Here is a 144179-nt window from a genome sequence, read left to right as displayed (position 1 = left end):
ATTTTTTGTAAGTTGAAGTTGGCATTTTCTTGTCTTTTTAAATCAGGTTCGTTACAAGTCTGACTGTGAAGAACTCTATGGGAAGATCCTTGACAATACTAATGTTGTGTCTTCCCTTCGAGGCGCATGTAAACGGAAAACCGAAGAAATTTGGAACAGACTTTATCCGAATGAAGCTTATGACTTTGATTTCACCAAAGCCTTGTCTGAAAATGCCTCTGAAACACTTTCTGGGCTTGAAAAACCCACTGAATATGATCTAGTTTCAGCTGTTAAAAGGCAGAGTCCTTTCTTTTATCAGGTGAGTCCGGGAATGATCTAAATCGTTATCTTTTTAGTAGCATTCTTCTTTGACAATCTGCCTAATCTTGTTTTCGGCTCTAGGTATCCAGAGCGCATATGAATAACAATATCTTTATCGAAGAAGCCGTAGCTAGGTATAAGGGTTTCCTTCATCTGATCAAGAGGAATCGAGAGAATTCGACAAAGCGCTTTTGCGTTCCAACCTATGACATCGACCTTATCTGGCACACACACCAGTTGCATCCTGTCTCTTACTGCAAAGATTTGAATACAGTACTTGGTAAGATATTGGAGCATGATGATACAGACTCAGACAGAACTAAGGGGAAGAAGCTTGATGTCGGATTTTCGGGGACTACTAAACAGTGGGAGAATACATTCGGCAAAAGATACTCGAAGTCGGGGGCCATGTATAGAGGGAATTCTCCATCTCCTCTTGCAGCTATTCCTTGCATTCCCGACATTTTACCTAAGAAAATAGATGCAACAAATGAGTTTCCGAACATTATTAAGCTTCCTGAGATGAGGATTGTAGAGGTAGTTTACCTATATTTAACCTGGACCACGGTACCAATGCTGCTTTCGTATTTTAAAGGTCATTTCTCATTATGTTTGATGCCTTTTTTCAGGTACTTTTGGAGATTGTTGCAGTTAAGAACTTACCGGACGAAAAGAAGGGGAATCTCTTTGTCTTGTTAAGTAAAACTCAACCCGATGTATTCTGTAATACTAAGCAGAAACTGACTATTTTATCTGAGTCTGGGAAGAAACAGGTTCTTTTATTTCAGTGTGAACCTACTGGTGAACTGCATTTCGAACTCGTATCAAATTCAGCTTCCACTTTACCAGTAACAAAGACATCCAAAACTCTAGGCACTGCTTCACTCTCCATAGAAGAGTTTCTAGATCCGGTTTCCAAACTTGCTGTGGAGAAATGGTTGGACTTGGTACCCCCTTCTGGAAATGGATCTTCAAAACCGATTGGCCTACGTGTTGCTGCTTCCTTCACAGTTCCTACAGCAGCACCACATGTGCTTCACATGGTTCGATCCCATCCTTTTTCGAAAGGTTCTTGTTTTCAGCTCCCACTTACCGGAACTGTCCCAAGTGGCAAGAGCTATACCCGTGTCATTGATGAAACTCAAGCTGAGGTCATAAGACTCCAAATGAGGTAATTGATGAAACTCAAGCTGAGGTCATAAGACTCCAAATGAGGTATATACATGCATTCACACCAAGTTAAATGTTGGCAATCAACTTTAAGCTTACTTCCGAGTATTTTTACAAGTTATTAAATATTTATATACCGGCTAAGCCGAGTGTTTTTGTGTCTTTAGCCCGTGCTGTTTACATATGATAATTCTTTGGAAAACAATTATAGCACCTATGCATCTTTCTGTTTTCTCACCACTGTTAGTTTCAAGACGTGTAAACCTTGGCATTAATTTGACAATTTCGGGGCTTGATTATAGGGAGTCCGGGAAGGCAAAGATGAAAGAGAACAGCATCTCGAGTAAGCAAGTAATTGGTATCACAAAGCATGGAGAAACTCATACAGTAGCAGAGTTTCTAGGGACTCATTGGAATTTGATGAATTCCCAATGGGTTCTTCACAATGCAGAAGTCGGTGAAAATGGTCATCTCTTTGATCTCAAAGGCAATAGGACGGTATGCATCCATTTATTTTCACATCATATATATAAATCTCTTATGATATTGTAAAGTTTGTTATACATGATGAACCTTCATAACGCAAATAAAGCGTAAAGTAATAGAGATTGTTGTTTTTACCTTAACTTCCATCCTGACATATCTTGAACTTGCTAGGAGTTTGTTTCATTGGCTACATAAATCATTCTTTCACCTCTTACACAACGCTCGGGGAGATCATACTCCAGCGTTTTATTGTTACTTTCTTTTGATTTTTGCTGCCTGAGCGTCTGCATGTTTTAGTTGTGCATATATATATATGATTAGTTTTAAATTTCCCACTCTTTTGATTATTGAACAGGTAAAGGTTTTTTCTGGTAGAAAACTGGATTACGAACCCAAACATTGTGAGAAGCGGAAGAACGAAGGTGACTTTATGACTGCGGTTGAATTTTCTGTTGAACATCCATACGGAAAAGCTGTTGCATTGCTTAACTTGAAATCTAGATGCTTGAAGGTAGGTTAGCTATTTGCCATTTATTAGACATGCAACTATACAAGTATAAAAAGATGAAATTTACTTACTGGTTCCACTTTTTAATTGAAAATGATTAGGCAAAGGAGGGATGGTTTGTTTTGCCCGGATTGGTATCGATGTTTATACTTTCTCACATTTTGAAGAAGGAAGGACGCTTTGGCTTCACTGTTGATGGCAAAAGTACGAAAGAGATAGATGGTGCAACACGAAAGGTAATTGTTGACAACGACCAGCATGCCTCCATGGAAACTGAAGTCCATTCGGATGTGACATTAGAAAATGCAGTGATACCTAAAAAAGATGGTTCATGCAATGGGGGCTGTGGAAGTGAGAAAGGCAACACGGTAAGCAGTGGTGGCTGCGGTGGTTGTGGTGCTGGATGTGGAAACGTGGTGAAGAGTGGTGGTTGTGGTAGTGGCTGCGGCAGTGGATGTGGGGGTGGTTGTGGTGCTGGATGTGGAAACATGGTGAAGAGTGGTGGCTGTGGTGGTGGCTGTGGTGGTGGTTGCGGTAGTGGGTGCGGGGGTGGTTGTGGAAGCATAGTGAATAGCGGCAGTTGTGGCTCTGGCTGTGGTGGGTGTGGCGGAGGTTGCGGAAGCATGGTGAATAGCAGTGGCTGTGGCTCTGGCTGTGGTGGGTGCGGCGGAGGTTGTGGAAGCATGGTGAATAGCAGTGGTTGTGGACTCAAGGAGGAGAGCAGTGGCTGTGGTGGTTGCGGTGGTTGTGGCGGTGGGTGTGGCAACCTTATAAATACCTGTGTCGGAACCGGAGGTGTGGTAAAAAGTAATGGGTGTGAAAATCCCACATACATGGAGGCGGCTATAAAAGCTTGATGGTCCATGGGGAGTTTCACCATTATTCATAATGATGGTCCAGTAAATCATTGCATTTATTGCTGCTTATTTCCATTTCCTCCTGGTGAATAAGTACAGCTATTATTATATGAAGTTTGTATATTTCGCTTGTGTTTCTTTCAGATTCTGGCTTTGCATATCTATTTTCCTTCAAAAATAAACTTTCCTGGAAAAAAAGTATTACAATACTCTGTAATACAATTATCTAAAAGATCTTGTTAATGTCGAATTTCAGTGAATTATCCCATACTGTTTCTCTTTGAATTTATTATCTTTAAAAGCGTCGAACATGTTATGCTTTATCAATAGTGGTATGAGACTTGGAAGTGAATTCCTCCAAGTATTTGGATTTGTTATTATTGAAAATATTTTACCTAAATATTGTTCTAGCCCGAAAAAGAAGAGGACACTTGTAGTTGTCGGAAAAAAATAATGGTTGCTTTGTGTTCGGGTCATTACGAACAGTATTGATTTCAAATCATACCATCTTTAGCCTGAACAAAATGACACTTAAAAAAATGGTTTTATGTCAATATGAGCTTCAAGCTTGAATTCATCCCAAACCATGTAATCCTCAGCCCAAATAAAATGAGGACACTTGTAGTTACAAGATATTGACTTTGTGCCAATTTCAGTTCGGGTCATTACAAGCAAGATTAATCTCAAATCATAAAATGCATGGCACTTGTAGTTATGTTCAAAAAAGAATTTGCAAATCAAGTTGACTTTGTGCCAAATTTAATTTCAACTTCAACTTGTTCTGTGTTCGATTCATTAGAATTTGGATTTACAATTCAAAATTTTAGTATTAAATCATTTTAAATTATTTCAAATTTAAATAGTTTTGTAAATGTGCTAATTTGAGTTTATGTAAATTTAAATTTTAAATTTTCATCATCACGTCATATTAGTTTAGATTCGAGTTTGAAGTTGAATTTCATAGGAGAAGTGTTGTTTGTATGTACAGCTTAAGCACTACAACACCCTTAAAACATGTTCATCTATTATGATCTTTAATGGTGTTAGGTTTTATGTTTTTTTTTGAAGGATTTATGTTCTTATATGAATGTCCTTATTTGGGTTGTTTAATCAACTAAGGTATCTTACTCATCATTCATCCTTTAAAAAAGACTCCATTATTAAACCATAGAGATGGAACCAAGAATATAACTTTATGATAATAATTGTAATATATACCTAAACATGGGGCCTCTTTATCTCACATCATAACTAATGTGCAAATATATTATACTTTGTGTAGTAAATCTTGCGAGCCTCACAAAACACTTATAAAAAGCTTAACACGTGTCTTCTAATGGAACCAACGATACCGCGAACTCACAGCTAGTTCGCTAACCATAACTTGATGAACTTTAAAACTGTGCACCTCCGTTAAGGCAATATGAGAACTACGTAGAGCCCCAAAGTAATTGATTGCTAGTTGTCCTAACATGTCTCATCCTAGGACGTCACATCACCGCCACTGCAAGGGTATGAAATCAAACTTTCACACCAACAATCTTAGGGCACGTAGCTAAGTCTGCCCCCACTATAAAAGGGTCATACAAACAACTCACATAGTTTTATTCTCATATACTTCCCACACTAAACCTCTAAACTATTTCCACGAGATCAAAAATTCCTTTCAACCTTTATACTCCCTCCTTCTTCATCAACCATCATCCTCTTCCCTTCTTAATTCATTGGTCAACAATTGGTGCAGTAAGCGTAGGTAAACCATGTTAAATTCAGGAATGATCATCCCAATAGAGGTTTGACCTAGCTAATAGCCAAGTTTCTAATCCCGTCGGTCACAACACAAAAGCAAATGTTAACCAAGCTAGAGCAACCCAACATTCAGATTCATTGCATGGCAACAAAAACATAATCCCACAATAATCAAAATAACCCACAAAGCCAAAATCAAAAAAATTCCTACTAGCAAAATCCATGCCAGTGGTTTCATCAATATCCTTCACGGTATTGTAATCCCTAAAACTAACACCATACTGAAGCATCACCAACGGGTCAAGGGTCTCGGCATTATCAGTCTGATAGTCAATAATGTTTGGACATGCAAGAAAGATTAAGGATTATGAAAGAGCAAATGCCTTCTAAACAAAATAAATATGAAGAACAACAAAAATTCATCTAGGAGCATATGGAAAGGCAAAAGCAGGCGAATGAGAGAAATGAAAGTAATGAAAAGCTCATTAAGGAGCTTAAAGCAAATAGGAGGAATCAAGAGTAAAATCCCAAGCGTAAAAAGGAAAATTTCATAAATTATGGGCAAGACCGACAACATGCCGACCAATGTAATGAAAATTTAGTAGATAAGGTGTAACACCCCTAAACCCTCACCGATGTCATATTAGGGTCACGAGCATTACTAACCAATTAGAGCATTTAATTTCATCACAAGCAATGGTGCAAGCTAAATATTAATATCACATGATACAAGAGTAATGTATGCTAATTTAATATTTCTATAATCGTGTCTATGCAATTTAATAATGAATTATGCTATATCATACCAATTCAGAGTAAAAGTTACTCTTACAATCCTTAATACAAGTTTACGGGACCTTAAAATAGTCTAAAAACAGGCAGGGACTAATTTAAAACAATTCTAGAAGTTTAGGGTGAAATCTCAAAATACCTAGAAACAGGAGACACATGGCCGTGTGACTTTCAAATTTGGGACAAACGGCCGTGTCCCAACCTGTGTCTCCGCCCATGTAACTCACTGACTTGGATCACACAACCATGTTGCAGGCCGTGTGGAAACTACACTTATGCTGTTATTCTACACGTTCAGGGCACACGCTCGTGTGTGTTGCCCGTGTGTGACACACAGCCATGTGTCGTTAAATGTACCTTAAAACTCAAGTTTATCAAATTGTGTTTACTTGGACACTAAGCAACCAATTCACCAGTCATTTAAACTATTCAAAACTCAATTAAATATGCTCAAAACAAGTCAAAACAATCATCCTAAGTGTCTAACCAATGTACCCTCATTGGTACCACATTTTATATCTTCCAACATATCAACAAAACATCAACCACTCAAGGCTTTCATTTATACCAAATTTGCCAATATTGAACTAACATCTAGCTACTTAGGATATCAAGCTTTAAGCTACAAACACATACCAAAACCTTAAGCCAAGCTAACATATCAAATATAGCTTCAACCAGAATCATATATATATAAATGACCATTATCGAGCTAGAAAACCTAAATATCAACACATTATAAACAACTTCAAAAAAGGACCTTCTAGGTACATGCCATTACAAAATAGATCATCACCACACTTGAGTCTGGGATGCATTGTTGGATGTTGAATCTGAGGCAAATCGAAAAGTACCTAACCTGCGCACGGAAAACAAAACCGCACGTTGAGTAAAAACTCAGTGGTATTTCTATAATCGAACAATAAAACATATTATAAAGGTTATAATGCATTTTAAGATGTCAAACTACAAGTCCTATTACATCATCTAATTATTCAATCTATTTACATATCTTAAACTGAGCTTATAAACTAGTATCCATTATCAACCCTTATTTCAATTTCATTATATTCAAGTTCTCAGTTCTACAATATAATTTCATCAATCAATCATTAAATCACATATGTAACAGAATAATTCATCACTAATTGAACTCAATTGCATAATTATAATAATATATCATATTTTTCAAATCTATTCAAATTTAGTCCTTATGTCAATAAGTAATTCGAATCAGTTCAATTCAGCTCGTTCTAACATTTCCACCTTACCATATGTCATTATCATGCAACGCAGTTTGTGAATGTAACAATTGAAAAGATCTAGGTTATAGAAATACAAATTGTAATCTCTGAGCTTTTCATCGACGACCTTGCATTTTCCCTTTTTTTTTCGAGGAATTTGAGTCGACATTAGCTACGGAAATAATAAACCATACATATCATTTATACACAAACAATTTCATATTTAATTGCTAATTTATATAACTTTTACACTTTATTCAATTTAGTCCCTAAAGTCGGGACTAACTTAACTTCTACATTTAACCATAAATTTTAATATCAAATTCACTCTAAGCTGAATTTAATTCCCTAATTCTTATTTCTACCCCTAAATTTCAGTTTTTTTCACAATTTAGTCCCTATTACTCAAAATCAACAATTAATTCCATAATTTAGTTCTTTTCCACTTCTAACTTAAAAATCTATCAATTTAATCCCTACAACTCCAACTAATCAACAATGGTAACATTATCAATCTTGAACAATATTAAAAATTTCAACATGGGTCAGCTACCTCTAAATACCGGGATTCTAAAAACGTAAAAATTATAGGGAAAGGATTAAATTAAACTAACCAATTTGAAATTGAAATGCTTGAAACCCCTAATGTCTTTCAACTCTTTCTTTCTTCTCCTTATGTTCCGAATGCATGCAAAAGAGAATTGAAAATTCTCTTTCATTCCACTTTCCTTAATATTCTTTTCATTTGTTTTCATTTTATTTATTATTATAACATAAGTTTTATTGTTTAATTTAATTAATATTATAACACTGTCATCATCAACTGCCCCACAACCATCCAACATCATTTAATTAGTGGTTTAATTATTACTTTAGTCCCTTTTATTTATTTAAACCTATAATTCAGCTTTTCACCTTTACGTGATTTAGTCCCTGTATCATAATAGTTCCTAATTCATGCAATTTACTTATCCAAAATTTAATTCGCCTCTAATATAACTCCGTAAATATTTTTATGTAAATATTTAATAAAAATATTTACGAGTCCAGTTTACAGAAACAAGATCCCGATACCTCAATTTCCAAAATCACTGACCTTAGAACCGATACACTTGTACATTGTCTAACTTTCCAAATAATTAAAATTATTAGACCAAACAACAATATAATACTGTAATACCCTCATAAATATTAATAAATAATATCCATAAATTCTATCATCAGAAAACAACATTTCGAAATCATCGTTTCTGACTCCACTGACTTTCGAGTTGTTACATAAAGATGTTGATATGGATGATAAAGATAATGATGAGGATTATGATGATAGTTATAATTGTGCTAGTCAAAATACTTTGGAACAAAAAGTAGAGAAGTTAGAAAAACATTTACATGATTTTCAAAAAATGAAATCCTCTGGGTTAATGATGAAGTATAAAAATGAGCCCCTAGAACACGCCAAACCCGAGCATATGATAAGATTCAAGCTTGATGTGTCACTACTCAAAATCGGACTAACTTATAGCAAAACAATTTGGCGGAAACTTTATAAAATTATTACAAAGTTATACATATAAACATATGATAGTTGTGGTTTTACTGAAGTTTAAATGAAATCATTAACAATTTGAAATAGCGTTCAAGCCATTTGGCGTATAAGTTCAAATATAATAGTTCATTAAACAGAATGCAATAATTCACAACCAGACATTGATACTTAATAGAAATCTTGTAAAAACATAGTTTTTTCAAAATATAATTTATTTATATAGTTCATTTCCAAAATACATTTATATGCCACCCCCAAAAGTCATGCATGATATAGAACAAAACACTCAGCTCACAATAGCAGCAGCACTATGGCGTAGTCCTTTTAACAAAGTCTTCCTTCAGCCAGCAAGCTTGAGAAGGAAAATGTAACAGAGTAAGTTCATATGAACTTAGTGAGTTCCAAAAAGAAATCATACATAACATTACTTACAATACAACCGAACCTTTCAGAGACACTTACACACAATGAACATAGTACGCCTAATGGCGTATACCGAAAATAAACAGACTGGGTACGCCAACTTACTTAACACATGGGAGTATACTATACACTAACTTAACATAACTTAGACAACACATCTTCATGCCAACCGTGTATCAAGAATTCAAAAACACAAGTATATCATACATTCTCATTTTCATACATTCACCTCCTTAATATCTTATATCATTTTCATTCAGAATAGAATGTTTTATCGTTACCTGCCAATCCGGTTTGCAATATAGCTGTCCTACCAGAGGCTACACAAACATATCTCATCTTCTCCAGTACCACAGACCAGATCATATCATGCATTTCAGAAGAAGATGGTAATGGCTTAAGCATGAAGAACGACACTTATTTTATATCACAAACTGACTAAACTCAGACTAATGACTTTGGATATCCATTATCCACATATACTCATTTCATCCAGTACAGATGAGGATTAATTACCTTACATGAATTATTTAAACAAGAAATTTACAATACATGGAAGTAAGAAGGAACTCACCAAAAATTCTAGCACAATCTAAAAAGCAAGTCCTTTATCTTTATCACCTGGACCCTCGTTAGCTTCTTGAGCTAAAATAAATATATTTATGTATATCATATCATCAATCTATCAAATTTGAACATGCATGCAAGAATCAACAACACTTAATCCAGAATCAAGAAGTTTCATTCCTCACACACCATTCTAACGTCTAAGCATGCAGTACGAAAAACTCATAAATGACTTCAATGATAACCTAAGGGTTCATCGAAAATTATCAGTGAGCTGGTACTAACGTATATGTTGACTAGATACTGCAAACCTTCACTTTGAAGAAGTTCTCTAAACTTAAGCTTTTTAGAGAATTTCAGAAGAAAATCAAGAAAAAATAAGACATAAAAGGTGTTCAGAAAGACAAGTGCTATCCTTGTATACTTAAGCAGAGAGACAAGAATTAGTGGAAAAATTATATAATTCCACTAACTCTCTTAATTCACGTGATTGAGTGCACTTAACAAAATTTAGGTCTTATCATCTACAATAGTCTAGTTCTATTCTAACTAGACTTCAACTTGACTAACTAAGAGCCAGTTCTTCATTGCTTTTGAAAAGTGCTTTTGAGAAGTGCTTTTGAAAAGTTTGGTTTAAAATTTGAATGTTTAGCATTGCTGTCAAAAAGTGCTTTTAAGAAATAAAATGTCCATTTTAGACATGTTTTTATCAAGTAACAAATATGCATTTAAATAATATTTAAATTAGTTAATATTATTATATTTTAGTAAGAATATAAAAAATTATTATAACTTGTTGTTAATATTTTAATATATGAAATATAAATTTTAAATATTTTTAAGCAATAAATATTAATTATTTATAAAATTTAATTATAATATATAAGCTATATTTTAAATATTTAAATATAACCATTAAATATTTGTAATTATTTTTTTTAAAATTTATTTTTAATTAATGATTTTAACACATTTGTAATTAAGCACCAAGAAAAAAAGGAAAATACTATGTTATTGGAGGGGTGAAAAAGTAATTAAGCACCAAAAGTTCTTTTGGGAGAGGAAAAGCTAAAATTTTTAGCTTCTCCTTTTCATAAGTGCTTGTGAAAAGCACTTCTGAAAAGCTAAAAATTTTAGCTAAAAGCAGCTTGTTCTTCACAGTTTTTTTTTAAAAGCGCTTTTGGAGTCAGAAGTGCTTTTTTTTAACAATGAAGAACTGGCCCTAAATCACCATACAAAAATAATAAACAAAACTAAACAATTGCGAATTTAATGAGTTCGCCCAAACTATCTGGGTTGGGCAAATACTTAACAAAAGAGTCCGCCAAACCTTAGAGCTCGCCAAACTAAGATTTCATCAAATGGCGTATTACCTTAAAATGTAAAGCCACTTTAAAGAAGTGTGTTATCTAAGTTCATTTTAAAATAAGCGTGTTACCTTAGAGAGGTAAAACCACTTTAAAAAAGTGTGTTATCTTTTAAAGTGGTTATCTAAGTTCGCTTTAAAGAAGCATGTTTAAATAAGTGTGTTACCTTACAAAGGTAAAGTCGCTTTAAAGAAATGTGCTATCTAGGTCCACTTTAAATAAACGAATTACCTTAAAGAGGTAAAGCCACTTTAAATAAGTGTTATCTAAATTCACTTTAAAGAAATGAGTTATCTTTAAGAAGTCAAGCTACAAGTAAATTTACATTAATAAAGCAAATGAATAGATCGATTGAAGAAAATCATTTTAATTACAAAATAAATCAAAGAGCTCTTAATCCTCTCCACCTCCACCATCTATTTCTTCCTCTCCAAGGGTTGAGTTAGCATGAGTACCAGGAGGAAGCAATACAACAGCTATTAATCCTTTCTAAAAGCTTCCCATTAAAGACCAACAGGATTGAGTATATCAAAGTTCATTATAGTATCACAAAATTTACCCAATAGAACATTGGAAACATTGAGTGGGTCATGAGCCACTTGAATGCCAAGTGTAGCACCATGCTGAGCCCATTTGAATGTGCTTTTAACTTTAGCTTTTGCAGTAGTTATGGCTTCCTCGATGACTTTGTTTTTCTTTGCCTTACCTAAAGTGACTTCAATATCTTTCTCCTTTTTGAGAGCTTTAATGGCAGCTTGAAGAGATTTGATTCAACATCTTTTTTCTTCAAACTTTTCTTTATATCTTCTTTCATGACATTCATATTCGCTTTATATTCATCCCTAAGTTGAGCAACTTCTCCGTTGTGAGATCTCTTCAAAGAAGCAATTTCATTTACACACTTCAAAGTCATCTCTTGCATGCGAGCTTCAAATTCAACTTTCTTCTTCTTTAAAGCCCTCATTTTTTCCTATCAGCTTCGTAGCTTCTTCCTTCAATTTCATATTTAATTCTTCAAGAGGTTTAATTTTTTTCTTTTAAAATGGCTTACCTTGAGGTGACTTCATAAACCAATTTCTTCAAAACCTCATTCTTAGTATTTAAGTTTTACAGTTGAACTTCTTTTTGCTTTAAAGATTTACTCATATGTTGGTGCGCAAAATTCTTCTCATACTCTTGAATGTCAATTTTCTTCCATAAATCCATAGGGTACATTACAGGTGGGCCCTCAATCTATTTTAAAAGAAATCATCCCAACATTTTTTCGGTTGCTTTGTTAGGATGAAAGAAGATGCATGATCCTTCAAATCCTTGCTAAAGAAAATAGCGGGAATAAGGGCTTATAAGACTCTCCATTATCCCACCAGGTTAAATCCCAGAGGAAGTACTGCTCATGGATGGAGAACTTTGAGAAGGTCCTCTAGATGTAGAAAGAACGCCAACAGAAAGAGAGTTTATTCAAGTTATTGAAACACCAATAGAATGAGGAATTGATAAAGTTAAAAAAATTGAAGAAAGAACAACTGATGACGCAGATGAGCTTGAAGTTGTGTATTATGGTGGATATACTAGGGAAAGAACCTACTAAAAGAGAATCAAATTAAGTTGTTAGTTTTAAATAAAATAGTGGGTATACTAATCACGCAAATAATGCATAATAATAGACTTATTACCGGATATATTTAAGGAAACAAAGCCACTAAATAAGCTCTGAGAACTTGAAGATAAGCCAGTTAAAGGAGCAAACTCGTTACATAAACTCAATGGAAGAGAATGAATAATATGAGTGATTTCGCTAGAGTTACTTGAAGAGGCGGTGAAAGGGGATTGATTTTGTGTGGTTGAACTCCTAGAGTAACAGTTTTTTGCTTTTTCTTTTGTTGTTGATCCTTGGGAGGAATAGGAGGCCTATGATTTGTGAGTTCACTCTTTACAGAACTTAGACTTTTATTAACTAATTCCTTAATGTTTGAGTCTGAAGTGGCAAAAATTGGTGAACTAAAGACAATCGAGGCAGAAGCAATTTAAGTACAACTTGTTGAGGCAATTAAAGAAGCGAACGTTTGAGTTATAGGAAATGTTGAGGCAAGTGCAGTGGACATGCTGAGAGTAGCAAGAACCTCAAGGTTAATAGAAATACCCTTATTATCTCTTGCATGTTTATAACTCCAAAAGATATAGACTTTTATAGCCTTTTCTAACTAATAATTCATGTAAATTTTCAAGTGTTTTTTTTTCATATTTTTGTAATTTTATTACATAATATATAATTTGGAAAAAATTAAATCTAAATCTCTAGTTTTAATTATTTATATGCTAAAATTACATATTTTTTCCAATTCGGAGCAATTTAGTGCATTTGAAGAAAGGACGATCTTAAAGGTGGTGTTTTGGAACTCAAATATTGTAGCATCCCTATAGCACAAGCCATGCAAAGGAGGGATGATTAATAATTAGGTTTTGATGCCCCAATTAAGGGATTAATGGATATGCTTAACCCAACTCAGAATTTGGGGAGAAAAATTGGATAATCTGCTAAGGAGAAAAGAGCTCGAATTTCCTATTAAGGGAGAGAGGCCAAACTGTCCATCAACAAGCCCAAATCAACCATCCAAGGTGAATTAAAGTATTTAGAAAATAACAAAAAAACTACCTCATATTTTTGTTCAAACCCCTTCCCCTTTTAAAGCTTCCTCTCTCATTTACCAAGCTAAATTTAGCAAAGCCATTAACTTCATTCCCTTAAAGCAAGGTTCGGCCATGGGGGAGATACTTTCAAGGCTTCAATTTGCTAAAATTAGCCACTCCCTTCATGTATAAATAGGCCCTATTTGATCACTCAACTCATCACTCACTCACTCATCATCTATTTTCCTCTCTTTCATTCTTCTACTCCCAAGTTGAGAGAATAAAGTAGAAAGTTGAGAGAAGCAATTCCAATGCGTGTTGGGAAGAAAATTTTTGACATTCCTAAGGAGATTTGTGCAAGACGAGCGAAGCAGAAAGAAATAAGGGACCATGAGCAGAAAAACATTGGATTTGTCTTCTTATTCTTCCTATTTTTACTTTTACTTTGTTTTTCATTGATGAACATGCTTGTCAAATATTTTTTTTTTGTTTTCAGCTTAATCATAACGACTTAAATTTATTATTGTTACATTGATTATTTTTTTTAGCTTAGATTTATTAAAATGTTGTTAATGATGTTATGTGTCTTGGTTGTTCACTCAGTCAGATAAAATCATGACATGTTATATGTGTATTATGAATGTGTGGGTGCAACTGAATTAATAATTTAATCAAACCTAGATTGAAATTAATTGGCACACTATCTAATTTATGCATGTTTGATCTTATTTATGATAAAATAGGTTAAATTAGTAATAATATTGAAAAACTTATTACCTTGCATAACCCTAGAATTAATGTGATTAAACTATTTCAAAGATAGAAATATTTCGTTACCTCACTTAATATGAATAATTGCTTATGAAAATTACCAAGTTGATTTAACATAGACTTGTGTTAGAAAATTTTAATAATTTAATAAGTACGATTTCATGAGTTAATGAATAGTCGAGTTGCCATGGGTTTTTTCAGACGTCATTACTAGGTTTTAATAACTCATAGTTAAATAAGATAACTAATCTAGCACATTTATGTCATTGAGGTTTGTTTTTGTGAATTGTTGCTTTTATCTGTGTTTTTCTCTTTTATCTATGTTTTTCTTTCATTTAATTTTTGTTAGGTGATTTTTAGTTAAATAGAGTAGTTTGTCTAATTGACCCTTAATTATTTTCAATACCAATTTGCTAAGTCTTATTTCACAAAATTTTCTCATACAATCCCTATAGAGATGATACTCTTTACTTATCACTTTATTTCTTGTCAATGGTTGTATACACTTGCATATCAATCGAATTATCTCAAGACACAAGTAAACTTTCTCCTCCACATAAGTTCTTCGCAAACAGTTAGTACTCTAAATTCTAGCAAAAAATAAGTAATAAAAGCAACACACACCGGAACTACTACTAGAAAACCAATTAAAACTTTCACAAAGAACTTCATCAAGAATCACACAACCTAATGAAACACTCAAGGGATAAATCGTAGCTTCAGATACCTTACTATGACTATTCATCTTTAATGAGAATGTTTCACTTGGTTACAATAGTACACTTGCCTAGAAAATAAAAAAAAACCTGCAAAAACAAATGCAACAAATTAGAAAGTTTGAAGTAATACCTTCAATACTAGATTGTGTATTAAAGTCTGCTTGAGACTCAGTATCTTTCATATTCTCGCTTGAGGGACCTTCACCAACAAAAGGAAGAGAATTTGAATATAGATCTCTTATTCTCTTTGTACGAACCTCCAAATTGGGTCCTTCACTCCCCTCAGCTGGTTCTTGAGTAGCATCAACAATTTTAACTCCTTAAATGGTTTTAGTAGCTCGTGAAACTTCAATCACCTACTCAGTTTTCTTTCCTTTTATAGCTCTTGGAACCGTCGTAGCTACACATTTGATTTCTCCTTTCTGGCTTCAATAGTCTCATCTACGCTATTGACAAAAGGCATACTCAAATAACCAATTTTTGGGTTCTTTAAATAATCCTAAAAGAGTTTCTGCTATTACATTGTTATACCCATATATGTTCAAGCCTCATTACATGGCTTTATTCCATCAAGTTAAGCTTCACTGAGGGTATTGAAGTCCACATCATCTCAACTATTTTGAATTTTCTCCATTAAGTTGAATCACCAAACATTCCTCAAGCTGTGAACTTGCTCATACCTAATTGGCGAACTTATTTGCAATCTTTTGAATTGAGCCTCTTCTACTGCATTTAACTGTTGGATCATCATTACGCCCCATGGCGCGGCAGAAAAATTATTCTGGCGATCGTCAACCAAGGATCCATGTACGAGGAACAAATCACGTTGAAACAAAGGTTGAAAATATACCTTTCAAAAATTGAAAAGCAATGAATGACGTTGTTGATAGGATCCCTTTCGGAGATGGCGATTCCAAGTCGCAACAATAACATATCGGCCTCTACATAATCCGTCAATAGACCTAAAATATTGATCCCATTATGTAAGAGGGATAAATCATGTCTTGATCAACCATATCCCACTACATGGATTGTGGTATATCCAACATCAGTTTTATAGTACAACTTGTTAAGGTATATGTTTGATTGTATCAACATATACGACTCACGATGTTGAGACAATGATGATCTCAAGTCTGAGGATCATATACATAGTTATCACTATGAGTAATATTTGTGGCTATTATATAATAATCCAAGAAACATACTCATGGCAAGTTAGTCCAATATGTTTTTCTCTAACACATACACATGTATTGAGTTTGACGTCCCTATGTCAATGACAACACTTTGTCATCAATCAACTATACATTAGTCTCAATGCATTATCATTGTCCAAGCCCATATTAAAACTCGACGAATGACCTTTTTAAGAACATGATACTTTATTATTAACTAGTTTATTTATACACACAGAAAAGAAACTGAAATAACAATGGCAATGCCTTACATTAAAAAAAAGGTAAAAACGAGTATGTGATTACAATCATCTTATGATTGGTCTTTGGGCATACTCTAACATTAAGGATCCCAAGTGCTTTTTTTAGTGGAAGGTTTAACCCAGGCCAAAAGAAAAGGGAATTCCCCATAAGTTCACTTAATTTCAATATATATATATCCCTTGCCAAATGCAAGTTGTTGGTGGTGTTATCTACAACAACTTTCCCTCCCCTTAGAATGGCAAACATTACAAACCCTTTTTTATTGCTTTCACTAGCAAGGGTTACAATGTATATTCTTCTGAATAGATTTACAGAAGCTTATTCTCCATGTAACTGGTAATCTAATAAATACGCCATTAAAGTCCACCACAAGGAACCCATTAATTGCCCAAGAGTCACCTCGTATGAATTCAACAATTCTACAAATAAAAGATGCAGAGACATATGAAACCCTACTTCAAAAACGTATAAGGGCAAAAGAAACCAACGATTTTCTCTCTCACAATTTTTCATATCACTTAATCGATGTTTCCCCTTCAAAATGTAAAATTTGTATCTAAAATTACTAAAACACGTAATTACCTTACACTCCAACAATTTTCACATCTCATCTACAAACGTTGTACACTCAAATTCCTTACTTTCAGCAGGAACACTAAGCAATCTCGGAACCATGTTTTGCTAACAATAAAAAGGAAAATGAAAAAGTAATATAAAGAAATTAAAGTGATTAGAACCTATCAAACTAAATTGCACCAAGAACTCAGAAGAAAGAGGAATTGTAGAAATTTAAAAACATAGAAAGCAAATGGTAATGAGGCTTAAAAAATTATCCATATTTATAAATAAGATGAAACCCTTTGATTACTATGAAACTTCTTAGGTAAGTTATCACGTGCACATGCACGCACCATCACATGTGCACAAGAAAGGTCCCTCCAATTAACACACAGCATGTGTATCTAAATATTAAAGATGATGACGATTTCATTGGAAATTCAATCAACACGTCATAACACATTGCACATTTTGCCAAAGTCATCATTCAACTCAAATGAACAAACAAATAACAATCATTAATCCCACTATAAATTTAAATAGTTTAAATTTTTCAATTTTTTAAAATTTAAACTACAAATTTAAAATATATATATATATTCAAACTTAGAATGAGAACCCCTATACAATGTATAACACTTCATCATAATCTTCAAGACGCTTCCATCATAAACACCCATGCTGAGACTTTTTCACCAGGCTCGCGAAGGTCACTTTATAACCTTCACTTGCCTGGGGGGCAATTGTTGCACCTTGTCTAGCGAACCTTGCGAACCTCATAGAACAGCATAAAAAACTTGACATGTGTCTTCCAATAGAACCAATGGTACCACGAACCTAAAGCTAGTTTGCGAACCATAGCCTGACGAACTTTAGAACGGTGCACCTTCGCTGAGGCAATATGAGCACCACATGGAGACTCAGAGTAATTGATTGTTAGTCGTCCTAAAATGTCTCATCCTAGGACGTTATATCACCACCATTACAAGGATATCAAATCAGAGTTCCATGTCAACAAACTGAGGGTACGTAGCTAAGTTTGTCCCCACTATAAAAAAGACATGCAAATAATTCACGTAAATCTATTCTCAAATACTTCCCGCACTGAACCTGTAAACTATCTCCATGTGGCCAAAATTTCCTTCCAACCTTCATACTCCCCTCTTCTTTATCAAACCATCATCCTCTTCCCTTGTTACCTCTCACTAATCAACAAGACTAAATAATATATTGCCATTATCGGAATCGAATACCCCCCCCCCCTTTTTCATTTTTACGTACGTGGCTTACGCCTCATTACAACCGGTTTAGCGCATGCATGACGATTGGCCACGATTGAACAACCTCTTGGGAGTACAAACTCCAACACATTCTTAACTCAATTTCGTCTTATAAAAACCCGAAATCATCCGAATCCATCCCGCTTTTTAACCTTTATTAATTCCCAAAGTCCAACCTTTTACACTCATTTAAAGTTCAAGTGATTTGATTCAATCATTTATTTTTATTGACATTTAAATCACTTGAGGACCAAATAGGTAACTGCACAATTTATGAATTGGTTTACAGCTCAAATGAATCTGAACCACCAATGTCCTTTTCATTAGCCACATAATTAATTAATTGAAAAGAGAAAAATAAAATAATTACTGGAAATTCGCTGATTATTTTCTTCCATTGCTTAAGAAAATTACAAAGATGAAGAAGAAAAACAGAAACTTAAAGGAACAAGTTCTTCAAACCACAAAACACAAACACACCCATCATCACTATCTATAAATTATAATTTTATTAGTGTTAAAAAGATTAATCCTCCTAAGAATTTAAACCTAGCATCACAATATATATAGTGAGATTACAGAGAATATTTTTATTTATTCTCAGCTGATAAAGATGATGGATGGATCACAGCAACATTCATCAATAAGACAACAGCAACATAAAGCTGCAAGACTGCCAAAAAATAAAATATATAAATTAATTAAATTTACACATTAAAAGAATAAATTAAAATTAATTCAAAAATATTGCACCATACCAGCCCTCAAGGAAACCGGGTTCTCTCCTAGGTGGTGGAGCTGCATATTGCGGTGGCGCCATCACTGGGGGACCTTGATAATAACCTGCTAACCAAAAAAATTTATAATACAAAATTACACCAAAATCTACCCTTAATATTCCCTTTAATCCAAAGGGAAAATCAGCCAAGAAAAAACACAAATCACCCTAAAAATAAAACCGCATCGCCATAAACATAGGAAGTTCTTGAGAAAAAATAAAAACAATGGCCAGTAATGTAAAAACTGAGAACTTAAGTAACTTGCAGAGGCTTTATAAGGGGAAATTAACATAAAAAAACAAAGAAAAGAGTACCTTGAGCAGGGTAGGGATAAGCATATTTGGGGTCACTCATTTTTTTTTTTTTTTTTGCAAACTTGCAAAGCCTCTAGAAAATACTAAGAAAAAAAAAGGATAGATGGGACACAAGTTTTAGCTTGGAATTATAGATTATATAGAGCTGAATATGGTTTGGTATAGATTTATTATATTTGGACTTTGGGTTTGGGAATTTTATTTCTTCTCCTTTCTCTTTCTTCCTCTTTCCCTTTTTCTTTTTGATTAATTTTGAAATCTAGTTAGATCTAACACCTAAACGGAAAGTAATATTTTTAATATTATTTTTTTACTAAACTACTTATTATCCATCAATTTTATTTCGATTACTTAACTTTAAACAAGTTACAAAATAATAATTAAATTATTCAAAAATTTTGACTTAAGTAATGGACTGTTAAAGTTATTATTGTATGATTTTTTATTCACATCGCCTATACTAATCGAAAAATTTTATTTCCTTTTTTCTACGGTTCAATTGTTTTTCATAAAAGAGTTCTAAATGTCATGAATCTATGAGTCAAAATATAAATATACTTTTTCCAATCTCGATACTAAGCATCAAACCAATTTAGATCTAAAGTATGTTTTCTATTCATCGATGGGTATTGATCTTTCATATCGATCACACTTGAAATTTGCTAATTAAATTTTTTTTTTTTTGAAAATGAAAACATAACATTCTAATAACTTAAATAAAATATTTTGAGTAGTTCAATTACTTATATGAAAACTTTTGAATAATTTTATAACTATTTTGTAACATTTTAAAATTAAATAACCATAACATAAATTTACTAATAATTTATTGGCCTTAAGTTTAATTTTAATTTTTCATTTGTAAAATTTAAGCTTTAAAATATAAATATATAACTTCTTACTATTAGACTGTTTTGTTTATAGAATTTTAGTCAATTATTCTCAAGTTCAAACTTGAAACTGCTTAGGGCACTCCTTTAAACTCAAAGCGATAACGTGCAGCTAGAGAAAAAGGTTTGCCTCTGCTTACGCGAAGTGATGATTTTCTGATAGGTGGCCGTTGGATTGCCAAAAGAAACGAGTGGAGTGGCGTAAGCAAAAGTTCTGGATTCCTGGGACAGCTCAGCATTTCGTAATCATCTTCTAAACAAAGTAAAGAAATTTAGGTAAAGAAACTGTGGGATTTCGATATTAAGTAAATTAATTTGTTTTAAAAAATTAATTTTTTTAATTTTCGTTTTCCATTTATTTTTCCCTACGTGAGAAAAAGAAAAAAATATTAATAATAATTCAAGTGTCAAATTCTTATTGGTCCGTATAATTTAATTTTTAATCTTTACTTTCCTTCAAATAAAAACTTAAATAACAAATAAAATAAAACTTCCCCAAGATCAATTTTCGTTTTACCCACTCAATTCAAATCCAATAACCCTAAACTACTTGAAAAAAAACCCAAACATCGAACGCGCAATCATCATAAACCCATAGGAAGCTGGATTGGAATGATCGAAACAAGTTCCTGGTTAATGATTTTCAAATGCTCAAGAGTATAATGCGTGAAAAAAATATATTCTTCATCCCAGTATAATTATAGAAAAAGGTCCCTTGAAAACCAACAATAGATTTGAACAGATTGAAATGTTAGATTTTGAAGCTTATGATGTGGGTGGACATATACATTGCCTAAAGTGAATGTTATGGGTAGAATTTAAATCAGGAAAATATGATGTATGGGATGAAACGGTGCGTTAGAATTAAGGGGTAATGACTTTAGTGAAATGGTGACAACATCAACGGACTAGCTGGCGATTGTAACTAACTTTGCCACGTCTACTTTCTCTTTCTTTTAAACTCTAGCTGTAAGGAAAGGTGGTTATCAAAATACATACACAAAAAAGTTGCAAAAAACTTCGCTCCCTTTCTCCTTTTTTTTTCTTCTGTTTTCCTTATTGTTCTAACTCAGATTTTAGAGTGTATCAAAAGTATCAGAGCTCACTTCAATCCCTACTATGGTTGGAGATGGTGTTTCTACTATCTTACAAAAAGAGATCAGTGGAATGCAGTAAGAAATTTCCAAAATTCAAGAGGAATTGGTTCGACTGGACACTAAGATGGACACTAAATTCCAAGAGTTCAAGGACAAGTTTAGAGGGGACCTTCAAACCTTTCTTGGCCAATATTTTGGACCACCCAATACTGGAGTCATTGGCAAGGGGAAGGGCATTATGGGGGGAGCACCACCTGATTTTTCTCCTAAAGATTTTGTTGTGCCAAATGCTAGTCAAGTTACTGTTGGGGTAAGTGTTGCTCCACCTATTGACATAGGCAATTTCCACCTGCAGAATCACTCGCCTTTGGTTGATGGATCTGACAGACCTAGTAGGCTCGAGTGTCCAAAGTTCGATGGTAATGATTTTAGAGGATGGTGGGCTAAGCTGGAGCAATTCTTCAAGGCTAAAGGAACTCCTAAGACAAGCAAAGTTCGTACAGTGATGCTAACTCTGGAGGGTCGAGCCCTAGACTGTCACTATTTTTATTCTCAAAGGAATGGTGGTTTACACATGTTGACTTAGGCAGCCTATGCTAGAAGCCTACAAGATCGATTTGGATCCAGCTTCTTTTGTGATCCTATGAAGGAGTTGGTTAGTCTAAAACAACAAGGTACAATCGAACAATACCAAGATGTTTTTTTTAGCTTACTTAACCAAGTTCATCTTCCTAAAGCATATGCTCTTAGTATTTTTATAAGTAATTTGAAGGTAGAAGTTGGCCACTACCTTGATCTGTTTCAACCATCAACTTTAATGGAAGGGTTCCAATTAGCTAAGAAGATTGAGGGGATTCTCTCCTATTCCCTAAAAAGGACCTTAGTTCCTTTAAATGTCTCTCCTAAATCCTTCTTTAGCCCATTTGTTGCATCAAGGAAATCTTCAACACCTGTGAAATCTATCTCTACTTTTCAGACTTCATCTGTGATGAATGTTTCAATTAGTAAACCTACTTCCAGATCCATTTCACCTGTTGTGATGGCTGAATAAAAACAGAAGGGACTTTTTTTTTGTGTGGAGCCAAGTATCATGTGAGACACAAGTGTGTCAAATTACAGTTGTACCAGTTCCTATTTGAGCCTATGTCTGATAGTGAGGTGGAGGAATTCTAGGAATGTTCTAATCAGCTAGAATAAGGTGTTTCTAAAGATAGTCCATCAAAATCTCTTATTATTTCCTTACATGCGGTTACGGGTTCACAAGGCCACAACACTATACGAGTAGCTACTTAAGTGGGTCTGTCTGGGCTATTATTTTGGTAGATTCAGGCAGTACTCATAATTTCATATATGTTAAGTCAGTGCACAGGCTGTCATTTCCTTTGTTGCAACAAGATCAGTTGAAGGTCACTATGGCAAATGGTAGTTGTTTGTTTATGAGAGCGTTGTGTAAGGGGGTCAGATGGGAAGTCCAAGGTTCTTAGTTTGACATAGATTTCATGGTGTTTCCACTTAAAAGTTATGATATGGTGCTAGAAGTTCAGTAGTTACTGGCCTTGAAGGATATAATCTGGAACTTTGGCTCTTTAACCATGCAACTTTTTTTAAGGGTAAACCATACATTATTCATACAATTATCCCTAGTTCATTAGTAGTGGAAACCATTAGTTCTAACTCCAAGTGTTTTGTGGTGGTTGGTCAGACATTGAGACCTTGTACCTTAGTGATGAGTTCTCCAAACCAAGTCACCCTTTCCATAGAAGTATCTACTGCCAATGATGAACAACTTCAATGTTTATTGGATGACTTTGTTCATGTCTTCCAGACACCAAAAAGACTACCACCATCTCGGTTGCAAGATCATAAGATTCCCTTGAAAGATGAAAGGGTTGTGATTAAGATTCAACCATATAGATACCCTTCCGTTCAAAAAGGAGAAATAGAAAAGCTAATCCAAGAGATGCTCCAAGCTGGAATAATCAGGGACAACAACAGTTCTTTTGCCTCTCCAATTGTGATGGTCAAAAAGAAAGATAGAAGCTAGAACTTGTGTGTTGATTTTAGATAAATCAATCAACATACAGTCAAAGATAAGTTTTCTATTCCCATAATTGAGGAATTGTTGGATGAGTTGGGGAGGCTAAGGTGTTCTCCAAGTTAGACTTAAGGTCTAGATACCACTAGATCAGAATGTGGGAACCTGATGTACATAAAACAGTATTCAGAATGTCTGAAAGGCATTACGAGTTCTTGGTGATGCCCTTTGGCCTCACTAACGCCCCTTCCAGTTTTCAAGCTCTTATGAACTCAGTTTTCAAACCCTTGTTGAGGAAGTCAGTGTTGATTTTTTTTATGACATCTTGGTATACTCCAACTCTTGGACAGACCATTTGCAGCATCTGAATGCAGTCCTCCTCATTCTAAGGAACCAATAGTTGTTTGCTAAAAGAAGTAAATGTTGCTTTGGTACTTCACAAATTGAGTACTTGGGACATGTGATCCATGAGGGAATAGTGTCCATGGACAAATCTAAAATTGAATGTATCTTCTTATGGCCTATTCCACAATCTGTTAAGAAATTGATGAGCTTTCTTGGCCTCTCTAGATACTATAGAAAATTTATTAAACAATATGGATATTTGGCTCAACCTTTAACAGAATTGTTGAAAAAGAATGGATGGTGTTGGACTAAGCAGGCTGCAGTAGCATTCCAGGCTTTGAAAGAAGCCTTATGCTCTACACCAGTATTAGTGATACCGAATTTTTAGTTGTAATTCACAGTGGACACAGATGCAAGTAGCTTTGGGTTGGGGCAATCATGCAACAACAGGGTAGACCAGTGGCTTTCTTTAGTAAGGCTTTAAGAGTCAGGCACCAAGCTCTCTCGATCCATAAGAAAGAAATGTTGGCAGTATTACTAGCTTTCAGAAAGTGTCATGCTTATCTAGTTGGGAGACACTTCAAGATTAGAATTGATCACCAAAGTTTAAGATTTTTGTCCGATCAAGTGGTCATAACTCCCTTCCAACAAAAGTGGGTAGCTAAGATGTTGGGGTACGATTTTGAGGTAACTTATAGGAAGAGCATCAACAACAAGGTGGTTGATGCTCTCTTTAGGCAACCTCAATTTAAACAAGGACAATTATTTCAGTTATCCAGCAGTTTTGTTATTTCCAGTCTTTTGGGAAAAGTACACCAATCCTATCAATCAAATGACAAGATGGTTCAGATCATATAGGGTGTGCAACAGCAAAGTCCACAACATCAAAAATACTCGTGGGATGGACGTTTCTTAATAAGGAAGGGGAAGATTGTAGTAGGGAAGGATGAGAGCTTGAGGAAAGAAATGTTCCAGCACTTTCATGCTAGTGTTGTTGGGGGTCATTCAGGTATTCACGAGTCGAGGAAACGTTTGTCTAGTTTGGTGTATTGGAAGGGGTTAACACCAAATTGCAAGCGTTGGTCTAAGGAATGTCTAGTCTACCAAAGATGTAAGAATGAGATAGTAGCCTCACCAGGCATTTTACAACCTCGACCTGTTCTAGAAAGAGCCTGGTATGTTATTAGCTTAGACTTCATTAAGGGTTTGCCAGTTTCCAAAAGGAAGAACTCTATATTAGTTGTAGTAGGTCATTTGACTAAGTATGGTCATTTTTTAGCTTTATCTCACCCCTTCACTGCTAAAGAAGTAGTTCAATGATACTTGAACCATGTGTACAAAATTGCATGAAATGCCTGACTTGATTACCCCAGACAGAGACAGGATTTTCATAACTGGTTTTTTACAGGAATTATTTAAAAAAGCTGGTACAAAAATTCTCTTGTCCACAACATATCACCCTTAAACAGATGGTCAAACCGATGTACTTAATTGTTTCCTGGAGAATTACTTGAGGTGTATGACTGGAGAATCACCTGTTGATTGGTCAAGTTGGTTGCCCATTAGGAAATGGTGGTATAATTCATCTTTTCACTCTACCATTTAGCTCACTCCATATGAGGCTTTGTATGGACCATCCCCACCGCAACATATGCCTTATTTGGTAGGAGTTTCACTTGTGGCAGTGGTGGACAGAAGTTTACAAGCTTGAAAGGCTAATAGGAAATTCTTGCAGTTTCACCTCAAAAAAGCTCAGACTCGTATGAAATAGTTAGCTGACAAACATCAAATTGACAGAAGTTTTCAGATTGGTAATCTGGTCTACTTACGATTGCAACCCTATAGGAAACAAACAGTAAAAAAGGTCATTCATTAGAAACTATCTCCTAAGTATTATGGTCCTTTTTTCCTATGGTTAAGAAGGTGGGATAAGTGGCCTATACACTCCAATTACGCCCAAGATCACTCACTCACCCAACTTTTCAAGTGTCTCAACTAAAAAAACACATCAAATCAGCTCTAGTTCAGGTTCAACTACCTTTGATTGATGATCATGGGGACTTGAAGAAAGAACTAGTGTGAATTTTAGACAGGAGTATGGTGAAGAAAGAGAAACAAGTAGTGACTGAAGTCCTGGTGGAGTGGATCAATTCTTTCCTCAAAGATGCTACCTGGGAATTCTTGCAGCATTTTCAAGCCAATTTTCCTCATTTTGGTCTTTGAGGACAATGATATTTTCCTAGAGGGCAGTAATTGTTATTGGGTAGAATTTCAATCAAGAAAATATGATGTATGGGATGAAATGGTGCATTAGACTTAAGGGGTCTTAAACAGTGTGTTTTGCTTTTAGTTAAACGGTGTGTTGTAAACACAGAATAAAACTTAGTGAAACGGTGCGTAATGTCTTTAGTGAAACGATGAGCAGCATCAACGGACTAACTAGAAATTGTAACTAACTTTGCCACGTTTGCTTTTTTCTTCTTTTAACCTTTAGTTGTAAGAGAAAATGGTTATCGAAATACATACACAAAAAAGTTACAGAAAACTTCTCTCTTTCTCTTTTTTTTCTTCTATTCTCCTTATTGTTCTATATCAGATTTTAAAGTGTATCAATGAAATTAGTGTTGGCACACACCCTTAGATCTCTCAATAATCCACAAAAGAAAAAAATCAAAAAGAGGAATTTTTTTATTCCCAGTGTTAATGATAAGGTTGAGGTTGAGAAGAATATGAGTCTCTAAGCTGCCATTAGTTTAGACAAAAATATCAAACCATTCGAACTGTTGAATTTTAATAGTAAAGAAGGAGAATTTAAGATCTTTTTTACTGAAAAAAGACTTATCATCATTTTCATCATACTCTTTAGAGTGTATATAGAAGAACAAAATAATCAGTTGTAACAGTTTTGTAGATTTTTAAGAGACTAACAACTTCAAAATACTAGTACTCTTATTCAACAAATAACCAATAAATTAGGATAATTGTTTGATATTAATTTGACTAAATCTCCTAACTAAGAAAAACAATCTAATTAACACCCTCCCTTAAACTGATTTTTGCTTAAAGCAGTTTAGGATTTATTTGTTTTGAGAAATCCTTAACCAATGCCTTGAGGAGAACAAACTCCAAACATCTTTCTTATTTTTTCATTTTTTTTTGTTTAAGTGGTTTGGTCAAAATATCAACAATCTATTCATTGCTCTTGTAGAACTACAACTCTATCTTCTCTTCCTTGCATAAATCCAACAAAAAATGAAAATGAACATCACTATGTTTGTTTCTCCCATGCATCACTGGATTTCTTGACAGCTTGATAGTTGGCATATTATCACAGTTTATAATTGTTAGACCTTTTTTGCTCAGCTCTAAGTATTTTGAACATATTTCTAAGATACAATGCTTGACCCGTACTTGAAGTTGCTGCCGCAAATTCAACATCGGTTATGGAAAGTGTAACTATTTGATGCTTCTTTGACAACCATGATATTACACCTGAATTAAACATGAACACATAATCGGAAGTGCTCTTACGATCATCAATATCCCCTGCATAATTACTATCAATATACCCAAAAAAATTAACCCCTGCATAATTACTATCAGTATACCCAAAAAAATTAACATCAATATCATTTTTGTAAAACACACCATAATTAACTATACCCTTTACATATCTCAAAACTCTTTTAGCTGCATTGAGATGCATTTCAATCGACTTTTCCATGTATCTACTAATTAAACTCATTGCATACATGATATCAGGCTTGGTAGATGTCAAATACATGAGGCAGCCAATTATTTGCTTAAAATAAGTGTTATGTTCTTCTCTTCCTTCATCAATTTTGTGCAGCTTCAAACTAGGTTCAATTGGTGTAGCAAATGGCTTGTAATCTGTCATTTTGAACTTTGCAAGAATCTTATGAGCATATTTCTTCTGATAAATAAAATTACCAACAGAAGTTTGAATGACTTATAATCCCAGAAAGTATCACATTAATCCTAGATTGATCATTTCAATCTCTTTCATCATAGACAGCTTAGACTCATTAAACATATCAACATTATTACTAGTAAATATCAAGACATCAACTTAAAGATAAACAATAAGCATTTTACGTCCATTAGACTTGGCATAAAGGGTATGCTCAAAAGGAAATTTCTCAAATCCCAACTTTGCAAAATGAGCATCTATGCGACTATACCAAGCTCTTGGTGCTTGCTATAGCCCATAGATAGCTTTCTTTAGTCGATAAACCTTTTGTTCTAAACCTGTCCTCTCATAACCAGATGGTTGATCAACAAATATTTCCTCTTGTAAGTTGCCATGCAAGAATGCAGACTTAACATCTAATTGAAGAATCAACCATGAATGTTGTGCTGCAAGCAAAATCACTAATATGTTTGTATTCAGCCTTACAGTTGGAGCAAAAACTTCTTTATAATCAATCTCATGCTCCTGCTTATAACCTTTTTCCACCAACTGAGATTTGTGTTTGTCAATTTCACCTTTCTCATTCAACTTCGTCTTGAAATCCCATTTAACACTAATGTTTTTTAATCCTTCGGGTAGATCTCTCAGCTCCCAAGTGTGATTTTTCTCAATGGACTCAATTTCTTTATCCGTTGCCTCATGACATTCCTTCTCTTTTACAGCATCATAAAAAGCAATTAAATCACTGCATCGCGCATGTGCGATAAAATAATGAACTTAAAAAAAACAATTTTTAAAGTCTGATTTTCTACAAGCGTACAGGTTAGTTGTAATATTTATAGTGTTATAATGAAACACCAGAGCATTCCAAGGATAGCTAGGATAACCAAGAGAGGTGGCGATTAAGTGATAGCTAGCATACACTATCGAGTCTAAGCGGCTAATAATACGATTTTATAGTATGACAATTCATATCAAGAAAAGATTGCAAGAAAATTAAATATGCAACTCTAAGGACTAAATGTAAAGAACATAAAACTAAGGGAATATTCAGTAAATAACTAATAGTGGTTGATTGATTTCGATGTGGTTCCCCGGCCTTCAAACAATAGACTTAAATCTTGTAAGTTACTAAATGGCTCTATTTTATTTTCTGATCTCAATTTTACCAACTAAGACGAATTAGCTCCGATTTATCTTCCGATCTCACCGGTTAATCTGTGATTAATGAATGGGTGTGCGACAAGATTACCTTCCAATCTCACTTGCCTCGATATTCCCTTAGAGGCGTCACTTCCTAAGTTTTTAGGTCTGTTCAATTTAGTCTAATTTATTATGATTTTGTCTTTTGTCCAAAGATTTCGGTTTACCCACATCTCCATCTGCCAACCCCTTTGATGTTTAGCTACTTATGTTGAAACTAAAAGAAATGAACATGGAGATGGAAAACAAAACAACCATGAAAGTAAAACTTAATAAAAACATGAAAGTTGATGTTTTTATGCAAGAAAACTTAAATAACATCAAACTAAAAGCATTTAACAAGAAAATCCAAAGCAAAAAAACATAAACTGAACAAGTTTTAATATATTTAAAGTAAAAGAAACCGAAATACATTAAGCTAAAGCTTAAAGTGTCTTGAAACTAAGGTACATGGACTGAAAGTGTAAATAAACCTTAGCTACGGTGATAACTAACTTAACTAACACTAAAAACATCAATAACAAGAAGTAAATGTAGAAAAATAAAATCTAAACAAAGGGAGAAGAAGAAAAAATAAAAACCATAGAAAAAGTACAGAAAACAAAGAAAAACCTAAAGAAAACTAAACCTAAAACTAAACAAGTATGTATCCTCCTCAGCCAATTTTAGTTGTTTTAAGCTATCACCTGATGCTTTTTTCTTACCAAAAATGCCCTACACGGGCCTTATATGATTGGTGGATCGGGTGGACAAAGACTACATTTTTTGTCCAAGTTTGTCCCCCTAACAAAGGCAGTGTCGCGATACCCAAAAGTAGATATCGTGACATCTCAGGCAATGTCGAGCCTTGGGGTCACCTTTGAATGGTGGATATCGTGATACCCAAAGAGGATATTGCAATACCATTGAAGGGAGTCTTTCTTTTCCATATTGTTAGAGATATCGCGATCCAAAGGTGTGGATATTGTTAGAGATATTGCAGATCAATCATTATCAACATATAATACAAAATAAGCATCATCATCTGTACTAATATCATCGTACATCACCCATGCATGCCTTTTCCTTGAGTTTTCATCCCTCAAATTATATCTCATTTCTTCTTCTTCTTCTTCTTCTTCTTCTTCTTCTTCTTCTTCTTCTTCTTCTTCTTCTTCTTCTTTTAAAATTTTATCAAATTGACCTAGAATTTGAGGTAAAGTTGATTGTTGCTCATGTGATGCTAGTGTTTTATCTTAAATTTCACCAGCCTCTACCTCATCAGTTGAAACATCCTCATTCGGTATTAAACTTGGAACTGAATTGTCATCAACCCAATCCCATCTAGCTTCTTCATCAAATACATGTCTTTATTGACTATCACTTTCTTTGTTGAGAGATTAAATAACTTGTAAGCCTCCAATGTTTCGCTTTTGAAGTTTCACTAACTCCAAGGAATACACATTTCCATTCTTCTTTCATCTGATATATGTGCATGTACAATGCATCCAAATATCTTAAAATGATCAACAACAGGTTTCTTACCACTTATGCCTCTTGAGATGTCATGTGTTTCACTGCCAATGTTGGACTTCTATTTAAAACATGAATTTAGGCTAGAATTTTTTTAAAACTCCTTTTGTTGCCAACAAGCTCCTAACCATATTGAGAATGGTCATATTCTTTCTTTCACATATACCATTATGTTGTGGTGAATATGGAGTAATCAATTGTCTCTTTATGCCATTAGATTCACAATATGCAATAAATTCGTTATAGTAGAATTCCCCTCTATGATCTGTTTGTTTTGATTTTTTATCAACTTGATTTTCAACAAGAGCTTTAAAACTCTTGAAAGCAACAAATGCTTTAGATTTTTCCTGCATAAAACACACCCAGGTTCTCCGGCTAAAGTCATTAATAAATTATATAAAATATCGTTTGTTACTATTGAAAGTTGGATTAATTGGTCCACATAAGTCTGAGTGAACTAATTCAAGCACAACTTGAGCTCTTTCAGCTTTTTTGCTTGGGAAAGAATCCCTATGTCGCTTTCCAACAATACATTCTTCACAGGGCTTTGATGAAAGAATGATTACAGGAAAACCAATAACCATTTCCTTTTGCTAAAGAGCCCTTAGGTCATTGAAGTTCAAATGACCATATCTAGAGTGTCACTTCCATGATGAATCATCTACTTTAGCCAGCAGACAATCATGAACTATTTTAAACTTCAAAGGAAATAATTTAAACTTCAAAGGAAATAATATGTTTACACTCATTTTAACAATAGTAATAGGCCCTCTCTTTTTTTTAATATTACACCTCACATTCTCCATTGAAAATTGTGATCCTGTATCTTTTATCTTGTAACTGACCAGCACTTAAAAGATTAGCTTTCAAACTAGGAACATAAAAAAAATTTGAAATTGTTTCAATAAAATCATTCTTGGTTCTGATCCGAATATCACCTTTTCTCATCACCTGAACAGTTGACTTATCCCCAAAATTCACGACTATATAAAAACTTTCATCTAATTTAGTAAAAGAATACTTACAACCAGTTATGTGATTGATGTAGCCTGTATCCAAATACCAGGTTTGTAACACCCCAAACCCAGCCCAGACGTTATGGCCGAACCTGAGTTGTTACAAAGAAGTGTTTTGAAAAAATAACTTTCAAGTTAAAACTTCTCGTACAAATTGTTCTAAAAGAGATCACATTTTCAGAAAAAAAAACTTATTATTATTCTCTTTAATGAATCCGTTATTTATTGCCATTTTAAGTGCAACATAAATTTTACAGCGGAAATTTATAAGACATTATAGTTGAAAACTGAGCTTGATTTCAGAAAAATATGTGTTTGCGTAAACCATTCTTTTCGTAAATCGTTTTGTTTAAAAGTCGTGGAATAATAATCTAAACCATTTCAAAATCCCAAAATTAAAACCAACAGTCCGAAAAGTCTCAAAAATTACAAACTCTCAAAATAATCCAGAATTTAAATAAAACCAATAATTACACCAGTTCATGAACTAATGGCCACCGCTGAGATTCCGTTGCACCAACCCGTTTATGTCTGAGGATTACCTGAACAAAACAGAACAGACAAACAGATGTGAGTTTTTATAAACTCAGTGTGTAACTAAACAGAGCCATACATGCATATAAACTTAGATTTTTCGAATACAGAACAAATATAGATACGGACATAAGTCCTCAACAAAATCAGATCAACAAAATCACACAGATATGCAAAGTCTTACCCCCATCCTTTACACACCATCTCCGACCATCCCAACACACCATGTAGGGTTTAAAACACCCACCCAACCTTACACACCACATAGTGCCCGTACGACCCTTATCAGAATAATTTACAGCAATGCTGCCAGAATAACAGCGAATTATCGCCTCATAGAATACTTCCTCTAATAAACAGGTCCTACCTCATACATAGATACAAATAACAGATATAACAGAATTAACATGTCTCGCATGCTTATATAAGATAACATACATTTTATTACGAATCAGTCAAATCATACATATCAATTTCTAAATGCTTAAACCAGTTTATCAAAATATCAGATCTCATGCATTAGGGTTTATTTTACCCATACCAACCTTACGGAAGGCCCACCGTCGATCGGAACGACATATGTGACCCTAGGAAAGATTTTAGAATTTTGGGCCCATATGCCCGTCTGGCCCACACACCCAACTTAGCCTTGCCCGTGTGGCCCACACGGCCTAACCCATAGTTCACACACCCATGTGTCATGCCCGTGTGGCCTACACACCCAAATCGACCTGGCCCGTGTGTCTCACACAGCCACACACTCGCCCATCACATCACACGACACACGATCGGGCACATGCTAGTGTGGCGTCGACATGCCACATTTTCAACTTTTATCGTACCTCGTTTTCTCGTGTTTTTGTTACACACCTAATTCGTTTTTGACACGGTAGCAATCCTGAGACCTCCGAAACTTAAAAACAGTACCCAAACACCGATTTAGCAAACAATTATGAATCTAACAAAATTTAACCAACTACACATATGGACTTACTGCTAACAAATACGACCACAACCCCAACCAGATCGTTGGAGTGAAATTCGCTGCTGCACCACTTTCACCTACGCAACAGATTCGTAGAAAATCAAATTCCCTAACTGCACACTACTACGCCATTTCAGAAGAAAACTCTACGATTAATTAACAGAGATCGAAAGTGAAAACAGAAACAACAAGTCACACACCACTTACCGAACCGAACGAAGGAACCATGAATTCAAAGCAAAGCGATATGATTAAAGAATTATGGCAGAACCAAATAGGGAAAAAGGAAGAAAATCGACAGAGCGCAATAATGGGAAGAAAGGAAAAAAAGTTAGAAACCAAGGATTTTTGGGAAAAAGAAAAAATAAAAATTAAATTAAATTAAACTAAAAGAAATTATCCTAACTCCCCACTAATACCTAAATCCCCCAAAATTCTACCCACTAACCACATCCAATTACCTCAGAATTCCACTTCCACCGAACCTCACACAATCGCAACAAAAATTATCACCCACGCTCGCACGAGGATTCAAACACAAGACCTTAGGGTAAGCTAACACCTTACCACTTGAACCAACAAGCTAATTCTAATATGAGTTCACCGAAGATAAAATATAAACCCTATCACCAAGGAATAAGCTAGGGTTAAAAATAACAGAATTTTCCATAAATGGGACTTGAACCCAATACCTCAAACACACATCCACATTACTTAACCACTGAAGCAAATACTCATTTATGTCAAAATTCACAGAAACAAAATTAAATTAATTAGGGCGTTACAAGGTTTCTTGATCAAACTTTTTTTATTACATGAAAGGCCATCAAAAGTGTCACATCCTCCTTCAGTTCAACAAAGTTGGACTTTTCTTCCTTTTCTTTTGGTAGCTTTGTGCAGCATTCATTCTTGTAGTGGCCATAATCCCCACATCTGTAACATTCAATCTTAGATTTGTCAAAATACCCTATTCCTTTTCTTTGGTAATCTTCTCTTTTAGAAGCAAGAGTGGAATTATCATATCTGCCATCTTTATTTCCACAACCACCTCTTCCATGACATCTTCCTCTTATACTTGAAGATTCGGTGTAGGCTTTGAAAGTTGTTTCCTCGTCTATAATGTTAGGTTAATTAACTTTGGGCTCATGACAAATTAAAGGACTTTACAGCTTATCAATGGATAAACGACTAACATATTTAGATTCTTCAATGGAACAAACAACATAATTTCATTTTGGAGTTAGTGATATCAGTATCTTCAACACAATTTTAGCATCTTCCATGTCTTCACCATGAAAGCGCATCTTGTTTGCAATTCCCATTGTTCTCTGAATGAAATCTATGACAAATTCTCATGATTTCATTTAAAGAAGTTCAAATTCTCTTGTCAATGCTTGCTTAACCCTATTTGATCTTGAAAACTTCTTTTTCATTGAATCCCAAATATGCTTGGAAGTATTCTTTTGGAGAATTATTTCCAAAATTCAATGATCAATTGCTTGAAATGAGTAGTTTTTTTTTCTTTTAAATCTTTTAGTTTTCGTGCCAAAGCCTTAGCTTGTGCTTCAGTAGGCGTTTCTCTTGTTGTTGATTCAGCTACACCACTCTCCACAATATCCTAGTATTCTTTAGACCTTAAAGAAATTCTCCATCAGCATACTCCAATGATCATAAAAACCATCAAAACAAAGAATTGATAGTTGTACAAAGCCATTGCTATCAGATGCCATCTGCTTCAGGCTTTGATACTAGATGTTGAATTTTAATAATAAAGAAGGAGAACTTTAGATCTTTTTTACTAAAGAAAAACTTGTCCTGATCATTATCTCATTATCAACGTACTCTTTAGAGTTTATATAGAAGAACAAAATAATATGTTGTAATAGTTTTACAAATTTTTATAAGACTAACAACTTGTAAAGACTAGAACTCTTTACTCAACAAAATAACTAATAAATCAAGATAATTATTTAATACTAATTTGAATAAAACTTCTAACTAAGATAACAAAAAAAAATCTAATTAACACAAACATCTTCATCAACATCTGGGTACTATGGGCATTCCATTTTTACATGGCACCAAACAAGGTTAAATTTCCAAGAACTGGGTAAGAAATATATTCAAACAATCAGCATCTCAGAAAATAATGAAGAAATAGATTAACCCATTTGCTTCTTCTTTTTTTCCATTATTTTCAATAGTTTAAGGTATGAGATTTAAATTGGGGTAAATCGAGTTTCATCACATGTAGATTTTATCTAAATTTATTTTGGTTTAAGTCAAAATTATATTTTAATTATCAATTCATTCATTTATAAATTATAAAAACTTGATTTTGATATTAATTAAATAAATATATTGATTGTAATTATAATTATAATTATATTTATCTATTCTATTAATAAATTGTGAATTATGGTTGTTGATTGAGAAAAAGTCCAAAATTAAATTTGATATTAGAATGAATTAAAAACTTAATATTTTCTCGAAAGATAACTTGAATATAAACTAATTATCATTTTATGTGTGATTCGACAACCGCATCATTAATAAATTATATGATTTTATTTTATTGTTATTTTATATAAAATATATTTTTACTTAGTAAATGTACTATAATTTAGTTATAATAATATACTTAACTAACAAGCATATAAAATGATAAAAGAAATCTATTAAAATAAGACAACATAATCCTTCCCTAGAAAACTACTTCCACGGAAATAAAACAAAAAGAAAAGCCTTAACCACGGTCGGCAAAAGAATGACTATTATTACTTGTCATATTCTCTCTTTTTTTCTTTCTAAAATAATACCACCTGGCTTTTTTACCAAGGTTTAAAAAATTTTACAAATCAAACCATGTACCTTGAATTAAATAAATATATAATTAATATTATTATCATTACACGTCTTGCGACCCGGTCCAAATGACGACTTGACTAAGGAAATCTACACAACTTGCCATCCCCTTGTCCGCCTGATGTCCACAACTTGCCATCCTCTCGTCCGCCAGATGGCCATAGCTCGCCATCTCCTTATTCGTACACCCGCAAGGACACCTGTAAGGACTAGAAGGGATAACATGTCATCATGCATGGCACCTAATTATCCCCTAACATATCCCATCAAAGAACCGTACCTTATAAAAAATCCCATGAAAGGAGAGGAGAGGAAAATCATCAACAAACACTAAATTTATTTTATTAACAAAATCATAAAAAAAATCAACCTAATAATATTAGCAATTAACTTTCATCATATCAATACTCAAAACTAAATTAAACACAAAATTATGTATAAGCATAACAATAACTTCAAAAAAGTAAGGTCCAAAATCAGTTGGGAGTTTATTGGCTAAATTTTACCTCTTAATACTATTTATTGCTTTGAACCTCAAAAGCCCATCTATAATTTCATATTACCAGTCCGCGAAACTGGGCATCCCAACAGTTATCAAAAATCGTTGATGGTCAGCTTAACTTAATTTAAATAATAAAAATATTTTTAATTTAAATTCAATTTTAAAATATTAATAATGAAATGGGATATTGGGTAAATTGCTATGAATGAGCATCTACTGATTCTATTTTAAAAGTTTAAATAAATTGAACGTCCCTGAAGTTAATGTAAATTTGGGCTTTGTTTTGAAATTTAGTTTGGTACAACAATTGGGTTGGGTATGGTTAATATAGAATATTTATTTTTATCAAATTCTGCTATAAGTCTATGTACTCTGCATAAATTGTTGATTTAATCCGTCTTTGTAGTTTTTGAATTGGCCAATTTTAGTTATTTTACTTTTCAAGTACTAACATTTCAGTCCTAACTAAATGGTAGCAGTTAAATCCGTTTGGTTAAATTTTGCTATTAGTCCTACACTATGTCTAAAGTTGTAAATTCAGTTCATATTCTCCAATTAGATCATTTATTAATACCTATATTTTTCAAATTTCGAAATTTCATAATTGACTTTTTGTGAGTAATATATGGAAATAGTAAGTGACGTGATATTATATATATGATAATATGTTTGTCATATCGATTTTGAAAATAGTAAAATTTAAATTAATGAATTTAACAATTATTGTTTGGTAAGAATTGAAAGAGAGCAAAGATGACCAAATTAAAATGCATAAACTATATCCCCAACTTACACATAATACAAAGACTAATAACGAAAATTAACTTTTATTTTTACATGATAATAATTTCAATATATAATTTAATTCGATTTGAATAAGGTAATTTTATAATTTTATCCAAAACCGACCAAACATTATCAGTTTGGATTGATTTTGGTTTTTCAATTCTTTTTGTAATTTACGACCCTTCTATTTACTAATCTTTATAATGTAGTCTCTAATCCTATGAAGTATATTCCGGTGGCAGAATTTCATACAAACAAACAAAGCCTAATTAGGCATAAGATGAATTAGTGCATTGTCGGCCGAGCAAATTTTTGGCTGTTTTCAATTAATGTTTTTTGTTTTATAAGTTATCTAATTATGTAAGGAATATTTAATAAAGATGCTTTAATTTCGGGAAAAGCCGATTTCTGAAACATTTTAATCCACTGAGGTTAATCAACTGAATTAATCGGTTGTTTTATAGTTGATTTTTGTATATTAAGCTCTCGAGTTTGATTATTTTTAATATGGCATATGTGTTATTTTTTAGTTCAATTTGGTACTTGTATGTAACAAAAATTATATATTTTGGTGCCCAAAGATAACTATGTTAACCTTTCAATGTTTAATTCGGTTTTAGCATTGATTTGATGAAAGTTAATTGTTAATGTTATTAAGTTTAGATTTTTATGATTTTATTAATAGAATAGTAGAGTTAATTGCAAATTTGTTTAATCTTACGCTTAATTTGTCAAATACAGTTCGATTTGGATATGATTTAATTTCGATTTTAGGGTTGATTTGATTAAAATTAACGCTAATATTATTAGCTAATTATGAATTTTCATCAAATCAATTTTAAAACCTGAGTTAAACACTAAAAAGTTAATATTAATGTTACCTTTGGGTACCAAAATATATAACTTTTGTCAAATACATGTACTACATTGAATCAAAAATAACACATATACCACATTAAAAAATGTTAAAATTAAATATCAAATTATACATTAACCCTTTTCAATATTCCGCGATTTCTACCATTATAAAGTAAACACAACGTTTTTTTTATTACAAAACAAACACAACATGATAACATATTAAAACCGAAATACATCTAAACTTAAAAATCCACATATTACATTTCCACGTAATAAAATTAAAATCTAATTCCTCAAATTCCAAAATTTATAATTAAAATTATATTATAAACTTTCGAAAAAGTCATCACCTCAATAAACACTTAACATGTGCTTCAAAGAGCTTTGAAATTCTTGAAAGATTTGATAAACTTTTACTAAGATCAATTGCTTATGTCGGAATATTTTGTAATTTTCGACACGTGACTCTAAACTAAAAGACATTGAAGTTTCAACCACAAGAATAAAGTAAGATTCACTGAGTGATAAAATGACTATGCATATATAATTTACATAAACCTGACAAATGCATGAACCAATTCGTGGCTTTATAATTATATAATGGTTAAATTATTATTATAATACACAAATCACAGAATAGATAATTTAACATCTTGGCTCAACTCGAAACATTAGTTTGTGCCAACAATATTAAATTGTTATTGCTTTTATGTCTCCATGCAATTAATAATCATAACATAGAATTTATCTTTCAAAACAAACTTACAAATATAAGTAGAAAGAAGGGTAAAAATAACAGTGCAAAAACAATTTGATTTTCAAAAATAAAGTGCAAAACATTTGACTTTTTATACTATCTTTTTGATGCTCAAAAGAAAAGAAAAGTTTGATTCCTTGGCCATAATTAGCATAACTCAAGTGGTAGTCATGACATTGCTTAATTAATCCTCAATTTCGTACCAAAAGATTTCAGTTCTCTTCATCATTGTAGGGCAGAGTCATGTTAGATCCTGGCGGGGTCTGAAATTTTATCATCATTTTTGCTCCCCCCACTTGCCCCACTACACCTAAATACTTGCAATTTATTATAATCTGAAATAGAGTATTTCGATAGAGTAACTAAGGTGACGGTTTATATCATGCTCTCTCTTGGCCTTCACAATTGCTGCTACTACGATCCAACTATTCTTTGCACGGGATTGATCAGGGCAAGACCTCTACCTATAAGATTAATCAAGGTATACGGATATGTATTTTCATTAAGAGTGCAACGTCTTACTTTTCTAAAAAACTGATTTCATAATTCATGAACAGTACTGCATTATTGATTTTCTTTGTACAACGTATACATTCTCAACAAGAGCAAATACTATCACGTATACATTACGACTCAGACTCATACTTTAGATTACTAATAGACCAAACACGAGATTCACCGCATGATTCATTATATAACCTAGTCGTCTCCATGGTGAAATGAACTTTGAAGGTTAAAAGAGACACTCATTCACCCCCATTTATGTATTGCATGAGAAAAGAAAAAAAGGGTACATGACGTTTATAGAAAACAAGAATCTCAAAAAGCAACGATAGATATCTGATAAATACTGAGCCAAAAAAAAAAAACAGATGAGTGTAAATAATTCAAGGCAGAAGTAACTCAACTACAACCGTGAAAAATCCTTATCAAAACAGTAGAAAAAACTCTATGACAAATTGTCATCTTTCATTTGTTGTTACATCAAACAAGTGAGACCCCCATAAATTCCCTTTACACCTTTCTTGTTTAAATATGCAAAGGCCTTACAAAGATATTATGTATTTTAATTATTTTTTATTTTGAGATTTCAATATTTACCTTAATTTTAATCTGTTAAATCCATTAAATTATATTATATTATTTTAAAATTTTATGCTGTAAATATATTATCACATTTGTAATATCATGTTAGTTTTTACGTAAAGTTACGTTGTTTTAATCGATTCATATAAGAGCTATATTGATTTAGTATAGAGAGTGAAAAGGTTTAATTGTTAACACCGTTAAAATTCTTCTGTTAAACTTTTTTGTTATAATAATAAACATTGATAATCGCGGTAGAACGATCTCAAAGCAATAAAAAAATTAATGTTAAAAAACGACTGATACAATTTCACAAAAAAAAATGAATGATACAAGAAGAGTTTCAACTACATCTATTTAATGGTTGAAAAACCCTATTCTAATCGAAGTCAAATAGAAGAATAATAGTTCTATACGGATTCAACTTGTGTTGTATGGTCCGTACCGCAGAGGTGAAACTCCAATCCTGTTTTGTGCTTAATGGAGATCTATGGCAAGCTCCATCTACGAGCCTTCACCTCACAGATTCTCTTATTTTGTCACTGTATTTATTTCTTCAACAAGTGACAGGATTCGGGTCACTCAAACTCTAACCTCTTTAGCGTGGCATTTTGAAATAAAAAAAATACTCATTTAGTAGTTATGTAGCAAAAAAACAGTGATAAAATAAACCTAAATTTAACAAAATAATTTTAATTATATTTTTAAATTTAAAAAAATAGAAAAATTAAATTTTAAAATATGCAAAAAAAACATAAAAGTACATGACATACTTTAACCATGTTAAAAATGATGAAATTAAAAAGCATAGGCTACACATAGTAGAAAACTAATATCAGATTTTAAGATATACTAAATTCACAAATCCAGCAAAATTTAACTTTAGTGAATCAATCAACCATATCTTTTGCAGCAGTTGAATTAACAATGAAACGACCGAAGTTAAAAGATGATAATTTACTTGGCAAATTGTGAAACCAATCGATTTTTTTTTCTTATTTTTGCAAACCAATGAACAAGTTGATTAATTGTTGGTACGTGTTAGTGAAATTACACGACTTTTGATGGCACCCTTTGTAAGTTTTGAGTCATTTTCATGTGATGATTTGACTGGTTAGGGGATATGTCATCGTTCGTCACCATTTAATTTTCTTTTTTCCATCTTATTTTTTATCTTTTTCAATTTTCCATTTGAACCCAAACAGCTCAAGAACCAGAGTACAACATGATAGCCCTTCCATTCTTTTTTTCCATGTTACCTCACTTTCTTCCAATGGCTTATTGTTTCATCGCTCTCACCGTTTAGCATTTTACTTCCTCATAGGATTTATACATCACACGAGGTATTAAAGCCTATAAAAAAATTCAGACCCTAAACTTTAAACTCAAATTTATATGATTATACCGAGAATCATAAGTGAAAATAGTTCATATAAAAATATCGGGAGCTTAAAATTTTGGTGTGGTCATGATAAGAGTCATGAACAGTTGTGAACAAATTAAACTACAGAAATTGAAGAGTTTAAGCATGGCAACTAGGGCGTAAACAAAAGGGATCCTAAAAATGGTAAATCTGCCATTTGACCTCTTCAAAACATTTATGATTGATTTACGCTCTTGGCTTCGCCCTGCATGGTGGTTGCACCTTCTATATGCTAAAGGCATGATATGCAGCTTCTTGGATTTTCGTAATTTAACTTGTTTAGAGTTTATAAAAACATTCTCGTGATCTATAAGATAGGACAAATTCTTAAGAGTATAGGTCCTTATAAACCCATCTTTAAAACAAGTATACCCAAAAATTTTAAAGGTTAAATGAGGTTTGAATTTTTTTTAAGTTATTTCTTGATTTTTTTTTGTTTAAATTAATTTTTTATATTTTCTTGAAAATCTTAAAGTTAAAGTCCTAGCGTGAGAACAAATACCAAGCTTTAAGGATTAACTAAAAAACATTCAAACCCAGTGTGAAAATATTTGTCAAATGCACTAGTGATTTAACCCAAATTTTAATATTAGCACATCAATAATACTCTTTATAATTTTAATATTCAAATCATGTTAGAAGTTTTTTTTGTTTTCGTGCTTATGATTTTTAGTCAAGAGGTTGAATGTTATAATGCACTACTGGTGAAGTTATTTCTGGTTGGTGGGGGAAAAAATAGCAGCTTGATTGAGTTAGATTTGTTGCATCAAATCCTGAGAATGAAGTGGAGAGTGAGAATCCATCATATTCCAAGAATTCATAATGAAGTGGCCGATCATATGGCTAAATGTTATATTCTTGGAGTTTCAAGTTTGCAAGTATACGATGATCTCCAAATTCAGTGAAAAGTTTACTATTAGCTAATTTAACTCGATCAATGGCGGGTTAAGATGTAACTAGCCAATATATCGCTTTATGTAGTTATTTTCTACCATAAAAATATAAATTAATTTCAATTGTTAATTACAGTGAAATTTATTTTAATGAAATTTTTTTATAAGATAAACTATACAAATTATCATTCAACTATTAAAAATTTTCATTTTAAACTTCTAAATAAATATGTTTACAATTTAAATACATAATTCGATCATTTGAGCTGTTTGTTAAAACGGAAATCTTATATGGATTTTTTTAAATTAAATCGATATTAAATTTCCATGTCAGCTTTTATTTTCTAACCAAAACCAATAAAATTTAAACACGTAGCTTTGTCTTCTTTGTTTCATCATCATCATCGTCCTTCGTCAGTTGAAACCACCACCGTTGGCATCTTCTTCTCCGAACCGACCTCTGGCACCAGCCTCCAAGATCTCTCTAACAACTATGTTTCTCCAATTGTTTCTCCGCCGTCAACCACCATCTTCACCCCTTAAATCTTCTCCCACTTCCTCTCTTTCTGTTTCTCCAGCAATGGTTTCAAAGCACACTAGGCACAGTTTCAAGTTTCAAGTACTAAAGGAGACATTAAGAGTATAAGCTCGTGGGTTTTCTCTAACAAGTGTCCTAATGATACTACAATTAAATGCAGCAGTTGACAGGTAATCTTAGCGATTTCAATGCATTGAATTGAAGAACATATTTTTTTACTAACTTTAATAATGCCTTTGAAATGCTTAACAAATTCAGAGTCTGAGGAAGGTTCATAAGAATGCTCTAAAACATCCCCACCAAAGAAAAAAGGGAAAAAAAAAGAAGTGAAATTATAGGAATATAGAGATAGAGTGGAGCTGAAAAAGTTACCAGGGGGATTATAAAGTCCAGAACATGGTGTTGGTGGGTTGGTCTTGAAGTTGTTCGATGGAATTACTAGGAGGGATTTGAGGTCGTGATGAACAATAAGAGAAAACAGAGCATTTCCAATCGCTAGCGAGAGTGAGTGCCTGTTCAAACCCGCAACACTTGGAGGATTCATAAGAGATGAAGCCAACCATTGTTGGAGAAGCAGAAAGAGAGGAAATTGGAGAAGACTCAAGGGGTGAAGATGGTGGTTGACGGCGGAGAAACGATTGAAGAAGCATAATTGTTAGAGAGATCTTGGAGGCTGGTGTTGGAGAAGAAGATGCCGATGGTGGTGGTTTCAACTGATGAACAGTGATGATGATTGAAACAAGAACCAAAGCTACGTGTTTAAATTTGGTTGGTTTTGGTTTAAAACAAAAGCTGACATGGAATTTTTACTTTTTTATAAAAATTTTAATTTAAGTATAATTTGTAATAATTGTTTTTTATTTTACATTTAATCATTTTAATACATAAGAAAAAATTTTAAGAGAATCTAGAATTAATTTATAATTTTTTTGAGAAGTCAAAATATAATTTTATCATATTTTAGTTTATAATTTCATCATCTTTAAAATAACTAAACAATTTTTTTGTTCATTTTTAAAAGGTTAAATTATAAATTTATAATTTAATAGAGAGGGCAAGACTAGGAGTGAGCATTCAATCGAATCGAATCGAAAATTTTCGAGTTAATCGAGTTTTCGAATCTCATTTTATCATCCTAACTTTATTTGAAGTTTTCTCGAATCGAGTCGAATATATTTGTTCAAGTTAAATTTTAAAAAATAATTTTGGGTCCTTGTAACCACTTTCACCCATCGTAATAAAATTTGTCCACCTTAATCAAATTTTTTATTAACTTTCATCACCTCATAATTTATTTATTAATCTTTATATCTTGGTTAGCTTCTTTGCTTACTTAGTTGTTTCAATTATCTTCATATTCTTGTCACTATGTATTTTGGAATTAAAAATATATTAAATGTAAAAATATGATTTTTTAATAAAAGTTATTTTACAAATAAAATATGAAATTGATACCAATATAAAATTTTAATACTAATATTTTGTGGCATAATTAATAATTCAATTTTAATATAAATATTCAATATGACTAAACAATTCAATAATATAAATAATATAAAATGTGAAATTTAATTTAATAATATAAATAGTAGATATAAATAAAATTATTACTACTTATGTTTAGTGATTTTTTTTTGGATAATTTTGATTTTTTATTTGAGAGTAAAGGGTGAGAAGTAAAAGTTTAGGGGGAAAATAAAAAAGTTTTGGGAATAAAAGTTTGAGGGAAAGTAAATAGGGAAGGAAAATTTTGGAGGAAAAATATTTTAAAAAAAATTCGAGGGGGGAGGGTTTGGAGTAGACGTTTTGAGTAGATTGGGGGGTTGGGAGGGAAGGGGAGTAAAAGTTTTAAGGGGAAAGTGGAAATGAGTAAAAGTTTTGAGGGAAAAGTAAAAAGGTTTGGGAGTTTGGGGTAAAAATATAAAATATTATAGTTTGATATTTGAATTATTCGAGTTATTCGAATTCGAATTTGAAAACTCAACTCGATTCGAACTCGAAATTTGAAAAAAAAATTGAGTTGATTTGAATAACTCGATTAACTCGAATAACTCGATTCGTTTAACTCAAAATTCAATTTTTTTTTATTTTTTCGAGTCGAATCGAGTTTTGCTCACCCCTAGCTCGAGTTGGATAAATAATCTCACCCCTTAAACAAGTTCAATCTATATTGAGAAGTTAAAATATGTTTTAATTTTTTTTTATTTTTTATACATGTGAAATTTAATTTATTTAATTTAAATTTTAACTCTAATTGTTAATTCTGTTAGAAGTCAATCCTTAAATTTATTGATGCATCATTTTAAAATTAAAAAAAAATACTCATTTAATAATTATATAACAAAATGATGGTAATGTAACAATCCTGAATTTTTTAAAAAATTAAAAGCAAATTATATTTTTAAATTAAAAAAAAAAAAACTAATCAAATTGTCTTTAACACCTGCAAACGATCAAGAAGCAGACAATTAACTTTTCTCTTGTCTTGTTATATAAAAACATAATCTTTGTCCAAAATACCCATAATCTATCTGCTTGTCCAATGCCAACAAGATATAGCAAACTTGTTCTATGATCAAAAACATAATCCAACTGATTTCCCAATACCATGATACTTGTACTGTTAATGTACCTTTCAGTGTGCAGGGTTTTTAGATAAGGCTTTCAATTGATTCAACCGGTCAAGTTATCGGTTTATCAGTTTCATAGATCTATTTAATTCATATTGATTCATGGATCAATCAATATAATACATCTTTCTAGATCGATATCTTAATTAATTTCCGATCCAATCTGATTAAAATAAACATAGTATTAGCAAATTTGAGGTGCTAAAAATTTGGAGTTATGCAACAATCATGACTTCTATCTATTTAGACATTTCTTAATTTACCAACGGACCGAAATTATCAACAAAATGAAAAAGAAACAAAAGTCCCATAAAAATTATGTCAAAAGCAAACAAAAAATGACATATGGTGGAGCTGAATTAAAAAAACCTAAAACATACATCATCCCATTTCAGGATATTAATCATGCAAAGGAATAATGAAAGAATTGGTTGTACAATGATTTCAAAAATTGCAATAAAATTTCATGACATTAGCTCGCTCATGCCTATAAATTTAGTAATTTGTATTATAATTTTTATAGGTATGGCCAAAATTATAGTATCAAACAAAGGACAACCAAGATCCATTATGGAAGACTTGGAACCCAGTCAAAGCAGCCAAACAAAAGCAAACAAAAACAGACGAGTAATAATACGTGTGTCTATATTTTTTAAATAAATATCATATATTAATGTAAATTTTAGTCCATTTTATACTCTTTTCTACGATAAATATTTTAATTTAATTATCATTTCCTTTATATTTTATTCACGAAAATAATATTAATCGAGTTTCTTTGATAAAGTTGAGTTGTTGAAAATTTTGAAATTTAAAGTTCAAATTTTATTATGCGTAACTGTTCACAAAATTTTATTATGATTTGCGATGTATTGGGCCCTATTTAAATTTATTCTAGTTTAAGATCGAATATATATTTCAGATCCAAGTTGATCTAATAGTCGATGTCAGATATCAGAAAAGAAAGCTATTTAGATTTTGATTCGTAATTTTTTAACGTTTAAAGTTGTTTAATGAAAAAAAAACTAAATTATAGAAGATGAGGGAAATTTTAACTTTTCAATTGGTGCTGAATGCAAGAACGGAGAAGGCCATATAGTAATAGTTTTAACAGGTCGGTGACTTAAATAAATTTTTTCGAATAATTTAATGGCAACTTTGTAACCTTTTGAAGTTGAGTAACCAAAAATTAAATTTATTAATAGTTCATCAACATTAAATGTAGTTTACGCTTGAATTTATAATAATGGAAAAAGCTAGGAAAGGGAAATTTTCACTTGTATAAATTGAATTTTATACTTTTAGCCCTTAATTTCAAAAGAAAATTTTAATCCATTCAAAATTTTATAATTTTATCTCATTCTCCCCTATACAAAGTTATAGCTCGTAGCTTCTTCTTTATTTCTATTAACAAGTGTTGAGCGTAATAGTAAACCATATTGTACTCTTAAAAGAAAATTTAAAAATTTAAAAACTATATTTTCTAGAGAGACAATATTTTTTTAACTATAAAACCCACCTAATATTAAAAATACAAATAATATATGTAAAAGTAAATAAATTTGGCATGTGGATTGTGAAAAGCGGTATTGAGAAGAAGGAAAATGGTATTTTATATATTGTGGGCTGCCACCGCCAGCCCCAGGATTTGTTTTTCTTTTTTTCTTCATATATAATCTTGATTTATCGATTTAGGAATTAAATGTAAAATACATGCATTCTAAGCACGTATTAAAAAATAAGAAATTAATAAAATTTAATTTTGAAATTTGATAAATTAAATGTAAAATAACTAAATTTAAAAAATATTTTAAAAATGAGAGTAGAAGTTGTTTTGATGAATGGGGTATTAAAAGAAATGGACCAAAGTGGCATTCCTTTGACAGCCTACCATATTTAAAAATATTGTGGTATTATTAAAATAAAAATAAAATGAATAAAGCTAAATTGGTGATAGGTTAAATTTTTGGCGCATATGGAAAATTATAAATTAATGTTGCTTAAGCTTAATTAATACTTAATTAGTGGAAACAAATCGCCACTTGTTTTCAGCTTAGAAGATTCACATGGTCCTGGGCTCCTCATTTTGTCCCCTTTTTATTCTCCTCGAGAAATGTGTCCTTTTTTTACTATAAAATATAATAAATCATTTGATTTTATATAACTACTTATATGAAATTTTAAATTTATTCAACTACATCATGCTAATGCAGTGCGTTTAGCTCTTTTTTTTTATTTCATGATATAGTATCGTTACTGTAGATACCATTTTTTTTGTAAAAACGGGGTCGACTTGGATTTTGAAAATAAAAACGAAAATGGGAGTCGCTACCAATCTTTTTTTTAATGAGGTGTGATTAGATCACCTCAAAAAGTAGTTGTTTTAATAAACGATTTGATTTCTATTAAAATAACGATTTTGGTCTACGAAATTCAAAAAGGTGGGTTCGGGAGTCGGTTACATATGAGGAAGGGTTAGCACCCTCGTAACGCCCAAAACTGGGACCTGATTGATTAATTAGTGTCTTAGTTGAAAACTTTGAAGAGTTTTAAAAAAAATACGATCCTTAAAAAAAAAACCTCGAATAACATGGATTGAAATCTAAGATTCTCTTGTTCCGAAGGAATATCACATCCAGCACGTTAGGACACGATACTTTAAACCATCGAAACCAAGATTACCTTATGGTTTCCACAACCCATACTTTAAAATTTTAAGAGGATATTTGGCTATTTGGTCGAACAAGAAATCGGAACCCAGCACGTTAGGGCATGTTTTCCCGAATTTCCAAACGCAAAATATTGCCTTACTTTGAAACCTTAAAAGGATATTTAGCTATTTGGTCAAACGAGAAATCGAAACCCAGCACGTTAGGGCACGTTTTCTCGAATTTTCAAACGCAAAATATTGTCTTACTTTGAAATTTTCATTTTTGTATGTTTTGGGTAAAATTTTAATGTTTGAAATAGAGTGTGAATGAAGGACTATATTGATGGGATGATAATATACAATATGGGGAAACAATTTACGAACAACATGTTACACTTAATAAATCGTTACAAAGATGAAAATATGAGTAAATGAAATAATACACAATGGCAATAATCACACAACACACCAAATACAACTATTAATAATCAAAGCAAACAAAACAAGATAATATATAAATCAATTCAAAGAAAAATAACTTAAAGACAAATGATTAATGAAGACGGTTCAAAATAAATGATAAACGATTCAAATAGACTAAATATATATAAATTAAAAATAATAAAAATAAATAAATAACAATGAAAACAATTAGAAAATATATATGTAAAACATATAAATATTTTTGAAGATATATACATACATAAAGATTTGAGAGATCTTCATGTATAAACTTATAATCAATAACATAAAAAATTAAATAAATTTAATGTAAGACAATTTCAAATAAATAATTAATATAAAGACTTAAAACAAGTAATGATAAAATAGTATATTTTAATAATAAATAAATTAAATGTACAGTGGATGTGGTTGAAATAGAGTTAAAATTTGCAAATACACAAAATATGGTTACGAGGGACCAAAATAAAATACGCTGAGGACATGGGGACTGACTGCGAATATTCCCCGTCCCTTATGCGCATCTTTTTTTGCGCAGGACTAGATTGGAACAGACGCAAAATTCTGTGGCCGAAATTAAGTAAAATAAAAGGCTGCATTGAATGTGCCGCAGAATTAGAGGGGCCAATGGCATAAATTACCCATTTAGGGCAAGAATGCGCAGATCTCCCTCCTTCAAACGGCGCCGTTTTACAATCACCATAAAAGCTAAAAATTTTACTTTTTTTTTTTGCTGTTTCATTTTTTGCAAAGAACACAAAAAAGAGGGGAGGTTCCCCTTTCTCTGCTAGGGTTCCAGGCCTAGCCTTGGAACCCCGCCACCGTCCCGCTTCCCTACTGCCTGGTGGCCGGAGTTATGCGAGGGCGTTGAAGCGCGTTCAGAGATAAAGGCCCTGGAATAGGGAAACGAGGAGAAAAAGAAAAGCTTTGGCCCCTCCCTAAACTCACATTTGGCAACGGCGAAGGACCATCGACAGCGGGCCTAAGGGCCGATTCAGGTAACCCTTTTCTTTTCACTTTCTTTGATATAATTCTTTTAAAAATGGGTTAAAAATAAATAAAAGTAAAAAAATGAAGAGAAATAACTACAATCAACCTTTTTGGTTTCGATTTCTGCTTTTTCAATTTCCTGATATGCGTAAAAAAATTACAGCGTTCTTGTTCGGCCTATATAGCCGATTTTTACAACCCCTAAACTTATATTTTTTGTCGTTTTCTATTTGGATTATGTTTGTTTGTCGTTTTGTGCTTTGTTTGGTTGTCTGTCTGTCTGCTACTCTTTGCAGTTGTTCTGACGCGCATGGGAATGTGGCGATTGGCGAGCAACGGCGGGCACGCGAGGAGGCCACGTGCGACGGCTTGAAAGGACCAGGCTGGGGACATGCGGCGCTGAAGGCCCTTGCTAGGGTTTTTTATTGAAAATTTTTTAGTTCGTTGGGCCTTGAGTTTGGGCTTAGGGTTAATTTGATTTGGGCTTGGGGAATTTGGGTTTGTACTGTAATAAACTGTTTTATTGATTTGGTTTATGTGGTTGCTTATTTGGTGCGAGCCCGGGTAAGAATTGGGCTCTACAGCTACCCCTCTTTGCTCATTGTCGTGTAACGGGAATGGAGCAAAAACTTTAAAATGGCTAATTTTACCCAGTCTCACCAAGTCTTAACTTGTTGGTACTCATCTTCTTCAGGTAGCTTCATTTCAGTCCACCGCGTCTTATTGCTTTGATCCACTTCACGGTATCTTTAAAGAGATATGACTTCAATCTACTCTGCTTCAACCCCATGGGGTGAGATTTGGTTTCTTCTGTCTGCTCCACTGCAACTTCAGGGAGATAAGACTGGACGCGATCTGCTCTAATGTAACTTCAGAGAGATAAGATCTATGTTTTTTAATCCGCTCCACTACAACTTCAGGGAGATAGGATTAGTTTTTTTTTATCCGCTTCACTATCAGTACAGGAAGACAAGATCTGCAATCTCCAATCTCCAATCTCCAATCTACTTCGCTGCCAATACAGGAAGACAAGATCTACAATCTTCGACCTACTCCACTGCTGTTTAGGGAGACAAGATATGCTATCTTCGATCTACTTCGCTGCCAATACAGGAAGATAAGATCTGCTATCTTCAGTCTACTTCACTGCCAATACAGGAAGACAAGACTTGCTATCTTCGATCTACTTCGCTGCCAATACAGGAAGATAAGATATGTTATCTTCAATCTACTTTGCTACCAATACAGGAAGACAATACTTGCTATCTTCGATCTATTTCGCTGCCAATACAGGAAAATAAGATCTGTTGTTTTTAGTCTACTCCGCTACAATTTTAGGGAGATAATACTTGATATGATAACTTCAATCCATCCCACTGCAACTTCAGGGTATGGGTAACTTCATTGATCTGTTCTCTGGGGAACATGACCTGCAAAATCTATTTCATGGACCTATTTATGCCTAGCGTTTAGGATGTCATGATTAGAATGAATCAAATGCTCCTAACTAGATGTGTATGTATGATTTTTGCATTTAATGATATTTGCATGAATGCAAAATGTCATTTTTCGAGAATGATCCTCTTTTAATGCTTAGGTTGTCATTACTCGCTATTCATTAAGGTGCTATCACTAATGCCTTCTTGTTCAGCCGGTATTTTTGACAGCAAACCCAAAGAAATAGTCGTAATTTAGACTATTCTTTCTCCAATGCTTTTAACCCTTAAGTTGATTAGTTCTAAACAATAGCCTTGTTTCAGGTCCTCGTACTATTTAGAAGCTTTCAGAGTAATATGAAAAACTTCTTCTGCTTGAATATTGTCAGTCCATTAATCGTTATTTCAATAAAAAATGCTTGAAAAAGATTATCAAAATGAACAAGATGAAGTTTTGTTGAGAGCAAAGCTGGAAATGAATGAATTAATCAAGATAGCAAATTTCGCTAGAATACAAAATGAGAATAAATTAATCAAGATGGCGTATTTTGTCAAAAATACAAAAATAAATAAAATGGAAATAGGTGCCCCAGATATCGTAGCATGAGCTTCTCTGCCCCAAACTTCTTGAAGACCCTTTTGAACTTGATATGTGTTTAGAAGTCCTAGAAGACTTTGTTGATGCCCCAAAATGTTGCATCTCTCATTCTTATTAATTCGGAGATGACAAGACTACCGCATGCCCCACCTTTGATCAAAATAATTTGAACTACCCATTCCTAGGTTTTCAATTCAAAACCCCTTTGGTCTCAAAACGCCCTTTACGAGTTTTCGCCTTGGCCTCTCCTTTTTTTTTAGGCGAAGTACTTGTTCACTGAATCCGAATTCACAGAATTAGGTAGGTTTTTTCTATCCATCTCAGTCAAAATTAATGCCCTCTAGAAAAGGCTTTCTTTACTACATAAGGTCCCTCCCAGTTTGGCATCCACTTTCCTCTAAAGTCTTTTTGTATGGGAAGGATTTTCTTCAGTACCAAGTCCCCTTCATGGAAGTCTCTAGGACGAACCTTCTTATTGTAAGCTCATATCATTCGCTTCTAGTACATTTGACCATGACGGATAGCTCTCACCCTCTTTTCTTCAATCAAGTTCAGCTGATCATATCGGGATTGGATCCATTCTGCTTCATCTAACTTTAGTTCTGAAAAAACTTGGAGAGAGGGAATCTCAACCTCGATTGGCAGCACCGCCTCCATTCCATAAACTAAAGAGAACGGCGTTGCCCCGGTAGAAGTCCTGACAGACGTTTGATAAGCATAGAGGGCAAATGGTAACTTATCATGTCAATCTCTATAAGTCTCAGTCATTTTCCCCACAATATTCTTGATGTTTTTATTAGCTACCTCCACCGCGCCATTTATTTTTAGGCGATATGGCGATGAGTTGTGGTGCTTGATCTTGAATTGACTATAGACCTCCGTTATCGTGCTGTTGTTCAAGTTCAACGCGTTATCAGATATAATCATTTCGGGCATCCCATACAGACATATGATCTCTTTTTCTAGGAATTTACTGACTTTCGATTTCGTGACGTTGGCGTAAGACATAGTTTCTACCCACTTAGTAAAGTAGTCAATCACTACAAAGATGAAACGATGTTCGTCTGAAGCCTTTGGTGATATCGGCCCAATAACGTCTATGCCCCACACAGAAAAATGCCATGGAGAAGTCATGATGTGAAGATGTGAGGCAGGCACATGAATTTTGTCTCCGTAAATCTAGCACTTATGGTACTTCTTAGCATACTTGATGCAATCACCTTCCACAGTAGACCAATAATACCCGAATCTCATGATTTTCCTGGCCATTGTAAAACCGTTAGCGTGTGTTCCACAGACACCATCGTGGATCTCTTCCAAGATTTGCTTAGCCTCAATAGCATCCACGCATCTTAGCAGCACCTAATCCTTTCCTCTTTTGTATAGGATCTCTCCGTCTAAGGCGTATCATTAGCCAGCCTCCTCAACGTTCTCTTGTCATTCTCAGTTGCCTGGTCTGGGTATTCGCGATCTTTCACATATCACAATATGTCTTGATACCAAGGGTGGTCGTCTTTTTCTTCTTCTTCGTCAATGTTAAACAGCGGGCTGGAGCCTCATAAATGCTCATTTGGATAGGCTTCACATCCTCCTGTTTATTTACTTTGATCATGGAAGCCAATGTAGCCAAATCGTCGGCTATCTGATTCTCATCTTGTGGGAGATAACAGAAGGTGATATCGTTAAACTCCTCAATTAACTCCAGGACTAGCTTTCGATAACTAATCAACTTAGGGTCTCTTGTTTCCCACTCGCCTTTGAGCTGATAAATCACAAATGCGAAATCTCCATATACCTTAAGTACCTTGATTTTACGTTTTATAGCCGCACGGATTCCCATGATACATGCTTCGTACTCCGCCATGTTATTTGTACAATCAAAATTTAATTTGCTAGTGAACGAATAATGATCACCGTCTGGAGATACTAAGACTGTCCCGATCCCGTTACTCACAGCATTTGAGGCTCCGTCAAAGTTTAATTTCCAAGCATTGCTTTCTTGTGTGTCTGCTTCAGCAGTTGCCACGTACATCAAATCCCCATTTGGGAAATCGAAGTTCAAAGGCACATAATCTTCCAGGGCTCTACTAGCTAGAAAATCTGCTATTGCGCTCCCTTTTACGGCCTTTTGATTCATATAGGCTATATCGAATTCAGACAGTAGAATTTGTCATCGGGCCATCCTTCCATTTAGAGCGGTTGACTCCATTATGTATTTCAGAGAGTCCAACTTCGAGATTAACCAAGTCGTATGGTATAACATATATTGTCTCAATCTCCGAGTAGTCCATACCAATGCGCAACATAATTTTTTAATTGGCGAATATCTCGTTTCACATTCAGTGAACATCTTGCTGAGATAGTAGATCGCTCTTTCTTTTCGTCCTGACTCATCATGTTGGCTGAGCATGCAACCCATGGAATTCTCAAATACTGCCAAGTATAGTATCAGTGGCTTGTCTGGGCAAGGTGGAATTAGTACTGGGGCATTGGACAGGTAATACTTAATCTCGTCAAAAGTTTTCTGCATTCCTCATCTCATACACCTGGATTGTGTTTCCTAATAAGACGGAAGATTAGGTCACATTTCACAGTTAACTGTGAAATAAACCAAGTGATGTAATTTAGTTTCCCTAGAAAACCCTAAACTTCTTTCTGAGTGCGCGGCGGAGGCAATTTTTGTATAGCCTTAACTTTGTCCGGGTCAATCTTGATTCCCCTTTCACTGACTAAGAATCCTAGCAACTTTCCTGATCTAGCCCCGAAAGTGAATTTGGCTGGGTTAAGCTTTAGCTGGAGCTTTCTTAACCTTAAGAACAACTTTCTTAGTACTTGCACATGTTCCCCTTCTGTCCTAAACTTCGCAATCATGTCGTCAACATAGGCTTCTATCTCTTTATGCATCATATCATGGAACAAAGTTACCATGGCTCTTTGGTATGTTGCCCCTGCATTCTTCAATCCGAATGGCATCACCTTATAGCAAAATGTTCCCCACATAGTTATGAACGTGGTTTTTTCCATGTCTTCAGGATGTATTTTTATCTGATTGTACCCCGAGAAGCCATCCATGAAGGAGGAGAGTGAGTAACCTGCTGTGTTATCTACCAAAGTGTCGATATGGAGTAATGGGAAGTTATCTTCCGGACTAGCTTTGTTCAAATCTCTGTAATCCACGCACATCCACACATTTCCATCTTTCTTAGGGACAGAGACTATGTTGGCTACCCAATCAGAGTACTTAACCACTTGTAAGAACCCCACATCAAACTGCTTGTTGACCTCATCTTTTATTTTTAACAAAACATCGAGCCTCATCCTTCATAGCTTCTGTTGCACCGGTTTACATTCTTCCTTTATAGGCAGTCGGTGTACCATAATATCAGTATTCAGGCCAAGCATGTTTTGATAAGACCATGCGAAAACATCTTTGAACTCTTGAAGCAACCCAACGAGGTCTCGCTTTGTTTCCTCGGTAACGCAAGCGCCAATTTTTACTTATTTCCCTTCTCCTAAATTCACCATTTCCACGGACTCCTTATAAGGAAGGATTTGTTTCTCTTTTTGCTCTACCATTCTTAACAAATCAGGAGATAAGACGCTGTCTTGGTCATCTTCAAAATCCTGAGGATCATCAGTACCCATGTCTTGTTCAAATAGGGATTCTGAGCTAGTAACAACATCGCTCACATCATTGATATTTGAGGACCTGTTATTGGGACGAATGGAGGTTCGAAGAAAAAAGAATCTAAGAATAATTGTATGCACAGTATGATTATAAATAGAATGACAAGAATGAAAGAATATTTGTTCAAAATGAGACTGAATGATGAGTTTTTATTGAAATAAGATGTTGGACATGTGCCTTTTACAAAAGATTCTTATTACCCCCAGGCTTAGGGCAATAAGTGTTATGAATATTACTCTGAATTAGTTCTAAATGTTACAGGGATCTCTTCTACAGTCCAGTTGTCTAGAACACTTCCAGGTTCGTAAGGGCGAATACCTGATATACTTCCTTCTTCGAGTTCTTCCTTGAATATGGCATTGATGTTTAGATTTCCTAACATTTCTTCCGTAGTATCCCTTCTCGGTGTCCTTCGTTCAAGATAAATGGTTCCTTCTGATACGAAAGTCCAGGCCTAGCCTTGGAACCCTGCCGCCGTCCTGCTTCCCCACTGCCTGGTGGTCGGAGTTATGCGAGGGCACCTCCTATCAACGCGTTGAAGCACGTTCAGAGATCAAGGCCTTGGAACAGGGAAACGAGGAGAAAAAGAAAAGCTTTGGCCCCTCCCTAAACCCGCATCCAGCGACGGCGAATAACCATCGACGACAGGCCTAAGGGACGATTCAAGTAACCCTTTTCTTTTCACTTTCTTTGATATATTTCTTTTAAAAATGAGTTAAAAAACAAATAAAAGTAAAAAAAACGAAGAGAAATAACTACAATCAACCTTTTTGGTTTCGGTTTCTGCTTTTTCAATTTCTTGATGTACGTAAAAAAAGTACAATGTTCTTGTTCAGCCTATATAGCCGATTTTTACAACCCCTAAACTTCTATTTTTTGTCGTTTCCGATTTGGATTGTGTTTGTTTGTCGTTTTATGCTTTGTTTGGTTGTCTGTTTGTCTGCTAGAGGTGCTCATGGGCCGGATTCGGGCCAGGCCCAGAAAAAAATTTTGGCCCGTGTCCTAGGCTCGGGCCCGGCCTGAAATATGGGCTTGAAATTTTGTCCAGGCCCGGCCCGGGAAGAAAATCATAAGCTCGAGCCTGACCCGGCCCATTTTTAAATAAACACCAAAAAAAATTTAAAAATAAAAAAGTATTTTAAAAATAAAACATTTTTAAAAAAAAAGTATTTTAAAAATATTTTAAAATAAAAAAATAAAAATATTTATCATATTCGGGCCGAGCCGGGCCCGGGCCAAAAAAGTGCTGGCCGAGGCCCGACCCGTTTTCTAAACGGACCTCATTTTTTTGCCCAAACTCATATTTCGGGCCTATATTTTTACCCGAACCCTCCCATATTTCGGGTGGACCGTCGGGCCAGCTCTACTGTCTGCTACTCTTTGCAGGTGTTCTGACGCGCATGGGAAGGTGGCGATTGGCGAGCAGCGGCGGGCACGCGAGGAGGCCACGTGCGACGCTGGAGGCCCTTGCTAGGGTTTTTTGCTGAAATTTTTTTAGTTCGTTCGGCCTTGAGTTTGGGCTTAGGGTTAATTTGATTTGGGCTTGGGGAATTTGGGTTTGTACTGTAATAAACTGTTTTATTGATTTGGTTTATGTGGGTTGCTTATTTGGTGCGGGCCCGGGCAAGAATTGGGCTCTACAGTTATAGTATCTAATTTCATCATCAACGTTATTTTTACACTAACCGGTGGTAAACGCACCGCACATCCAAACTAAGCCTTATAATCTCTAAAAGGAACTCTCATTAAAAGTATGAGTAAACAGTATTATTCAATTTTTAACATATAAAAATGCTACTTCATAGATTGAGTCTTAGTTCGATTAGTATGAACATTGTGGTCAATGCTCCATATGTGGGTTTGAGTGCGCTGAAATGCATTATCCTCCTATTTACGGGTTGAGAAAGAATTAGGGGTAGACATTGTATATACAATCAGAATCTATAATAAGTTTATAAATTTGCACTAATTTTTTCTCATATAGAATATTGAGATTCACCGGACATTGTTTTAAAATGAAAGAAGATTTGATTTATAGTAATATTTTATCATGGACTACGAAAATATGAATATCAATAGAAACAATTTTAAAGATTCAATTAAGATAGTTTATTGTATAGAAACTGTAGGTTTGCAAGTGATTAGATATAATTCTCAAAATATAACACACTTCAACGTGGGTCTAATCATGTTTAATAACATAATTTAATATAATACGGTTCGCAGACACTATAAAAGCACATTTAGTAGTTATATTTAAAATTCAATATATTTATTTTCATGTATTATGTTTATGATTAAAAGATTGAATCTTAGCTCAATTAGTATTTGTCGAGTAGAACATGCTAAAACGTATTTATCTTTATATAGCAATTATAAGTATTGTATAAAAAAACATCTATAATTAACTCAAAATATAAACTATCTATAATTATTTTGTCCATGTTTAGAGTGGCAAGAAATGCCTTTCTCAAGCAATTGGAATTATATTTTACCAAATTTTACCAAAAGGAAACAAAATTAAACATTAATTTAATTATTAAGTCAAGATAAAGACAATTTTAGGCCTAATATTTCTCTCCCTAGCCTTAGCCATTAGGGGGAAAAATTGAAGAAGAACCAAAACCAAAGGCAAATCTAAGCCTAAATTTAGGGGCACTATTTGAGATTCGACTTATTATTTAATATACAAAATAGATTTTTTCTTTTACAAATATTTAAATAGATTAATTTTTTATTTTTAAATTTTACTTTATAAACTTTAATTTGGTTTTTTGTTATTGTTATATTCCTTCACCCCTGAGACACGTGGTAACAGTATAAGTAGCGTTGACTTCCCATTGATCTCGTCTCAGAAAGTACTTCTCTCGACCACCCGCTTTAAAACGGAATTGACCTTCCACACTTTCAACCATTGCAATAAGAAGCTTTCCCCCTCTATTGTCCTCAAGATGTCAAAGCATTCACTTTTTAGTAGGGGTGAGTAAAACTCGATTCAACTCGAAAATATTAAAAAAATTTCGAATTTCGAGTTAAACGAATCTAGTTATTCGAGTTAATCGAGTTATTCGAATCAACTCGAATTTTTTTTTCAAATTTCGAGTTCGAATCGAGTTGAATTTTCGAATTCGAATAACTCGAATAATTCAAATATCAAACTATAATATTTTACATTTTTACCCCAAACTCCCAAACATTTTTACTTTTCCCTCAAAACTTTTATTTATATCTACTATTTATATTATTAAATTAAATTTCACATTTTATATTATTTATATTATTGAATTGTTTAGTCATATTGAATATTTATATTAAGATTGAATTATTAATTATGCCACAAAATATTCGTGTTAAAATTTTATAATTGTATCAATTTCACATTTTATTTTTAAAATAACTTTTATTAAAAATTATATTTTACATTTAATATATTTTTAATTCCAAAATACATAGTGACAAGAATCAAGATAATTGAAACAACTAAGCAAGCAAAGAAGCTAACCAGTATATAAAAAATTAATAAATAAATTATGAGGTGATGAAAGTTAATAAAAAATTTGATTAAGGTGGACAAATTTTATTACGATGGGTGACAGTGGTTATAAGGACCCAAAATTATTTTTTAAAATTCAACTCGAACAAATATATTCGATTCGATTCGATTCGAATTCCATCTCACTCGACTCGATTAGAGAAAATTTCAAATCAAATTAGGATGATAAAATATGATTCATCAACTCGATTAACTCAAAATTTTTTCATTCGATTTGATTCAATTCGATCGAACGCTCACCCCTACTTTTTAGGTATGAATAGTCATTTAATGTGAACACTCCCTTGAAACCTTTATAGAGTTTAGTTGAGCGTAATAATCTCGTACTAATTGAGCGAATAACGGAATAGACCCCATAAAATACATCTTTCACACATTAGATGAGGACAATCTCTTTCATAGCAATCTGTCATGTTATGTTAATGGACAAATAGACCTCTCATTTAAATATTCTAACTAACAAGGAAGAAATGATCGATTTTCAATACCCTAAAATTACTCTAAGCAATTATCTCCTTAGTCAACTTGTCCTCTATGAAAATTATGTCGATAAATATGAACTTTAAATTATGAAAAAATATTTTAATTTTAAACATTTCACCTTATTTAAAATAAACATAAATTTTTATAAGATAATATAATGTTAAAATAAATTAATTTAATTTAAAATATTCTTCATAAGTGATAAATAGCTCTTATCTATTTATTATTTTACATACTTTTGTATAAAATACATTTATCAAATTATTTTTATTATTAATTATCAAATGTATGTAAATATTTATGGTAAATATTAATGTTTAATTGATTTAATCTGTTCAACAATTTATCAAATAAGGTCTAAGTTAAATGAGACCAATTATGTTAAGAATTTACTTAAAATTGTCTTTTCATAAGTTAATAATAGATTCTATAAGGGTATTTGTGTCTTAAGAAGTCTATTATTTAAAAAAATTACCAATATAAATTTTTTTATATTTTTTCAACCACCTGTGTCTTATAATTTAGTTTTTATAATATTATAACTTAATCTAGAAGATTAACGATGTTAACTATTTCAATTAAAATGTTAAGCTGAATTTTTCTTTAAAAAATACTGTTGAAAAATTGTTAGTATGATAAGTTGAAATGAGCATTAAAATAAATATTTTAATCAGAATATAGTTAAAGGTGTTAACTATTTAAACTAATTAATCATATTATAAATTGTCAAAGTACCGCCAAGTTTTTTATTATAAGGACTAGATCAATTTAATTCATTTACTATTAAATAGATCATCAATTTAATCCTTTACTCTTAAAAATATTAAAATAAAATCAAATTGTAATAGAGTTAACATTTTCTATTTAGAAAATATAAATAAATGGTCAAATTATGCCAAATTAAAATATAACGACTGAATCTCAAATTTGAATATAGTAGAAGGACCAAAATCATCATTTGACCATTTTCAATTTAAAATTTAAAATTTATAGGGTTTTAACTATATTTATAGGCAGCTCTATTGGGTATGATGGTGAAGAAACAGTACTTTTCCTCTATCATAATAATTAAACCACAAAAATAAAAGATAGATAAAAGGGCATGCATTATTAAGGGTGATGATAGGTAATAACTATAGTATACTAATATTAAATGAGGTAATGAAATGAAACAGTGTAGACACTAGGTGAGGATGATGCTAAGCTAAAGTTTTTTTTTTTGATAAACTGCACCTAAGGTCACTAAATTATTAATAAGTTTACATTTTGATCACTTATACTTAGTAAACTATTCGAAAATTTTCATTCAAATTGTTAAACTATTCAAAAGTTTCATTCAAGTCATTGAGTTGTTAAGTTTATTTTTCAAAAAAGTCTGGCTAGTGAGCTTCAAGTGATGATTTGATGAATGATAAGGTGGATACCTTAGATCCAAGTCGATATGATGATCAATATTAAGAGAAAGCTGCTTGAATTTTGATTCGCAAATTTGTGAAGTTCAAAGTTGTTTTATGAAAAAATAAGTTGAACGGTAAAAAAAAAAAGGAAGGAGAGCTTTTGATTTGTGCAAGTGGTGCGAATGCCATACAACAACGGTTTTAACAGCCAAGTGACTCAATGAAAACTTTTGAATAGTTCAGTGACTATTTTGTAACTTTTTAAGGTTAAGTGACCAAAATGTAAATTTACTAATAGTTGAGTGACATTGGGTGTAGTTTACCCTTTTTCTTAATTTATTTTTTCTGTTAAGACAGATTTGTGGGTCAAAGCACTTCAGAGGGGGAGCTTGGGGAATAAATAAATATTTAAGGTTTGTCTGATTAAAAATTTTGGTGAAAAAGACATGAATTCACCTTGAGAGTGAAAACTAGCAGATTCCCCAGTATTAATCTTTCTTAAAGCCTTTTTTTTTTCTGCTATTATTTTTATATATATAACTTGTTGCAGCTTCATGTTTTCATGGTTTCCTTGGATTAGTTCATTGAGACATTTTTTAAAACAGATAGTGTGTGTGAGTGAGAGAGAAAGATAGAGAAAAAATGGAGCTCTCACAGCATGGTTTCTTAGAGGAGTTAATGGCTGCTGCTCCAAGAAGGGACAGTTGGACCACTTTTTCAAATGGGGTGACCGAGTTCTTCCCTAATGGATGGAACTTCGAATCTTTTGATGCTACACCACCAAATCTTGCCTTCTTAGGGTTCTCAACAACAACAACTGATGAAATTGAAAACCCAAGCTTTGAATGTCCTTTTAGTGACCAACCTTACCCTTTTGGTGATGGGTTTTCAGTATCAGAGATGGATGCTTCAACTTCACCTTTCCCACCTGCTCATGAAGATTACCCATCAATGGTTGATGATGAAGATCAGCTTGGCCTTCTCACCACTGACCACCATCATCAGCAGCAGCACAGCTTGGAAGAAATGAAGCATAGTTGCAAAGTTGAAATGGAGCAAACTATCAACAACATTCAAGGTTTCAACATGGGCTTGTTTGTAGAGAAAAAGACTAAAGCCAAGAGATTAGAAGGTCAACCCTCAAAGAATCTAATGGCTGAAAGGAGGAGGAGGAAGAGATTAAATGACAGGCTTTCAATGCTCAGATCAATAGTCCCCAAGATCAGCAAGGTTACTTACCCCTTGGTTTTACTTTTTTCTCTAAGTTGTTAAAAAAAAGTTTCATTATCTAAGCAATTTAATGATGCATGCAGATGGATAGAACATCTATACTTGGAGATACCATAGATTACATGAAAGAGCTTTTAGAAAAGGTCAATAAACTCAAGGAAGATAAAACAAAACTGGGTTCAAATCATTTAAGCCTAATGAACAACATGAAAGAGTTAAAACCAAATGAAATGTTGGTGAGGAACTCCCCCAAGGTAAACCAGATTTGTGCTTCTGCTTCTGCTTGTGTTTCAGGTTCTAGCCTATTAATCCTTTAAACATTGAGCTTTCTTTTTTCATCACAGTTTGATGTAGAGAGGAGAGAGACCGATACTCGAATCGATATCCAGTGTGCAACCAAACCAGGACTACTATTATCTACTGTGAACACATTGGAAGCACTAGGCCTTGAGATTCAAGAATGTGTTATAAGTTGCTTCAATGATTTCTCAATGCAAGCTTCTTGTTCAGAGGTATGGTTTAGGAATTCATGTTGTTTGTGCAAGTCCTTGAACTTCAAATGACTGTGTCTTGTAATGGTTATTTAGGTTGCAGAACAGAGGACATTGATGAGTACTGAAGACATAAAGCAAGCATTATTCAGAAATGCAGGCTATGGAGGAACATGTCTATAGAACATTACAAGTGAGGATCTGCAACAACATCAAGTTCCTATCAATAAAGCTCTGTTCATTCATCAAATCAAAAATCTCACAAATGGAGCATGTTATGATATAACTATGATTTTTCTCTTCTTGTACACTATTAGATGGTTGAAAAAAAAAAGGGAATTTTGTTCATATTTTTAATGGAACAAGAATGTATTTTAGAGGAAAATGTGTGCAGAAATTAGTGGTCTATTAATTTCTTTTTGCTCTAATTATTCATTTTCATATTGCTGTAGCAGACATAACCAACCGATAATTAAAATCTAGATTGGTAAGAGATAGTGACTTCTTGTTATTTAAAACATGGAAAAAGCATATGATATGCAATTGTTAATTGCATAAAACAAACCACACTAATAAAAGCAACAGTTTACTAGGACCAGCAAATGTATACACATCAACAGCATCATTTTTGGTACAATCAAAGCATCCTCTAGGCCTGTCTTACTGTTCATAAAGACTAATCTTTTTGAGTTCATAATTATTCCTCTCAACAATATCGTCTCTAATATTCGAACCCGAGAATAAACATAAGCTATAGGTATTTGTTTGAAATAAATATGCTTAAATTTTATAAATCGTTTTCATATATGTGAAAGATCATATTCCCGACCCCTAAAAAATAGATACTTTTATTTTTGTTTAGACCAGTCTCCCAAAGTACACAATATCTTCTCAATATTACTAATAATGATTATTTCCACAATGCATCAAATATAAGCTTCTCGTTCTAACAATTGAAGGTACCATGAAGACCCTTATATTAGAGTCAGATTGTATTTTACCCCTTCTACTCAAATTGAGTAAATTAATTCTTGTACAATAGATCAAAGAGCAAACTAGTTCCTCTGGTAAAAAGCCTATCCATTTTTCTGTTAAAAACTAATGTGACTAATAAAATAATCAAACAATTACACGTGGCACACTATGTGTACCTCATTTTAGTGCACAAAAACTATTTTTTAACCGTAAAAATGGATAAAATTTTTAATTGGACTAACTCGCTCATTTTTTCAATAGAGGGGGCAAACTAAAGCCCAACTTTTAATACAAAGACCACCACAATACCTTTACCAACAACCGCTAAAACTTTAACACTTACCATAAACCCTTCCAAATAGTCAATAGCAGCTAATAATCTACAAATGAAATTATTATATGGGTCAAATTTACAGCATAGAATTTCCAACGCCTTGGTTTAGGCTAAAACGACAGGGTCACAAGTCAACAGCTCTAATTAGCATGCTAGTTATGGCAGATACCGATACATCAAAAAAGAATTTGTTAAAGCTGAAGATCACCTTCATTGTCACTACTGCCTACCTCACCATCATCGTTATCCAAATCCAAAGAGTTATCGACAGAAGAGTTCTGCAGATTTTGCAGCTGGTTAATGACATATTTAGTGTCGGAAACCAATGTGTTTTTCGCTGCTCGAACCTTATCAATTCCATGAAGTTGAGATCCCCGATTCTCCTTTCCAAGAACTTGTTTCCCTGCTCGTGAGGATTCTGCTTTTCTCTTAGCTTCCCTGCAATGTAGTTGGTCGATATACTTCTCATGTAAAGCTCTGTTTTTAATTTGTTTCAGCACTGGGGGACTAATAAGGGCTCCTGTAGAAGAGTTGCCAAGTTTTGAACGGTGCTTCTTAGTACCAGAAGAAGATTTCTCGGGACACTTACGGAGAAATCCCTGTTTTACCATTAACTTTTCCGGGGTGGAAAACGTAGCATTTGGTAGAGCATGCATAGATGCAGTTGTGTTGGGCTCAAGAATGGGGAATAGATCTGCTTCATCACCTTGGTCTACATAACATTGCTTCTGCAACAAATGTCTCACTGTTCTTTTCTGTACAAGATGGCTTTTATGTTTACTAGACCTTGACCCTTTACTCGCAGACGAAACAGATTTAAGCAATTTGCTTGCAGAGAATGACAAATGTTCAACGGGTGATAAGTTTTTTCTTTTTGACCTTGATCGAGGCTGAGGCTGATTTGGAGTTAAATGGTCAGAGTGGATTTTATCAAAGCAATCCTGTGCAGATTTTCCTGGCACCTGCAACAGATTTTTGACGGGTAATCAAGTCCCGAGTCAATAATACTGGGAAAAAAATTACATTCTAGGTAAAACACATCAGCATTTGAAGTAGATAAGTTAATACTTACAGCATAATAGCTAATGCAAGACTATTTGACACCAAAACACATCGTAGCAGCGAGTCTTTGGATAAGAGTAGATTTACAAATGAAGATATTACTTAGTGATTTTATGAATAATTCATATCTGACATTTAATCCATTCTATAATCAACCAGCTTTGGGAAGGATCTTACACAAATAACCCTAATTCAGGGCTCCTTTTGTAGAACTAGACAAGAAGCATACATGATTCCATCATGAACAAAACATTATGTGACTGAGATAGTGTAAGAGAAATCATATGCATCCTATGTTCATAACAATATGCATTTTCATGAATAATTACATAAAATTAGACATCTAGGAAACAAACACAACATATAAGCAGCTTGAAAGTCCAAACCTATGTTGCTTGGACTCTTCATTTTTCATAAAGTACCTTATCCGACACTTGTGTCCAATACATGGATATAGGGATATGCCCTCCAAGGATCCTTCAAATACATGGAAAAACTAGCCATATCTGTGTCGCATACATATCCGTATTCAACACTCACACCCGAGTCCAAGTAATATAGGTCCAAACTTCACCCTAGTATATTTTAGAAAATGACATCATAATTCATGGATTAGCTTAAAGTAGGGATGTAACCGAGCCGAGCAAAGCCCAAATACTGCCAAGCTCGAGCTCAACTTGAAACTTGAAGATCGATACTCAACTCGAGCTCGATCAAACATCTGTTTTTAAGCTCAGGCTCGGCTCAACATATAATCAAGCTCGAACTCAAGTAGCTTGCAAACACCCGTATCTCATTTACACCCCTAGCTTCAAGATTAATAAAATGCGGCGTTATAACCTCAAATGTGAACATTACATCATCCATTAGGATTAAAGCCAAAGTTAGTTGATATATAATATATATGTATAGTTGAGATGAATTTCACTTAAGACCAGTAACCAAAAATCCTTAGCTTCAAAGAATATGCACATCAATCTACAACATTATGTCATATTTTATTAAAAAGAAAAGAAAAGAAAATCCAGATCAAGGAATGGGGAAAAAATACCAGCTTTGAAACCTTCTTCCAGAAATTAGGCGTTGGCTTTGCCGAAAAATAAGCTTTTTGCAAAATCGATTCTTGCTCCCTACTCCACCCTTGAACATTTCCATCAGCTTCCACAAGGGGTTTCCTCTTTCTCCTAACCGAAAAATCTTCATTTCTTTCACTTTCTCTCCCTTCCACCGAAACCGCTTTCAACCCAACATTAGTTTCCTTTTTCTCTTCATCCAACGGCTCCCCCTTCACACTCTTCTTTTTCCTAGACTCGTCCTTTTTCGTCTCGAAAATTTCGGTATCCTCTGGCTCGTTAGACAAAGACCCATTGTTCAATCTCGAAGATTTTCGCAACCCAGACGTCGAATTCACACAACTTTTTGAAAGCGCACTCGATGCACTGCTCAACCTTGGAGATCTTCGCAACCTAGACTTCAAATTCTCGCAATCTGATGAACCATAACTTGACGTTATCAGTTTCCTGGAAACTTCAACCGTGGAGCGAGCGGGGGTTTCCTTTGATTTCGACCTTGGGGTATCCAAATCTATTGGTTTTATGGGAGTTTTCTTATTAAGAAGCCTTGCGGACCTGCGGAGTGAGGTTGGTTGCGGGGTTTCAGAAACGGAGTTTCTCGTAAGCATTTTGCCAAACACTTGGTCGGCTTTTTTTTCTCCTTTTATAATTCAGCTCACATTCTGGGGGTTCTTTTGAGAGGGAAAATGGCTTCCGCTGTTCAAATTTAGGTCATCTAGTTAACGTATCGGGCTTCGCACGTGCAACAGTGCACACGTGTGTCCTTGTCATGCTCAGTAGGAATGGGCTATTTATGTTCCTTTCCACATTTTTTTCAATGGGCCATACCTGTTCAAACAACTTCTATTTGAATAAAACAATTTTTCTTTAAGTGAAAGGCGAGATGATTTTTTTTTTGGTTACTATAACTATAGAGCGGTTATTGTAATTGTTTACCACGTTCCACCTCATTATATAAAATCACTATGTTACTTATGTATATTTATAACTATCAAGAAGATAAAATGTAAAAATATGTTAAAAACTCGTATGTAAAAACATTTATTTGTCTTTAGAAATTTAAAATATTATAAATAATCAGCGAAACTGTATACAATGGAAATTGTAGTTTTAATAGTAGATGTTCATAATAAAGTGTAGTGATGAAGTAGAACAAAACAACCGTGGAGCCGTAATAAATTTCATCACATTCATACCTATTTTCTAAAATCAAAAATCTAAATAAATAGATGTATATCCCATAATTGAATTAAACCTAAATATAAATGGACTGTACTCATAATCATAACTCCCAAATTTATCTCACATACTTGAGTTAAACCCACATATACTATAAATATAAATGATGCTACATTCACATATTTATGCTCATTCATTACCTTTGTAAAATCTATGTGGTGTATGTAATAATTAATAAAGAAACTTATTGTCTGCAAATAATCTATCACTTCATTTATGTCTTAGGTATATTGCTGTAACTTTGGAGTTTTAATTATTAAACCCACTTTTGCAAATTACACTAACTAAATTCAAGAAATATATATTTAAGATAATGATAAATTAATTAACTACAGAAATGTTGATTAAAACGCTTAAATTTTAAACATAATAACTCATATTTATTTAATGTTTTTTTTAATTTTGTTGTTGTTTGAATATTTTATAATTTTAAATATTTTATTGACGTGACATATAAGAAAAATAATGTCATATCGGCATGACTATCACTTGAATTGACACGCTAACATTATAAAAATTGTTATTTTACTCAGCATTTCGTTAAAAAGTACAACTTACTTCTTTTTGAAATGTTAACGGTCTAATTTAACTAAAATAAATTAAATTACTAAAATTAAAGATTATTTTCATTGTTATGCATATATATTTCAAACCCACCCAAGAAGCATAATTTGCTTACAAAGTTGATTACAAATAACTTATGTTAATATATTAATATTATATATTATGTAGGTTTATTCGGCTTAATTATGCCTCTAATCTTTTGTTTTTAAACTTTTGAAATTTAATTCATTTATTTTTATCTTGAGAATTAAATTCTCTTTTTATTTAAAATTAAATTTCAATTGATATTACATGTTATCAAATTTTTAATATTAAAATACCATTTATTTAAATTTTTATAAATTTATAAATAGTATTATCAATTAGAGATTAATTTTAAATCAAAAAAATAAATTAAAGAAATTCCTAGAATTAAAAACTCAAATACTAAATTTTAAATATCCAAAAATTTCAGACTGTGCCATAATTAAACGTTTTATTCCAATATAAAATCCATAACTAGTTTAAGAAAACCAGGCTTAATACCAAATACAATTTGTATGACGTGAGGTGATGCGAGGGTGACGAAGAGGTGTGTGGATCAATCCTAACCCAACCATACGATTATTTTTAATATTTAATTGCGGGGTCACGGTGCTTAAAATTATTTATACTCTTTCTCTAATTCAAAAATAGGAAGATAATGTATTTTAGCGTATTTAAACTCACGTTCTCTTATATTAACAACAATATCTATCTCAATCAATTAAAACTCAACCGATATGCTCGAATCAATATTTAATTTATTTTAGAGTACTCATTAATGATCTTTTTAATGGCAAAAAATCTCTAAATTTTATGCTAAAGTAAAACCAATTTGTATTAAAAAAGTTAATGTAATTTTTTTATTCCGGTACTTGGTAATTATATTCACTTAGCGTATGAATTTTTTTGTTTGTTTTGATATTTGAATTTGATAATTTTTCTATTTTAATCTCTAAATTTAAATTTTATAAATATGCAATAATCGTCATTTTAAAATTATGTCACGTCATCACCTAAAATTTATAAAAGTTATAATGTTTTTTTAGAATTTGAAGTGACATAATCCTATAGTTTCATGTCATTACACTTCTACAAAATCCAATTTAGAAGTCAAAACCAACCTTAGATGCCAAAATTTACAAAATTTACAAATATTAAAATGAAATTAATTACCAAATCCTAAAAAATATATATTATAATATTTAAAGAGGGTTAATGAGTAATACTTGCATCATGGGCAAGATCAAGAATTGTACGAGGGAGAGTCGAGGTAAATTTAAAAGGAAAAGGCAAACAGTCCATCCAATTTTGGTTTCGATAAATTACTATATTTATTTGTATAATTTAAAATCGAAATTATATTAACAATACATGTTATTAATGGGACAAGTTCTATATCAAACTTTTTGATTAATAATGTTATTAATTGGACATTAATTTTCAAATCAAACATGTAGATGAACTAAAATAAAAAACAAATTTTAAAATTTTAAAAGTTCATGGATTGAAGGCAAAATTAAATCATACTATTCCATTTATATATTATTTATTTATCGTTACAATATTAGGTAAAGAGAAAAGAATAACATAGTTTAAACATGTGTGATCTTTAACTATTGTTCTAAAGAGACTCCATTTGTATGTTAAATATTTAGAGTTAATATACTATTTGGTACCTAAGTTTGATTTCAATGTTTAAATTAGTACTTAAATTTTATTGTCCCGATTTGATACCTGAATTTGTCTTCAATATTTACTTTGGTACCCACGTTTTTTTTAATTTGGTACCTAAGCATTTTTGTGCCAATCTGATAATTGAGTTTAGTTTCAACGTTTAAATTGGCATATATCAACCATTCATCGTTTGGGTTGAATATCAATTTAAATATTTAAGTTAAATTTATGTACGAAATTAAAAAAAAAATTCTAATACTAAATTAATCTTAAAAAAGATTGGTTAAATACCAAATACAAAGAATGACGTGAGGTGATGTGAGGGTGACGAATGATGGTTTGAGGTGAGCCCTGGCATAGCAGAGCTGGTTGATGACCCCCAAGTCCAACCCCCAAGGCAAGGCGTGCTCAAGCAGTAACCCTTGCCCTAATGATTCGAGAGACGAGAGAGCAAAGCAACAATGAATAACCCCCTTTTTTGCATGAGAATGCAAAGCTGAGATATAAAAAGAGATCTTAAAATGTCAAAAAATGCCGCTTTCTTGTCCCCCAATCACAACATCTCCTTTCCCCTGTTTTCTTTTTGAGTTTTGTCCCCTCGTTTTAGGAAATCAAAACTTAGTTAAAACTAAAGAGATAATTAGTAAAAATTAAAGTTTCAGACTGAAGATTTGGGCTGTGGTTCTACCATCCTATCAATTACGATGTGTATATGTCATATGTAAGTTTTGTATTGTTTTATTTTTTTAGTCAGACATATATTTATAGTTACAAAACTTAAAATGTTGATGGGAGAAGGGGATATTTATCTAAAACATATATGTTTATGGGTCGGGCATGCTTTTAATAAGATATTTTTAAATATGGGGTAATCTTGATCGTCAAATTTTAAGAAATGATTTGTTTTTATGTAAATGATATTTAGATAGTATTTATACTTAGATATTGCAATTATTTAACTTTACTTTTACTAAACTAATATTTAGATACTACTTTGTATTAGCTTATCATATTAAATTAAATATGTTATTAAATTTATAATAAAATCTATAAAAAACAAATTTAATAAACACTAAAAACTTTTGAGGGGACAAACCCAAATATTTCCTATTTTTATACCCTACTTATAATATCAAAATAAAATTTTAAAATCTCAAAAGGGTTTAAAAGAACTTACAAAATTTAATGGGAATCAAACAAAACTCCCCATATGTGATGGTGTCTTAACTTGTGAAATTAAAATATTCTACAGAGAAAATATTGCGTATGATTATAGTCTTACAAGAAAATCAACAAATATTTTGGTTAATGATTATCACTTTATTTTCTTCCATTTTGGCCAATGATTGTTCCTTTTCTTTTTAAGAGCTTAGAAATTTAAGATTTGAATACCTTCGGTTATTTATTTATTTATTCAATCTTATCCTTCCAAATATTTACGAGAAACACTTATTTAATTTAATTAATAATTAACCATTTTTATATTTAAATTTTCTATCTGTAATCATCCTTTGCTTTAATACAACAATTCGAACGCTTGTCCAAAATAATCACACAATTCAAACGATTTTTCATTTTTCAATTTTATCTATTCTAGTCTTAGGGTGAGTTTGGATGGACGGTGCGTTTACCTGCGATTAGTGTAAAAACAACGGTGGCGGTGAGATTAGATACTGTAGCGTGAGACAAAAAATAAACTAAACGCACCGTACTGCACCCAATCGCCCATCCAAACCCACCCTTATTCTGCTCCACTTCAATTTAATTTTTGCTTATCGTTTTTAATATTTTTTAAAATTAAGTAAATATTTAAACATAATTCTTCAGAAATTAATTAAACATAAAATATATAATTTTTTTATATTATGTTAGTACATTTTTATTCTTTTAATAGTTTATATACACAAGAATAAAATGGTAATTTTATAGAGTGAAGTAGGTCGATACAGGGCAAACATTACCATAACCACCCCAGATCCATTATTCAAAAGAAAAAATCCACCCCACCTTCTGAATAGAATTTATTGATTCAAAATCCATCAAGCTCATTCCTTACTAAATTTGAGTTAAATCAATTAAAAACTATAAAAAAAGCTTTAATTAAATTTATCAGTTGATTACGTTAATTGAATTAATAGAATATCAATTGTTTAATCAGAGATAAATCAAATTATATATTGTCATTAATTTTTGAAACTACATTTAAATTATTAAAATATGTATTTACTATAATAGCTACAATTTTCCATTGAAATTATAAATTTTAATAATAGCAGTAGACAAATTGTGTTATTAGTTTTTGTATGCAAACTCTATATTTTATGCTATTAGTTTTATATTAGGAGTAAAGTTGTAGATTTAATCAACATTTTCGAATTTTTAATTTTAATTTTTGACGTAAATAATCATCGTTAAATATATTTTTTTTGAATAATAAGTGAAAATAATAAATTGACATGAAATTAGACATATAATAATATGTTTGCCGCATAAAATTTTAAAAATAACAAAACTTAATGAATTCACTAGCTATTTTTTAAGTACGACTAAAATTTCAAAAATAAAAAAATACAATAGTTAAATCCATAACTTACGCATAATACAACGAGTAATGCATAAATTAACTAACAATAACAAATACAAATTTTCTTTTTCTTTTTTCAAAATCAAACGGTTTAGAACCTCCATAGAGAAGCCAATCTCAACCGTTAGTTCAAGATTCCCCCCACTCCAACTTCTTGATCGGCGCAGCATAAAAAAACGACCTGGTCCACAATCTTTCAAAGGGGATCATAAAAATTACGCCACCTGTTTTATTTCTATTTTCGCTTTTGCCCCTCCATTTTTTATTTTTTCAAGTTCCTCGGCTTTTGTTACTTTCTGCTTAATGGAAGGGCCTTAAAGCTTTATTTATTTATTCATTTTCTCTGCAGTTCGTGCATTTTTCGCCTGCAATTTTTGAAAGCAGTAATCGGTCTTCTTCTCTTTGTTCCCTAAACTAAACTTTTCTTCGGTGAGTTCCTTTATTTTTGTGAAATTTTTGTTTAGATTTGCATTTTTTTTCCTTTTTTTTGTTCGTTTGTTTCTGTTTTGCAGTTCCGCTTCATTTCAACTGTAAGATCTCCAGTTTTTTTTCTTAAATTCAGTTTGTTCTGTTTGGTTGCCCGGAAAACGAAAGAAAATGGATGGAGAAAGATTAGAACCTTCCGTGTTTTTTTTTTTGCTTATTTTTTGTTTGGTTTATTTTTCTTTTTTGTTCTGTTTATTGTTCAGGAAAAATGGAAAACTCAACTATCTTAAAAAGGATTTTAATGCATAGAACAGTAAGGCTTCAGTGAACACTTTTTTTCCCTTTTTCATGATCTAAACAAAATTTGTGTTTTTATTTCTATCATTTCTCATCAGCAGCAACCTATTGGAAAAACAATACTAATAGTAGTTGATTTTTCGTAGCATTATCTTTAAATTGTACTCAGATTTTTGTATGTTCTTTTTTCTTGTTAAGTCACGGAGTAGAGATTATTCTCCATATGTTCAGGATTTTTTTATATTCTTTTATTAGCATGCGATTTAGTTTTTGTGAAGTAAGACTGGTTGAATGCAGATTAGCTAGGGCTTTACACCATTGTTTGAGCTTTGGAGCTGAAAACTTTCAGCAATTTATCCTTTAGAATGGAAGCCATAAAAATGACACAAATTAACTATGGTAGCTGGAGTTTCTTAAGAAAAAAAGGTTGAAGTGGCTTTTCACCAGGATCTGTCTGTTGTATTTTTAGTGGTGTTGAATCTTTTGTTTTTCCTCTCTTAAATGGTTTGGCTTAAAAAGTGTTTTTCTTGAAGTTAGTTGAAAATTTTGATTTGTTTTTCTTTTTCTATGTAGTAGGCTGTTTTGAGAAGTTTTGGTTTCTGATGTCTCCACCACTGCTGGGCGTGGAGGAGGAAGTGCAGAGTAGTGTTTCTTCTCCCTCTGTTGAATGTATCTCCGAGAATGGCATCGGGTTAAAGGAGCGTAATTATCTTGGATTATCAGATTGTTCTTCAGTTGACAGCTCCGGTGTCTCGAGTAATCTGAATTTGAAGGCTACGGAGCTTAGGCTTGGTCTTCCTGGATCACAATCCCCTGAGAGAGAAACAGAGCTTTGCTTGTTGAACTTGGGAAAACTTGACGAGAAGCCACTATTTCCTCTACTTCCTTCCAAAGATGGAATCTGCTCATCATCTCAGAAAAATGTTGTTACTGGAAACAAAAGGGGTTTTTCTGATACCATGGATGGATTCTCCGAGGTGAAAGGCTACGTGTACACTGAGAAAAGTTGGATGTTTCATGAAGCTGGTTCTGATTCTGAATCTCCACAATCTGTGGGACATGGAAAATATCCTGGTAATTCAGGGGTTAATGTGATTTTGTCAACAAGGTCTCCTGGAGTTAAAGCATCTGTAAAGCAAGATGAGCCTGCAAATGTGTTACAAGAGCAACCTCGTGCTACTAATGGAACCAGTCTCAAGCAAACTGTCATTTCTAACAACAACACCGGTGCACCTGCTGCCAAGTATAATTTACTTGAGAAAGGACTTTTAAGAAAGGACATTATACATTTGTATCTACCTTTTTTATTTGACTGTTGGTATGATTTGCCATCCTTGACAGGGCGCAGGTTGTTGGTTGGCCACCAATAAGACCATTTAGGACTAAAACGCTGGCTGCTTCTTCAAAGAACAATGATGAAGTTGATGGAAAGCCCGGTCCTGGTGCTCTTTTTGTCAAGGTCAGTATGGACGGAGCTCCTTATCTGAGGAAGGTAGATTTGAGAACTTATTCTACATATCAGGAACTGTCTTCTGCTCTTGAGAAGATGTTCAGCTGTTTTACCCTTGGTAAGCTGTTACTGCTTTCCTAGCCCCGTGGCAATATCAATTCAAACTGTTCCCGATACAAAAACTGTCTGGCATAGATCTGGTTACTGCATTTTTGTTATGATTTTAGGTCAATGTGGGTCTAATGGTACTGCCGGGAAGGAAACCCTGAGTGAGAGCAGGTTGAAGGATCTTTTGCATGGATCAGAATATGTGGTAACATACAAAGATAAAGATGGTGACTGGATGCTTGTCGGCGATGTTCCATGGGAGTAAGCTTCAGTCACTTAAATTTACTGGTTGCCTTAATATTTTATTTTCCTTATTTACTCTATAAAATAAGTTTTATACCTGAGCAGAATCTTTAATATTAGAGTAAATGGGAGTAAGTTTCTGCTCTTGAGAAGATGTTCAGCTCTCATTTGTACCTGAGCAGAATTTTGTAATTATAGTTATGGTTTCATATTGGTACCAATGAGAGGCTAACATATTAAAGATTGGATGGATGCATGTGTATGTATTACTATTACTTTTTTCCATGTGCACATTGGCTCTTCCATTTCTTTCCAATGGGGGAAAGCAAATGAACTAATAGATCTAGTTTATGTCCGTTATTCTGTTATATCTTTGCCATCCACGTGTTTTCACACTGTCATATACTGAAACAAATATGCTATGTAACTGCTGCATGTTTAATTCTTTATTGGCAAAATTGACGGATTACTTATATAGTTAAAATTGATGGATTATGTATAAGAATCTAAGAATTCCATAATTTTAATTGTAATAATCTGGCATCACCTTTGGTTGAATGAAGGTTACTTTAGTCATAATACCAAAAAAGGAGAAATTTCTCGACTCACTTCACCCAAGTTTTGACATAGCAAAGCACGATAAAGTTGCATGAAGGTTACTTTAGTCATAATACGGGTTTTCAGAGAAAATATTTGAGACATCATCTCCTTTTCACAACAATGGTAAAAAAAGAGAAAATACTTGTGCTGATAATTTCGAACTTATTCTTTTCGATAAAAAGGGTAGAATTTGAGAATGTTTTGTCCTTTTTAAGGAATACTGGTTTTGTATGTTCTTATTTCTTCTAGATCTAGGTTCAGTTCTTCACTTTTGTTGTTGGCTAGTTTTTCTAGTTTGAGGATGTAGATTGACATGCTCATGTGCATGATTTGTTTGGTGGCTGTTGAATCAATCTTTGTTCAATAACATCCTCCCCCCCTTCCTGGCTTTTTTCAAATCTTGTTTGAAGTACTTGTGTTGAAACTCCCTCTGATTTTCTCTCAGGATGTTTATCGAAACGTGCAAGAGGTTGAAAATCATGAAGAGCTCTGATGCAATTGGATTAGGTAACTATTTGGTTTCCCGAAGTCTTCCCAAAAATGTGATCAAATCGATCATTACATTTGTTATACATCACTTCATCGACAAATGTGTTATCAGCTTTTGTTTCTGTTTCTTTATGCTCATCTTTTGTCTTACAATTTGAACTGATGTGCGAAGTCATAGGCTTGATGTTGACTGTATTTTCTGCGGTTTGCAGCTCCTAGAGCAATGGAGAAATCCAAGGCCAACAACAAAAAAGAATTTGGATATGGGTGCTAATTTCCTCGTGCCAAACCCGAACCAAACCAACAATTCAGAGGTGAAATCTGTAGGGTGTGTTGTGGAGAGTGAAAGATCATATCATGTTTCATCTCATCTATAGTTTAGTTGCAAGAACAATTTACTCATAGATATCATATGATCTCGTAGGAACCTGTAACGTTTAAGACATGCTCTCTATTGTGTGTTGAATGTGTGTTTGATCATAAAGCTAGTACCTGCTTCTCCTTCATCACTACACAATTACACGATACCGTAAAATGATCAGAAAGTAAAATAATACAAACACGACATAAGTACACGAATTTTTAATGTATGGAAACAGGTAAAAATATCGAATATCTTAAGCACAGGTAAAATTACGTGAAGATGACATAAGTTGCTTCTAAAGCTCATTCACCTCATCAACTTTCAAGAGAGGAAATGAGTACAATCGAGGCGCATGTAGAAGCCCAGAATCTCACACAAAGTTCATATGGGAATTCTGTTATTTTATTGATAATTTCTATATTTATTTCATATTTCAAAATTTTGGATGTTAAATATCTATATTTTTAAAATCCGAACATATATAAATGTTCGCTTTGATGCTCCAGTTTTAGTCAAATTGCTTCTTTGAGAGATTAAAATGTTAAGATTTTAATGGTGTCATGGTATGTGGCAGTTTGTGTATATTTTATTATTATTTTGGAAAAAAATAAAGAATTAATACAATGTTTCAACATTTTCAAAAGTTGATAAAATTTTTTAAAAAAATTTCACACTAGTAATGAAGTACACATGGATGTTACATAAAATTATCATGTCAATGTTATTAAAATTTTAACAGTTGGATCAACCTTTTCGTTTAAAGAAAAGTAATTTAACTAAAATTTGAATGTTGAATGCCAAAGTGACAATTAAATTAAATGTTAAGGACTAAATTTATTATTATGTCAATTTTATTTGTGTGTAATATATATATTCCATACTTAAAAAATTTTAATATTTGAGATGTTATTATATTATGTACTCAGGAAGAGATTAAATATATTTTTTTTTAAAACAAAACATTACTATGAAGATGTTCTTGTTTTTAATATTTTTATATAAAATCTTTAAAGGGTAAATGCTTAAATTTGAACTTAACCTTTTAGAGATGGGTTACATAAGGATTAAACTTTTCAAAATGATTAAATAAGGATCTAGCAATTACATAAATGGTCAAATAAAGGTTTTTCACGCACTTCAATCTAATTTGTAAAAAAAAAAGACTAGTTAAATGTATATGTGTTTAGAATTGAACACATAACACTTGAATCAAATATTGTTTGAAAAGAAAAGAAAGCAGTCAACATAATTTGAAACTTGATATACAATATTTGAGAAACCCTTATTTGAGCACTTTCGTAGAAAGTACATTCTTATATGAACTTATCTCACTCCAATGAGAAGATAGAGACAATCCATTATCTTATCAATCTCTCTCTCCATTCCTCTCAGAACTACTTTGTCAAAAACACTCAAAACGCCCTAACTCGATGATTTTCCACTCGCACGAGTGAACCGATCTTACATCCACCATTGCATGTTCCATCTCCAAACTCTTTATATCAACATATACTTTTTACATAAATTTTCACTCAAATAAATTTTATTAAATAACTAGAAAAAGCATTTGAAAAAAATACAGATAAATTAGAAACATTGCATTCCACTAAGAGAGTAATTGAAACTTTGGTTTACACAAGTTGTGTAAGCAAGTCTTTTTTGATTTAACTCATGGAAGTGCATGAATATAATAGCTTTTTAGTGGGAGATTTCTTTTTTTGGGATCTCTAAGTCTTTGTTTTTATCTTCCAACTTCTTCGTTTGATGTATGTATATAAGTGTTGGGTGTTTTCATGTTTCTCATGATTGGGAATTTTGATTTTGTAAAAGGGAGAACGTGAGTAGCACTTGAACATGCAAGTGGGTTACTTGTTTGATAAGAACACAAATTCTTGCTTTTTGTTCACATCCCAATTTGTCTTTGTCCTCCTAATTGTAAGACTCCAGAGCTAAGGAAGTTATACATTAATGTACTTTAAAATATTGCAAGATATTCGAGTATGAATTAAAAAAAATTTGGTTCGATAATTATCAGGTCGAGTTTGAACTATTAATAATCAAGGCAAATTCGAGTAATGCAATACTTGATTAGAATGAATTACAAGCTTAATTGAGCTTTTCATTTTCTCTATATATTTATATTATGAAATTATATTTTTACCTTTATTGTATTGAAAGAGTTTAATTATGAGAACACTCGAGCTTAAAAATAAACAAGCTTAATCAAACTCGAGTTCCAACTTGAATACAAAAATTGATAAAGGAGTATAATCAAGTTCAAGCTTGAGTAGCTTGATTGTGTCTTGAGCTGAGCTCAAGCTTATATTGATGTTGGAGTCAAGCTGAAGTTGAGTATTAAACCTCGAATTTCGAGTTGTGCTTAAGCTCGAGCTTTGCACTGTTCGAACTTGACTTGGCTAATGGTTGATTCATTTAGTTGAACTTTAACAGATCTGATCTATCAATTTAAATTTGAATTTATTATAAAAATAATTTTAATATTTTATTAGATCAAGACGAACTTAATTTATATCTAAATTTAAAATTTTCAAAATCAATTATTACTCAACCCGACCATAGAATAACTTTAATTATGTAATGTAGCTACCTTGTGGGAACATATCATTTTAGGCTTAAAATTAGGGTTTTTAGAGAATTGATTGAAGGAATCAATTATTGATTTGAGTATTTACAAAGATTACAAAATCATCATTAATTAAGCTTAATTAATGATCTACAACATTATTAACATTGTACAATGTATATAGCCGTCCTAGATTACAACACAAAACAAAGATTCCACTTAACAACAAAATTAAACTAACTTTTCAAGCCAAAAATTGTTCAGATTTGGAACAAAAAATTCCCATATAAATTTTATAATATGCTAAGTTCTCGACAGTCCAATATTTGATGCCCTCTCATTAATTTCTTACTTTTCTAACTTTTCTTTTAATAATAAAATAATTAGAGCATTTTACAGGAGATGCATTAACCTTGTCATTATATCAATATTTATTTTTTAGAAAACAATCAAAATAGTCACTTTTGTTTGTTTCAAGTTACGTTATCGCGTTGTAACATTTTAGTCACTGAGCCATTAATTGTCGTTAACGGTGTAACGATAAGCTGACGTGACATATTAAATCATCATTTTAAACAAAAATTTTAGGTTAATTTATACAATCGGTTCCCATATTTTTTCGTTTTGAACAATTTAATTTTTTTTATTTTATGTTTTTTTCTTTATTTCTCATTCCCTTCTGCTTCTCCCTCTGTTTTCCTCCACTCTCCATTTCTTTTAACTTAGTTTTTCTATGTTTTCCATTTGTTAAAACTAGTCCCGATACTTTTATTGTTCTGAACAATTTAGTTTTTTCGAGTGAGGCGAGCTTGTGGACTTATTTTAACAAATGGAAAACATAAAAAAAATGAAGAAAGGAGGAAAACAAAGGGAGAAGCATAAGAGAATAGAAAAAAAAAAGAGAAAGTTAAAATAACGTAAAAGAAAAAAATTAAATTGCTCAAAACGAAAAAAATATAGAGATCAATTGTAGAATTTAACCTAAAATTTTTGTTTGAAGTGATGATTTAACGCGCCACGTCAGCTTACCATTACACCGTTAACGACAATTAACGACTCAGTGACTAAAATATTATAACACAATAACGTAAGTGATTAAAACATAACATTTCAAACATGAATGATTAAAATGTAACTTGAGGCAAACAAAAGTGACTATTTTAGCAGTTTACCCTTATTTTTTTATAATTAAATTAATATTTTTAAATGATAATTTGGATCCAACCAAATGTAATCTACATCATTCTACTTTTGAACTTGTAAAATAAATAAATAAAAGCATTTTAAAAGATATGGATTAATAATTAATTAACCTCTTTTATAAAAAATCTAGGAGTAATTAGTGTAGGACTCTAGGGCATATGCCCTAATAATTGTTGCCACTCAACCACCAACCACATTCCATACATATCCATGGAAATAAAATTATTCATTCTACCTTTAAAATGTATCCAAATAACGTGTTTGAATTTAATGTCATGTTTTTTTTTTTTAAATAACAGCAAGCCATTGGTAGTTAGGGTCACGTTAGCGTGTTTTAATAGTGTTAGTGAGGTACCTAAAAAAAGTATCAAGTTGACTTACGATTTTTAAGTTTAGGTACCAAATAAGTATAAGTTGTCAAGTTTAGGTACCTCTCTCTATATTAATCCTTTTAAGATTTCCTGTTTGCGTTTCATGGGTAAAAGTATCGTGAAGCTACCATACTAAGAGTCAAACTACATTTTGCCCTCTCTACTAAAAAAAATGGACAAATTAGTCCTTCTACGTTAGATTAGAGAGCAAACTGATCATTCTGTTAAAAATTTCATCTATTTTTGTTATTAAAAATCGATATTTGTTCATTAGCATGAGGTACATGTGACACACAATGTGTTACTGTCTGGTTATTCTACTAGCCATGCCAAATTTTATCAATATAAATGGATGGAATTTTTAACAAAAAGGATCAATTTGCTCTTTAATCTAATGTACAGGGACTAATGTGCCCATTTTTTTAGTAGAGGGCGCAAAATGCAGTCGGACTTCTAATATAGGGGCCTCCATGATACTTTTACCGCATTTCATTTTCTGTAAATCATGTATGAGTTTTTTTTTGTTTTTTGAAGATTTATATTGGTTTAAGTCACATCATGTATGAGACCTGCTATTCAAATTTATGTTAGTCTAGATTTGGATATATATCAATTATTAGTAGCGGGAATCCACTAATTTTGCCTTTTAGGTGCATGTTTAGTTGCAACTGGACTAATTAACTAATAAAATAAAAAAATAAAATATAAACAAAAGTTTGTCACGTAGTTTGTAAATTTCCTATACGTCTACGGTGCAAGCGCCTTGTTGAGAGAATAATTCACTATAAATCTATTTCTATATGTGATTCTCATTAAGCCTTCCCCTTAAAAGTTTAGTTATAAACTAAGTAACGAGAGCAATTTATTTTACGACAAATCTTATATATTGACTTACAAAACTACATGAATTTTGTTCAATAAAATCTTCAATATGCGCTTTATTTTATTCACGATTTAACTTAGTAAAGTACTACTAAAAATCCTCCAAATACGTGTATTAAAGCAAGTTGCAAGTTAAGTTGCCACTAAAATTACATTTCAATACTATATAACTGTATTAATTTAAAAATAAATATAAAAATATATTATTTGTAATTACAATTCTGATTTTTTTATAATTAATACTTTTATTAAAGTCACTACACACTATTAATTTATTTGGAAAATTTTGTAATCCTATAAATTCTTATTTTCATGTGACTTTACCTAAATTTAATGGCATCTTTACATGATCCTAACCAATAATCCTTCACAATAGATTGAACTTTGATTTTTAAAAAAAATATTTTGTTGTCATAATTATGTCCATTAATGTACCCAATTTGTTTGGACATGTGAGGCCAATTCAAATGTTAATTAGCTTAAAGTAACACTCATATCACTGATTTCTGTCTGATTGTGAGACCCTTTGCTATCACTTTTGCACCCCCAGAAATACAGTGGAATGTTCTGCTCTACTCCCTAATGCTTCAATATTAAGCTTCAAGTTTATTTTAATTATTATGACCAAATTAAAGATCGGACCATACTGAATTTGGGCAATCTTTTTATTTACTGTTCAATTTGTGAATTAATAGAATATATAGTAATTGACCAAGGTTTAGTTTGGATGGGCGGTGTGTTTTCCTCCGGTGAAGGTTAAAACAACGATGGCTGTGATATTAGTTACTATAGCGGTGAGATTGGATACCATAGCAGTGAGATTAGAAATAGTGAATGGACGTGTGTTTGAATTTAAACGTAACTGTAGCAATGAGATGAGAATAGGAACTGGCTATTAAGGATATTAGATTAAAAATGATATAATAGAAGCTTTTTTAAATTATTTTATTTTACGAAATTATTAAGAGGAAAAAGAAACTTTAAGAAAATAGAAAGGGGCTTGGGTAAAATTGGAAAAAAAAAAAGGGTTGTATTGAGTGCACTGAAGCAAAAATCAGCTGTGAGTGATTGAACAAAAAGTGGTTCAAACACATTGAAATGGAGCTAACTGGTCATCCAAAGGAGGCCTAATAATTTAACACACAACTACTAGTCAATTTTAATTTGAAAAATCGATCAAATTAATTTAAACTTAAACCAACTTGATTTGATAAAATTTCAAACTTACTCAACTCGAGCATGAAATTATCATAATTCAAAATCTCCTAAATTGAAAATGACTTTAATATGAATTAACTAGAACATGAAATGGTTCAAACTATTAATGGCTTGACCGACAAAACTCGAGCTTCAGACCTGAATAACTTGAACCCTAAATAGCTTAAACTTGAAACAACCGAAACATTACTAAATGGACTATTATTTGATACGAAAGTGATAAAATTTTTCAACTCCATAAGCAAGAGTAAAAAAGGGTTGTTATGTGTCTCTTTTTTTATATATATTTTTTACTTGTCGACCTCTTAACTCCACTTGTCAAGTAAAAAAAACTCCACTGATTGTGTATTAAATAATTAACCTAACTTGTTGATAAATGAAGGGTAATTATTTCATACACAACTTGTGGAATTTTTATATTCCATAAACATAGTTAAAAATGTGACGAGTATCTCATTTATTTATATATTTATTTTTTAAATTATACTTTATAAAATATATGTATATAAAATCTAAAACCTTTAGACATAATTTTCTTGAATAAACAAAACAACTTTTCATAATTTATATTTAATTTACAGCAAAGAACTAGAATAATCTGTCACTAATATCAAGTTATGTGTTCACCAAAATTATTTAAAAGCAATTTTGTTTTCTTTTCTAATTTGAATAAACATTGGTCCCTCAACAATATAAACTAATATGATTTTGGTCAAAGAGATGTAGTTTGACCAAAATTTAAATAAAATAAATATATTTTATTAACAAATTTTGAACAATTTCGAGATTTAACACAATTGATAAAAATCGAGATTTCGAATTTTAAATAATTAAATTTGAGTCTCATCCTATATAAATCATGTGACGATTTTATCTAAATTACACCATCACTACACTAAAACAGGCTTTTAGCGGCGCTTCCCCTAGCGCCTTTAAAAAATTATTCTAACTCAAATACCAAAATAAATTATATTGGAGGCTTTAAAAAAGAAGTTCCCTTTATTGTGTAATTCAACATTTGAGATCCAAAGATATGGAAACCAAAATGTTGGTTGACACTAATGGAAAATGTAAATTGAAATTAAATCTCTTATGCTCCATAGCTAGGCTTCATTAAGGCGACAATATGCATAATCCTCTCTAAATGCCACCTTGGGTTTATTACACAAAATTAACTCATACATTTTAGGTACATTAACCACAAACATTTCTCCATACTAAAATATTAAAAGGAGCCTTGATATTTGAAATTTTGTGTAGAATCATCCTATGGGATGCCTCCCAAGGAGCCAAAATCATGTGCAATGAAATCTATTACTCTTTCTTTCGGGGGGCAATTCTGTCCAATTAAAGGCTCATATGTATATTATATGATCAGGTGTATTGGGAATTTTATTAATATTATTTATAGTTGCTTGATCCAGGGTAAATTTTAAATGAGTACTTTCATAGTCCCCACCAACAAGATGCTTACATCTTTGGTTATAAAATTCAGAAAAGCAATAATCATGTTTTTATTTATAATATTTATGGGGTTGAATTCTCCAATCAATGGAGTGTGGTCAAAGGGAATAGCATGTGTCCAAGAACACATACCATTACTAGACATTTTATATATATATACACATATTTTTTTAAGTCTCGCTAACAATAACAATAACAACATTTCGTTATAACAGTTAAGTTTCTAAAAGAATTAATTTTTATGTTTTATTTTTAAGTTTTCATAATAGCTTTTCACTTGTAACATCAACATCTATAGTTATGAAGTACGTTCTTTATTAAACTAGTTCTCTATAGTAACATATAGTCTAAATTTTTAAGTAAAATTATAGTTATTTCATATAAGCAAATTTAATCATTATCATTTATTAAATATTTTATTATGAATTTGAACACCATAAACTTGTAAATTGATTATTTGAATTTAACAACTCATGATAAATTAATTAATTAATTAATTTAATTTCATAACTCATATTGATTAATTGAACTTGTTAGATTTATGAACTTTATAATCAATCATGTGAAAGAATCTAAAACAAAATATGCATAAAAGTAATAATACATGCATGTATTATACGTCTTCTATTTTGTTAATTTGATTATCATTTTTCCTTTTTGAACATAATTCTTACTTCTTCTTTTTTACTTGATGAAAATTCACGATATGAATTTTATTGTAAGTTTACAACGATAATCTCTCTATAAGAGGTAAAATCTCGACAAACAAATGAGACTGTTATAGAGAGAATTGATTGTATAAATTTTGGTTGAAATGGTAAAATTAATGTTTTGAAACTTTTAGGATATAGCCTAATTCTTTGTAAATCATAAGTGGATTCTCTATTTAGATTTTATCCTATGCACCATGCACTCCGCCTACATTTATTTTAATCTAGATTTTAATATATTTTAGTTATTAATCTAGTTGTTCTTTTTAATAATTATTCCTAATTATATATTCTTTAATAATTTTTTTATTTTTAAATATGTTTCTTTAAGAAAAATGGATATATTAGATGGGGTCGTGTATATAATGTAAAAATATAAGTTTATTTGGTTTTGCAGATTGCAGCAAGTTTAGCTAATTTATTTTATTTTATTATCATTATTCGGATTTCTCTTTAGAACAATTATGAATAAATATTATGATCTAAGGATTAGTATAAAAATAAATAAGATAAATTATTTAGTTGGTCACTCAATTTTTAAGTATTTTCATTTTGATTACTTAAATAAAAACTTTTAATTTAGTCGCTGCCGTTACAATAATTTATTATTTTGATCACTCGTTTGTATTTTCATTAACGGAAGCTTGTATAATCAATCCTTGCTAGCTGATATTTTCTATTTAATTATGTAAATATTTTAAATCCTTTTTCTTCCCCTATTTTTACCGTAATGTAAAGGCCCTAACCTCAAAATTGTTTTATCATAAGCTTTCTGGGATTGAACCAAACAAATGGTTCCTTGATACATTCTTAACGTTGTCAATATGATATTGGTATGTTTCCTCTCAAGGAATTCCCTACTAGATTCAATGATTGTAAGCCTACAAGATTGGTTAGTTTTTTGGGAATGCTTCCGATGAGATTGTTGTTTGAAGTATCCATGGTGGTAACCAGTGAAAGAATGGTGCTATATTTATGGACTCTCCCTTTCATTACCAGTAATTTACTCCGTAAGGACTTCCCATCAACGAAATAATCAATAATTGCATCTGGCTTAGTAGCCATTGTAGTTAAATTCTGGAATAATTTTGGTATTTCCCCTGACAGAATATTGTTCACACCAAGGTCCAAGATTTGCAGTGAACTAAGCTCACAATTTTGGGGTTAAGGCTTTTACATTATAGTAAAAATAAGAGAAGAAAATGGATTTAAAATATTTACATAATTACATGGAAAATATCAGCCAATAAGGATTGATTATATGAACATTACTAGTCATGCAACATCGGCTTCCCTTAGTGCGAAAACAAATAAATTATTGTAACGATAGTGATCAAATTAAAAATTTTTTATTTGAGTAATCAAAATGAAAATATCTAAATTAGTTGATTTATCCAAATATATATTAAAAATTTCAATAAATGCCTACTGAGTACTGACATCAATTAATTGTTTTTTAATTAATATTTTTACAATTATATAGTTAGTACTGCTTGCACATAGTAAAGTCATATCAAATTAATACCTTTATTATTAAATATATCAATTTAAGTTTTGTACTAATAAAAAATAGAATAAAACTTTATTAAACAATAAAACTTAACTCCGTTCCAATTTAATTTTATCTTAACTCTTTAAATAGTAAAAAAGATTAAATTGAGAACCTAATTTAATCTCACCTAAACATATTTCATGGGTCTAAACTACAATGACATAGAACCTCGTGTGTTGATTTGACAATTAGGGTGTTCATCGTCCAGGTATAACCTGAGTTTAACTTGTGCTATATGTTACTGTTAGAGCTTTGCCCTCTTATAATTTATTGAAGAAGAATATAATAAATTATATTAACAAAAACAGAGGTATGAATTGGGTGATGGTCACCTAAAAAAAAGATGGATGACATAGATTGTGTTTGCCACAATTTCAATTCCTTAATTTCATCATTGCTTTGGGGACCTCCTTTCTTTTTTTTTAAATTCATGCATTTGCTCACTTTGGGTGTTGCAATTAATGCTTATATAATAAAAATGGATGTAACAAGTCGTTTTTTATTCAATAAAAATGCTTTATTATTCTAATAATTGTATAATTTTTACATATTCAATAGGCTTATTTCTAGATTCTAGCAAGAATCATGTGCCACATGGGTTCCCATTTCTCAATCCGAAAAAGATTTGACCGTAAAACTAGATGCTCGCATACTAAAATTGGGATCCAATGGCATTTTCATATTATTATTAAAATTAAAGGTTAAATTATTTTCATTTTTTATTTTTAGTATTTAAATATTTTATCTTATTTTTCCTAATAAGAATTTATCCATATATCATGTTTTTATTGGAAAATTGCTGAAGATGGAAATGATAGTTTAAAAGTATTAAAGTGAGACAAATAAATTAAATATCACAAATATGGAATTAAATAATTAATTAAAAAATCTACCACCTGTTGCATTCCACTGAATTGTCGTCTAATTGTAATTTGTATCTTTACTATCTAAATAATTAAAATATTTGTGTGTACTTTCTTTTGAATTAAAGATTTAAGGGTTATGTTTAGAAGCATGTCAAGTTTTTCAAAATCACATTAGTTTGTCTGATTTGATTAACGTATGTTTGGATAACACGGAGTAATTGAATGAAATGTAATTATCAAAGTAGTAATTACACTCTCTTATAATTACAAAAGTTATAATTTCCTAAATGTGTTTGGTGATGTTTGATAGCAAATTGTATAATTTATATCTTTTAAAATTATTAATTACTACAAAAAATATTAGTACGATAAAAATAATTTCGAACAAGAAAATCAAATCATCATATGTTTTATGTTAGTCTAAACAAGTAGTTGATAACACGATTACTAATAAAAATAACAAGAAAAATAAACATCATATGAGATTTTATCTAATTGCTTTAGTGCGTATTTGTTGAGTTATTATCTCTTTTAATATTCAACATATGCTCCTTATCGTCGTTTATTGGTCCTTGACCAAGTTCATCATCATTATCATTTGAATATGCATAATTAAGATTATCAATATCGCCTTGTTCCATGTACTCTTTGAGGTATGGATCATCTTGATTCTACCTATGATTGAAGTTATGAAATATGCAACATGCTAGTATGATCCAACCTTGTTTCTTATGTTATCCTAAATTAGAAATCTTTTTTAGAACAATAGATGTCTTCTCAACTATATTTCGAAGCCTTGAATGTCTCAAAATAAAGAGTTTGTAAGTTGTCTATTGCATTTGTGTCTAACACTATTTTCTCTAATGGTATAATATCTCACGATATGGTGTAATAAAATATTTTCTATTTGCATAACTAGCATTAACCTTATAATATTTGGATTCACGGTCAAAATAGTTTGTATCTTTAATTATAAAATTTATATTAACTTAAATCGGAGAAAGATTTATGTTAGGTTATATTACTTTTAGAATATGTAAATTAAGTAAAAACAATATAAAATTTAAAATATATAAATTTTATAAATTTTCCAAAACTCTCATATCACTTCTTATAAATAATATATTTTTCCTATAATTTTAGAAAGTTTTTTTATAAATAAGTTATGATAAAAATTATAATATTTTTATAAATAAATATATTATTTTTATAAAATATAACATGGACACATTAATAAATTATGTTCATATTTTTTACCACAATTTTTATAAATAAATATATTATAACACTTTTATAACATGTAATTTACTTTTTATAATAATTAACTTTTGGCCATTACTTAGAAACTTTTTATAATTAAAATAATATAATATTTTATTATAATTTTATTAAAATTCATAAAATTATTTTTATAATTTATTTTTAGGATTTAAAATATAAGAAATATTTTACCATAATCGTCTCAAATATTGATATGTGTTCATGCTCATAATATAATTTTTATAATTTGTATAAAATATTTTTTTAAAATTAGATTTAGGTGTAATTACATGTGTAGTTACTCTAACTTTCACCCTCCCCTAAGAATTGGAAAGTGTAATTAGGGTGCTCTAGTTATACTAAAGTCAGTGGTACTCACAAATTACAATGGTTACCCAAACATGTCCCTTGTATAATTGCAAATAATTACACTCAAATTCAATTAGTAAGTAACTTTCCAAACACTACAAAAATAAAGTATTAAAAATTCATAATTAAAAATAAAAATAAAATACTCGACTCAACCAATTTCAAACCCAACTCAAAACGGTTCACGAATCAACTAATTTAACTCTCTAAATTAATACCCAAAATTTTTAATTCGATCTCAGTTAAATAATATCAAAATAAGGCATAAGCAATAATTGAAACATCTCATACATTAATGACCATAAATGTTACAATGCCACTAATTTTAACATTTTAAATGGACTCAACTACAAAAGTGGTCAGATATTTATCATATAATGATAAAACCTCACAAAATTCAAGATTTTCTTATTAGAGGATTTATGAAAATGAAAATATTTAATTAATATATGTTGAGTTTTCTAAAATAAAATTAAATTAAACATGTTTGTTTCAGTAGTTAGTATTTTAAGTGTGTACTTGAGATTTGGTGTTTAAGTTCCACTTGCAAAATTTTAAAAATCACATGTGATGACATGATGATCAAGAGTGTTTATTATTCCAAGTGTGATTTGGGTTTTAATCACGTTTGTTATTCAGATTTTATTCTACTATTGTAATTCGTAAAAGAAAAACAGAAAAATTTTACTTTTTATTTGAAACCGAATTTAACTCGATTTTAAATTTAACTAAAACCTGATGTAAATAAGGATAAAAAGAAACCCAAAAAAAAAAAGAGAAACATGGAAAGAGAGGAAAGTATGGCGAAGAGTCAGGCGAAAGTGTTTTGTTCAGCAAAAAAAGGGTTTCATTTGATATGAAGTGACTAAAAATGGAAGTGGCAACGTGGGGTGTGCCCATTTCACTCTCAGACAATACCCAATGCGTTGACTTTCTACTGTTCTTTAAAGTAAGGTTATGGAGAAAAAAAATGGAGAAATAAAAAAAATCTATATAATTAATATTTTAATAACTTAACCGTTATATTTCACGTTATATTCATATAAATTATGTATGTTAAATTTAATTTAAATTTATTTTATATAAAAAATTTAAATGCTAAATATATATTAATATAAATAATATTTTAAATAGATATGATAGAAATATTATATCAATTCAAAATTTTACGCGCACAACAAGTTCAATTATATAAATAAATTCAAAATTAAATTGTTAAAATATTAATAGTATATAAAGTTATAAAAGAATGTAAATCCACTTAAACTTTACACATTCTCTATTTAAAAATTGTGGTTATTTGAATTGAATAGGTTTTTATTTAATTTAAATTTTATTATGTAAAAATAAAATTATATATAAAATTAAAATAATTTTGAAAATTTCATATAAAAAGTAATTTTCAAAAAAGAAATTAGATAAGAGTTATTAATTATTTTTAGGTAAATTACACCACATGTCACTTAATTATGGGTCATTTTCTTTTTGGTCACTTAACTAGAAATTATCTTTTTGACCCATTTTGTTAATTGCACTAATGGGAAGGTGATGTGGTAGTTAAAAATCTGTGTAATAACAAATTTAGCCCTCAACTTTTACATATTATGTCAATTTAGTCATAATTTTAAAAATTAACCCTCAAATTTACAAATGATCTCAATTTGATTCTAATTCTAATATATTTAAAGAAATATATAAATATTTTCAAAAAATATAATAATAAATATTAATATTAATATTAATATTAAATAAAAATAAAATAATAAATTTAATATTATATTTTCAAAAAATATATTTAAATTTAATATTATATTTTAAAAAATATATTTATTCTTATTTAATATTAATATAAAATTTTCTATTTATTATTATATTTTTAAAAATATTTAAATATTCGTATTCTTATTTTTTAGAATTAGGATCAAATTGAGACCATTTGTAAATTTTGAGAGTTAATTTTTAAAATTATGATTAAATAGATATAGTATGTAAAAGTTGAGGGTTAAATTTGTTATTATACCGATTTTTTAACTGCCACATCACCCTTCGGTCAATGCAATTAACGGAAATGGATAAAGCAACAATCTCGATTAGTTGGATGATCAATTTTTAAAAAAAATTAATAGTTGGGTGACCAAATTAAGAAAATCATAATTGATTGATAAAAAATGACTTATAGTTAAGTGACACAATATAGTTTACTTTATTTTTAAGAATTATTTTGAAAATGATTTTAAACTTTTATGTAAGGTTCAAAAATCATAAAATAAAATATCTACTTGGTAATAACTAACTAGAAAAATTCAATTGTAATGAACTTGAATTTAACAAAATAATTTAAACCGAGTAAACAATTAGACCTAAATTTTAAAATATGAAAAATAAAAGGATTAAATTTATAAAATTAAAAGTAGAAAAACTAAATTCTATATTTGGGAAAAGTATAAGGACCTATGATATATTTGAGCCTATATTAAAATATAATAATTAATACTGAGTGGCACTGGCAATTATGATCTTACCAACAAATGTCCATAATTTACAGCTGCTCTTTGGATCAGCACAAGCCTCACTATTATAATTCCAAATTATTAACTTAGTAAATCAGCCATCTCCATTGCAGACTAGTGTATATATATATATATATAACACTATATTATATAGAACTGTTTTTAAAAATTCTTTTTCTTCTTTTCATAGCATTACCAACAGTAATCTTTTTTTGTTTGGGGAGAGTAGTATTTCTAAAGAGAAGCAAAGCAGAGATTTATTGTTGTTGTTATTATTATTATCAGAATTTCCATTTCCATATGCTCAATCCATTTCTTCTCCTTCACAACCAAATTAAATCCTTGTTCATAAACTAAAAATCCCACCTTTGAAACAGAGCATTCAAAAATGGTGACTGGTTGGAGAAGAGCTTTTTGTACTTCAATTCCTAAAAAACAGGACAGCCCTGTTTTACCAGAAAAACAACAACAACAACAACAACAACAAGAAAGCCATGGTACTAAAAGTCCAAGATTTTCATCAAAGTTTGGGTTTTTCTCCAACCCATCAACACCAAGGTTACGATCTCAACCGGGTTCAAGCCCCAGTCTCCGTTGCCGAACCGTTTCTACTGCTACTTCATCCCTTCCAAATAGCCCCAAGCTCCATTGCAGAACACCTCATTTATCTACCCCTTCTTCCCCTAAATCCCCTTCTAGTTTCTCCTTCCTTAAATCCACTCTGTGTATCTCCAAAGTAAGCTTCTTCTTCTTCTTTTTTCAATTGAAAATTTTGTCCTTTTTTTCATTATTATATTGATTTTTTTATTTTTTTTCCAGGGTGGTCGATGTGGGATCTGTTTAGAAAGCGTGAAAACGGGGCAAGGCACGGCGATTTTCACGGCGGAGTGTTCTCATTCCTTCCATTTCCATTGTGTCGCCGCCCATATCAGGAAGCAACAATTGCAAATTTGCCCTGTATGTTCCACCACCTGGAAAGAACTCCCTTTACTCTCCCACGAACAGCGCCATAAAACTACTTTTGGCGACGTCAAAACGAAACCGTTTCGGGTCTACAACGACGATGAACCGTTGGCTTCGCCGGTTTCTCTTTCTCAGTTTAACCCGATTCCTGAATCCGAGGAAACTGAAGACGACGATGAAGAGGAAGGGTTCCAAGGTTTTTTTGTTACTCCGACCAGTAATGCGAGGAATGTGGAGGTTCAGTTGTCGCAAGAGGCGGCGATGGTGGCGGCCGGGAGGAGTTACGAGAGTTACGTGGTGGTTATGAAAGTGAGCGCGCCAATCGCGACGCATCGTGGGTTGAAACGTGCCGCGATTGATTTGGTTACGGTGTTGGATATTAGCGGGAGTGCGATGAGGTTGCAGATGGTGAAACGGGCGATGCGGTTGATTATCTCTTTGCTCGACGAGAAAGACCGTTTGTCGATCGTGATTTTCTCGTCGAGCTCGAAACGGTTGTTGCCATTGAAAAGAATGAGTTCCGGCGGACGACGATCGGCGAGGAGGATCGTCGATGCGTTGGGAAGTAACCGACAAGGGATGAGTGTCAACGACGCGCTCAAAAAGGCGGCCAAAGTGTTGGAGGATCGTAGAGAAAAAAACGCCGTCGCCAGTGTTATGATCTTATCGGACTGTCGTGATAAACAGTCACAGTCCAATCCCACTAATCAGAACCTTCCAGTTGTTTCCACCACGCGCTTGGCCCATTCGGATATCCCCGTACATACCTTCGGTTTCGGATCGTGCACTCACGCGCCAAACGACGATGCCTTTTGCAAAATCGTGAATGGTCTATTGAGCGTCGTGGTTCAAGACGTGAGGCTTCAACTCGGATTCTCATCCGGTTCTGCCCCGACTGAGATATCATCGGCCTATTCATTAACGACTCGACCAGCTCTGATCGGGTCTAATTCGGTGCGAGTTGGAGATCTACATTTGGGCGAGGAGAAAGACTTATTAGTGGAATTGAAAGTACCAGTAACGTCTCGCGGGTCCCAGAGGGCGATGTCCATACGATCTGCTTACATTGATCCCTTCACTCAAGAGATGGTCTACTCGCGAGATCAAAGCCTAAACTTACCTCGGTTGTCGCAGTCCGTACGACCTTCGTCCCACGGCGGCGCACGGTTGAGGAACCTCCATGTAAGCACTCGCGCTGTGGCGGAGTCTCGCAGGTTGATCGAGCGGAACGATTTATCAGGGGCTCACCTACTCCTTACCTCAGCTCGAACTTTGTTGATACAATCAGGTTCGAATTCAGCCGAAGAATTTATTCGCACATTGGAATTTGAATTAGCTGAGTTAAACCGACGACACCAACGACCACGGGTAAATAATAATACTAATAACATTAATAACGGTCGCGTGGAGGAAAAGGTCGAGCCGTTAACGCCGACATCGGCGTGGAGAGCAGCGGAGAGATTGGCTAAAGTGGCGATCATGAGAAAGCATATGAATAGAGTTAGCGATTTGCATGGATTTGAAAATGCCAGATTTTAGATTTTTTTAAAATTTTTTATTTACTGCTATTTTGTAACACAAAACAATGTGTAGTATGAATTTACATAAAAACTAATAAAACAAAAAATAGTTTTTTTTCTTCTGTTTTGTGATGAAATGAAATGCCTAGAAAAGGATTTTTAAGTGTTTTCTGAATTTTTATTTTATATATTATTAGATAAATGATTCATCCAGAGAAATTGAAGGAGAACCGGACGGCTACGCGCTTTTGATTGTGAGATGAGAAGACAGTGACTTTTGATTGGCTTTTTTTGTTTTTATTCTAGATTTTTCATTGTTTGATAAGATTTAATTTATTATGTGAATATTATTGAAAATGATGTAAATATATATATTTTTTGGAATATGGGTATAAGCCAAAATTGAAAACTGTAAGGTTATGCAGTTTTGTTTTATTTTATTTTTTGGATTTTGAATGAAAATTCTGTTATTTAATAGTAATGATTTCTGAAAAACAAGTAATTCAAGTTAATTTCATATTAGATGAATAAAATATTTATAATTATAATAAATTGTTGATACAAGATTGAAATTATGGTAATTCATACGATTTATTTGGTGGATACGAATGATCAAAATAATTAGAGTTGGAAAGGAAGTAGAAAGATACATGGAGGTGTGGTTGTAGAGAGAGATCTCTGTTCCCTGTTCTTTATGGGTCTCAAAAGTCATATATTTTTCTTTACCTAAACATTACGTGCCACTTCGATGTTAATTTCGCGTTCCCTAACATCCATTTTACTTACAAATGTAAAGACTATGATCCCAATGATGTGTGCTTATGAGGTTGAGTTTATTAGGTCTTGACCATACAAATGCTTCTAGCTCGCAAAGTGACTTATAATCTAAAGTATTATCTTGAGAAGTTAGTAGAACGTGAGATATAGGTATAACATAAAATAACACAACATTATTCATTCAAATTAAATCCAAATTGATGTATAATTGATACGTAACTATATGTAAGATTTTTAATAAATTTTATGTGAATGCATTATGATATGATGAAACATATAAATAAAAATATAATTTTGGGAATTAAAAATGTGTGCATTTTGAGTTGGTGGGTCAAATCAAAGAAAACGTTCACAAATTTGTAACGTAGCAGCAAATTGATGAGATGGGTGGTAATGGGTTCTTTTCTTTATAGTCTTTTTAGCCGTGTATGGCAATTCTTTTTTCTCTTCTTTTTGGTGATGGGAAAATGGCAAATGGATTTTTCGGGATTTTAAAAAAATATATTATTATTAATTACCAATTGAGTCAAAGATATAAAATGGTATGAATGATAAGTTGTAGGGAGCAATTGAGCAGGTATTTTGGGGATTGGTGTGTGTACAATGAATGCAAATAAAGCAAAAAGAAAAAAGAAATGATGGTTTTTATTTGAAACCCTTTGGTCTTAAAGATATGCGGCTAATGTGTCCCGCACTATCAAGATTTGCTCTCTTAGTAGCCCACGGAACACCCATCCATCCAATTTAGACTAATCATCACTAACCCAAACCATTCCAAGTGCTTGGTGTCGTACTCAAGTGAATGGATTTAGTTTTTTTCGAAAGTTGATTTCAATAATTTAATTTAATGACTCATTAAATTCTAATTAACTCAAATTCCACATTTCATGACTTTCGAAATTTCAATATTATTGAGATAAGATTTTATTAGCGGAATGTAAGCTTAGTTAGGGTTAAAATATGTTATAAGTCATCGTACCTTCACAAAATTAGAATTTAGTTTATGTATTTGTATTACAAAAATTGAGTCTTTCGCTTTTAAATACTCACTTGATAGTCATGTAACTAAAAATGACATTGTAATAAACCTAAATTTAATGTTATTAATTGGAATTAAATTTTAAAATAAAAAAATTCTAAAAATATAAAATATAAAATATAAAAACTAAATTTTCAATTTACAAAATATAACAACTTATTACATATTTTATCCTTTAATTAATTTCAAAGAAAAAGTGGACCAAAGTATATCATTATTGAAGGCAAAGGAGAGCAAGTACTTGGAAGAATGTGAAGGAAAAGATGTTCCATCACTTCCAATGCAAAATAGTAGTTGGTTTATAAAGATTAAGAGATTATAGAGTTAATTTCATCAAACATGATTGTAATTATGTTTAATTATTAATGTTATATTAATTAAGTTTTTAATTATTAAAATCGTTAATTTAACCATTAAAAGAAATGCCAAATTTTATATAGCATAATTTAAAATTTTAAAAAATAAAACTAAATAATTTTAATATTAATTTTTCTTTAAACTTTTCATTTTAAACTATTAAATTAATGGTTTTAATAATGAAAGGACTTTATTGAAATAATTTCAAATGTTTAATTCGAGATTATATAAAGATGAGAAGTAAAGTTAATCATGTATTCTATTAACCAAACATTAAAATTTACGTTCTAGTCAGCAGGGGCGTAGATAAGATCGTACCCCTAGCAAATATGCCTTTAATTTCTTTAAAATTTATAAAATTAGGAATTAATATAATAATAAAATTACAATTTAGCCCTCCAAATTTTATGATTCATATCGTAAAGCAATTTTTTAATTTCGCCAAGCAAACAAATAATAAAACAGACCCGATAGTTTACTCATAATATTGTATTTTCTTTGGGAAATCAAATGGGGTTTAGGGTAAAAAAAAAAAAAAGAATGAAAGTGGGAAAAGGTGGATACGTACAACTAGAAAAATTGGGTAACATTGTGGGTGGCCATAATTATGTCTGCTTCCTACAACCAAAATAAAGACATGCACAAAAAAGAAACATCAAAGATTTAAGGAAAATGAAATAAATAAAAGACAACTCCCCTAGCTGTCATAAATAAAATAAATAAAGATAAACGGCTACCCTCATTATCATCATCAATATTACGACGCCACCACCATGATTCAATCAAATAAATTAACTTGTTCATTTCTGGATTTGATTGAATATGACATTTAAGTGGGGTAATTTTTAAATCAAATCTATTGGTCACATCCAAAATTTGTACTAAAATAACTTATTTGTAAAATAATTGAAAGTTTGATTTTTTAAGTTTTGGTCCCATGGTATAAATTGATATTTAAATTTTTTTAGTGCGATTAATTGGTTTAAATAGTAAATATATTAATATTAGAGTGGATTGTATTTCTATAAAAAAATCTATTAATTGAATTATAAATTTCTTTAGGACGGAGATACAATTTTGAAAAGATTAAACTATAATTTTATCATTTGAGAGGTACAAGGCTTTTACGTAGCGATGATGAGTTAGAATGAGTGTTTTTAAGAAGAAATTCACATCAATACTTTAGTCGAAATAATTAATGACGCAATTGTATGAACTAACAAATCATATTGTAAAAGTAGAGGAGAAAATTATGCTAAATTAAAAATATCAAATTTGAAAATAGTAGAGAGACCAAAACAAAAATTAATCATTTTATGGATTAATCAATTGAACTGAAGGTTGGGATATGATAATTAAAAAGGGTATGTTTTAACACTTTTATAACTTTTTGTGCCTCAATTTATGTACATGATAAAGTTCAGTGTAAATTTTTTTTATATAAAAGGAATTTACCATTAAATATATATGAATATAGATGGTATTTTGAATTTATATGATAAAATATCATACTAATTTAAATTTTATATGCATAAAATATAATTATATTAATAAATTCAATGTTTGAATTATTAAAAGATTAATTATAAAAATTATAAAAGTGTCTAAAATCACATTGGTTTTATAATGATTATATATATCGAGAAATGATTATATGAAACAAGAATATTATCTATTTCTAGTAGTTTAATGTCACATCGATAATTTTATCTTGAATTTCGGATTTTCATTTGGATTTGATTTTTCTAGATATGAAAATACTGATATGGCATTAAACTATTGAAAAGGGATATAGATAACGAGACGTAATCGTTTCATATAATCCGTTTTCACATATATATATATATATATATATATAAGTTACCATTTTGTAATAGAAAGCATTTGGCAAAGAATTCAATGAAAAATTTTCAAAGGATCCTAATTTAGCATCTAAGTTGATAGATGAAATAAAAATTATTTTTGAACTAAATTGTGGAAAAAAATAGCAGTTGGCAGAAAAATGTCTTAATATTGAGAGCTGAAAACAATCATTTAAATAAATAAGAAAAGAAGAAAATTATTTTGGGTCTTAGCTTTTGAAGAAGTAGAAATTGAAGATAAGGTTGAAATTATGCACATGGACCACACTTATGTAATTATTATGATATCACCTTAATTTTCAAACAAAATCTTGAATACCTCTCTCCTAACTTGAAGTATTAACTGTATGAATAATTAATCAATTCCCTTTCCGAGTTATAAAATACAGATATAGAAAATATCGGTTCCTTTTTTTGTCTAAATATGAAATCCATCTATTTACTTTATGAAAATTGAGAAGTTAATTACGTAATTTACTTTGCCAGAATTTAATCTTAGTATTTGACAAAGATTGAGAAGTTAGGTAAACACATAATATTAGATGGATGATTTTTGCTATAAATTAATAAACTACTTATTGTTGTTAATTCTGTGCATATAATTGTTGAGTTGGTGAATTCCATATTATCCAAGTTTAATAATGTTAACTTCTTAATTTTCATTTCATAAAGTAAGACGACCAAATTTTGATAAAATAAAAGGACTAATTTCTTTGTTTTAATAATGTAGATGGATGAAATTCATAATTTAGTTTTGTTGATACGAGTCATCAACAAGGAGGAGATAACTGTGAAAGGGAATATCAATTCACTTATGACAGGCGGAGAACTAGTGTAAGGAATGGGAGAAGAAGAACGAGCAAGAAGAGGAGAGCTAGGGTTGATGTGTAGGGTTTTCAGAGGAGAAGGAGTCGATCCTCAGTCACTTGTGCACTTAGGCTTATATAGGAGGTCATCCATTGTCCCATAGTGCCACATAGCAGACAGCAAAATGTCCTACAAAGTTGTGCGGGTTGACCAGATGACAGGGTTTTTACAGGTAAGTTGTCGCCAAGGAGCGTACTATGTAGCCTTGCTCTAACATTCTTATCGTTAGGGTCGTACGAGGCAATTATATTTGAGTGGTCCCCATAAAAGGTGCGTAGCAAGCCGTCTTTAAGTTGACTCAAATAAGATTTGCTTTGGGTTGCTTGCGAATCATCTCACACGAAGGGTTGATACGGGCTATTCGTTGTGGTGGGTTGTATGCAGACTGCTCTTATCAAAGAGTCATCTACAAACTGTCCAATAGCCTGCCACGTGTCATACTAAGGCCTTAAGCCCTTGAGTACTCATAGTCAAATTCTACTATATACAGTTATTATGTGTGGGTCTCCAATCACACCATTATTGCGTGTGGGTTTTATATTGAGTTTTAATCTATTTCTGTTAGTATTAATTTAATTCTACATTTTAGTTGTTAAATTATATATCTATAAAACATTAAAAAATGAAATAATGATTTATATCATCAATACTTGTTAAGACTAAAAAGTGCTAATTCAAAGGTGGTTTTTTTTCCTTTGAAAATATCTTTTAAGCTTTTATTTTCTTTTATTTCACTTTCATTGGTTTTTGAAGGGTATTTGATGGCATTTCCTTAAATTGCGCAAAACTATGATAAGCTTTTAGAGGTAATTGATTGATGAGTGCTTTACCTTTTAATTTCTTTCTACTTTCTTTTGTTAGTACTACCAAACCATAGGAAATAGAAAAGTACATTTTGCTCTCTAATATTATTTGTACACTTTCATTTATTTATCTTTAAATTATAACTTTCATTTTAAATTAGTCCCTAAATTTTAAAAGATTTTAACTACACCCCAAATAGTTTAGGTTATATAAAATATGTTCTTCTATTATTAAAATCATTTAACTATTAAATGAGATGTCAAATCTTATATTGTAAAAATTGGTTTTGAAGTTTCAAGCTTTTACAAAAGCTTCATCACCCACTCTTCTCTTTTTCCTTTTACTTTTAGAAGTTATGCGACACATTTTACTCTTTTTTAATTTTATTTTAAATTATGTCACATAAAATTTGACATGTCATCTATTGGTTAAATTAACGATTTTAATAATTGGAGTTGATCGATATAACATCAATAATTTAGATATATGTTTAATATTTAGATAAAATCTGAATTTATCATCCGCTCAATTTTAGAATTTATTTATTAATTAATTATGAATAATTAAAATTTTAAATATTCGACAAATAATTCAATTAATCCATATTCAAATAATAAAATTTGAAATAGATTCATATTTAGGGTGGGTTTGGATGGGCGATGTGTCTACTTATGATTACTATAAAAACAACAGTTACAGTGAGATTAAATACTGTAGCGATACCACAACGTGAGACAAAATATAAATTAAATGTACCATACTCAAATCACTCATCCAAACCCTCCCTTAAACTTGTATCCCTAATTGATAACAATAGTTGCCCCAATAAGCATGGATGTCCAATAGAGATCTTCAAAGATAAAAGGCCAATGGATAGAGATGCTCACCAAAAGCCCATTGAGCAAATCACACCCAAGCCCACAACACCAATATCCCTAATGTTAAAATTAATAAAAAATTGAAATAAAATAACTTTAAAACATTATATAAATAATTGTTTTTTTTCAAAAAAACCATTATATAAAATATTATTTTAGACATGTATAAACTATAAAATTTTAGAAAATAGTATTAAAAAATCAAAATAAATTCAGCTGAACCGAAATCACGAATTAGGTTTCCAATACATGCATGGATGTAGGAAAGAGTTTCTATTTACAAGTAGTTCATCAATAAACACTACACCATTGCTGACCAGCATTTGTCAACATCTCACCACAAACAATTTCTAGTTCTAGACATAATTTTTGATTCAGTCCAAAGGAAACAGTTCTGCTTTTTTTTTTTTTTAATACAACCCCATTTGCATTTTAGGGTAAACATAATCAGAAATTCAGCTGTCTGCACCGGGGCGCATCGACATCGGATGGGCAGTACGGGCACTTGAAAGTTTTCGATCCATTCTTCGACATCTTGTTGATGGATTGTTTGCAGAGCACATGACCACACGACATCAGCATCGGCGGGTTATCTTCGGTCGATTGCTCCTTAGACACGGGACACACGAATATAGAATGAAATTGGAACTCTTTATCTAACTCCACTGGCACGGGCAACTGCTTCATTGATTGCCATTCTTGCTTCTTCCCAGCCATAACTGTCATAAACTTTAAAAGTGGTGGTAGACCTTGCACACCTGCTGCTATTGTCACACTCAATGGGCTCTGATATGACTGCCCCAGTAAGTTGCAGAACTGTCGAGTGAGCTCTTCAGCCACTATATCCCAATTGGTTGGTGATAATAAATGAGCATATGGGGACTCACTAAGTCTATCGGAATACAAGAGACACCCCATGAGTTTCTGGATCTCGGCCATATGGTTTCCTGCAAAAGGAACGAAGTTAGTTCTTGCATACTTGAGTGCTTCTTCTCTGCTTCCCTTCTGTAGTATTTTCACAAACTGCAACTGATGGAGTCCCAACAGGAGGTCCGAACCATTTTCTTTCAGATTATCGGAGTTTGCGGCTGCCCATTTCAGGGCAGGCTCTAGGTTCCTACTCTTCATGGCTTCAAGTATTTGATACATTTCTTGAAAAAGCGATCTCATAGCAGCAGCAGCTTCTGCTTCCCCAGCTTCAGTTATAAAACAATCACCAACATCAAACATGCCCTGCCGATAGAAATGGCTGGCAATTATTTGGTTAACTGTATGAGAATCAAACTCGATATTTCGATAAGCCTTGGATATATCAGGATTAAGGGTTTTCTCAAGAGCTTTTGGATACTTGCTCAATGCAATGTTGAGTTCCTTCTGTGTGCCTTCTAGCTGAGCAAGTGGAGCAATTTCATGCAACTTTTTCTTCAGTTCAGCAAGTATAGATTTATGGTCAAGGGTGGTCGACTGCATCATCTCTATTGCCTTCTCGATTTCTTGTACGATCTGATCCATAACTTCCTGCACTTTAGAGCAGGACAGCTTTTGCTTCTTTGCTACACGATCAAATGCATCCTTCAGGTTATTCAACTCCATTGTCAATCTCATTCACAGTATCAGTCCTTATATTAGAATATTTTGTCAGAGAAGCACCTGCAAAGAATGCAATAAAGAATTCGTATAAGTTAATATTTACTTTCAAAGAACTTATATGCGGGAACTCACAAACACACAAACAAAAAGTACCAAGACCTCAGATCTGGAGCAGATAGTTAATGGTTGGTCACAGGCTGCAGATATAGCATCTATAGTCCATTCAATTTAAACCTATGTTTGAAATATCAGGTTTGCGTTAGATTATAAGAATGCTAGAGAAAACATGATTACAACAAATTAGCAAACAATGACCTCAGATGCTCACTTGCCATCTAGATTCAAATAAGAGAAAAAGAAAAGAAAAGAAAAGTTTGATAACAATACGAATAGTCTACAAAGCCTTGAACAGTTCTTAGTCTATTAATTTAAACATCTTTTTCTAAGAAACCAGACACAGCTTTAGCACAAAGAAACAGCTCGCATCAATTAAGTACTTGAATCAATTCTAGATGATGCACAAGCAGGCCAATACATCCTGATTAAAAGATTACCAGATACATTGGAAGTCTAGTGTAACCACAAATTCTGTTCAAACAAAGGGGAAATTCTGCTAGATGTAAATAAGATGAACAATGTATTACAGGATTGAACAAGTAAAGGTAGAGTTAACAATGCTGCATTGACAAATAAAGATAAGATTTAAAATTTTGAGTATAAAGGAGAAGATAGAGGTTGCAAACATTGAGTATAAACAGAAGGAAAACACATTTAAGGTGGTCTGGAAACATAACAATTTAGAAATAGCCCAGTGAGAAGATTTGATTCAATACAAAATGCTAATGTCAAGCGAGGGAAAGGAGAGCAAAGACGTGAATAGCATCTACAAAAGACAAACTAAACTATTAGTCGCCTTACTGAGACCATAGTGTTAACTAGGGTTGTAAATGAATAACGCTTTTGATTAACAGTTCACTTATGTTCATTTAACAAACTAAATAAACAAAAACATAACTAGATTTTGAGGCTTGTTTACTAAACTAACCAAACACGAACAAGACGTGTTCAGTTCATTTATGTTCATTTAGAACTTGTTTATTGTTGATTATAATAAAATAAATAATATTTATATTTGATTATTTCATATCTAAATAATAAGAAATATTATTTATGGTTTGTCGGTTTACTATTCATGAACAGATTTTTAATTGTTTGTCGACATATTCAACTATATTAAGTTCACGAATAAGTTCATTTATTTAAACGAATGAACACAAACATACAAACACAAATGCAACTTTGGAATTCTTAACAAACACAATCAAACTTAAAAATAAACTAGCAAACATGAATAAAAGCTGTTCATTCAAGCTGAGTTTATTTACCACCTTCCATAAGCATGGTATAGTCAATACTACATATAAATAAGACAAAAGGTAATTTTTCAAAGTTAATATTCTTGTTATTACAGTAAGCAAAAGGGAAATGCACAACCATGACATATGTTCTATACGAATGATCTTGACATTTAAAGGAAGCCCTAGGCAAAGAACAGGACATAATCAATCTGATTCTCAGATTAACAAATCGATATCCACTTTAAAGAATGATATAAAAGTTTCAATTGGATATAAGAATTACAAAAACACAAAGCTTATAGTACTTAAAATTATAACTCCATATCAACAATCAGTTTCGAATCGGCATTTCCATAGAATTCATGAGAGAAAATAAAAACTTTTCTAAGTAACTAAGTGAAAAGAGATTAATATCAAATTACCATCCAAAAGCTTCGGCGTGTACGGTAAAAGCTGAAATGATTCCTGCAACAAAATGAATAATCAACATTCAGTGTTCGAATTGAAATGAAAATTATAAGATGGATCTCATTCAATGCAAAATTCGTAGTTACAATTACAAATTCAACTTTACAATACAAGATATCTAAGACTAGAAAGGTCCGTTAATAACTTAAATCGCATAATTATCGAAACTTATAACATAAAAGAGATCAAACCTTAACTAAATCAAACAAATTAATCGAAGGAACAGGCAATTAAAAACACCATTGAAATTAATAAGAACTGCAAATCAATTACTGAAACTAAAGCACCAAAGATAAAAAATTTAAAAATAAAAAGAAATCCATAATCATTTTATATACATACACGAAATTGAAGACGAAAATAAACAAGAAATTAAATAATTTATATTAGAATAAAAAGAATTAAGATTTGAATATAGATTTTAAAATTTATTTTTCAAAAGGAAATAAAATGAAAAAAGGGAAGAGCGTACGGATTTGCGGTGTAGAGAATCAGCGAGGGCGAAATCTCGGTGGGGGTGGGGAGTAGGAAGAAGAAAGGAGAAGAAAGGGGATGATTTTGAGGACTGAAATGACGAAAAAGGGAATAGAGGTTTTGTGTTATTGCTGTTTTATGCCCGTTTAAGATACGGGGGTTATTTGGGAAATTGGAGGTTTGTGTAATGGATCAGGATCAAGGAATCCTGGCCGTTGATGTAGTGTTGTTGAATCAATGATTATTTTGATCCGTCCATGATCATCGTTTATTTATAATTATTTAATTTATAATCTATCTATTTATAAACATTTACATATATCTTTCATCTATAATATATATTAAATTAGGGTAAATATATTTATTATATTACTAAATTGAAATAAAATATTTAATATATTATTTATTACCATGTGATTATAAAATAATAATACTAATTATTGAGATAGATAACATCATTTTAATACTAAATTAGGATATGTTTGTTTCACATAAAATGATTTAGGATAATTATTTTTATTTTTTCTGTATTTGTATCATAAAAATAATTTGGTCAATGAAAAAAGTCAATTTTTCTAAAAAGACTTTTATCTTTTAAAAGCATAAATTACTTTCTAAAATTACTTCTTTATATAACTTAATTTTTATATAAAAATTAACTTGAATAAAGTCAGTTATTATATTAACTTTAATAATAGGTGCATTTTAATAGAGACATAGTTTAAAATGTTTTTTTAAATTAAATTCAACAATTTTTTTAGCTTATCAAACAATACTAAAATAAAGGCTGTGTTTGATAGGGGGAAAACCAATTCCGGAATTGGTTTTACATGTTTTCCAGTGTTTGATAGCAGGAAAATATTTTACTTTTGTAAAATCAATTCCAAGACACGGGAAAACCTATTACAAAATTGGGGAAAATGTCTTACGCCCTTCATTTCAGTAAGACATTTTCCATTTTCTCTCCAACTTCTAATACCTTCATTCCTTCATTTCCTTCCATTTCCAAACCCCACAAGATCTGTCATTGATTTTCCCCACAATACGTTCTCTCCACCACCATTTCATCGGATCTGTGGGAAATTTCTGTAAGACATCTTTGGGTTTGTATTTTCTATTTCATTTCGTGGGAAATTTTACATTTCAATGTCGAAAATGGTTTTATTTGGTTTTTGAACTGCATGTGTAATTAAACTGTTATTGGTTGTTTTGTTGGATTGTTTGTGCTACATTGTTGGTTTTGACTGTTCTTGTTTGCTTTGTGCTACTACGACATGATTATACACTCCTTTCCTTCTTCTTTTGGTTCGGTTTGCTTTACGCTTGAATCGACCTTTCCTCTTGGTGTCGGGAAGGTGAGCTTGAAAGAAAGATTGGAATTGAGATTGTATTTCGGGACAAAAGTTCTTGCTAGCGGTGAAGCCCCACTTTTAGTAAGGTTATACCCGCTTTTGGAGGTGCGGTAGAGAAGCTACTCTTAGCTACAGGCTGGCAAGGGACATCGGTTTAAGCTCTCTCAATGGGTAGCTCATTTCATTGGCTACCTAGCTCATACGGAATAGGTCTCTGACTTGATCCTGTCTGCAGTCGTGGATCACCCAAATCACCCAAATCATTTTATAGGTGTGAATAATTCAATAACTCTCACATACACTGGTATATATGTGAATCCTGCTACTCCAACTTTCGTTGTTATAGGAGATAGCTTCGGTTTTCTTTCTCTCTACTCTTTCTTTTCACTCCAGATCTATGGGATAGCTCGGATCATTGCTTTAGATCAAGTGCAGGCTCGTGGTTCGCCTGTTCGCTAATCTATAGCAGGGGGATGAACAATTTAGGAAAAAGACTTCCAAAGAGGTTCCTTCTCTCTATTAGCTTTAAGCATTGCATAATCTTTCTCCAACACCTTGGTCTTCCAACGAGCACGTCGGTTTTGGAACCAAATAGCCACTTGCCTTGGTCAGAACCCCAATTCTTCACTAACTTCACTTTTCTCTCTGGTTCTAACTTGTTTCCACATCGAAATTCTTCTCTAAAGCCTTAACTTGATGCATAGATAAACGCCTTTTCTTCTCTGTTGCTTGACCACCTTCTTCTAAGTTGTCTTCTTCATCTAAACCATCTAACATAGCACGGAATTCCTTCTTTGTAAATTTGGTGCTTCTTTGAACTCTTCTCCTCTGCATAATCAACTGAATTAAACACATCGAATTTGGGTTAAAGAAACATGAAATAAAGGTGGGAATTAAAGAAAAATAAATGAATAAAGGTTGTTTTGAAAACTAAATTATAAATATATTAGAGTTTCATTTTTATGTATTTTTCCTCCATTGGGTTAGTATGTTTTGACAAATCGTTTGAATTATATGTAGATATCTGCTACGGCTTTTGGATATTTTATATAATAATTGCCTTTAAAAATAAGTTAATTCTTTTTAAAGAAACTAATCATAAATTATGAATAAGTATTTTCTTTTTACTTCCATTCACACGAGCGAAGTTCACATGTTTTTAGCTCATAATTCTCTGATTATTGTTAATATGGTAATGAGAGTTGTTGAGGATGATTAAATATTATATCGGAATTATGGATGAAATGTTGGAGTTTTTAATTAATATCGATATAAATTTAATTATTATAGAAGTGAAAAGATAAAACATGTGATGTTGTCTTTAATTTATACAAGTTGGATGTAATTGTGTTAAAATAAACTGTTGAAGATGACCCAATTTTGTATGTTTATTGATTTGGATTTTGATTATGTTTATTGATGATGGCAAGACCGATGTTGTCTTAGCTTCTATTTTTATTGCTCCTAACGGTTCTAATTTCTTTGTATGCTTGACCTCCAATTGTATAGTTCTTCTTGTCCTAGCCTCTACCTCAAAGATTCGTACTCGTGTTGGTGGCCTTGGTCGATATTTTCATAAGAGGTTTGTGGTGTGCTTGATTTATGATAAGTGAATTAAATGGTTGTTGGATGTGTTTGGGTATGGTTTATTATTGATTTACATTTTTTCGTAATTTGTTGGGAAATGGCGTTGATGAGTCATTATATTTATGATAAGACCGATATTTTTGTTAATTATGTCCAAATTTTAACTGTATATATAGCAATTGTAGCAAGGCACTTAAACATTATTTATTTTTATAAAAGTAATCAATTTATAATTTAAAAATTATAAAAATAGAAATAAAAAATTTATAACATTGTCAAATTTTTTGTTTATATTGAAATAAAAAAGAAAACACACTTGATAGCAATTGAAGTATTTAAAACTCTTTTATATTTTAAAAAAGAGGCATCAACATTTATAGCTTTTGGGCAATATATTTTAAGTCATGGTAACTTTATAAAATCATGATCAATATATTTTAAGTCATGGTAACTTTATAAAACATATTATTAACTATGATCAATATATAACAAATACATGAAAGATATTTTAAGTCATGGTAACTTTAATACATGAAACATATTATAATTTAAAACTCTTTATAAATACATGATCAATATATGTATGTATTGGTAACTTAATAATATATAACAAACTCTTGCACCAATTGAAGTATTGTATTAACTATGATCAATATTTAAGTGCTACTTTAAAAAATTATTATTGGGCAATTATAATTAGCTTGATATGTATGTATGCACTTTTTAGTCATGGTAACTTTATGTGATCTTATGAAAATCTTGTATCTTTTGTAGTAGTGATCATATATTTGTGTGGCATTATTTTGTGTAGATGGATCGTAATCAAAATCAAATGGCAATTGCCGGAGTTGTGGCTTCAGTTTTAGCTTTTGGGGCTCTTTGGATTAAAAAATTAGAAACTAGGAAGGAAATTGCTTCTCGCCCTCGTGTGAATCGAGATTATGAAAGAGAAAACTATATTAATAGTATTTTATATAGTGGTTACCAACATTGCATTGATATAATAAGGATGAGACCGATCGCCTTTTTTAATTTATATGATATTCTTAGTACGAATAATTTGTTACAATCGTCTAAATCTGTCGATATTAGGGAGTAAGTAGTTATATTTTTACATATAATTGGTCATAATGTAAGGTTTCGAGTGATTGGATCTAGATATTATAGATCAATTCAAACAGTTCACCATTACTTTAGGGTTGTATTGAGAGCTATTTTGAAATTGTATAGACTAGTTATTAGATTACCTGATGAGTCAACTCCTAGTGAAATTAGAAACAATCCAAGGTTTTATCCTTATTTTAAAGATTGTATTAGAGCATTAGATGGAACTCATATTCATGCATCCGTTCCACTTAGCATGCAAGGAAGATTTCGTAGCCGAAAAGGGGGGACGACACAAAATGTATTGGCTACCATTACATTTGATTTGAAATTTGCCTATGTTCTAGCTGGTTGGGAAGGTAGTGCACATGATTCTCGTATTTTAAGTGATGCACTTTCACGCCCAAGAGGATTAAGAATTCCAGAAGGTAATATTTATCACAAATAGTTCCAGTAAGCTCATAGTTTATCAGTATTAATTACGTATTGTAAAATTGTAGGTAAATATTATCTTCTCGATCTTGGATATGGCATCCGAATTGGATGTATTACCCCATATCGTGGTGTCCGATATCATTTAAAAGAGTTTGGTGCTGAAGGGCCTGAAAATGCAAAGGAACTCTTTAATCTTCGACATTCATCATTACGGATCACTGTTGAACGTGTTTTTGGGATTTTGAAGAAACGGTTTCGTGTATTAGATGCTGAACCATTTTGGAATTTTCAAACTCAAGTAGATATAGTTTTGGCTTGTTGTATCATTCATAATCATATAATGGGAGTTGATCTTAGTGATTTACTTAATCAAGGATTATACGAGGAGTCTGAGTTTGATTCGATAATACAAACTCTCACGGAGCGAGAAGAAAGACAAGAAGCAAGAGAATGGTCTGCTAAGAGAGATGAGATTGCAGAAACTATGTGGACTGATTATATGGCTAGAAATATTAGGTAGATTTAGGGCTTAGGGTTATTATTTCTATGTTATGTATGTTTTAGACTGATGTTGTTTTTTTTTTTTTGTAAATGTTGGTTGGATAATAACATTGTCAAATTTTAGATTGTTGGATTTTGATATATGTCTTGAATTTGTTAGATATTGATTATGTTTTAACATTGTTGGATATTGAATTGATTATTATGTTTTAAGCTTGTTGGATATTGAAATTATTGACAATGACAATTATTTAATGTAGAATGGGTAAGGGCAACACAGAAGGGACCTCCAAACAATTCAGGTGGACAAAACCGATGGAACATGTTTTCCTTGAAATTCTAGCAGAGGAGGCTCGAAAAGGAAATAAGCCTTCTAATACTTTCAAATCAGTTTCTATTAATCGAGTTGCCGAAACCATTTCTTCTAGATTCCAAGTCCAATGCGATACGAAGCATGTGGAAAATCATTTGAGGACAGTAAAAAACCAGTGGCAGATTATATGCAAAATTCGAGTTGAAAGTGGTTTTGGATGGGATGATAACATGAAAATGATCACATGTGATAGAGCGACATACGATGCAACAGTGATGGTAATATATGTATATATATGTTAAGAATATTTCAATTGTTTTTTACTTGTTATTCTAATTGTGTATAATATCCAACAAGCACACAAGAAGTATGAACCATTTTGAATAAAAGCATTGATCATTATGATGAAATGGTCGTGGTTGTTGGCAAAGATATGGCAATGGGAGTTTTGCCGAACATTTCTTGACATAGATTTGGATGATGGTAATGAAGATTCAATGCACTGAGATCTGCGACAATGAAGAGGCTGAAGAGGTAAGAACAAATATATCTTCATCTGGCACATCCAAACGTAAAAGAAAAAGTGGTCAAGAAAGTCTCGTTGATGAACAAATTAAAATTGTGGGTGAGCAACTTGGCGAAATTGCTAATGCTTTGAAACAATTTATCGCCGACAAGACAAAGATGACTTTACGAACAAGTGATGTCGATGGAGGAAGAAGGATTTGATGATGAATTCTTGTGTTCTGTGTGTGATTATCTAGGGAGTCATGAATCAGAGGCCAAAATGTTTTTAGTTAAAAGTAAGAAGCATAGAAAAATTTGGCTTTAAAAATTTTCTCAGGGTTGAAGATATTGATACTTTTATGTGGTGTAATATTATGCACTCGGACAATGTTGTTACTATGTGGTGTACTACTAATTATGTATTTGGATAATATTATTTCTAGTACTCATTATGGTTTTGAAGCAATTTATAATTATTCAATATTCTTACTAGTACTCATTGTGGATAATATTTTTTCAATTTATAACGATCAATATTGTAGCTTATTATTGAGTATTATTATAAATAAATCATTGCAATATATGTAAAAATAATTTAAAATATAAAATTTATTAATATATATTAATATATGTAAAAACAACTTTTCCGGAAAATATTTTCAGAAATCATCAAACAATGAGAAAATATTTTACATGATTCAATCAAACACCGAAAATATTTTCCAAGAAGTCATTTTACGTGAAAAGTAAAACATTTTCCGAAATCATTTTACGGAAAACATTTTACCGCTAATCAAACAGACCCAAAATTAGAATGTGTTTGTTTCACAAATAATAACTTACAAAAAGAGTTTTTACATTTTTATGTTTGTTTTATGGAAAATGACTTGATCAATGGAAAATAAATCTTTCTCTAGAAAATGACTTTCCTCTTTTAAAAACATAAATCATTTTCAGAAAAATAATTTCTTATAGGTAACTTGATTTTTATATAAAAATAAAATTGAATAAAATTAATTATTATATTAATATTTTAATAATAAATATATATTACAACTTATAGATGTTTTATTGTATAAGATATGAATATTTTAATAAAGATATAAATATAAGCATTTGTTTAGATTTTACTTAATTTCATTTATCACTCTATTTTCATTGTATCACTATTTCCTCCTATATATATATATATATATATATATAATATACTTAACTTTAAATTAAGTTTTAGTTAAATATCGATTAATATTATTATTAAATCTATATGAGATATAATTTATTATAAAATAATAAAATAAATTTAATTGTCCAAGAATGATGTTTCTTCTCTAACAAATATAATTTGTTCTGTGTTTTCACCAAAACAAATTAAAAAATAATTTCAAGAAAATTTATTAAACAATGAGCGAAATCATCTTAGCATAAAAAAATATAATTTAAAAAAATCAATTCGCTTTTTAAAATTATTTTTCAAAAAATAAAATAAATACAATTTTTCATAGTTTTGTTTGGCCCAATCTAAGCTTGAGTAATGATTTTTATCGTTGAGTAAATCCGATCTAATTTAAATTAAAATAAAAATATTTTATATAAACATTAATATGAAATTATATAATTTGATGTTTTATTATTTTTAAATAATAAATGAACTCGAGTCCAAGTGTGTTTAATATATTCTAAACATAAGATAATTTTTTCTAGATTCTAATCATATCCTTATATTCTTAAACTAACCTTAAAAGGTTTTAATTGACATCAATTAATAACGTGTCAAATTTTTTAAAATTTCTTTTCCATAAATCATATATCCTTGTATTTCCATTCATATGCATGTTTAATATAAATATCCAACACTAATAAATAGAAGCAACATAAATTCACCCCTTTAATGCTTTTTAATAACAGAAAATTATATAATATCTAATTTCTTTGGATTCTAAACCATTTAACACTAACAATTATCTATTTAGTGAATTAGGCTATACACTAAGAGATTCACCACTCTTTGACATAATTTTAATTTAAAATATCAAGACAATTGCAAAGACCAATACATGCTATTGAGTTATAATGTAACATATATTTCAGTAAAGATACAACAGCAGCAGGAACCCTTAATTTCTTAGGTTGGTTAGTGGGTACCTCTTCTTCTTTTTTCTTTTTTTGCAAGTTCAGTCTACTGGAGGTTCTTGGTGCTGTCATGCATGCCTATCGAGTGCGATTCTGTTTGCCCTAACCGACTCGTAATATTCTTCATCCCCGTAAACTTTCCTGGACAATCAGATGGAGGTCCGTATGTAGAATTGAAAATTTAGAACTAGGATCACACATGCAGGCAGTGGTGGAATTTTGAGAACTCTAAAAGTAGTAGTGAGCAACGATGCGCACAATCAAATGTATGATGCTGATACAAAGGCCCTTGTATTAATTTCTAGGCCGAGTTCTTAATACGAGTAGAAGTTAAATTTAAGAAAATTTAAATATACTTTGAGTTCATTTTGGCAAGCAAAGGCCGGTTAAAACAAGTAATCGGGTAATACTTTTAAGGAATTTGCTAATGGCTGTTCTAAGAGCACTCTAGGTTACTATATATACTAATGTATTTACTTTGATGCGTTGATATTTGAAAATGATGAATATCAAGTTTTCGAATTTTGCACTTATTACTACAAATAGGATTTAAGTACCCTAAGGATACTAATTAGTAAAACCCTACTTCTAAATCAAGTTAACCTTAAAAGAACAAAATTTCAAACACTCACCATTAATCTAGGTAACATAGTTAAAGATATCTATCTTGTAGTATAACCAAGACGAGCAACCATCTTGTAATGGATGACTAATGCAAATGCAGATGAGAAAGTGATTGAATAATGCAACACGGGCAACCAAAACCCATAAAAGTAAACCTAAAATCATACTTACGCTAGATCTACCAAATTTTGTGACTTGATGATGGCTTTTCCCTCTGGGAATTCGAGGCAGGAGTAATGCATTATCATCTCCTTTAACGTATGCTTTGTGCTTTTAACATCATTATCCCATAATATGCTCTGAAATAAGAGGTCAAAAAAAGTTGTAAACCGAGGCAAGTTCAATTCAGTATCAAAAGGTGTGAAAGTTAATCAGCATGCAGAAACAGTAGCTACAAAAACTTGAAAATTTTCAGTAATGCAAAGAATTAATTGGGAGCATTAAACAGAAGAACTTGCTTATTTATAAACATTACTCAACAAGCACAGGTTTACTTCAATAATTTTTTTCTTTTATATCACATATTATGTTTCTTAGACCTAAGAGTGAGATTAGTGAACTTAAATAATACTTAGTAAAATTGCATTCCTCTGTCAAACTGGTATAGATTCAAGAAAAGGTATTGTCATTGTTTAAGAAGAAATTGCGGAGCACAATATCAAGTTGTATTTAAGTTGGCCAGTAGGGACAAACCTACCTTCCTAACATACTCCTTTTTCACATCTTCCCAATGTGCTTTAACATTGGGAGAGAAAATCGAAACATTCCAGAGAGCACCTCTTGCAACCATAACTGATGAAGCACCTTTAAGAGAAAAAAAAAAATCGACACATATCAGGCCACAATATAAAAGTATATATAGAATATGAAAGACTTCAGGGTTGGTAACCGCATAAAAATTTAAGTCTGGAATCCATAGGAAATTTTGCAACATAACAGTGGCAGTGCTTAGGGCAAGGAGGATATAATACTAATGGTACAAGAATGTCTTTTAGTCACTTAACATATACCATTTCAAAAACTTGGAAGAACAGAAAAATAAGTAAAATATCATTGGAAAACCAAAGTCATCTTTTAGCTACCTGTTGCAACTTTAATGCGCTGAATGTCATCATATTCAAAAACATCACCATTTGCAATAACTGGAATAGTTAATGCTGATACAACATCAGCAATCTCATTCCACTTTGCAGGATCCCTTGGCCTTTCTGCAACTTGCCTGCAATTTTAACAAGAAAAATACAACACATCATTAAGAAAAAAACCAAAGGCCTAATGTAATAGAAGCACAGAAACACCATCCATATGGTGTCCCTAATTTGGTTTCTAGTTGATACCACAACAATCTTTTATACCATTACAACAAATATCTATTCATTGGCCTAAGAATCACGCCTTTAACTTTCCAAAGACAACTTTAATTCTCAGAATATCCTCCTTCACACTACTAGACCAACACCTTGATGGTTGATAGTTTGAACTTTTGCATCTGTTAGTCATCATTATATTCCCAGACACTTAATGCACACTAAATAATTTATATGATTGCCAAGAGTAGCATTTTCCTAAAGCATTATATTTTCCTTCTCTCAGAAGCATCAAGCTTCTATCATGGCCTCACTTTCCCTGCCAGATTTCACCAAATTTATCCCCTAATCCCCTCACCCTACAACTTTAAGCTAGCCATTGAAGTTACCAATTTTGATATAAAATCATGACCAAATATTGTATTTTGAAAGATATAACATCAGATAAAAGGTCATTTTCCTGCTTATGCAGAAAGTGTAATGGTTCAGAACAAAGAATTGAAGAAACACAATTCTGTAGCTATATAAAAAATATGATAGAGTTTTCCTTTTCCAATTTTGATTTCCATTTCCAGGCTGATCCAACAAAGTTCAGATTTAACTACTTTGAAAAGTTGAAGAAATAATTACATAGATATGACAAATACATTACAGACTATTGGCTAAAAAGGTATATTATATGATCGATCCACTTTAAACAGATGAAACAGCTATATATAACAACAAAGGAACATGGAAACCATTAACTTTGATCTCATTGATTGCCAAATTGCAGTCACACCAAAAGTCATAAATGTCTCAAACACACAAAAGATTGCATCTACAGTTACCTTCCATGGACAGCAAGAGCAGAAACACCGGTCTTCTCAATTCTCCTTGCAAGTTCTACTGTATCCTGGGATGATTTTAAAAGTCGGATCTTGCATGTTACTGGAGTGTCTATGTTCCTCCTTAAAGTTGTTAAAATCTGAATTAGCAAAATAATAATGTGAAAGATTAAAGTTAAGAGCACAAACTGGCAAGGAAATTAAAGGATTTTTCCAATAATATGAGGCACCTACATCATGTATGAGATCAGGCTTTGTCAACAAAGCAGCACCCATGCCGCCACTCACAGAAAATGACTTGGGACAACCCATATTGATATCTACCGCAGCAACATCTTTGCACCTGTAGAAAGATTGACTTTCACCGTTAAAAAGGTCAAAAAGAAATCCTGACTTTGCTTATATTAATTATTTCCAACATCATAAAAAATAGAATAATAATTTGCATAAAATAATCATATACTTGTTAGACAAGTAGTTGGAATGGAGCAATGATCAAATTATCATAATCACTTAAATTTTTGGAAAAAATAAAGACACCCCTTAACATGAATTATGCATTTAATAAATCAATCATCTATTGTCATGAAAAACCAGAGTTATCAGGAGCATAACTAACATTGAAGAACAAAAAGCAAATTAACCAGCCCTAGGCTCCATGGATAAAGGATTAGCTTATCATAAAACTGATTCAGTTGCAAATGCGGGTGGATTCCAAATTTAACCATTATCAGTATAGTTATGGCTTGATAAAAAACCTTTGTGGATTCCAATAGCCTACAGCTCAAGCCATCTTCTGTATGCCGAAGAGAATTCTAAACTAGAGTTTTCCATAAGAGACAAGAAAGAAAGTCATTTGATGATAACACTTGAGAATGTAACACAATAAAAGGGTCATTTTCTAGATTATCATTACGTAATTAATAGCACTCATCTAGAATAAAAATGACACGCATAAAAGGATGGTGCAAACAAAAGAGGGAGGGGGGGGCAGTTCATGAGCATCATTGCAACTGCATGACAAGAAGAAAAAAGAATGCCAAACTGGTATAAAATTTACACTAATTGAGCAGCCTTTAGAGCCCTCACAGCATCAGAAGTGCCCATTTGAAATACAACCCGAGCCTTCTCTTCATTACAGGTTCTAAAGACAACATTATCCGTTCCCTTCTCAACAAAATCAGTTGATCTGATATAATCTGCAAAAAACAATAATGGAAAAAGAAACAAATATGACTAAATCAAATCAAGTTCAATCATCCGAGAGAAACAAACGGCAAAACATTAAAAGACGGTGCTATCCTCTTTCCAATCCTCTGTCTCACTTTCATTGAAAAAATAAAGTCTTTTATGAATTGATATTCCAATTATTTCGAAAAGCTAAAAGCATGTACATGGCCATGAGATTAAAGCCAACCTTATTAAGGCAAAAAGAAGAAGAATAGTCCTAAAATTTGTTGCATTAACGGAATTATCCAGTAAGTTCAGAAAAGAAGAAAAACAAGTGTAACGTACCATTAACTATGCGCTCACATTTGATAATCTTGTGATCAATAATTTCCTCAGCGTATGTAATATCTGCACCGTAATCAGCCGCTAGTAATCTAAATGGCAGCGTTCCCTGGATCAACCAAGAAAAAGAAGTCCAATTACATAACGAAATTTCAAAACGAAGAGATGAACTGATTAAGAAAGTGAGAATTTGGTAACGGGAGTTCAATTTACTTACAACTCGAACCATGGGAGCGAGAACGAGCTTGTTCTCGTACTCCATTGTTGCTGCTTCGTAGTTGACGGCGGAGACGAGCAACAAGAGCAACAAAAACGCACGCAAAAATTGTGTGGAACGACTTTAAACGGCGAAATCCGGCGCCTGGAAACAGAATCCACATACTTTTTTTAAGAATTGGGCTTCACCAAGAAGTAAGGCCTAAAACCCTAACTCTAAATCTCAAGTTCTGAGCCCATTAATGATGACACTAATTTGAAATCTAAAAAAAATCTAATTTATAAATAGAATTCTTCACGGGCCGATTTTGCCCGTTCAAGTTGCTCGAAATTGATTTGGACAAAAAAAATTTTAAGTTGATTTAAAATATAGGTCAAATTTGAGTTTCAATATTTAAGGTCGAGCTTAAGTTTCGTTTGTTTCATTGAAAATAACTTTTAAAAAATATTTTTTTTAAATTGATTTAATTTTTTAGAAAAAGCTAATATTTTTTAGTGTTTGAATGAATCTGTGTAAAATATTTTCTTTTGTTTGACAAATTTCTGAAAATATTTCATAAAATTATTTCAATGAAACAAACATGCATTTGAGATTTTCTTATTTTTTATTGCTTAATTGAGTTTATTTTATATCTATAAATTTATATTTTACATTATTTTTGCATATATTAAAAATATTTTGTTAAATTCAAGTCCATTACAACATCATTTTTAGTTACATGACTATCAAGTGGGTATTTTATTTAAAAATGTGAAATCAACAAAATTGACAATAAAACGTTAATTTCGTATCGATACCACTCATATCTATTAAAACGTTATAGAAAACCTAGCTCCATGCTAAATCGTGACGGTAATAGAAATCAAATTTAAGAAAATAAAACATGGTTTTGAACTCATGACATCAACAAATTTAAAACTAAAATAAAATTAGTACCCGAGAAAGAAATAGAAATAAAACATGGTTTTGTTCACTTCCAATTGATTGAAAAAAATTTTAAGATAGTCGATTGAGTTTTAACTCGATTGGCATGGACATTGTTACCAATGCAAAAGGACGTGGATTCGAATGTGCTGAAACGTATTATTCTCTTATTTATGGATTGGGAAAAAGCTATGAGCAATTCTAAATATTAAGTTAATAATAGCATATAATAAATACCTATAATAAAATTATTTTAAAAAACAAACTTAAGATAAACGAAACTTCTTTCCAATGAAAATTTCCTTCATCTCACCTACACAATTCCGTGGACTTTCAACATTTAATTAAGCTATAATTTTAGTACAAACAACATTACTTGACTCAAGAAACTTCCTTCTCTGTGTTTGATTGTCCTTTTTATTTGGGATAAAGTACAATTTAGTCCTTGAATTTAATATTTTTTCCAATTTAGTCATAAACCTTTTTTGGTTTACGTTAATCCCTGAATATTATAACTTCTTCCAATTTTGGTCTATGTAATGACGTAGCACTCTAAGATTGTCATATCACCACCTATTTTTTTAATGAAAAATTATATTTTTTAGGTGATGGCGTGATATAATATCAAAATATCATGTCATCACATGAATCAAAATCGAGAAAATGTGTCAAGTTTAAGGAACTAATGTGGACAAAAAAAATAAAAAACTAAGTTGAGAAGTGCACCAAATTCAAGGACTAAATATTACATTATTGCTTTTATTTTGCTATTTTTATCCATTATTTCTAAACCAAATATTCAAACAATTTTAAATATAACCATTACATCATAACACCAAATATTTTGGGGAAAATCAATGTCCAAAATTGCACAAGTTTATCTAATATTGTACTCTCTTTTGAATGGGGTATTTAAAAGAATTAACTCAATTCCCTTTTAAAGATGATCTGAATGTTCTTTTAATATATAATAACATAAAGGTCTAATTATGCTTATAGTCCTTGTACTCTTATATTTAATATTTTTATTTGTTTGTTTGGTTTTACACACATATAATATTGATCACGTGAGTAAAATTTTTATTTAAAATTTTGTCACATAATTAACTTAACAAGTGTTTTTAGTATTATTATAGATTCGATTTCAATTATTAAAGTAAATTACTAAATTTTGGAGATTAAAATAGAGAGACTAAATATCGATCCTACTAGAAACATAATTAGACCTTAAATAAATCAAGATTCAACCAACATTATCTTATTTAAAGCTTGACCCATACTTAATCAATGAAGTGGCAAACAACTTAACCACTGTTGAGGGTTCTTGTAATGTGGTCAAATCGGGTAAGTTATCGATTTTACGATTCGAATGGTTTGATTAAAAATGATAATAAACATTTAAAAAAAATCAAATAATCTAATTTAATCGGTTCAATTAGTTTGTAGTGGTTTCTGGATCAATCAGTTCAAAACCTCTCACTAGATCAATACCTAATTATTTTTTGGTTCAGTCAGTTCAACCGTGCGATCCTATCTGGTTCAAACAACATTACTTTCTTGTTGGCACCTTAAAAATTAAGATTCAATTATTGTTGCTATCAGAAACGAATCAAAGAGGTATGCGTCCCTCCAAAAATACAAAATTACTTTTAAACTCTTTAAAATTTATAAAATTATAAATCAAAATAATAGTAAAATTGTTTCCTAGCCCTTTTAATTATTTTCAAATTGTAGTATGTACAAAAAAATTTATTTTTTATAGTCAAACATTTCCAAGTATAAAATAGATGATGAAGTTAAGACAAGATAATTACTCTTCTAAATATATTTTATCAAAACTAAAGATGTTTCATTCATTCATCAGAAAGGCTATAGAGGTCATTGACCCATTTATTTATTTAGTTTTCTATTAAAATCTTGAAAGAGTCATTGTACGAGCAAAATGGCCGTACAAATGCTCTTAAGTCATTGGATTAAGGGACCAAATTGCACAATAAAACTCCAAAAGGCATTTTGACTTTTTAATCCTTAAAAATTAAAATGTCAAAAGAAAGGGACTAATAGCCTCATTTGACTCCAACTTGTATTTTAGTGACACTTCTTTGGCCGCAATACTTATCTAATCAATTTTTAGTTTCTATACCTAAAAAGTTACATTTTTTCCATTTAAAAATTTCAATCTAACTATTAAAATCATAAGTGTTTTTCTTTAGGCTATCTTCATGTGACATGGCATATGATCGATGAAAATAGATATCTTATATATGTTGAAAATTTTGACTGAAAACAACCAATGATGATAATGATTGGACTATGATTTTTAAATTAAAAGATAGGATTGAATTTTAACTTTTTAAGTAAAGAGACTAAATCTTAAATTCTACAAAGGTGCAAGGATTAACAACATGTTTTAACCAAATATAAATTCTAGATACAAAAGCACAGCATACGCATAGGAAAAATTAATAATGAAAATAATTCAAGAAACAAATAGAAAACTTATAGCATAACTAAAATAATTAATTCAATATATTTATACGAATTATATTGGTTTTGTTGAGAGGGAATCGGCTTCTCTAGGAGAAGTATTGTCTTTGAAGTCTTATTCTTTAGGTAGCTGATCTGGACCTCAACAATCGAAGATTTTGTTCTCGTGTCAGGGTTTTCTCCCCAGCCTCTATGGAGAGTCATGTATGGTTCATGGAGGGAGGTGCCTCGACCGGTGGAGATCAATACCTACAAGGCTCAGGATAGGTGTTAGTATTGGGCGTATGACTAATTATAGAGGCATCTGGGCTCGTTGTAGCTCAAACCATCAACCTTGGTCTTTTTTGCAATTGTTGAGGGGAAACCAACTTCTCTAGGAGAAGTCTTGTCTTCGAAGTGTCCTCAACAAAACCCCGACATGGGGACAACTTCTTCGATTGTTGAGGTCCGGGTCAACTACCTAGAGAACAGCACTTCGAAGACAAGACTACTCCCAGAAGAGTCGATTCCCCCTTAATAGGTTTAAATATGCCAACATCTTTTTCTTCTTTTAAAATTTAAAATTTACTCCCTACATTTTAATATTGAGACCTTGAGTCCCTTTTTTATTTGAAAATCTTGGTCCCTCCGTCAATTTTATTGTTAGATTGGTCACTAAACTAGATATTTTTATTTTTATATAAAATTTTAAAAAATAAATATACATATGATGAGATTTAATCACTCAAGGTCACTAAACTATTATTAATTTTACATTTTGGTCACTCAACTTAAAAAATTACAAAATAGTCATTGAATTATTCTTAAAATTTTTTCTTTAATTTAATATTTAAAATAAATTTATCTATTTTTAATAAAAATAATAAAATATAATTTAACTCTTAGTACAATATATTTTGCATATATTTTTACTACTAAAAAGATAACAAAATTTGGTGGAATAGGTCAACATTACGAAAAGTTTATCGTATAAATGAAGGAAAAGATTAGTCGGTGGGTTTTTGCCTTTTGGAGTTAATGGGTGGGCATGGAAGGGTAATTTTCAAAAGGACAGCGAAAAGAAGAATATAAAATTTGACCCAAAAAGTGCATAAATCTGTCAATTATGAATTATCTCCTTCAAGTTGGGAACTCCCCCCTGCCCCTTTAGTTTTCGCAGCATTTATTCCCCCAAGATGCAGAACCAACCTCCCCCCCAACCCGACAAATCTTCTTCATTTTTATATATATGGATAAAATTGTTTTAATATTTTATATAATTACGATGGTAAAAATACTACAGAGGTCCTTGTATTACAAGTTTGATTGTATTTTACCATATTTATTTAAATAATGAGTAAATAAGTTCCTGTATGTTAAATCAAATAACAAATTGGTCCTTTCTGTTAAAAATTGACGTGGCTAATGAAATAATCAAACAGTTACATGTGGTGTGCCATGTGTACCTCATGTTGACATATAAGGACTAGATTTTAATAGAAGAAATGAATGATTTTTTTAACAAAAAGACTCGTTTATTCTTTAATATATTATGCAACAACTAATTTACTCATTTTTTTAATAGAAGGGTAAAATGTACAACCTAACTCCTAATACGAGGGTCTTTATAGTACGTCTAACTAATTATGGCACACACCAAGTCCCAAAATGAAAAAGAAAATGTACAAGAATATATTCCATAAAAATTGACATAAGAGGCAAATAAAACTTGCAATAACTTGGATAACATGGGTTCGAGTATGTTTAAATGCGCCAAAAAATACCATCACGGTTATATTTATTACTTTGTAAAAAAAAAACCTTTAGTTATAATCTAAGTGAGTTAATATTTGGTTGACTTGTGAACATAAACACTTTTAACTTTTATCATATCAATTCAAAAACTAGGCCTAATTCAAAAAAAAAAAAAATTCAAACCCGCACCCAAATGACTAGGGGTTTTCAAACGGTTAACTAAATTGAACTAGTATTAACCGAATTAATCAAACTTTTTAAACCGTTAACCGAACCGAATTTTTTCAAAAGAAATTAACCGAATTAACCAAAATTTATATGTTTTTATTTTTTTGGTTAAAACAAGTATAAAACATACAAAAAACAAATTGATAATGTTCATTTCACGAATTAAAACTACATATAATTTGTAATATTAATTAAGAAAAGTTATGAACATTTAATTTTTCATAAGAAAAAAGTGAAAGAATTATTTGAATTTTCTTTTGCTACATTGATATTTTTTAAAATTATAAACCGATCAAGAGATTATCATGTGTACTATTTATTTTTACTTATTTGTTTTAAAATTTAAATCCACAAAAGTAATATGTATCACTAATAATCTGATTTAGTGTCAAATTATTTACCTATTTAATTAAAAACTAAAATTATGCTAGTTAGAGTGAAAAAATATTTTTTAAATATTAAATTATTTATATAAATTTATTATATATTATATTTTAAATTTTTATTTTCTAATATTTTTAATGGTGTTTAGTGATTTTCTAACACTAACTCGTTAACAATATAAACAAAAAGGGTTGTGTACCAAATTGGATAATTTCAACCATAAATAAAGCAATTAATAAATGTAGAATGTTTCTGTTTTAAAACCTAAAAACTTTACTTAAGAAGTTTGAGAATCAAATCAATAGAGTTTGTAAATGTGAATAGTCGTATACTCTAGTTCCCTTTCGTAACAATCTGGCGGGATCCCTTGTCAACAAGCTTACATGCATTCCCAAAAAATTCTACTAGCTTTGCTTATTTTCATAATTTGATGGATCTTTGGACTATCTCGTTTACCCACATTTTCAAATGTGTCGTACTCGTTCGATCATGCTACTCTCCAATTAGGTCATACAACGATCTCCCTTACCTTGTCCTGTCAGCTTTCTAGCTCAACACTTTGGCGGACTTTACTTGATGCCATAACCGAGCTATGGTCGTACACAGTCTAAACCCATATTGAACGTCCTGACGAACTCTATTGGTTGCCATAATCGAGCCATGGTCTTACACCTTGAAATCCCCTATATTTAATGTTCTGGCAGACTTTAATGGTTATCATAGTCGAGTCATGGTCTTACACCTTAAACCTTTTTTGAGGTGTCGCCCCATAGAGCTTGTAGACCGTCATCACGGTGTCGCCCTGAAAGACCAATCAATAACCATCGTCACAGTTTCATTCTAGCTAGCCAGTCGATATCATTCCACGGCACAACCATACTCATTTGTATCCCTTTAGCAATCCGTCCATTCCTCCAATTCCGCCAATTTTTCCTAACTTCCTCTACCCCATCAAGATAAATTACCTCCGTACTCCACATACAATATAATCATATATTTCATGCGATCAAGATACTGGAGACATAACATAAAGTACACCACATATTCAACACCATGTGATATTGATTTAACATTCAATTATTGTACTTTCATATTCTTAAATACTCGTACACGATTATGCTGCCACAACATGCTTAGTCACTATTTTTTCATGCAACAAAAAACTCAAACAACCCAGAATAATCACAACACAAATCATCCAACAACTCAATCTCATCAACCACCTAAGACCGAGTATAGAAATTCACATTGCTTCCTTTATCCTTGATAGCTTAGCTTGTAACACCCCTAACCCATATTTGTCGCCGGAACAGGGTTATGGAGCAATACTGGAGTTTACAGAATAATTACAATTAATTCATGTAATTTACTATTCATATCTGAAATTAATTATATTTTATTATATAGTCTCTTTAAATGGGCCATCAAGGCCTAAAATAGGCATTAGAACAAATCGGGACTAAACCGAAAACTCAAAAAAAATTCATGAAATTTTAAATTTTTTTTTTAAGTACAGGGGACACACGTCCGTGTGGCTCACACGGCCAGGAGACATGTTTGTGTCATAGGCCGTGTGGGCATTCGATGTGGGACACACAACCGTGTCCCAGCCCATATCCTTACTCGTGTAACCCTCTGACCTAGGTCACACAACCAACCACAGCTAAGCACAACAACCATTTATCGGCTAACTCAAAGGCATTCAAACCTTAAAAGCCCAGAATCCATAATTATACAAAAACTTTTCGAAAATTCTTACTTCTCTTTACTCTAATCCACGAGTACAAAGAGGTTTAGGGCTTACCAGCTTATTGAATTCCCAGCCTTCTAGACTTCGGTCCCCACCATTACCACCTCATGCAGAGCTTTTTTAAACCTCCTATTCTTCTTTGGAGCGACCGAAAAAGACGTTGCAAATGAATAGGAGATTACCAACTCAATTCAGGAGAAATCATTCCACTCCACACACGTGTATATATATAGCCAAAGTTAGCATGGTCTCCTTAGTCCTTTACAACCATTCACTACTAATTATTTTGTTTCCCATTAAGGAGATAATTGATTCCAAACTAACTAAATCAGAATTGAGATCCAACTAATCACAATTCGATCACTAAAATTTCTAAAATTCTTAACGGAGCCCAACAATTCGCAAATCCATTCAATTTAATCCTAATTTTCCTTAAATTTCGGATCAATAAAGATAACAAAGTGTTACACAACAACCTTGCCAACCGGTTGACAGCACAACCACCATGTCCCAGATTTGTTGGTGAAGTGGCCTTACTGAGCAAAAGCCTCATTCCTTATAAATACCTTATAGAACGATGAAGAAAGGATCAAATCTCTAGTCTTTCAGCAACCCTAAAGCACTACTCAACACTCATTCTCTTTTACTACCTAATCCTCCTCACTTATCTCGTTTCTTCAACTCTCGTCTATTTTGATGAACTTTCCTTCCACCAGCATATCCTCCTCCTTCTCTTCTCTATTACTAACACTTGTATCAATATTGATAAATAATTTTATCTCATAATATTTTAATAATTATTTTCAATTTTATATTATTTAATAATAAAAAGGCCAAGGAAAGACAATGATTTTGGTTTTTTTTTCCCTTTCCCAACGTGACCCTTTTAACCTCTACCACATATCCCTTCCCCGGTTCTAACCTGTTATTTGTTTTAGCTTTAATTTGATTTTCAAATTTCACGTGAATGGATGATGTTCTTGTGTGAGTTACAAGATTTTCAACCTTGGAATTGGATTTCCCAATCACTCCCCAATATATATATATATATATATACGAAAATTTATTTAATATATTATCTTTAACAATTTTATTATATATTTTCTTTTAAGTTGTAATAAAATAAAATACATGATGTTGAATTAAAAATAACTTCGCTCAAAATTTATGAGATTCCAATGATTTATATTGATTCGCCATTTGTGCTGCGAAATAAATTCGCATGGACCCCTCGATCAAGAATTTTGTGCAATAATCTAAACCACCACATCTATAATTTAGATTCATCACATCAACTTTTCTTAAATGTTGCAATTCCGAATATAACATCTCACCAATTTGATTTTTTATTTTTTAAAAATAGTCGAATTTGATCTTCAATATTTCAGATTTTTTTTAATATAACAGCCTGCATGGCAGTTCATATGTACTTCATGTTTTTTTTTCGAATTTGTATCAAGTTTTTATGTATGATGTGATTTGAACATGAGTAAATTTATTTAAAAATCCACACAGTTTATACTATAAAACTGGAAATTAAGATATTAACCATGCCATTAAACTAAGATAATTATTTTTCTAAAGATTAGATTATAAGACTGTTATGATTATTGTATTTAAAAAGAAATTACATATTAATGGTGTTTCACATAGACTTTTCTTCAAGAACACATCAAAAAACCTATACTAAATATATAATATTACTCTAATGTAAACATTAAAATCATGTTAGGATGACTATATAAAAAATTATATAAAATTATTAAATATTAAAATAAAATAAAATAAAATAAATATTATTTTAAAAAATAATATGGATGAGCCTAAAATGAGCTTGAGATTAGTCTTTTGTAAATATGGGCGAGTTTGGGCAAAATTTTAAGTCCATATTTCGAGTTAAGCTAAACTTGAGTAAATATAAAATATATTAATATCATGCTTAAATCCGACCTGGCCCATGAACACTACTATTCACAACCATTTCAAATGCCCCTCTAATTTGATGGACTTGGGTGGCAGATGCGTACATGTCATTATAGATGTGTCACATAATGACATGGATGTCATGTATGGTTAGCCATTTGTTTTCAATGTCATCGTTATAGTTATGTTCTTTCTCTCTCTTTATTTCCTCTCACACGCTTATTAACAACGTGTCCCATTAATTCATATTATATATCAACCAAATGTCTGGACCATTCAATTAATATCAATTTTGATTTCCTTAAAGAACTCTAATTATGATCTCCTCAATTTCTTTAGAAAAATTATTTTATTATATTCATATATTCAGTATAATTTTTGGGTTAAATTTAACTCGTAACTTTTTAAAACGGTTGAATTTAATCATTAATATTTAAAAAGAGTCAAAAAATTTTAACAAAAATATTGACTAAAACATTAAGATTTTTAAACATGGCAATTCGCATGCTAATTTTAATTTTTTTATAATGTTTAAATTATTTGTTGATCGACATATAAGATGAACAGTACCATGTTTACATGAAGTACATGATAACCGCAATGCCAACATTAATAACTAAATTTTAATGAGTATAAGAAAATATTGTCTCTTAATCAATTCCAAAACTGATCTTAAACTGAAGACTTGAACAAAAAAAATGCATTATTACTCCAATTATAATTTAGTTGACTAATTATCCATATTTCATATATTTATAGTAAAATTAAATACCAAACCCACATGTTTTTCCATGCATTGTGGAAGTTTGGTTGAAGACTATAGAGTACATAGTGTTGAATTTAGAAAAAAATGTTAAATAATGATTTATTTGACTTTATATTTTAATAAAAGAGAGAGTGTGATTTTAGCTTTTATTTTAATTTTCATCTTTTTAGTTCTTAAACTTGTATTATTTGTCAAAATACTTCACAATAGATGAAAAATTAACACATGGCATACATTTGGATTGTCACATGAATGTCACGTCAAGAATTAATTAATTTTTATTATTCAAATAAAATATTTTAAAATGATTAAAAATATAAAATCAATTAATTACTAACACAATATACACGTGAATTGTCACGTGTATGCTATATTAGTAAAATTAAAAAACATTAATTTTTTTCGTCTATTTTAAATTAATTTGACCAACGATACAAATTCAAAGGTGAAAAAACGAAAAATTAAATGAAATGTCGAGTGGCGTATAAGTATTTTATTTTATTTCCTTAATTGAAAGATATATTCAAGCCGATGTAATTGGAAACATGACAAGGAGCCTGGTGGCCACGTTTTTGTTGGTGCAAAATCGAAACAAAATGCTATGAACTCTTCCTATTTAATTTTTTTTTCAACGTTTTACACAGAGTTCGAGTGTATACATATGTAGATTTTTTAAAAATAATGATTAAAATAGACTAAAGTCAAAAGTTATTCTAAAATCACTAAGAAAATTATACAATAGACAATATGAAATGGATGTACGGATGTCAAATTTAATCTCCCCGCCGTGGACGTGGAAGCCGCCCCCCACCCATGGTATATAGTAAAAAGTTCAAATTTCTCGGTACAAAGTTAATATTTGTTTAAGTTGAGTTGGAGTTAAATCTATGCATTGTATTAATATGATACATAGTTACCCGAGTTCTATGGAGATTGAAATATGAGTTTTAACTTTTACCTATAGTTTATGTTATAAATGAATAACCTAATTCTTTTAAGCCTGGCGCATTTTTTAAAAAGAATCTAATTTATATATAGTAAAATTATAATTGGATTATTAAAATTATTAAAATTTTGATTTGGTCTTTTGAAAATCTTAAAGATATATAAATTAATATAATAATAAAATTATATTTTAAATCTCATAAAAATATATAACTCAATCATGCTCCCTTTAAACTAAATCTCAGTCTTCGCTTTTCGTGATAATAGTTGTGCTTTGGTGGTTTGTTAAATATATTAAATATATTAATTCAATGGTCTTAAGAAATTAAATATATTAAGATGCAATCTTTTAAAAAATAATAAATAAAATTAGTCATTGTCGTAGTATCCAATGGAAAAAGAATGGACCGCACGAAAACTTTTTTACATTACACGCATTAACCTAATTAATCACTGCCCTTTTAAAAAAAAAATCATTTGAAGAAGAAAAAAAGAAGGAAAGTCAAAAGTCAAAAATTAAAACAAAAAAACAAACGTCAGCGAGGGGATTAAACCTCGGATGGTTTTCCAGAAAAGGATGAATGACGTGGCGCATCTTTAGCAGCCGTACTTTGAAAAATGTCCGAAGGATAACGGCTGACGTGGACGTGATGATGCGGGAGCTGTTTCGGGGTATCTTCTTTATATGGAATAAGTAACGGTCCAATCATAATATGGTTATTCCCACCTCAAACTCGGCATTTGTGGGCTGTGTCTGATGTGTAAAAGTTTTTTTTAATAGACTTTCTTTTAAATATTCAATGTGAATTATATAGAACTAACTTCAATGGTAGGTGGGGAAGATGTACCATTTTTGTGGTAGAAATTTAGGGTATTCTTAATGGTTTGACAATTCTATAAGAATAATAATGTAAGGGTGTTTTGTTGCAAACGGATAGCTTAGAAGTCATTGAAGTTATAAATGAGTCTATCTCGAAGACTTTTAACTCGGCGTTAGTTAAAATGATTCAACATCATCTGAAGAATATAGGTCATTGTAGTCTACATTACATCCCAAGGGAAGATAATAGAGAAACTGATCAAATAGCTAAGATGACTTTTGATAGAAATAAAGGTTTCAGTTTGTTTGTAGAATGTCCTTGTAATTTAGGTTAATTGGTTGTATTTTTGTTTTCACTAGACCTGTCCTTGGGCCGAGCCAGGCCGGGTTCGGGCCGGGCCTAGAAAAAATTTTCGGCCCGCCTCTTAGGCCCGGGCCCTGCCCGGCCCGAAATATGGGCCTGAAATTTTGCCCATGCCCGGCCAGGGAAAAATATCATAAGCCCAAGCCCGGCCCGACCTATTTTTAAAATAAACATTAAAAATTATTTTAAAAATAAAAAAATAATTTTAAAATTAAAAAATAAAAAAATATATTTATTATATTCAGACCGGGCCAGGTCAAGCGGTGCCCAAGGCCCGGCCTGTTTTTTAAACGGGCCTCATTTTTTTGCCCAAGCCCATATTTCGGGCCTATATTTTTACCCGAACCCTCCCATATTTCGGGCGGGCCGCCCAGCCCATGGACAGGTCTAGTTTTCACTATATATATATAGAAGTAACTTAATTTGGCAATTTGTACTCATTTGGTATTTAATTTTTTTAGACTTAATTATTATTTAAAGTTACAAATAGTAAGTCAATTTGATATATTTTCTAAGTATTTTAAAAAAAAGTACTGAATTGGTTTACAGTTTTCAAGTTTAGGTACCGATTAGATTCCCCAAAAAAAATTAGGTACTAAATAAGTATAAATTACCGAGTTCAAACTGTACATATATCTGAAACTACATATGCCATCATTTTAGCTTTATTTGTAAAGGTTTTAGAGTTAATTACATTAGATATTCTCAAATTATGATATTCATTTTAAATTGATCTCAAATTTCAAAATATTTCAATATTACAACCTTCATTTAATACCATTAAATGACATGTAAAATATTATATGACATGATTTAAAATGAGAATTTTAAAGAAAAGTAAAATGTTGCCACATGAGTTTTAAAACAAAAACTAAAAATAAAATAAAACTGAAAAGAAGAAGAAAAATAAATAAATAATAGTTTCTGTAAAAGTTTTGAAACTCTCAAAATCAATATTTTAACAATATTAATATTTTTAAAATCATTTAAAATTTGAGTTAGTATTTGGTACACTGGTTGTGTACTTTTTTATTCCACAAGTAGCATTAAAAATTGCCACGTGTCTCTTTTGTTTTAATATTTATTTTTGGATAAATCTCAAAATTATGCATGAATTTTGATTTAATGTGCAATTGTATATATGAACTTTAATTTAGTGTAATTATACACACGAAACTCGATTGTGCAAATGTATAATTGAAACTCTAATTTTGATTTAATCATATACATTTAAAGAGATAAATACGCCAATTTATTTATATATTGGGTAAATATAATTATTTATGCAATATATAAACATAAAATGATGTTATGTCAATAATTAATTGTGTTAATAATTTACAAGAACTGGATCAAATCAAAATTTCATGTATGAAATTATACAAAATTAAAGTTCATGTACACAATTGCACGTTAAACTATAGTTCATGTATAGTTTTGGGATTTATCTCCTTATTTTTAATAATTTACTATACTTCAATAGAACACTTGTCAATCTCTTAACTTTTCTTTTGGAGTACAAAACTCTACGACAATAGACCAAATATTATCATTTTAATATTAAATAATATCGACATCTCATTTAATAGTTAAATTATTGATTTTAATAATGAAATAACCTTGTTGACATAATATTAATAATTTAAAGATAAATTTAAAAATTTAAAGACGGATGTAAAATAAGAGTCATAATTTGAAGATATTTAGCGTTTTTACCATGTTAATTTTAAGAGCTTTGAGTCGGTGGGTGTTTAAAAAAAATGTGTATTTTATTTGTTAAACTTGGGTCAATAAAAGTTGGTGGCCAAGTTGTAAACGTCGATTCTCCCTTAGGTTATATTCTCAGTGACTCATCATATTATATTTGATATGAATTATTTTGAAAATCCATTAATTCTATTATGAATTTGTATTTATATAATTTTATGTTTAATTTGTGAGTAATATATCACAAAAAGTATTTAATTTATTTATTTTTATGATATAGCATCATTTGGTAATCCAAATGTTGTATAAATTAAGTTTTAAATAAATATAATAAAATTCAATCAGACACATAGTGCCAATTAAACTTAAATAAATGTCTTTATTCAAGATGTTACACATTGTGTTTTCAAAGACACGAGCCGCAGATAATTTGGATGAACGTTTATTTTAAGGACAGTGTCATTATTTTATTTTATCTTATGCCAATGTATCGTTATGGTATTTAATTTTATTGTTATTATTGTTTTTACATTAATCGCAAATAAACGCACCGTCTATCCAAAGAGACCCTAAAACTCTTAATCAGTATTGTGGTCTATCGGAAGTTACAATTAGCACTTTCCGACATTAAACAACTAAATCGAATGTCTCATATCGTATACAACCAAAGCAAACACTTCAAGGTGATCGATCCAAGCTAAACGGTTGGTGACAATGACGTTTCAAGTAACAACTGCTTTTGTGTGGTCATAGTATAATTAAATCATAATTCTTGATGTCATATTCGATAGTATAAATTGGACTTACCTAACAACATAATTTTAAATTCTAAAATTTATTAATAGTGCTTGATTTAAAATTTTTTTTAAACAAATAACATTAGAAATAAATTTAAAACTTAAATAATGTATGAGCATGTTTGTGAAACTATATGGTAATTAAATTTGAGTGTAAATATTTGTAAATACTGTACTTACTTCAAATTTCACCATCTTATATTACAAAAGATTTAAGCATAAAACAAATAAAATTTTTCTATAACACATTATTATATTTTTTATTTTAATAATTATAGATACAAAAATAAAATAATAATTTTATATAGTGAAATGGATTGAATAAACAATAACTATAATTACTCTATACTCATCGTTAAAAAAGGATAAACTACAAAAATAGTTACTTTTGTTTGCCCTATATTATATTTTAGTCACTTATGTTTGAAATTTTACGTTTTAGTCACTTATGTTATTGTTTTGTTACGAAGTTGTCACTCTACTGTTAAACTCCGTTACCTCCCTAACGGTAGTCTAGTTGTTAGGATGAAAATAGGTTTTTAATTAAATAAATTTAATTTAGACTGCCACGTAGGACTGCCGTTAGGGAGGTAACGAAGCTTAACGGTAGAGTGACCACTTTGTAACAACATGATAATATAAGTGACTAAAATGTAACATTTTAAATATAAGTCATTAAAATATAATATAAGACAAATAAAAGTGATTGTTTTTATAATTTAACCTAAAAAAATCACCTAATCTTGCATATATATTTTAAGAAAAATCGGCTTTTAAGGTAATTACAGCTCAAGCTGTACACCTATTGCGTAGAGCAAAACAAGTAATGAACGGCTGGATATCAATCAAATCAACAGTGTGGGTCCCACTCTCCTGCTTGTGGCGACCTGACGCCGAATCATTTTAACATAAAGCTCCAGTAATATTAAAATCTGGATTCCACTTTTCTCCCTCTTTTACGTTAATTACTGTAGTTGACTGCCAAAAAAATTACGGTTATGTAACTTTGGGGAATCGGAACTGAAATTGAAATTAAATTGGATTGGAACAAAAAATAAACGGTTGGGATAAGCCTGCCATTTTCTTACGTCATAAATAAAAAAATATATAAAAATGTATACGTGTGGGGTCTACGTTATTTCCACTCTCCGTGTCCATTGCAATTTGTTCCGGAATGGTAATAAGTAGAGATATTCAGGTGTTAACGGGACCATCCCAATCACCGTGCTCTCGCCAAACCAAATCCTCTAAAATCTTAACAGTTTTATTCTATTACCATAAAAATGCGTTCAGAAAAGGAAATTAAAATCTTGATTAATTTTTTTTAGTGAAATACACTGAATGTATATTTAAAGTTGAAAAAAACACTTGAATTATGTTTTTAGTCCTTTTAGCATAGTTTTTTTTACTTTAGGCCCCAACAATTTTCATGTTTTTATCTCGTCGTTATTTTTTTTCTTTTAATATAATCAAGACACATGGATTTATTTTATTATTAGTGAAAAAGATTAAAATACAATTATTTACATTATCAAAATCTATAAATTATATCATGAAAATGTTGTGGGGACCAGCTGAATTTCAGTTTCCAATAAAGGATTGGAATTTTCTCTTTGAAGGCCCTGAATCTAATCGTAAAATATATTCCAAGACTATCAACTTTTTATAAATTTAGAATTTAGTCCGTTTATTTTTATTTTTATTTTATTTTATAAAATAAATTTAGTATTTACCATGTGGTCGGGTTTGAATAACAATTGTGACGAGAAAAATAGTTATTGCAGTCGATAATAAATACATTGATTAGGACCAAAGTGTTATTATTTTTATTTTAAAATGTGATTTTTAATATTTTTAAATAAAAATAAAAGATTTAGTTAAATTTTAATATTATTATCGAAAAAAAAAACACAATAGTGGGATAAGATTTAACTATGGTTAACTCACTTTTAACTCTAGTCTCTAGTAACGCTTCCCTCCCCAACCCTTTAAATTGGACTCCTCCCTCCTTCATTTTCTCATCAACCCTTCTCATTTTCTCTTCAATAGCGTCTTAAATTCAAACTTTGAATGATCCATTTCACTTCTCATTAGCTTTCGTTTTTTTGTTCTTTTTACCCTGTTTTCGTTTCTCATTTTCCTCTTTGCTAGCTCTTTGAATCTCTGGTACTAGCACTTTAAGCTCTGTTTTAAGTTTTAATTGTTAAGGCAAATTCTGGGTTTTTGCATTTTGTTCTTACGGGAAACATTGGTTAAAAAACGACGTTGTTTCGTTTTTCTTTTTTGTGTTATACTGGAAAAATTGAAGCTTTGTTGTTGTTTTTTTTTAGAGGGAAGATATGGCGGCCAATGGGAACGGAGTTTCGACGACGCCGAAGAGTCCGTTGGCGAGGATTCAGACGCAGAAGAACGGTGGAATCTGTCATGACGATAGCGGGAAGCCTGTTAAGGCTCAGACGATCGATGAGCTTCACTCTTTGCAGAAGAAGAGATCGGCGCCGACGACTCCTCTTGACGGCGTTCAGGGTACCTTTGCCACCATTTCTGAAGATGAGCGCCAGAGGCAGCAGCTCCAGTCCATCAGGTACTACACGCCTCCATAGCAGCAGCAAAAAAAAAAAAAGGAAGAAAGAAATTTGAAGTTAAAATTTAAAGATGAAAAATAAAATTCCTATGAAGTGGACCCCTTCCGTAATATAATCAGACGGTGGAAAATTGAAAATCAATGAACATGATGGATGATTCGGGTGGATTTTATGTGGGGTCCACGTGAAATTTCTCAGATATGCCAACAAATTTATGAGCTCTTGTTTGGTTCCCGAGAATCACATGAAAACGAAAATGGACTAGCAAAGAAAAGATTAAAACTTTATGTAAATCTTTTATTTTTAATTTTGGGTTTCTTACAAAATTTCCATAACTGATTTTGCAAGCTTTAATTTACTGTTTGTGAACAGTGCATCGTTGGCGTCACTCACTCGAGGAACAGGGCCGAAAGTGGTGAGAGGGGACCCGGCAGGGAAGGTTCAATCGGTGTCGCATGTGGCGCACCACCACCATATCGAGGCGCCAACCATTAGCGTCAGTGACAGTTCCTTGAAATTCACTCACGTCCTATACAACCTCTCTCCTGCAGGTAACGTAATAAAATCCACCAAAACAGAACAGAACAAAACCAGCTGAAAAATTTTTGGATTTTCATATATATATGTAATATTTTTTTCTTCCTTTGGTGCAGAGTTGTATGAGCAGGCAATAAAGTATGAGAAGGGTTCTTTCATTACTTCAACCGGTGCACTCGCCACCCTATCCGGAGCCAAAACCGGTCGGTCACCGAGAGATAAGAGAGTTGTTATCGATGACTCCACCCAAGATGAGCTTTGGTGGGGAAAGTAAGTGTGGATACAGTGAAAAATGTTTAGTGATTGTTGATGTAATAATGCATTGAAATCTAAATATTTTGGGATCTGTATAACAGGGGCTCACCCAATATTGAAATGGACGAGCATACCTTCATGGTGAACAGAGAAAGAGCTGTTGATTACTTGAATTCTCTGGACAAGGTATAGGGGTATCATAGTAAATTAGTTTTATTTGGCTTGATTTCGAATTTAGTAAAAAAGGTTTTTGGAAGATGATGTTGATGGAGGGGTATGGTCATATGGTATCATTTTTGTCTTTTAGTTTTCAACAAGTTGTACTAGGGGCATCCTAATACATTGGGAGAAGCAATTTTTGTCATGTTTATTCGGATACCGTCTAGATGTTATCATCGATGTTTTTCATTGGGAAAATATGAAATTATGTTTACATATATATATATACATGAATCTGAGGTTTAGTTCAGTTTGTTCATGTAATCACTTTTTACAGGTTTTCGTGAATGATCAATTCTTGAACTGGGATCCACAGAACAGAATCAAAGTTCGGATTGTGTCTGCTAGAGCTTATCATTCATTGTTCATGCATAACATGTAAGTAAAAACTACGTGATTTTGAAGTTTTATAAGCCTTTCTTTGTGTGTGTGTTTTGTTTCACAGGTCTAAGCCTACCCCAGATAAGTCTCTTTATCGATGTAGTATGTATAATGTGTTTGAGTTTTATAATCCATATAGAATTTCCCTAAGGCAATAAGATAAAATTAAAAATGGTAAAAAGGTAAAGCTTAGTGTACAATTGGATAATTGGGTGGGTGACAGGTGTATCCGACCCACTCCTGAAGAGCTGGAGAATTTCGGTACTCCGGACTTCACTATATACAATGCTGGGCAGTTCCCGTGTAATCGTTATACACACTACATGACATCCTCTACTAGCATAGACCTTAATCTTGCTAGGAGGGAAATGGTCATCCTCGGCACTCAATACGCCGGGGAAATGAAGAAGGGTCTTTTCAGTGTTATGCATTATCTCATGCCTATGCGTCAAATCCTCTCGTTACATTCTGGATGCAATATGGGAAAAGATGGAGATGTTGCCCTCTTCTTTGGATTGTCAGGTATAGTATCGCCGGATCAAAGGTCACATGATGTGGTGCTTAGTTCCTGAAAACCGATATGTGTTCTCTTAACTCTGCTCCCGATATGTGGATAGTCGGCTTTGCATTGTTACTAATGAGTTTACATGCAAAACAGGTACGGGTAAGACCACTTTGTCTACCGATCACAACAGGTATCTGATCGGTGATGACGAGCATTGTTGGAGTGACAATGGTGTGTCGAACATCGAAGGTGGTTGCTATGCCAAGTGTATTGATCTTTCAAGGGAGAAGGAGCCTGATATCTGGAATGCCATTAAGTTTGGAACTGGTGAAATTCTCTGTCCCTCGGTTTTCTTAGATCATACTATACCCAGTATAAAACTGTTGTGCTTGGTTTTTGATCTTTTTGAATTCTTTGTTTCTGCAGTGTTGGAAAATGTTGTTTTCGATGAACATACGAGAGAGGTGGATTATGGTGACAAATCAGTTACAGGTATGTATAAGCTTTGACTCAGTAAGGTTGTCTAAGGATAAGATGAACAATGTCTGAGTCATCGTGATGGCTGAGAATTTTCCTTCACGTTTGTTTAATCCGATTAATCTAATGGGTTGACATTTTCTATGCACATGTTTAGTTGTTTTAAAATAAGGTTTTCAATGCAAAATTCCTTGATGTCAGCCATGTGATAATAGAATAATATGCAGATATCTGGCAATGTGGATTATGCTTTACGAAATACACATAATCTTTAATACGATTTTATTACTTTTTTCTTTTGCTTGCAGAGAATACTCGTGCGGCCTATCCGATCGAATACATTCCAAATGCTAAGATACCATGCGTCGGTCCACATCCTAAGAATGTCATTCTTTTGGCATGTGATGCCTTTGGTGTCCTTCCACCTGTTAGCAAGCTGAGCCTGGCTCAAACCATGTACCATTTCATTAGTGGTTACACCGCTCTGGTATGTTTCTATGTCTTTGTGCTATGGTTCTCAAGGCCGCTTCGGGTTCATAATTATCAGGACTAAAACTTGGTTGATAATGAAATATAGGTGGCTGGCACGGAAGATGGTATTAAGGAGCCAACAGCAACGTTCTCGGCTTGCTTCGGCGCGGCATTCATCATGTTGCATCCTACCAAATATGCAGCCATGCTTGCTGAGAAAATGCAGAAGCATGGTGCAACAGGGTGGCTTGTCAACACCGGCTGGTCTGGTGGAAGGTAAAACACCCGTCATTGCGAGCCTTTCTAACATTTAACAAAATTCCCTGAAGATATTAATTGATCGTGAATGGTTCTTTTTTCTGCAGCTACGGGTCTGGAAACCGTATCAAGTTACCCTACACTAGGAAAATCATTGACGCCATCCACTCTGGTAGCCTCTTGAACGCGACTTACCATAAAACAGAGGTGTTCGGGCTAGACATCCCCACCGAGATCGAGGGAGTGCCTTCCGAAATCTTGCATCCCGAGAACACCGTAAGTTGTCATCCCTCTCTTTCACTATTTTTTCTCTGGATTCGCCTTGATTTTTGACTTTTTCTGGGTTTCATTTTTGTGCAGTGGGCTGATAAGAAGGCATACAAGGAAACCCTGTTGAAATTGGCTGGGCTATTCAAGAAGAACTTTGAGACCTTCACTAATTACAAGATTGGGAAAGACAACAAGCTGACAGAGGAAATCCTGGCAGCTGGTCCAAACTTCTAATTTTTGGAGCAATGAAAAACAAAGGGAAGAAGAAGAAACTATTATGGTTTTTCACAGATTTGCAGAAAAGTGAATGAATTTGATAGAATAAGAGTGTGTGTTTGTTGGTAAATTATAAAAGAGGAAGTAGTCCTTTAATTGGGTTCCTCCAATTCATATATGTAAACTGGCGTCTTTATGTCAAACTCCATATTCATTTCTTAAATGAAGTAGCCTTTGCCTTTTCCAATGTCTTCCTTCAGTATTTGCTAATTACACTAGCTTTCCATTAAATTACTTCAAATAAAATTGCAGGTTTTCCTTACTAAAGCACCTGCAAAAGCAAGAGGAAAGCACTTTAGTGTCTGGTAATTGGTAAGGAATCAATCAAAAGTTGGAAATTTTCGTATACTGAACACTTGGGATTTTCCATTGGTGTATGGGATTTTATTTCTAAAATTTATATTCGAATCATTATTAACTTGCATCATGTGAATGAAAATTTTTCGAGGAAAATTTTTAGGAATCTGCAGAGACTTGTGTTTTCTCTAGCTATTAATTACTTGATTTTATTGATTCCGTGGTAATTTAATTGTTTAACTTCGAGTGAACTCGTTTTTATTTACATTTGATATAGAATCTAATGCACCCCTTCATATGATCTCTTTTAGTGGCCGAGTGCCAAACGATGGAGCTCTATATATGTGACATTCATGTTTTTGCTGAAGTTATTTCTTAGGACCAAATGTTTCTCCGATATGGCTTTACTTTGAGCAAGCATTCACTATGTTTTCTTTGTTATGTTTTTCTTTGGACTTAAGTACTAATGTACCTAGGTTCTTATGACTTTTTTTTTTATTGTAATAATTTACATATCAATGAAATTTTTTATCTGAATAAAAAAATGTAAAAAGAAGAAATTAAAATTAGAGACTAGTTTTTTTATATGCAAGCTACTTGAAGATAATAATACTCGTTCGGAGAGTGGGTGTTAGATGTAAGTACAAGTTTGATGCAAATATATCATTTTTCTTATTTTATTTGTTCGGGGAAAAGATTATATATTCATGTTCATGTTCGAAATCTCCAAAGAGGTGCATAGAAGTACATGTTGGAAGATAAGAGTCCATATATCTACTACATCACGGGATCATGCATCTTATTAGGGGAGAACATTCAGTTTTTTTGGTCTGTTTTTTTAATTAAACCGACTTAGGGCCAGTTCTTCATTGCTTAAAAAAAATACTTTTGAGTCCAAAAGCACTTTCAGGAAGATTGCTTTTGGCTGTGAAGAACAAGCTGTTTTTGGCTGAAATTTTTAGCTTTTCAGGAAGATTGCTTTTCAAAAGCACTTCTGAAAAGGAGCTAAAAAGGAGAAGCTAAAAATTTTAGTTTTTCCTCTCCCAAAAGCACTTTTGGTACTTAATTACTTTTTCACCCCTCCAATAACATAGTATTTTTTTTTCTTGGTGCTTAATTACAAATGTGTTAAAATCATTAATTAAAAATAAAAAATATTTTTTAAAATACTAATTACAAATGGTTATATTTAAATATTTAAAATATAGTTTATATATTCTAATTAAATTTTACAAATAATTAATATTTATTGCTTAAAATATTTAAAATTTATATTTCATATATAAAAATATTAACAACAAGTTATAATATTTTTTATATTCTTACTAAAATATAATAATATTAACTAATTTAAATATTATTTAAATGCATATTTGTTACTTGATAATAACATGTCTAAAATGGACATTTTATTTTTCAAAAGCACTTTTTGACAACAATGCTAAATACTCAAATTTTAAACCAAACTTTTCAAAAGCACTTCTCAAAAACACTTTTTCACAGCACTTTTCAAAAGTAATGAAGAACTGACCCTTAATAACCATAATCTACAAAAACCAACTAGATCAAATTAGACTCTAAAATCAACATAATTGAACCAACTTTAGGTCAATTAGTTTGATTGGTTAACCGAATTAACTAGCTTCAAGTTATTTTATAAATTATAAATATATTTTAAATTAAGTCGATATGAAAATTCAAAAATCGATAACCAATCGGAATAACTAATAAAACTGAACCCATAACTGAAAGAGCTGTCCAAATTAAAATCGACCTGTCAATTTTTTTGATTTTAACCGAAAATTGATCTCCCTTAAAAGTTACTTTGCTATAAACTTATGCCCCATCCAACTCTATCATTAATCAATTTATTTTTTCAAAGATGAAATAAAATAAAACCATTTCAAAATTTGAAAGAAAATATTGACTTAAATGTTTGCTAAAATTCATTTAAGCATATGCATTTGGACGGGCGTTTACCTTTAGTGTAGTGCGTTTATTTATTTATTTTATCTCACGTTATAGTATTTAATCTTATCGTCATAGCTGTTTTTACCTTAATGTAAAGTAAACACACTTCACATTTCAACTAAGCAATAATATAATAATAATAATTTAAACTTAAAGAATTTAAATGGGTTTATATGTAATTTGAAAATGATATAAAAAAGTAGTCTCCCTCGTGATGACCAAAGAATTAATTAAATTAAAAAGAGGGTTAAATTTATTATTATACGAATTTTTAATTACTATCTCATTCTTCCTTTAAAAATTAAACAACACTCGACGTAAATAGATAAAAAACAAATCCAAAAGTTGGATGACCAAAATAATCTTAAATAATGTGGTTTACCTTTTATTTTATCACAAGACTCGAATTTAAATATTTAAGATTTAAGACTTCAACTAATTGAGTTTTAACTTGGTTGGTATTGACATTATTGCCAAATATAGAAAGACATGAATTCGAGTGTAAACGCATTTATCCTCCTATAAAAGGTCAAAATCGTAATCTAAGTACCTAAAAAAACGTAATGCCAATCACAAACATAAAAATAAATATGGCTTAAGGATGTAAAAAACTCTCAAACTTTTTCAAAAGAAAAAATTAAGCCTCTCCTTTTTTTTTCACTCAATTGAGCATTAAAGTTCCGTTTATTTGCCAGTAAAACATTTTTCGGAAAAACTTTTCAGCCTTTTCCAGTGGTAAAATGTATTACAAAACACGGGAAAAGAGCCTTTAATTTAGGAAAATGTAGACATTTTCAGGAAAAGAAGCCAACAACGATTCTCAACACCCCAATCTTCCCTTTCCCTTCCCTTTCCCCCATCCTTGACACCCTGATCTTCTGCTTATCGTCAGCCAACAACGATTCTCAACACTAGACGACGGTGTTCATCTTTGATTTTCCCCATCTTTGCCTTTCGTTGTCAAAATCTGCATTGCACCACCAGTCGGCGACAGCGTTCATCTTCCTCTCTCGAAGGTAAGAACGAAAAAAAATTGATATGGGGAAATGGCTGTTTATTTTTGTACTTATTAGGGAATGGCTGTGATTTATTCCAGAAAATTGATATGAAAAAGAGTGAGAGACATATGGAGAAAGATTTGGGTTTGAATCTAACCCAGGGATTTAAATAGCGGTCCGCTACCGAAATAGCGGCCGTTATATAGCGGTAGCGGCACCGTCCAAAACCGCAATTGCTGGAAATAGCGGTGTGAAGCGGAGTCACACCGATAGCGGTGGATCGCGGCTGCAATTTAACGGGTAACGGCCAATTGCAGCAATAACGGGCTGCTATTCCCGTTATTTTCCGTTACAGTAAATTAAAAACATCATCTCCTCTAAACAAAAATCGACAGAAACATTGAAACACAGTACAACAAAAGGGAATATATTCACCTACCTGCAAAATCAGAGGGTTTTCAATCAAGAAAAGTAAAAAGAAGTCCAAATAAACAGCAAAAAGAAATCAAAGATTCAAAACAAGAAATATAAAACAAAACAATATAAAATATAAAATCCTATTTCTCATACCCAGGGATCGTGAATACCTACCTCAACAAAACAAGCAGCAAAAGCACTACAAAGAAAAGTTTCAGCGAAAGAAAACTTAAGATCTGCCTCTGCTATTAGGAACTGAAGATGAGAAATGGGTAGCAGTAGCACTTAGCAGAGATCTGGGCCAACAAAAAAAGGGGAAAAAAAAGAAGTTGGTTGAGTAACAGTGAAAGAGGAAAAGAAGAAGAAAAGCCGTCGGGGAGTGGATTAGGAGGCGGGCAGGCGGCAGTGGCAAAAAATTTGTGTGAAAACAGTAAAGGGTGGTGAAGAAGGTTGAATTTGGTTGATAGGATTGAGAAATTAGAGGAGGATTTAAACTTAAAGAGCTCCGTTGCCATTATTCAGTGTATTGTCTAGGGCTAGCGATGAAATTGCAAATCTAATGTGTGATGGTTGGACCAACAGTTTGAATCAAATGCACATCATTAATTTCCTTATTTATTGCAGTAAAGGAACCATTTTTTGGAAATCAGTAGATGTCTCAAGTGTTCGTAGTAGAGATGCTGAATTCTACTACTGTTTGTTAGATTCAGTTGTAGAAGAAATTTGAGAAAATTACATTGTCCAAATAGTGACTGATAATGAGGCAGCAATGAAAGCTACTGGAAAAAAATTAATGTTGAAAAGAAAACATCTATATTGGACCTCATGTGCAGCTCACTGTTTAGATTTATGCATTGAAGATATTGGGAAAAAGCCCAGTGTAGTAAAAGTGTTAGATGAGGCAAAGAAAGTGACTTGCTTTATATACAATCACATTTGGACTGTTGATTTGATGAAGACGTATACACAAGGGAAACAAATACTTCGACCCGCTCTTACTCGATTTGCAACTCATTTCATTCAACTTGAAGAGATAACAAGACAAAAGCGAGGTCTGAGAGAAATGTTTAATTCAAAGGTCAGTATTTTATAATTAGTTAATATAATTACTTAAATCTAGCAACCTTTAATGATTTATTAGTTCCAAATAATTTAAATTATATTATTTTAAAATTTTTCTTATGAATATATAGGAATTTAAAGAATCAAAGTGGGGACAGTAAAAGTCAGGGCCTGCTTATGAAGCCAAAAAAATTGTTTTGGGAAAAGATTTTTGGAAAAAAGCCAATGACCTCATAAAAGTTTATGAGCCCTTAGTAAAAGTATTGAGACTGGTGGATAGCGATGAAAAACCAACGATGGGCTTTATTTATGAGGCTGTTGATAGAGCTAAACGAGCAATTCAACAAGATTGTCGATATTTCACAGAGTATGAAAAGATTATTGACAATAGATGGAATTTTATGCATTCCGACTTGCATTCAGCTGGTAAGATAAAATGTTTCATATAATTAAGAACTATTTTTATATTTTATTATTTTAAGCTTTAGATTATTATTTGATGATATTCTTATAAATTATACTTAGGTTATTTTCTCAATCCTCAATTTCAATTTGGGGTGGAGCATTTTGGGAATGTACTAATAGAAACATTAGAAGGTACACGATCAATAATTGAAAGATTAGAACCATCTCTTGATACTCAAGTCAGAATGGTTAACCAAGTTAGATTCAAGTACTATTATTTGTAACTTAGTTACATAATTTGAAATAGAATTTTTATTTTTATTTTTACTCTATCTTTTATTTATGCAGTTGTTACTATTTAGAGATAAACATGAGACATTGGGTACTCCACAAGCACAAAGAGCTTGGAAGCAAATGAATCCGGGTAATCGTTAATTAAATTATTTAATTTAATTTATATTATTTAATTATATTGTACATTTTGCAGTTATTTTGAAATTTAAATAATATTATGCGGTGAGTGGTGGATAATATACGGCACATGTGTTCCGAATTACAAAAATTAGCAATTACGATTGCTTAGTCAAACAACTTCAAAGATCAAATTGCGAACGAAATTGGAGCACATTTAGCTATATTCACACCAAGGCAAGAAATAGGTTAAAGTATAAAAAACTTGAAAAACTAGTGTTTACCTATTATAATATGAGGCTTAAGATGAGGCATCAAAAAAGAATGAGCACTGATGATATAAATGCTAGTTTTAATCCTATCAGCCTTGATCATATCTTTGAAGATGTTGATCCACTATCAGAATGGCTTCATGAGAAAGAGAATCCATTGTTAGATGGTGAAAATGCCGATGTGTTGCCTGTGGATACCTCTGATGATGAAATGGATGTTGATCAATCTCAACAACAAATTTTGTCTCATTCAAGTTCTAGTTCAACTCCAAGTTAGAGTGGCGATGGACCCTATGGTGGTGGCTTAAGTCCAATTGATGAGGATGATGGATATAGTGGTGATAGAGGTGAAATTAGGTCTTCTAGTCAGTATGGAAGAGAATATGGGGTTGGTACCACTGGTGGATATTTTCGTGACAGATCAGAGTTTGATAGAAATATGTTTCCTGAACCTAGGAGAGATAGAAGTGAACCTAGAGCTCCATCAAAGGGAAAGGCAAGAAGCATACTTCTATAGGCTCTTCATCTGGTAGGAGATCGAGTTCTAGTAACCTTGGGTATAGTGATTCATCTACTAGCACTCAAGGTTTTTATCCACCAGAACAACCTTCATATTTTCAACCTTCACATGGTTATCCACAACCATATGGCTATTATCCACCATTTCCTAATTATGGTGTGTCATACCAGCCTCAAATGTATCCTCCTCCACCAATGTATCACCCACCTCCACATCTCATGTATCCTCTTCCTCAAATATATCCTCCATATCAATTAAATGAAAACCAATGTGAAAATGTTACTTTTTTTGGATATATTTTTGGACAAAGGCCAAGAGAATCAAGTCAAGAACGCTCCCAAAGTGAAGGTGAAAGATTTGATTTTCCTCGTCATTCGACTAATTGGTGAAAACTAAATCGTACCACTATCATTATTTGTAAGATATGTTTTTTTTAAAGAAAACTTTTGTTATTGTTCTTAATTTTGATTATATTAAAACATTTAAAATAATATATATCTTTAGATAAATGAATAAAGTATA

The 144179-nt window shown here is 31.6% G+C and overlaps 10 protein-coding genes and 2 long non-coding RNA genes across 18 annotated transcripts in view; 7 read left to right on the top strand and 5 right to left on the bottom strand.

Moving 5' to 3' along the window:
• LOC105787740 (glycine-rich domain-containing protein 1) overlaps positions 1-3592 on the top strand; it is a 4376-nt gene extending 784 nt beyond the window's left edge. For both annotated transcript variants that reach the window (XM_012614279.2, XM_012614280.2), the window contains exons 4-9: positions 47-301; positions 385-840; positions 933-1474; positions 1776-1971; positions 2315-2470; positions 2569-3592. In XM_012614279.2, the coding sequence (XP_012469733.1) occupies positions 47-301; positions 385-840; positions 933-1474; positions 1776-1971; positions 2315-2470; positions 2569-3324 (2361 nt within the window). In that variant the 3' untranslated portion in view covers positions 3325-3592. The remainder of the gene's footprint in view (positions 1-46; positions 302-384; positions 841-932; positions 1475-1775; positions 1972-2314; positions 2471-2568) is intronic.
• A 15187-nt stretch (positions 3593-18779) lies between these two features.
• Positions 18780-19744, bottom strand: LOC105787739 (uncharacterized). The gene is made up of 3 exons (XR_001131645.2): positions 19507-19744; positions 19172-19256; positions 18780-19086 (listed from the first exon to the last, which is right to left on the bottom strand). It is a non-coding gene; the product is annotated as an uncharacterized LOC105787739 (long non-coding RNA).
• A 23052-nt stretch (positions 19745-42796) lies between these two features.
• LOC128034602 (uncharacterized) lies at positions 42797-43615 on the top strand. Its single transcript, XR_008190704.1, has 2 exons — positions 42797-42935; positions 43024-43615. It is a non-coding gene; the product is annotated as an uncharacterized LOC128034602 (long non-coding RNA).
• Positions 43616-53005: 9390 nt separating this feature from the next.
• On the bottom strand, positions 53006-53668 carry LOC128039296 (uncharacterized). Its single transcript, XM_052627767.1, has one exon. It carries the CDS (start codon positions 53666-53668, stop codon positions 53006-53008), a length of 663 nt encoding a protein of 220 aa, XP_052483727.1.
• Positions 53669-61055: 7387 nt separating this feature from the next.
• LOC105787737 (transcription factor bHLH93) lies at positions 61056-62781 on the top strand. The gene is made up of 4 exons (XM_012614276.2): positions 61056-61882; positions 61966-62136; positions 62227-62394; positions 62470-62781. Exons 1-4 carry the CDS (start codon positions 61295-61297, stop codon positions 62554-62556), a joined length of 1014 nt encoding a protein of 337 aa, XP_012469730.1. The 5' UTR covers positions 61056-61294; the 3' UTR covers positions 62557-62781.
• Positions 62782-63615: 834 nt separating this feature from the next.
• Positions 63616-66528, bottom strand: LOC105787736 (uncharacterized). Its single transcript, XM_012614275.2, has 2 exons — positions 65796-66528; positions 63616-64644 (listed from the first exon to the last, which is right to left on the bottom strand). The coding sequence occupies exons 1-2, from the start codon at positions 66423-66425 to the stop codon at positions 63874-63876; spliced, it is 1401 nt and encodes a 466-aa protein (XP_012469729.1). The 5' UTR covers positions 66426-66528; the 3' UTR covers positions 63616-63873.
• A 5627-nt stretch (positions 66529-72155) lies between these two features.
• LOC105787735 (auxin-responsive protein IAA9) lies at positions 72156-75999 on the top strand. 4 transcript variants are annotated; one of them, XM_012614274.2, is made up of 7 exons: positions 72160-72331; positions 72592-72641; positions 73199-73868; positions 73967-74193; positions 74303-74444; positions 75472-75533; positions 75728-75999. In XM_012614274.2, the coding sequence occupies exons 3-7, from the start codon at positions 73228-73230 to the stop codon at positions 75787-75789; spliced, it is 1134 nt and encodes a 377-aa protein (XP_012469728.1). In that variant the 5' UTR covers positions 72160-72331; positions 72592-72641; positions 73199-73227; the 3' UTR covers positions 75790-75999. The 4 variants fall into 4 exon arrangements, with proteins under 4 accessions (XP_052480891.1, XP_012469728.1, XP_012469727.1 ...); XM_012614273.2 differs by lacking the exon at positions 72592-72641 and having other exon boundaries at positions 73202-73868; XM_012614272.2 differs by lacking the exon at positions 72592-72641 and having other exon boundaries at positions 72161-72331.
• A 15023-nt stretch (positions 76000-91022) lies between these two features.
• LOC105787734 (probable E3 ubiquitin-protein ligase EDA40) lies at positions 91023-93470 on the top strand. The gene is made up of 2 exons (XM_012614271.2): positions 91023-91604; positions 91688-93470. Exons 1-2 carry the CDS (start codon positions 91257-91259, stop codon positions 93368-93370), a joined length of 2031 nt encoding a protein of 676 aa, XP_012469725.1. The 5' UTR covers positions 91023-91256; the 3' UTR covers positions 93371-93470.
• Positions 93471-100128: 6658 nt separating this feature from the next.
• On the bottom strand, positions 100129-103946 carry LOC105787733 (protein RMD5 homolog). 3 transcript variants are annotated; one of them, XM_012614267.2, is made up of 4 exons: positions 103824-103946; positions 103306-103348; positions 101679-101759; positions 100129-101585 (listed from the first exon to the last, which is right to left on the bottom strand). In XM_012614267.2, the coding sequence occupies exon 4, from the start codon at positions 101538-101540 to the stop codon at positions 100383-100385; it is 1158 nt and encodes a 385-aa protein (XP_012469721.1). In that variant the 5' UTR covers positions 101541-101585; positions 101679-101759; positions 103306-103348; positions 103824-103946; the 3' UTR covers positions 100129-100382. The 3 variants fall into 3 exon arrangements, with proteins under 3 accessions (XP_012469721.1, XP_012469720.1, XP_012469722.1); XM_012614266.2 differs by having other exon boundaries at positions 101685-101759; XM_012614268.2 differs by lacking the exon at positions 101679-101759 and having other exon boundaries at positions 103824-103945.
• A 4178-nt stretch (positions 103947-108124) lies between these two features.
• On the top strand, positions 108125-109846 carry LOC105784917 (uncharacterized). The gene is made up of 3 exons (XM_052627766.1): positions 108125-108296; positions 108369-108562; positions 109589-109846. The coding sequence occupies exons 1-3, from the start codon at positions 108125-108127 to the stop codon at positions 109844-109846; spliced, it is 624 nt and encodes a 207-aa protein (XP_052483726.1).
• A 1760-nt stretch (positions 109847-111606) lies between these two features.
• Positions 111607-116397, bottom strand: LOC105787730 (uncharacterized). The gene is made up of 9 exons (XM_012614263.2): positions 116242-116397; positions 116028-116133; positions 115573-115711; positions 114747-114855; positions 114516-114652; positions 113461-113597; positions 113076-113182; positions 112550-112677; positions 111607-111895 (listed from the first exon to the last, which is right to left on the bottom strand). The coding sequence occupies exons 1-9, from the start codon at positions 116284-116286 to the stop codon at positions 111823-111825; spliced, it is 981 nt and encodes a 326-aa protein (XP_012469717.1). The 5' UTR covers positions 116287-116397; the 3' UTR covers positions 111607-111822.
• Positions 116398-133093: 16696 nt separating this feature from the next.
• LOC105787729 (phosphoenolpyruvate carboxykinase (ATP) 1) lies at positions 133094-137491 on the top strand. Its single transcript, XM_012614262.2, has 13 exons — positions 133094-133236; positions 133401-133654; positions 134028-134206; positions 134309-134462; positions 134549-134633; positions 134944-135044; positions 135271-135569; positions 135706-135879; positions 135979-136044; positions 136338-136516; positions 136607-136776; positions 136866-137034; positions 137119-137491. The coding sequence occupies exons 2-13, from the start codon at positions 133410-133412 to the stop codon at positions 137260-137262; spliced, it is 1965 nt and encodes a 654-aa protein (XP_012469716.1). The 5' UTR covers positions 133094-133236; positions 133401-133409; the 3' UTR covers positions 137263-137491.
• The last annotated feature ends 6688 nt before the right edge of the window (positions 137492-144179 follow it).

Source organism: Gossypium raimondii, chromosome 2, assembly GCF_025698545.1.
Source record: "Gossypium raimondii isolate GPD5lz chromosome 2, ASM2569854v1, whole genome shotgun sequence".
NCBI lineage: Eukaryota > Viridiplantae > Streptophyta > Magnoliopsida > Malvales > Malvaceae > Gossypium > Gossypium raimondii.
Note: the sequence above shows the minus strand (reverse complement) of the source record. Positions and strands in the feature narration are given on the sequence as shown.

Coding starts and splice junctions, on each gene's coding strand:
- LOC105787734 (XM_012614271.2), top strand. CDS start 91,257: ATGGTGACTGGTTGGAGAAGAGCTTTTTGTACTTCAATTCCTAAAAAA. Junction 91,605..91,687: donor CCACTCTGTGTATCTCCAAA/GTAAGCTTCTTC, acceptor TTTTTTTTCCAG/GGTGGTCGATGTGGGATCTG.
- LOC128039296 (XM_052627767.1), bottom strand. CDS start 53,668: ATGAATCAAAAGGCCGTAAAAGGGAGCGCAATAGCAGATTTTCTAGCT.
- LOC105787730 (XM_012614263.2), bottom strand. CDS start 116,286: ATGGAGTACGAGAACAAGCTCGTTCTCGCTCCCATGGTTCGAGTT. Junction 113,598..114,515: donor GCTCTTGCTGTCCATGGAAG/GTAACTGTAGAT, acceptor TTAAAATTGCAG/GCAAGTTGCAGAAAGGCCAA. Junction 113,183..113,460: donor GCGCATTAAAGTTGCAACAG/GTAGCTAAAAGA, acceptor TTTCTCTTAAAG/GTGCTTCATCAGTTATGGTT.
- LOC105787729 (XM_012614262.2), top strand. CDS start 133,410: ATGGCGGCCAATGGGAACGGAGTTTCGACGACGCCGAAGAGTCCGTTG. Junction 133,655..134,027: donor CAGCAGCTCCAGTCCATCAG/GTACTACACGCC, acceptor GTTTGTGAACAG/TGCATCGTTGGCGTCACTCA. Junction 134,207..134,308: donor ATACAACCTCTCTCCTGCAG/GTAACGTAATAA, acceptor CCTTTGGTGCAG/AGTTGTATGAGCAGGCAATA.
- LOC105787736 (XM_012614275.2), bottom strand. CDS start 66,425: ATGCTTACGAGAAACTCCGTTTCTGAAACCCCGCAACCAACCTCACTC. Junction 64,645..65,795: donor GGAAGAAGGTTTCAAAGCTG/GTATTTTTTCCC, acceptor AATCTGTTGCAG/GTGCCAGGAAAATCTGCACA.
- LOC105787737 (XM_012614276.2), top strand. CDS start 61,295: ATGGAGCTCTCACAGCATGGTTTCTTAGAGGAGTTAATGGCTGCTGCT. Junction 62,137..62,226: donor TGGTGAGGAACTCCCCCAAG/GTAAACCAGATT, acceptor TTTTCATCACAG/TTTGATGTAGAGAGGAGAGA. Junction 62,395..62,469: donor TGCAAGCTTCTTGTTCAGAG/GTATGGTTTAGG, acceptor ATGGTTATTTAG/GTTGCAGAACAGAGGACATT.
- LOC105787735 (XM_012614273.2), top strand. CDS start 73,228: ATGTCTCCACCACTGCTGGGCGTGGAGGAGGAAGTGCAGAGTAGTGTT. Junction 74,445..75,471: donor GTCGGCGATGTTCCATGGGA/GTAAGCTTCAGT, acceptor ATTTTCTCTCAG/GATGTTTATCGAAACGTGCA. Junction 75,534..75,727: donor CTCTGATGCAATTGGATTAG/GTAACTATTTGG, acceptor TGCGGTTTGCAG/CTCCTAGAGCAATGGAGAAA.
- LOC105784917 (XM_052627766.1), top strand. CDS start 108,125: ATGCAAGGAAGATTTCGTAGCCGAAAAGGGGGGACGACACAAAATGTA. Junction 108,297..108,368: donor AGGATTAAGAATTCCAGAAG/GTAATATTTATC, acceptor GTAAAATTGTAG/GTAAATATTATCTTCTCGAT. Junction 108,563..109,588: donor TTTTGAAGAAACGGTTTCGT/GTATTAGATGCT, acceptor TTCTTGACATAG/ATTTGGATGATGGTAATGAA.
- LOC105787733 (XM_012614267.2), bottom strand. CDS start 101,540: ATGAGATTGACAATGGAGTTGAATAACCTGAAGGATGCATTTGATCGT.